General features: G+C 39.8%; 1 protein-coding gene across 2 annotated transcripts; it reads right to left on the bottom strand.

The window, feature by feature from the left end:
• Positions 1-54282: 54282 nt before the first annotated feature.
• On the bottom strand, positions 54283-133426 carry gramd4a (GRAM domain containing 4a). Of its 2 annotated transcripts, XM_079816587.1 has the most exons (20): positions 133151-133426; positions 128459-128666; positions 109972-110080; positions 84418-84538; positions 80978-81039; positions 79732-79867; positions 78636-78661; positions 78403-78494; positions 77495-77586; positions 77068-77116; positions 76895-76966; positions 76094-76137; positions 73690-73799; positions 72127-72281; positions 71912-71929; positions 60029-60173; positions 59755-59848; positions 59493-59583; positions 57798-57866; positions 54318-57333 (listed from the first exon to the last, which is right to left on the bottom strand). In XM_079816587.1, the coding sequence occupies exons 1-20, from the start codon at positions 133177-133179 to the stop codon at positions 57235-57237; spliced, it is 1821 nt and encodes a 606-aa protein (XP_079672713.1). In that variant the 5' UTR covers positions 133180-133426; the 3' UTR covers positions 54318-57234. The 2 variants fall into 2 exon arrangements, with proteins under 2 accessions (XP_079672714.1, XP_079672713.1); XM_079816588.1 differs by lacking the exon at positions 71912-71929 and having other exon boundaries at positions 54283-57333.
• Positions 133427-144179: the final 10753 nt, after the last annotated feature.

Raw genomic sequence — 144179 nt, 5'->3', positions numbered from 1 at the left:
GAGTTTGTGGAGCAGCGGGTTGCCAAGAGAAGATGAATACGAGACCCAACTGCAGGAGACAATCTGATTACACCACACGGCGGCCTTTCATCTTCATTTCACCGCACCAAGGCCCAGTACCACAGCAATGAGGGAAAGCCCCTGCAGTGGCCCCCCTCGCCAAAAAAACAAAAACAAAAAACAGCAAGGTTGAGGTTATGACGATATCTCATGAGAAAGGATAGAAATGTTCTAACCGACATTCCTAAGGTTGTGGGATGAATACAATTTAGAAATTGATTTGCAGGGCTTAGGTCGGGCCAGAATAAAACAGTTGTGGGTCTGACACACCAGAAATTGGATCAGGCAGCTATTTTAGAAGGATTTCCAATGCTTGGGGATTCTTGCTTGAAAAAATGTATCTGCTGGTCTTAGCGGGATTAGCTGGTACCCCAATGTAGCCAGGTCTGTGTAGATGTAAAAATGTAAAGTGTAATTATGTCAGGTTCTTCCTGTCCTTGTGGGACTGTTTTGTATGTGAACTTTTAGTTTGTAGATTTGCTTGGTTCTTGTTCTTGCTTCCCCTTATCATTGGTCTGCTTGTTCCTAGCTGTGTCTTGTTTGTTAACTCTTTCCCTACTAGCTTTTTTGAAAAAAGTTGCCAATCAGCGACAGCATTTTTGATCATTTTCACAAAAAGTTTCATGGTCCCCAGAATATTTAGTTGTATGAATAACTGGATATGCAATATATCAAAAGAAAGAACAGACCCTCTGCTTTTTGTGCATTTTATTCTAGCTTCATGCATTCTTTTTATCAACACTTGAATGTAGGTAAGTTTAAAAAAAAAAAAGCAAATTGGAGAAAATTGCGTTTTTGTCAAAGACTATGTCTGGATTGGATTCAGAATGATGATCAGAACACAGATGGAGTAGATCGAGTCCATCAACAACCCCAAAGCTTTCACAGTCCTATAGCTCGTCCTGGGTCAACATTTCATTCGGTAACATTAGGCAGTTTTGATTTATACGACGTTAAATGTTGATGATCGGGTTATTTTACATATTCTTCTGCTTACATGTGCTAGCACTTGTTTCTGCTTCTTCTTCACCTGTGTTTTGATCAGGCGATCCAGTACTCTTTCAGAAGATGTGTCATAGCGCCTACCTAATAACAACTAAAACATGAAAAGCCAGAAAATTCTGTCAATGGTGGGGAAAGAGTTAATTATCCTCTGTGTATATAAGCCCTTGTGTTTCCTGTGTTCATTGTCTGGTATGTTTTTTTTTTTTTTTTTTGGATGTTTCATTAATGTTCTCACTTCTGCTCCTTGGTTTTCTCATGTTATGTTAATTTTGTGTGTTATTGTATAAATAAAGTTCACCTGCACATGGATCCTGTCTTCACTTGTCTCTGAGAGCTTCACTTGTCTCTCTTTGCTGTAAAATGATAGATCTGGTAACACATTATTTTAATGTACAACTACATGTCAACTAAAGGCAAGCTCACACTACAGGACTGTAAGTATAGCCTACCTGAATTGACATGCACTACACAACAAAGTTTCTTGTCATCTGCCGTTGTCTTGTCATAGCAGTGCGCATCCTACACAACACAACACTGATGAGGTACACAAACTACAAGATATTCAAGAGGCAGTCCCATTCAACAACAAAAGTTGTCTCACATAAATTCACGTGATAAATTCATGCAAGTTATTACAAGATTTTTCTGTTTATACCATCTGCACTGTGATTGGCTGGATTAGTTCCACCTTACCGTTGCATTGCACACACTACAAGATCAAGTGGCAATATTATCAAACAGGTTTGAAAATATCGCAGCGTCTGTGACTGCTCGAGACAGGCTCAGATCACGTCACTGACCTGCTCATACTTAATGAGAATTGCCGACCACAACGAGCACAGATTTGGCTGCGATCCAGGGGTTTTGTCACAGACCTTGGAAATCTGTCTGCAATAGCAAAATCCAGCCAAAAGTAATGTAGTGTGAGCTTGCCTTAATTTCCATTAGAGTATTAGTAGACTCTCTGCTTAATATCTGCTAAGACTTTTTTTGATACTCCCCAACAGATGGTCACCATGATATTGCCAAAAATCAAATATGCTCCTGGGTCAACATATATTTTTTTACAACATTTCTGCCCAAAAATGTATTCCTAACGCTATATCCTGCCCCTAAACCTAACCCTACCTATAACTTATCCCTAAGCCAGAGGTAAATTATATGTTAATAACACTGATGTAGAGGCACTTAACCCTGGTTGTAAGCCTAAACTTGATATAAACTGTAAACTTGTCCTTCAAATCTGAAGCTTGTCCTTCAAATCTGGTTGAATGGAATGTTGTTCCAGGATCAACAAAGATGTTGATCCAGGAACATGTTGTACTTGGTGAATCATTCTATTAGCACTATGGTTATAAGTGTTAATTAAAATATATGAAAATATACACATATATATGAAATCAAACTAAGATATGAAAACTAATTCTATGAACTTTAAAAATTGGAAAACTGGATCTGACATTGGATTTTAGGGGAATCCCCACCAGCCCGATGTCATGAAAAACATAAGTATTTTATGGGGTGCCATTTTTGTTCATACAATGTGATTCGTATGATCTTTTTTGGGGGAAAAAGTAAGCATGAAGGTCTACCCCTAAACCTAACCATTAGTAGGGAATGAGCAGATTGTACAAAAATGTACAACTGTGATTGTACAATTCAATTAAATTAGCCGTCAGTTCAGCAAAACATGAAATAGTTATGAATTGCCTTGAGAATGTGTTGTTCCCCACCTCTTACACTTGGGAAAAAAAACACCTAAGGGGGATTGATGGTAGTGTTGTAGTACTCGAGACCAGTCTTTGTGTTTAGACCATTTTTTGAAGGTCTTGGTCTTGTCTCGGTCTCAGACTCAGACTCAGACTCAGACTCAGACTCAGAGGACTCTGGATTTAGTTTCAAGACTAATCAAGATCACAACTGCTGGGATATCCCTAAATTGCAGGTGCATTGTCTGATTTATTTATTTACATAATTAATGTGATTGGATGTAAAACTTACTGCTTCAGATGCAATCAATAATTTATTTCTACTCTGATTTATTTATTGTGCTGGTTCAGAAATTAATGAGGGACTGTGTCAAAAATGTCACCAAAATTAATACAAATTTATACAAAATTTAAGATATTGTTGCAAAAAAAGTACTTGTATGAGATCTGAATTTTTATATTATAACGTGATATAATTAAGCTAATTTTGTTGTTAATGATTTCATTTGATTAGTAACGGCTACTGTATACTATGTATTATAAATAAGTATTTTCTCAGGTGGTAATGTCGATCTTGATTTTGACTCGGTCTCGCCCTGCATTGGTCTTGTCTTTATCTCAATACACATTGGTCTTGACATTGGTCTTGGGCTCAGATTAGGTGGTCTTGACTACAACGCTATTTGCTGGTCTTAAGCTGGTTTAGCTGGTCTCCCAGCCTGGCCAAACTGGTGTTTAGCTGGTGTAGATGGTCTCTCTGCCTAACCAGTTGACAAGTGTTCAAGACCCCTCTAAAACCATCAAAACAGGCCAGACTAACAATTTTATTATTATTATTATAATGATGTTTTCTAGAACTTGCAATATCTCTGAAAACATGAAGAACCAATGGTGTTATGTATGCATATGTAATGTATAAAAAACTACTTTACTCTGCTTGCAGAGTAGATGGATCATAATGGGAGTGACGTAATGTCACATCACTTTCCACTGCACTGCTTTTTTGCAGTGTTATACAACTCAGCAGTCATAACCATCCCTAATCCTTGTTGCAAGACCTCATATTTACAAATGAACACTGCTGATCAATAAAGAAGACATATATAACCCGGCCGGGTAATGTCTTGGTTGTCCAGACCAATCTACAAATAATGTCATAGTGTCTATCACTTGGAGAACAATGGACCTCTCCTAGCGCCCCAAGTTGAATTTTATATGCCTCAACTTCTCGTGATGGACTTAGAGGACACAATTTTTCAAGGCATGCACATGGCCCTGCAGGTGCATTAACAGGTTATTGACTCAACCTTGAGAACAGCACTGAAAGATGTGATTGCCTTGACTCCCTTCCCACGGATCAAAGCACTACTGTTTGAAGCTGAGTAGACCACAGAGACCACGAGCTAGAAAGAAGACCTCCGTATTAAACATAAATCACTTAGGTGAATGGTCTTACCTGCAGTGACACAATCTTACAGGCTTGAGTTAAAAAGATTGTGAAAATGCTGATGGCTAATCTAGAAGATCCGTGAACAATCTTCTGCTTACTAACCTAATAGAAGACAAGGACCCCCACTGGTCAATGAGAAAATTACCCTTCCAATGTTGATACTGTCACCAGCTGACAGGGAAATTATTGAGGGGTTAAGAGGTGAATGCAGGGAGCAAAATTGAATTTTTACCTACCAATTGTGGGTAAAATACGGAAATTTACAGGCTATAAATATTTATTACCTGACATGAAACAGAATTTTGCATTTTTATTACAAAAATGAGGTGTCCCTATACAATTTATTTTTTTAACCATGCATATTTGTGACGTCTTTCTTATTTTATTTTGGTATATTAATGTAATCGAAAAATGTTTATTATGTTATTATATGTTTGTTAACATTTTTGATTGTATTACATATATATTTATGTGTTATTTAAGTGTAATTGTCATCTTCATTCTTCAAAAAAGGCCATCTGATAAAAAGCATACAAAAGTTAAAAATAGAAGTCTTTCCATCTACACTAACTACAGTGACGATAGTTTGAAGAAGATATACGTGCAAAGATATGTCTGAATTGGTCTTATATACTGTGCAATTAAAAAATAAAACCTTTGCAAAAATAACTTTTTCAGTTGGTTTTTCAGTTGCAGTTGGTTACTAGACCTGAGACCAATACACCGCATCTGATATGATGGGGATCATGTCCAGCATTGCAGTTGGATGCCAAGACACCTGCTCAGCAAGCAAGGACGTGAGAGATTGACTTACATACTGTACTGGACACTAGCCAGTGTGTCATGTCTTATTTCTGCTCAGCTGGAGGACCGTAATGCCAGTTGTGGCAGCTTCATAAGTGTGCCTTTGACACTTCATTGACTCCGACTGCAGTGTGATGCTGACTGCGAGATTGAACCTGTTTACAGTCAAAATCCCACATGACTACAACAAGGACAAGGTCAATAAGTTTGTCAAAGTTCCACAAGCTGTTTGCAGTGACATTTACAGTACAATTTTATTACTTCTACCTGTCCAAAATAAACATTGACTCTTTTTCTCAATGGTTTGTCAATCCCAGATAAAGGTTTTCTTAATGTTCCAAATCTCTCAAAGTTGTTTAATGCTACTCCAGCTACACATGAAGAGGAAATCTCTTAGATTTATTTAATATTGTTGTGCTGCATGTCTGTTAGATTCAAAATGGGTTGTTGAGCCTCCATTATGACTCCTTCACTGAAGGAGGATTTTCGTCTTTGCAGGCTGTAGTTTTTTCTGAGAAATGCAGTAAAGCTCTTGTCGTGTGTGTGTGTGTGTGTGTGTGTCAATGACGGGATGCTTCTTTGTGAAAAACCCTATTCATTTAAATACAAAAACAGTAGTGCATATCTCCTCTATGTTAAACAAGTTTTAATTAAAAAAAAAAAAAATTAATGAAATTTTGAGGGGTTTAAGGTCATAGCATCAGGGTGGTATAACCATCATGGAATCATAATGAAGAAAATTAAACATTAAATCTTAGTCAATTCTTGCATTATTATTGTTATGTAAGTCAATATGGCACAGGTTAGTTCAGATTGTTACAAAATGATAAACCCAAGAAAACTTCATTATATCCATGATTTAAAAGTTATAAAATCATGACTTGTAGAACTTAATACAACATAAAACAAAGTCAACTTCAGTGGAACTGTTACACAATATGTCTATTGAACTGTTTGAAGTCTCATGTGATATGCTTAAAGTAACTGTAAAGTTTCTCTTGACCAGTTTAAAGAGTTTTAAAAAAAGGAATATAAGGTCAAACTTGTCAAAACTGCCCTTATGCTGCTAAATGACTCAGCCAAGAACATTCTACTCCCTCCTGAATTATCATCTGGATGGCAAGATCTCTCCAACTGTGCCCAACATCATTAGGGATTATCTAGGTTTCTCTGCAGGCAGCATATCCATCATTAAGATTAATGTCTTACCACATTTCAAATTCTCACTTTCATGCCAAGCCTCTGTCCAGCTTCTGGTTATTTTGAAAGGAAACATCCAATAGCGTCTAAATTCAACTGAATGTCCTGGAATACACTTTAGAGAGACCAAACATGTATATGGCAATTCACAATATCAAACTGTATGTCTAAACTATTTCCAGTTGAATTTCCTGGATTTATTATCACCACAGCAAAAGGTGTTAGATTCTGTATGCTGCAACAGATGGTATATGAATATCTTATGATTCAATCGAACACTTCTGTTGTCTTTGGGTAATTTTTTACCTGTTTTAAATAAAGAACATGCCATAAATACCACATATTAGGGCTTTTGTCATTAACGTGTTAAACACATGTGATTAATTAAAAATCCTTAACACGTTAAAATAATTGAACACAAATGAATTACTGAAGCACATGAAATTGCGTCATTAACGTAATTTACGTCACACAGTTAGATGATCACAGGACTTGGGAGTCGGAGCATCTACAATGGCGCAAACATCTGCAAGCCTGGAGGACTGAGGTGGTTGTCCTAGAGGATGATGTCCGGGTAGCACGGTAGCTTAGGGAGCCTGGGCCTTGCCACAGGAGTATGGCCTGGCCACTATGGCAGTGGACATATAGCCCCAAAAAAATCTTGGGAGGAGCTATGGGGTTGTGAACCAGAGCGGACTCTGGAGCGGGCTCATGGGCTGGAGCAGATTCTGGAGTGTGCTCATGAGCTGGAGCGGATTCTGGAGTGTGCTCATGAGCTGGAGCAGACTCTGGAGCGGACTCAGGGACTGGAGCCGACACTCGAGGGCACTCAGGGGCTGGAGGCGATGTGTGTGTGGTCCAGACACACAATGCCAGAGTCATTAGGGAAAGTGCAATGCTCTCTGGGCTGAGCAACGGTAACGGACTCTGAAATGTATCTCACTGCAACGGACTCTGGAATTTATCTCACTGGAACAGACTCTGGAATGGACTCTGGATGTGGGGAAGAATTCTTTAGAGCCACCCGGGTCTGGGTGATCCGGGTGATCCGGGTGATCCGGGTGATCCGGGTGATCCGGGTTTGGCAACATGGTGAGTGGTGAACCGCTTATAGAGAGTACTCTATGCACTACATCAATAAACCTCCCACGAGGATTAAATTTAGAATGTGGAAGTTGTTTACATAGCTGTTCGTTAAGTCCTGCATGGTAAAAGGATATCAACTCAACCGAAAGCATAGGTTTGCAGGGCTAAGAGTTCCTGCTGAATCCATTATAAATCCTTTCCTTAGGTCTGGTGTTCTGTCACAATCTGGTCCACAAAGGATGGCGATGAGAAAGGTATCCATTCAAATAGTAGAGTAACTTTAATTAAACAACACAAAAGATTAGAAGCGAAGCAACAGTGTGTACTTCACACCAGACAAAGAACTGACAGAAACTGACGGCTTAAGTACAAGGACAAACAAAGAAGCTAACGAGCTAATTAACGAAACACACCTGAACTGAGGACTCAAATTGCAAACAGGCAGAGAATGCAGGAGAACTGAACCAATTAACAAACTAACAGCAAACACTAGAACAGAACAGGAAGGTTAAAACCATACAAAACGTGAAAAACAGACTCTGACAAAGAGATGGCAGAGAGACTAGAGACTCATGTTGTGATTTATTCATTCCAGTGTGTGTTTCACTTTAAAACACGAGCTTTGTCATATTCTGTGATTGTTTCTGAAGAGTGTGAAATACAGACTGAACAGAACGTCAAAACATCCCACCACTGTATGGCCAGACGATATGCAAATTAAGTTTCTCGGAACCAACGTCTCTCGAGTTTAATGGATGAGGATCATCAAGGTAAAGACAACTGAGGCGTCATTCATTAGTCATACAGTAACAAACGCAAGTCTGTTATATTGATGCGTAAACAAAACATGTGTGCAAACCATGTGCGCTCTCAACAAATTCAAATGTATACATATTGTAATATTTGGTCCAAACATAGTGCTCTCTAACATCACTGTGCTTATTATTTGGTAAACAGATGCATTAAACATGTAAAGTGTAAGTTAATAATTACTATCTAGCAAATTGATGAGTAACTGACAGTATTATTTTCAGGCAGAGCCTCAGAAGGATAGATTATTCATATGTGTGACATAACTAAAGCCTATTGGCTATTATAAAAAAGGGATGAGCTTTTCTTACTTCTTGAGTCAATAGGTAATACATGAACATCAACATGAAACAGAAAACTGCACTCATCAAACAATTCCCTTTGGGCCTGATCAAAAAGCTCAAGTTGCATATCTCCTGTCTACTAATTCACTGTTCCATTATAACACTCACTTACATTTCTAACACCTTCCTTTCTCTTCATGTGCCTCCTGTGGGCAGTGCTGTTTTATTGGGAACACCTGTACTGAAATAAATTAATTTCTAAAGGCCAGCGGTAAGGGAACACCGCCACCCACAATAAATTCAGCTTACAGGAAACTCCAACCAGGGGAATAAACTATGTTACAAGGATGGGAGATGTAGTTCCTCTGACACACTGCACTAGGAGTAAGTCTTAGCCTATGTGTTTGTTCCAGGGGGAAGAGGAAAAAAGGTTTCTGTAGAGATACGTCATAAGGGAGGGTAAAAAAAATATAAGTGAATTGAAGCCCTGTAATCATCTTAACGTATTGTCTATTCATAACCCAGCTAAACGAAAGAGCTTGGTCCTATAATTGAGGATAATATCTTATTATTTTAAAGCCATCATGTACATGGGATTAGCTCTGAGAGCTTTAGATATAGTCTTATGATCTGCTGCTCAAGGGCTTCTGGGTCGCCTATTTTAAGGATCATTTTGAGAGTGAATACAATGAAACCAGTGCTATAGAGTCTGCACAAAAAGCTTATTTTCATGATGAAATAACCATATTTACAAAATGAGAACACCATGGGTTGAGTTTCAAAATTCCGAGTTTGTTGCATGTGAATTCAATAAACATCGTTGCTTCAGTTTAAGTTTTGTGATTCAGAAATGTGACCAAGATTGCAAGAATTCTGCTCATAAAGCAGGATAATGAGTCTACAATTATAGTTAAAAAAACTATAATTTCTCATCATTCTATACACAACAATGATAATGATCTTGTCATGTCAGAATGATGTGATTACAAATTTGCAATAATTAACCCTTGAAACTCTGACTATTATGAAAGTTCAAACTTATCTTTAAAAGTGCAAAACCACATCAGCTTAGTTATGCATATGTACTTGTTTTATATGCCATTTATTACAATGTTATTACTATGTTTTCTTAGTTTTTTAATATATTGCAAAATAATTTAAAAGTGAATTAATGCAGTGCTGAAGTATTCAACTGTCATCATCAGCCTCTAAACCAGCTGCACATGGATCCAATTTAAATCCATGAATTTGTATGATTTTAATCATATGAAAACTTATGAAACAAAAAAGCATGAAGGTCCACCCCTAAAGCTAACCATCAGTGGGGCGAAAGCAGATCGTACAAAAAAGTATGAATAGTATGAATTCATTACCAATTCACAAAATGTAAAATAGTTCCTAATTGCCCTGAGAGTATGTTGTTCAAATCCATAATTCAGATCCAAAAGAATGTGAACAGCTCTGGAATTTCTCTAAAAACTTTGTTGGCCAACTATAATCGCAATTTTTGTCATTAACAACATAGTTCAATGATTTGGTGTTTTTCCAAAACCATAGTTCAACCGAGCATTCGCAAACAGCGAATACAATGAAACCAGCACTATAGAGTTCTCTGCATAAAATCACTCTGAGCTTTTTCATGATGTAATAATCATATTTACAAAATGAGTTTGTTGAGGTTGTAGCATGTGAATTAAACAAACAGGGCGGAAAGTAGTTGGTACAGTATTGCTTATAATTAAGTTTTCTGAATAGTAAATACAATAATAGACTGCAAGAATATACTGCTCATTAAGCAAAATAATGAGTACAATTGGTACAAAACTATAATTTTCCATCATTCTGTGGATTAGAAGGATAGCAGAGCTTTCGCAAATAGCATCGCAAAGTTGTATGGTTGCATTTACTACTTTAGGAAAAAACAGTTGTGACTAACTAGTTAATTTGAGCCTGTTCCTACCAGACTCTTGTACATTTAATTTGTGCAGAGAGTCTGGCCACTCTCCATTGACAAGCGTTAACTTCCTTGAAGGCGGGTACTCTGTTGCAGTTTAAAACTATTGGATCTGCCCAGAGCCACTCTGGATCTGCCATAACCAATCGCTAACGTTTGGTCGTGACGTATGTCATCTCAAATTAGCGCACGACATCAACGTCATCGTTCTCAGCCACTCCCTCTGAAAACCAGAGAATATACCGCAATCCCAGATGGAGTACTGAAGGAAAATGAAAATTGACCGGAAGAACATAGGAGGGCAGAGCCAGGCTAAGTTAATTTCGCCAACAATACATAATATGGTAGTTAAGCAGGGAATTGAGTTGTTGTATGGGAAATGCACCCCTGAATAGAATCTTACAGTTGTCATCTTGTATTTACAATGAGACTTGAGCATAACATAAAATACATAAATACGACATCAATTATGCACCTAATGTCTTCATATTGTTGTGGTAGCGTTAAAAAATAGGATGGCAATTAGAATAAAATTGCCCAACACAATCAGTTTTTTTTTTTAAAAGACTTTAAAATATAATTACTATTGTACCTTTCATACACAAACCACAACTTGAAGTGCTTCTGAGGTCAGCATACAAAGCCATTTCCAAGAAACATTTTAAATTGAAACATTTAGCAGGAATCAAACAAGATTGTTCCAGTTTTGATCATGTGCAGACCATCCATTTGGACTTGTAAAAAAATAAGCAATTAGCACAGCTTGTTCCCCAGAATTCAGAGTTTGCAGAGTTTTTTGTAGGACCTTTGATTCCCAAAGTGGAACAGCAGAGTAGTATGTAAATAATGCAGCTTAAAGTGCTCTTTCCAGCTTCCTGTCACCACAGGAAGCACATTTTCACCAGGTAGGGGGTCTCCAACATCATATAAAGAACAACTGCTGGTATAGTACAGGGCCCAACATATCCAAAGTGGTTCAAACCTCTGAGAAGCAGCTCTCATTCCAGCCAGAACTCCAATTTAAAGCTCTCACCACCATTACAAATGAGTCTCATGGAGTGCAAGAGAAACCACACAGCAGTTGGCCAAATCTCTCCTCTCTCTCTTCAAGACAAGAGTGGCACCCACTCTGTGAAATACAACAACCGTTAAGTAGCTGTAAAGACCCATAGTCTGTGGGAATCCCTCGCATGAAAATGAGGCCTTTTTGGGGGACCGCTCCCATGGTGCTTTGTATCTGTAGCCACGGTGGCTCGGAGCAGTCCAATGGGAGTTCTTATGGCCTGATTGTCTTGTAGAGCATACAGGGGAAAAAAGCCACAAAGACCCAGGCAGGAAGGTCGTAATGGGCCAAAGATGTGTCTGTGAACAATGGTGATCTCTTAGTATGGCAGAGGGGAGATAAGCAGCGTTTCCTTTGCTTGGCATGGCATTAAAAGCACCCTCGCTGTAGCGATCGTGGCTGTTGAAGGCAAGAAACAGTTGCCCTGCAGGTTCATGTTATTGCTGCATGAGTGTTTGATGCAGCAAGAGTGCCATATGCTGGTCGCTTGCTAAACTGCAGTGATGTACCACACTTCACTAGCCAGTCGATTACAATAGATGATCTACAAATGGATACATAGTTTTTCTACATGCATCTGCCTCAAAATGTTCAAAGATTAAACATATTATGGAAACTGGAAAAATGTAACACAAAGCAGGGATAATGTTCTTTTTTATATAGATATGTTTAACCCTTATTAAAAGTTAATTTTGTAGTCAAATTTTTGTCACTTGCACACAAATGACTTGCCTTAAAAGGATATTTTACCCAAAAAAAGAAAATTCTGTTATTTATTTACATGTCATTCCAAATCTATATGACTTCTATGGAAGATAAAATATGTTTTTGGGAAGTTTTTCAATGGAAGTCAGTAGTCACTAAAACCAGCATTCTTCAAAATATCTAAAAAGGATTGTGTTCCATAGAAGGCACACAGGTTTAGAATGATGTGAGGGTGAGTAAAAGAACTGAACTGAACTGACAGACCGTTCGTTGGGTTTTGTCGGATCATTGTCGGATCATTGTCTTGCCCTTTTTGGTGTTGGTCAGCGTTTGTTTTAGTTTTCTGGGTCGTGGAATATCTGAGAAGAGACATACTTTAATCTGGTGACTATTTGTGTTGGCCAGCGTCTGATGGTGCAGTGTGAATTGGTCTTAAATTATAACAGAATTTAAATTTTGAGTGAACTTGTCAACCACGTTTGCAAGCACAAGGAAAATAAAGAGCTGGGTCTATTCACAGGCAGTAGTAGATTTATTAAATATAAACTCAAAACTAAACACTCAGAAAAACATGAATAGAACAACTGGTATAATGTGAAGAAAACAGAACTCAACAAAACACAACGCTTAAATACACAAGCGGACTCAAACAAAATGAACATTAGGTGCAAAACAATAGATTAAAACCCATGCACTACGTCCGAAATCCCATACTTGTAGGAGTAGGTACTACATTTGAATTTGAATTTACTTTATGACCTTTAAAAAAGTACATTCTAGAGTTGTCAAAAGTACATTATATAGTATGAATGACATTTGGAAGTACTACATGACCAACCAGCGTCAGTTGCGTCACTTTACTCCCATTCATAAATCCTCTCTCGTGGCTTCATGGGATAGTGAAGTGTCAATTGAATGCACACTTTAGAATCTCAGTGGAAGTAGGTCATCCGGGGACTTTTCGCCTGTTGTTTTTCGAATACTATGTATCCGGACATACTACTTTTTAGCGTAGCCTACTTTGTTTTTTGCTTTATAGTAGGGAAGTATTTGATTTCGAATGCAGCAATGGTAACACTCTCAAACACAGGAAGCAGAACTAAAACGTGCAAAACCCACCCAAAACAGATACAGACAAAGATAACCCATTACAGAACTATCCCTTTAAAATTTGTTAAACAAAACAAACTAAAAAAGCCAGTTAGGTAATTAGTAAGAGTTTCAAACACTGTAAGATCCCAGTTTGAATGTTGAATAGGGTGCTTCTTTGACCTCTCTTTGGTAGGGTTCCAGATAACCAAACACAATCCCATGACAAACTATTTAACTTTTTGCCGAATTGGTGGCAATCTCATTTGCAAATTTTTGTACGACCTGCTTATGCCCCACTCACAGCTAAGCGCAAAGTGTACTTCGGGGCACAGCCGAAAGCATATTATACCACATTTTGTACCATGTGTGAACAACAGCCGGTTAAAACACATGCATGTTTCAAGTTTCATCCTTTTCCAGTATCTGTGCTATTTCTCCCCAAAAGTTATGAGCAATAAAAATACCTTTAAACCCATTGCGGGTATCTCTTATCCCCTTCAACAAGTGCACACCAACAAAGCCGTGTATTGTTGTTGTGTCTCTTTTGTTTCTTTTTCTACTGTGAAACAATGGGTTTCACTGGCCAGTTTTGCCAGTTTTGTGGACAAAAATAACGCTAAAAACATGTAAAAAAAAAAGTATACTGTGGGATTGAGTTTTTAGGGGTGGACCTTTATGCATACTACTCTTTTCCTAAAAAGTGTTTTTTTTATTAAATGTTTTCTAAATGTTATGTTTGGGTTGGATAACCTAATGGTTTGATAATATGTGGCAGGCTAGGTCTCAGATAATACCATGGGCGTCAGAAGCAAAAAAAAATGTGGGTGGGTCCTCTGCCAGAAAAAATTTACTGAAGTAGATGCCATTTACATTAAGTACAAATATATCGCCTTGTTCACTAAACGTCTGGCTGGGCCAGACAAAATTAGGGAAAACACAGGATTTTTTACAGTGGCATAGTGTAGTGGTAAGATGCATGGCATCAAGTTTTGACGCAAATCAACCCGAGGTTTGAATCCGCCTTTTGTCGAACTCGCTCTACTCCCTTTTCCCATCACATATCAGATCGGAAAGGTGTTTATTTTCAATAAAAATTTAGAAAATATTAGAAAAGTGAAAATAAAGCATCTAACATGTTTAATAATAAGTGTTTATCAATTAGGGGTAAACAGACATGCTGAATTAGAGACACTATAAGTGAGTGGGTCCAATATCATTGGTCTAAAAAGTACATACAATGGTTCCAACGCCCATGGATAATACTGTAGTATTTATCAAATTCCACTTTTATTTTAAATAAAAGACACAGAGGCACATGCTAACACTGTAAAAAAAAATTGGGGGGAAAAATTGTGCAAATTGATCATTACATATTGGCCCAATAAATGACTTCCAAATAATTATCGCCATGCAAAAAGATGCATTGTACTAATCATAGCTTAAGGTCTTCACTCAAAATTAAAATTGTATATTCACCGAACACACTCAAAAAAATATTTTGGTCTAAATATAAGTTTTATGTATTTGAATTACATTACAATTTTCCATTCATGTGGACTACATAGTTTTAACATAAACAAACAAATAAACTTAATGTGATTCATATTTGTCAGTCAAACGTAAATGAAATAGGTAAGTTTTATGTAATGGTACACAGAAAAATGCCCATGATAAATTAACACAGCCTAGTGCACACTACTGAGATAAAGTACCATTGAAGCAGTGTTCAAGTTAATGAGATAATTGAGTGATGATTGAGAATTAATGATGAACACCTGATAATAATGAGCAGAATCACTGACGGAAAGAGAAACACAAGAACTACAACTGACTTCAGCCACAGCCTTAGATGAAATCAACTGAAGATAAAAGAAGACATTAAATCTGAAGATCTTGGCAGAAGAGGATTAAACAACTCCACAAACAGCATTACCAGCTTCACGCATTATTAACCAGACTGACTTTATTTCTGTAATTTTCTGTTTATAGTTTTGTTTGAAGTCACCATGCTGGAGATCAGTGTCTGCTTTAGTTGGGCTCTTAACTCTTTAACTTTTTTCTCTAGCTCCTTTAACTGTGTGTTTATAAAGCACATTTGTTATGGCAAGGGAATCCAAGAGAATATCTGGTGATGTTGGCTATTTATATATTGTTAATGACATTGTGTGGCTAAATCACTGATCTCATTCGGAGTCTAATACTCTGGTTATTGTGGTACTGTGTTAATAGTTTTGTTTTATTCATAATAGTTGCCATGTGATTCTACAGCACGAGTTACAGCACCGTTGTGGTATTCGAATAATATGCAGGATTTAAATATATGGCAGTGCTTAGATATACACAGACATCAAGAATCAATGTATGAATCTCAACAATGGTGACAATCAATTAAAATCTTCAAGCTGCAGTGCATGTTGGGTACCACCAATCAACCCCCCCCCCCATGTGTCCCAGCATGCATTGCGGCATGAATAAATTATGCATCTGAATTGACAAATTTTCTTTGTTACTTACTAATTGCTTTTACTTTTGCTGTTTTTGTCGTTTCAAGATTCAAGAGTTTTATTTGTCACATACACAGTTATATACACAATATACAACTGGCAGTGAAATGTAAACAGGTCCGCTCCATGGACAGTGCAAATAACAGTTACAAGAAATTAAAATAGAAATAGAATAAAATTAGAATAAAAAGTATTAACATAAGTAGGATTATAAATAAATCAAGTAAAGATAAAAATGGAAATAAGATAAAATAAAAATATAAAAAATAAAAAAAATATAAAAAATATAAAAAATAAAAAATATGTGGATATGATAAGTGAGATAAACTGTAGACTTAAAAATAAGTGGTTAACATAAAATATATATATATGTATATATAAAGAAGTATAATGTGCAAGGTTTATTACAGGTTGTTACACAGTAACAATAGGAACGTAAAGTGCAGTGCAATGGCAGTATATGGATGTTAATGTTTAAACTGGATGTTTATGCGTGTGCGGGGTGAAGTGAAGTCACGTGACTGAGTTCAGGAGTCTGATGGCCTGGGGGAAGAAACTCCTCCTGAGTCTTTCAGTCTTTGCCATCAGGCTACGGAAGCGCTTACCAGATGGCAGCAGGGTGAAGTGAGAGTTTGCAGGGTGATTAATGTCTCTGATGATTTTAGTAGCTCTACCTCTGCAGCGTTTGGTGTAGATGTCCTGCAGAGACGGGAGAGCTGAGCCTGAGATGCGCTCGGATAAGCGCACCACTCTTTGCAGGGCTTTGGAATGACATTTTAGTTGCTTGTTTTATGTTCAAAGTTGATCTGTTTATCTAAATTTTTTTTGATTGTCACCATTGTAGAGATTCAAACGCTGATTCATGATGTCTCTGTGTGTCTAAGAAATGCCGTAGATTAAAACCTTTTGGGCACTTTTTTTTATTTTTTATCTGGATATTATTATTCAATTAACACAACCGTCCTGTATCTTGTGCTGCATAATCACATGGCTAATACTATGAATACAACACAATTAATAATACATTACCTCTATAACCAGCAAATTAGCCTCTAAATTAGAGCAGTGATTCAGGCCAAAACAAATAGCCAACATCACCTGATAATATTTTCTCTTGGATTCCCTTGAAATAACAAATGTGCTTTATAAACACAGCGTTAAAGGAGCCAGAGAAAAACTAAAGCTAAAAAAATTAAGGGTCAAGAGCCCAACTAAAGCAGACACTGATCTCCAGTATGGTGACTTCCATACTATGAAACTATTATTTTCATTAAAACAGAAATTACAGATATAAAGTCAGTCTGGTTAGTAATGCGTGAAGCTGATAATGCTGTTTGTGAAGTTGTTTAATCCTCATCTACTGATATCTTCAGAGATTTAATGTCTTCTTTTATCTTCAGTTGATTTCATCTAAGGCTATGGCTAAAGTCAGTTGTAGTTCTTGTGTTTCTCTTTCCGTCAGTGATTCTGCTCATTATCATCAGGTGTTCATCATTAATTCTCAATCATCACTCAATTATCTCATTAACTTGAACACTGCTTCAATGGTACTTTATCTCAGTAGTGTGCACTAGGCTGTGTTAATTTATCATGGGCATTTTTCTGTGTACCATTACATAAAACTTACCTATTTCATTTACGTTTGACTGACAAATATGAATCACATTAAGTTTATTTGTTTATTTATGTTAAAACTATGTAGTCCAAATGGATGGAAAATTGTACTGTAATTCAAATACATAAAACTTATATATAGACCAAAATATTTTTTTGAGTGCATATTTAATTGTGCTCAGTCAATCTATGAAGTCGAAGTGAAAAATCCATGTTGGCTGAACAAGTCCTACGTCCGAAAAACGGTATAGACATGCGCAAAATGCACTTGAAGAAAACCGTTTGTGGGGAGATTTAAAACGCGGAGCGTGCGAGCGGCAGCGCGAGCGGAGCCGAACCAGCAGGTGCTGAAGACCGAAACAGACATTCCTAAGAGAATAGAGATATTCATCACACAAAGACGTTGGTGAGTATTGAGCACTGAAATTATTCTCCAGAGTTTTGCTTTATGACCCGGTATGAAGTTTAAAAGACATTTTGTAGAATCACGAGTTCATGCATTCATTGGTTTCATAAGTGTGTTCTCGTTTACCACATAATTATCTAATGGTAGCCTGTAGCCAATAGTTTTATTTTCCTCATGTCTTATATGTCTAAAACAATAGGTAATAAGGAAATGAAGTCATTTGTGTGATATGTGCGGCATGCGACTGTTGAACACGGTGTGTTTGGCGTCGGCCTCTTTCAGGGCTTGAGTTATTGCCTTTTAATATCAAACACGTCAAGCTCGTGATTTTCTTATTCATCCATTCATTCGTCTCATCCTCATTATATAATGAAGAAACTTCTGTTCTGTCTCTTGCCAGATGTGATGCAGGGGAGCTTTGTCATTAATGTTAGTTTTTATTTTTATTTGCAGGTTTTTAGCCTATGCCGCGTTTTCTTCACCATATTAAAGCAGCACTAGGTAACTTTTCAACCTTTATAATATATTTTCAAACCTCTTGTGATGATACATCGACTTACAATAGGTTGAATGACACGTCTGCCATAGCCTGACGGGGTCTGTATCGTTTTTAATCGTACTTTTAAACTTCAGGTTTCGGGTAGTAACCCGAGAAAAAAAAGAACTACAAAATTCGACTGCTTTACGGCATATACGTCACTTCCACCACCACCCCCACTTCGGACGTGCGAGAAAAACTATCATTTGTTTGCCGAATGTTATAGTCATGGCCGAAGCAGTACAGAACAATAAGAAAGCAAAGGTTTTGTCGGAGGAAAGCAAAAAGAGGAAACGAGAAAGTGATCGGATTAAAGGCAGGATGAGGATCAACATTGGGCCAGCGTTTGCTCGTTGGCGTGAGCTGAAGGAGGAGGGGCTACATTCTTGCAAGTACAACAAGACGTACAAAATCATATTTTAGGATACCTAACATGTCTCTGATATAGGTTTATTTGTCTTTCCTCAAGCTATAATGCAAATCGATTTTTCAAATTTGCCGATTCATCTACGGTAGCTTGATATTATAATATTGACGATATATGGTTATTATCTACCACTCAAACATTGAATTGAAGTATCATATAGATTCTGTAAAACGGGAACCAATAGACTAGGCTACTATAATGGCCGCTGGCTTGTAAACGTGAGCATCGCGATCGCGAGCATGGCGTTTGAAAAAAATAAAACCCATGAAATTATATTCATATGACATGCTGAAACATATGCCACTGTACCTGGGATGAAGACATTTCACACGAGATGCAAGCAGAACACCTGCATGTGAACTCCTGCAGTGTTCAGGGCTATCATAGTTGTCATGTCAACAAATGCACGTGCAATGCATCCACTGATGTGGAATGACAGTTTACGACAGTAGTAGAGGACAATACTGTTTCTCAACTGTAGGGGGACCCCGAGAGCAAAAACTACCTAGTGCTGCTTTAAGACATCCTGTTATGCAGAAGACTTCTTGAATGCATTCAGAGTTTTTCCTTATTGAAAATAAGGTATTTTCACCCAAATATCCTGTGTTGGAATTTACTTTTTAATAAAGTAATGTGATAAAATGTCAACCCTGTTGTCTGTTTCTGTATTTTGCTTAATATATTTATGTTTTTAGTAATTTTTGTCTTTTGGGACAGTGAGAAATAAACAATTGTTACTACAATTTAAAATATTTAATTGGACCAACCACACAGTTTCACTGTAAAACATTTCTCCAATTCAAAATTTTCTAGTGACTGATCACATCTAAATTTTTTAGTTGGCCAAATTGAAAAATGTAGATGTGATCGGTCACTATTTTAAATTGGAGAGGCCTGACATTTTTTACAGTGTTGGTAAATTACATTTTTCCATTGGCTCAACATATTATTTCTAATTGAGCCCTTGTTAACAGACTGTTGCCACAATTGATAAAATTCAATTCACAGAAATTCAATTTGGCCAATTGAAAATTTTAGATGTGACCAGTCACTAGAAAATTTTGAGTTGGGAAGATTATACATTTTTTACAGTGAATAGATGTTAATGGCTGTCTTAAGGCAATTTGTTGTACCAGATTATCACCTGTTAAATGGAAAACTACAAATATCCATGGCTTCCTTTATTTACAATGAAGAACCTAAAAGATCGTTTCACACATCCTAATTCTCTCCGACTGCAAGGGTCAATGAATCCGTGAATGAATTTGTGGAGTTTGTTACCTGAGAGTTGATAAATAACCCTGACCTCTTTGATACACAGCAGAACTAATGTACCATCACAGTGTGCTAGTGTTAGAGGCTACATGCAGAGCATGCCCTCTTCATTAGTCAAAGGTAAAGAGACCCCCGGGCATCCAAGACAGTCAAGTGAGTCCACTGGCATGATGGGAAAGAGAAAGCAGGACTCATCTATTGGGAATGCTATGCTTGGTTCCAACTCGGAGAAGGAACTTAACCCATGCCTCCTCACCTCTCTGGTTCCTGACAGACAGTAGTTATTAAAATTTCATGACAGAAGGGACGAGTGTTTGCTCTGTTACACCCAGGCTTGAATCTAATCCATGTAGCATGCAGCATATTCTGACCTTATGGTGCCTCTGACTGGTTCACAATCTCATTCAACTATGGACAGCAGAAATCGGACAATATCGCCACCTAATACCCCAAATATGCTTCAGAGACAACTATATTATCCATAATGTACAGATTCACCCCCAAAGAGTGTAAACACTGTGTTCAAATCATAGCTGTGTTTGTTTGAGTGTTTTGAGTGAGTTTTGCGGTGCGATAACTTGTTTTTTGTCATTGCAAGAGGAGGTGAAGTTATTTTGATTAAGGAGTCACAAGAATAAAAAAACTAAAACAAATAATGCACACAGATAAATAATTTATAATAAATACTGCAATATTCCATAAAATATAAGAATTGTACACTTTGATTTTATGGTTAAGTCTTAATACCCTATACAATTTTGTGTATCAAATACACAATGCAAATACACATATGCACTTACGGTCTTGTGGACTTACAGCGGCTGCCGTGTGCGTGTGCCAATTAAGGCCATTAAGGCCACAAGACTATAGGGTGTCCCATTTGTCATGGATGCGGTTTTCCTACGAGTCTGCACTTTCATGACTTCACGCCGCTTTGACTGTTGGGAAGAAGTCTGCTGTGGAGCTCGCTTCAGTGCAGTCTCAGCAAAAGTGCGCATCGAGGGTGCACAAGCACCCTTCTGACCTCTAAAATGACAAATGGGACACCCTGCGGTTTCATGGACTTAACGGACATGCTCACATGGCAGCCATTGTAAGTCCACAAGTTCATAAGTGGCTATGAAGTGTGCCATTTGGGACAGGGCCTAAAGCGAGCTCTGCAGCAGACTTCTTCCCAACAGTCAAAGCGGCGTGAAGTCACGAAAGTGTGGTAAGACCGTGAGTGTTTAGGATGCCATGTGGGACAGGGCCATTTTACACAGGCCAGCTGATTTGCCCATTATAACCACCAGAGGGGTCTCCTTCTGTCTTCTTTACTGCTTCATGAACTACATTTCCCATAACCCATTGCCTGGACTCATCATGTGCTTATTACTTCCACCTGTTTGTCATTATCTCGTTTATGTTTGTTTATATTTAAACCCTGTGTGTTCATTCACTCGTTGCAAAGTCTTGTTTTGTGTTACAGTGCATTCCTGAGCGCTGGTTTCCATGTCATGGTCTTGATCTTCTGCCTGTCTCCCTGAATTTGCCTGTGCCTTGTTATTATATGGATGGTTTGCTCTGTGGTTTTGACCTCATGCCTGTTTTATGGATTACGATGATGGATTACACTCAATAAAGAAACATTTGGATCTCCTAACCGACACGACACGCAGCTTTCTTTGCCACTATTTATTTCCCCTCCCTTTTCTCACTTTAAAAGTCTATATGAGTGGAGTAATGAAGTTATGTTTTTTTATTATTATTATTATTCCATAATATGTTATGGGATAAGGCAGCTTCCAATCAGTTTTGACCAAAATGTGCCATCTAAATCAGCAATTTAATAAGTTGCCTAATTTTTAGGACAAACTTTGTACCAGTAATGAATTGTCTTAATAGTGCAGTAGGCAGCTCACTTAGTTTTTGAAAAGATCACATGTCTATACACAGTCAACCTGCATTCAACAAAAGGTCTAGAGGCCACTGGGTAGCATCTGGCAGAGACAAAAGCAATTCTAGCAGCCCTCTGACCCGTCACTGGAGTCTTCCATTCCGTCATGCTTTGACATAAGCCAGCCTCCAGAAAGATTTCATCTATAAACTCCCTCAGTTTGGTCTGACATGTCTCACCATCCCACAAACAAATAATAAAACCTTCTCTGTTTGGGTGACAGCAAGAATTAAAGACACTGACAGGCCCCAAAGAGCAGAGCAGGGTGTCCCGTTTCTGACAGCATGTGACAATGCGAGTCTCAACACTTCCACAACATCAGAGGCTTATGCTTATCACGACGGGTATACATCTGTACAGACATTTCCAGCAACTTGATCATTTCTCAACATCAGTTAGTTATGAATAAAGCAGGGAAATAACTATAATGGTGCTGTCAAAGATGTTGCAGCACTGCGTGGTCCCGACAGGATTTCCTGAGATAGAATATGCAGCAGCTTTCCTCCAAAATTCCTGCTTGCTGCTTTTTTGCATTGCTTTGCAGTGGATTTCACCAATAATAATGTATTATGTAATTAATGTCAGTAACAGTAGGAGTACAATTAACAGTAAAACATAGTAATGCATAAAACAACAGTTAGCTTTCACGTTCAACTCTGTCCACTGTCATTCCAACCAAATCTGATGAGTAAACATTGCTAATTATGAAGTGGTAAAGTTAGTTTCCTTACCATTGTTCTATAGTCTTACAAATATATAAACACTACAATCAGTTTTAAGTGTGCAATTGCATATCGACATGAAATAATCAATTCAAAATCACCTACGTGCATTATAGCTACATATTTATAGTCGAAAATGATTTGACATGCTACCACGGCGGATGACGCCTAAGGGAACGTCTGCAATCAGTAATGAACAACACAACATTGGAATTTGAACATAAAAAAAGTCATTTTAATTCATACAAATTATACGTTTCAATCACTTGGTGGAATTGGCAGACGTTCCCTTAGGCATCATGCGCAATTGTAGCGGGTCAAAGCGTTCTTGAGTATAAATATGCAGATATAATGCACGTAGGTGATTTTGAATTGATATTTCATGTCGATATACAATTGCACACTTAAAACTGATCGTAGTGTTTATATTATATTTGTAAGACTGGCGAATCTATAGAACTATGGCAAGGAAAACTAACTTTACCACACTTCGAGAGCCCCCTAGTGGTCGGGAGCATTTCTGTTGTGTTGTGGATTGATTCCGTTGTGTTGTGGATTTTTCGTTATGTTGTGGCTTTATTTCGTTGTGTTGTGAACTTATGTATGCTTTTTTAATTTCGTTGTGTTGTGCACTACTGGGCCACCATAGTAAGCAGATTGTACAAAAATTAACAAATGAGATTGTACGAATTAGCCACCAATTTGCCAAAATGTACAATATTTTGTTTTCACCCAACCCTACATTGTATGCCTTCTGAACAAAATAAAGAGCATTTGACATAATTAGAACAATCCCTTTAAAGGATGTTTTATTAACAAAGTTTAGGAGCTAATTAAAGATGACCAAAACGTTTTTTTTTTTTTTTGTAGGACGCATCTCTGTCAATAACATGCGCCACTTGTTGAATGTGACAGTTTTCTTAACAGCAGTCCATAGATGGTCTTGTGATCTCTTTAGATGCGGAGAAGGCATTTGATCACATTGAATGGCCCTACTTATTTCATACATTACATAAATTCGGTCTTAGTGAACAATTTATTAAGTGGGTCAAGCTATTGTATAATGAACCTCTTTCTGCCATGCTCACTAATGGTTGTCGTTCCTCTACATTCAGAGTTGGGAGAGGGACGAGGCAAGGCTGCCCCCTTTCACCTCTTTTATTCGCCCTTGGTGATTGAACCGTTGGCAGAAGCTATAAGAACAAATATTAATGTTTGTGGGTTAATGCTAGCAAATAACCAACATAAGATTGCCCTGTGTGCTGACGATATTTTGGTTTTTATGGTGAATCCTGATATCTCTACCCCAGCTCTTACAGATACATTTAACAAATTTGGTACCTTTTCAGGATATATAATTAATTATTATAAGTCGGTGGCAATGCCAATAGGTGGCTTAAAACAAATACCCCAAACACTACCCTCCTTTCCATTTAGATGGGATCCTGAGTGATATATTTGGGCATTAACGTGGAGAGTGGCGACTCCATCCCCAGGCGGTCCAGCTGATCTGGAGTCGTTTCGGGGCCGCACAGGTAGACCTGTTTGCCTCCCCAGAGACGACCCACTGTCAGTGGTTTTATTCCTTGACCAAGGGAACCCTCGGGTCGGATGCCCTGGCCCACCGCTGGTCCCGGGAAGAACGTAAGTATGCGTTTCCCCCAGTGAGCCTTCTTGCACAGACACTGTGCAAAGTCAGGGAGGCCGAGGAGCAAGTCCTGTTGGTCGCTCCGTATTGGCCCAACCGGACTTGGTTCCCGGAACTAGTGCTCCTCGCGACAGCACCTCCTTGGCCCATTACTCTGAGGAAGGACCTCCTGACTCAGAGACGGGGCACCCTATGGCACCCGTGTCCAGACCTCTGGAAACTCCATGTCTGATCCCTGGACGGGACGCGGAGGTTCTAGGTGACCTACCGCAAGCGGTAGTTGACACCATCACTTCCGCTAGAGCCCCCTCTACGAGGCGCCTCTATGCGCTGAAGTGGAACCTGTTCGTCGATTGGTGCTCTTCTCGCCGAGAAGACCCCCGGAGATGTTCGATCAGGTCTGTGCTTTCCTTTCTACAAGATGGGTTGGAGCGAAGGCTGTCTCCCTCCACCCTCAAAGTCTATGTTGCCACTATCGCCGCTAATCATGAGCTAGTAGATGGAAAATCACTAGGTAAGCACGATCTGATCGTCAGGTTCCTGAGGGGGGCGAGGAGACTAAATCGGCCTCGCCCTCCCTCCATACCCTCTTGGGACTTAACTCTGGTGCTAACTGCACTACAGAGAGCGCCCTTTGAGCCTTTGCAGTCAGCTGAGTTTAAAATCTTGTCGTTAAAGACAATACTCCTGACTGCGTTGGCCTCCATCAAGAGGGTAGGGGACCTGCAGGCATTTTCGGTCGACGAATCGTGCCTGGAATTCGGGCCCGGTAACTCTCATGTGATCATGAGACCCCGGCCTGGATACGTGCCCAAGGTTCCCACTACTCCCTTCCGGGACCAAGTGCTGAGCCTGCAAGCGCTGCCTTCGGAGGAGGCAGACCCAGCCCTAGCTTTTCTCTGTCCCGTCCGTGCTCTCCGGACTTACGTGGACAGAACGCAAAGCTTCAGGACCTCAGAGCAGCTATTCATCTGTTACGGAGGACAGCAGAAGGGAAAGGCTGTCTCCAAGCAGAGGATGGCCCACTGGATAGTGGATGCCATCGTTTTGGCTTATGAGTCCCAAGACGTGCCCTGCCCGCTCGGGTTAAGAGCCCACTCCACTAGGGGTGTTGCTTCTTCCTGGGCGTTGGCTCGTGGCGCCTCGCTGACAGATATTTGTAGAGCTGCGGGCTGGGCGACACCTAACACGTTCGCTAGATTCTATAGCATCCGTGTAGAGCCGGTATCTTCCTGTGTGCACTTCCCATAGTCAGTAACACCGAAGTGCATGTTACAGTGTCGGCTTGCTGCGCCATTCCCTCCCCTATGGTAGATGGATACGTGCGCTTATCTGCTCCAGTCGAGTTCCCCAGAACGGCGAACCCTGTTGAGTCCTCCGCAACCCACGGCAGTCGGACGTGAAGGAGCATTCGACGCCAGGTCTAACACTCGTATGCATTGGTGGAACTTGTGTTAGGCTGGGTTCCATATGTTGTGACCCCCACGGCGGTCCCATATGTGTATTCTTCCACGGTACGGCTCCCTACGGCGAGCCCGTGTCTTTCCCTCGGCAGAGTTTCCTCTGCCGTCTCAGGAAGGAGTTGTCCCCCTCCTCTAATTGGCCGGGGCCACCCCTGGGACTTCCGTATGTTGTGCTGCCCACGGCCAGCCCATACGTGTATTCTCCACATGGTAACTCCCTCTGGGCATGATGTGGCTTCCGCAGCTGCCTTCTCAGGCACGCTTTCCCAGCGTTATCCAATACAGTCAGCTGAGTGGGTCTTGCGGAACAGCAGCTTTGACTCTCCCTGCGTGAATTTCCCCGCCCGCATCAGATCGGGGTCTGAGGGGCTCATCGCTGGGCGCTGGAAGTGGTAGTAACTATGACGTTTTCCAAAGGGATCCCAATTCGTCGGTACGTCCGACGTACGTCGAACGTGACCGACTGAAAGGGAACGTCTCGGTTACGTATGGTAACCCTCGTTCCCTGAAGGAGGGAACGGAGACGTACGTCCCGTCGCCACAGTTGCGTTACCATCACTGCAGGTCGAGCCCCCTGGTTTGGCTCCTCAGTGAAAAACAGCGTGCATTCGCTCTCGCTTCCTGTTTATACCCGCAGTGCGGGGCGGAGTGCGAGATGCAAATCTCGCACGCCAATTGTTCATTGGCCAGTTCTATATAGCTTGAAGCTGATAGGGGCTCCCAGAAGTGATCCCAATTCGTCGGTACGTCCGACGTACGTCTCCGTTCCCTCCTTCAGGGAACGAGGGTTACCATACGTAACCGAGACGTTTTCTTAAGAGGTTTAAATCCTTGAAATTAGCTTGTAGTAACCTAATCACAATGTGTACTATCAAGGCATGGCAGTTTATTAGACGTTTGGAGGGTAGATCCCAACTCACCTCAACACTTATACTCCTATTTATGATAACTATGACTGTAGACCCACGTTTCCGAGACTGGGCACATAATGGTCTTACCACATTGCACGATTTATTTGATGGGCACATTTTAATGTCGTTTGACATTATTTGACAGGATTTCTTTTGTTATTTACAGTTAAGAGACTTTGTGAAAAAAGACACTACTTTGCTCACAAGTCAGGATATCTCAGCTGTGGAGAGACAATTTTTCTCACATATGAACAATGCTACAAGTTCTTTCTACAAGGTCCTTAAGGATTGTAGCTCTTCAAATACAAACCTCCTGAAAGAGACATGGGAAAGGATGCTTAATATACAAATCACAGACGATCAATGGGAGGAAGCATGGAAGAATGCAGGGACCTTAAGTATATGTAATAAAGTTAAAGCAATGCGATTGAAAATATTGTACAGAGCTCACATTTCTCCCGCACAGAGGCACAAGTTTAAAGATGACTGCTCCCCAATGTGCCCAAAAATGTAAAACAGAGGAAGGAGATCTTATCCATTACTTTTGGTTTTGTAGGGAGATTCAGAAGTTTTGGGTGATGGTAGAACAAGAACTTAATGTTATTCTATCTATTAATATATGATGACATTATTGCAGACAAACATAGGAAGACACTTTGCAAATTTTTAACATTCTGTGCAAGAAATGTTATTCTTCTGAACTGGTTATTGGATAAAGCCCCTTCGATGGCACTATGGCACAGGGTTATACTTGAATATGTATCTTTAGATTACTTAACCTGTGCTTCTCATAGCAAAGATGTCATTTTTCACAGAAGGTGCATGGGATCCAATCTTGATATTTATGGGTTTAAATATATCCTCAATTCTTAGTAGAGGGTTTGTTTGATGAGGTGTAAATATGTGAGGTATATCCAAGTATAAATATGGAAGGCATATTGTTTGCATAATCATTTCATGTATCTCATTTATCTCTGCCCCCTATAACAGGCAAACATTTTACAAAAAAGGAGGAGCAGGGGAGGAGGAGGGATGCTGCAAGAACTAACAACGGGAAGAGGTAAGCTTCTAGTTTTGGTATTAATTGGAAGATTAAATGTGAGATGGTGGTCCAGTGGGTTAAACCACTGAACATGGAGTAAAGTACCTTGCTCAAGGACACACTAGTGGTGACCGCTGGGATCAAACCAGCAACCTTCTGCGTATCAGTTCAGTGGTTTAACCCACTCACATCTCACATCTGATCTTTCAATTAATACCAAAAGTAGCAGCTTACCTCTTCCCGTTGTTAGTTCTTGCAGCATCCCTCCTCCTCCTCCTCCTCCTCCTCCTCCTTTTTTGTAAAATTTTTACCTGTTATAGGGGCAATCGGGGCTCGGGTATAATATCCTAGCCGAGCCCCACAGGAGACAGTAAGCCAAATCTGTTTACCACTTTCACAAAGATTATATGGGAAAACACTCTTGTGAAGTGAAGTTATTAAATGTAATTTCGGGAGGAGTACGCCCATCTAATCTTCCAATTAATACCAAGGTATAAAACAAGCAGCTTACCTCTTCCCATTGTTAGTTCTTGCAGCATCCCTCCTTCTCCCCTGCTATTCCTTTCTTGTACTTATATATATATATAGGCTGTTTATCAATTCCAAGAACGCAAAGAAGGGACTCGTGTTCACGTGGAGACTGGTATTGCCAGGCGACCTTGAAACAATGAATTCGGAATTCATTGTGAGATTTGAGATGTTGCAATCTTGTTGCTCAACTGACCGTCTCAGCATATTATAAGGCTATCAGGTTAATGCACAATAAATACAACATAACATCACAAACAAATGCCATAACCTATTAAAACATTTATTTCATATTATTATGTTTATTTCATATTATTATATGACAAATGTTTAATTTCACAAGCTGTCATGTATTTGTCAGCTTGTAGCAGGATATCTTAGGTGACAATGAGAGCTTTAAAGCTTACAGGCTCTGTACGTCGACCACCTGCAGCGTCTTCTGGGATTTGTAACGGTTCAATTCTCTCAAGGCTGCATGCATTCAATGCAGACTGTGTGTGCGCTAGGGCGGTGCGCTTGTAACTAACGTGAAACCAGACTTCATTCGCCTCAACTGAAAGCATATTCACACCTATCCCCTTTATAGTGTACCATGTGCCATTCACCATGTATAAAATAGTAAATGTGTGAACAAGTGACCGATTTCAGCCGCAGCTGAGAGCATTCTAGAGAGCATTTGATTGGACAGAAGATGTGATGAGAAGCTGAAGTCCGCAGTGATGTCTTAAAAATCTTTGATCCATTTTAGCAGAAGTGAGAGACTGTAAGTTTTGACTGTTCATATCTCCTAACTGCGAATTTTGTCATTGTTTTGGAACACACCAGCTTATTAATAACCTTAACATATTCATACTAAAAGCTATAAAACTTAAATTTTGATTTCAGGGGTCATTTAAACCCTGTGTGTTCATTCACTCATTGCAAAGTCTTGTTAGTGTTACACTGCATTCCTAAGTGCTACTTCTGGTTTCAGTGTCATGGGCTGTGTCTGAAATCGCCCCTATACCCTTAAATAGGGCACTATCAGCCATTTGTAGTGGTGTCCGAAACTATAGTGGATGTTATTGAGTGCTCTCATTTAATCCCACAATGCACTGCAATAATGAGTGTACAACTGATGATGATGATGATGATGATGATGATGATGATGATGATGATGATGATGATGATGATGATGATGATGATGATGAATACTTTATTCATCCCTTTAGGGAAATTCAAACATTCAGTAGCTCACACAACTACAGACAATGGAATCACACAAAACACCCAAATTCTAGTATATAAATAACACAGTCACAACAACCTATTAAAAGAGATGTACACTAAAGAACATAATAACTTGCATGTTTAAGAAAACCTTGTCCTAATAATAAATAATTAACTCAATAGTTCAAGAGAGAATTCAGGGAGATCAAGAACTGTTAAACAGCCAAATGGCCGTAGGAATAAAATATCTCCTCCTAAACCTCTCTGTTCTGCATCGCTTTGAAATGAGTCGGCCACTACACCTGCTCCTCTGATTATTCAGGATATTATAATGAGGATAAATGGCATTGATGTATGCACAAAAACATTCAATGCATCCTCGAAGAACACATCTGGGTACTTTCATGCATCCTCTGTACTTGCGTTCCTGAGTATTGGAATTGAACTTCGACAGTTGATGATGTTGTAGTACGAGAACACAAGGACGCTAGATCGCTTAAGAATGCCTATTGAAAAACAGCCATATAGTCCGACTTAACTCGGTTCCCTGACAGTTTTACAGCATTCCTCCTCCACCCAAATTCTTCACTCTTGATTATTCCTATTCTCAGCCAGGGATGGGGGGAGTACTGTGGGTTTGGGCCAAATTCCGAGCTCAGAGCCCTCCCCTCAAACAGCACATCAAAAATACATATTCCATACCCTATCTGATTATATGTAAGTGCAAACTAGTGAAATGGGTCATGACTTTTATGACTATTAATGTTCCTTGAGGTTCACTATATTATTAAAGTTTTTTTTGCGTTTTAGCCATTAGTTGGACACTTTGGCTTCCAACCAAGTGACGTTCATCTAAGTATCTCAAGGTATTTTATATAAAACTTTAATAATATTGTGAATCTCAAGGAACATTAAAAATGTATAGTTTGGTCTATTTCATGTTTAGCACTTTTCATTAATTTATACTCCGTTGTTTATCCACCTATTCTTGTGAACAAAGTCATATCTTTTAAATAACCATGTTTAAACAATGTGCAACCAACAGACATGACAACAAAATATGAAAAATGTATGTTTGAGAATATAAAAGTACAATCCATCTAGCAGACACTATAGGTATACACTTGAGGCCAGGAAAAGGTGTTCAGATGTCTGTTAGAAGGTTAGCAGCACTTTCTGCCCAACTCTTCTAACAGCTGTGCCTTGTATTTCTGTTTCGACTTAAACATCTGTCGATAAGAGCACAGTGGTCCCTTGCCTCTGATGCGTACGGCACATACGATCATTAAAAACAGGCATCCGTCACCCGATGTGCAGCAGTGCAGCATGCATGACGGGTAAACAGTATGCTAGCTCATTAGCAATTGACAATGCAGACAGTGTCGGCTTAAAGCCGCCATCAAGAACGTGAAAGCAATGGATTTATTCCCAGAGCGAAATCAACAGTGGAATTAATTCTGGAAATGGGGAGGATGAGCTAATGTCAGAATCTGATTAATTTATTCATAAGTAACCTTCAACACAAGGCGTGAGGTGACAGTGAGATGATAAACCAATCAGTAGAGAGATTTACTCAGTCTGTCTCAACATTCACCCTTCATGACTTGAGTGAGAGAAAGAAAAATAGAGAGTTAGAGAAATTATTATCATTCTAAAATTTTGTAAATATAAAGTGTGGTAAAATGAATGCATTTCCCAAACGCCAACTATAGCCAAGTTCTGTTGTTCCATCGTAAGGTTGTGTGGTTGGAACTACAGCTGTCAACCTGTGGTTAGTATGACTTAATAGACAAGGCTCTTAAGCAAAATAAGCACGGTATTGTGCAGTACAATATTGATCATATACAGGACTTGACATTAACTGTTTTGCTCACCAGCCACTGTGGCTAGTGGTTTTCCAAAGTTACTAGCCGCTCAGCATTTTCACTGGCCACAATTTGACATCGATACCATGGGGAAAAACAGCCATATAGATATATTTAATATTATCTCATAATTAGGCAGCATATTAGGCTACTAAAGACCTGATGCATGGATCCATTATACTGTTACACATGCATTTTCTTTCTCAACAGTTTACGTTCACTTAACTGACACATTTACGTGAATACTCGCCAAGACTGGCATTTTGACATTATTTTGTGTGTATTTGACTGTTTAAGCGCAATAAGCAGTGAAAAAGAACTACATTTAGTACTAAGAGGTGGCTTCATGTGCCCACATTTTGGCTGTGAGCACAAAATCTGTGGGAATAAGTAAAAGTATGCGCAATGTACGCGCAATCCGACGCTGAATTTCAAGGCCTGCAACACCAACAATATTCATCCGGAGCAAATGAAACAAGTCAGTGAGGGGAGGTGGGTTTGTGTGTAACTCACTGACGGAGAGATGTGAGAGAGAGAGAAAGCGTAGCTGGTATTGTGTATCTATTCTGCGTAAATTTAGCATTGGAAGAGTTTCAGATATTTCAGTGTCAATATGTCAAACACTTTTGTGTGTCAAAATGTGTCAAACACTTCATTGCACTTAGTTTATTATTTAAGATGGATTTGAAATAAAAGAATACAATTGGAAAATGTATATATTATAGCCAATATAAAATTTGTTATAGTAAAGTGTCCATCGTATGCGCACTTCAGAAACTTGCAGGAAGAAGTAGGTCATCTGGGTACTTTGCCTACACTTTTATGAGTACTGTGAATTCGGACATGCTTCTTTTGTCACATACTGTTTTTCGCCTACTATGGGATTTCGAATGGAGCCTATAGCCCTATTCACACGGGATTAGTATTATCTGGGGACCTCTGGTGATTTGTAATAATTGCAGAGAATGTCTGTGATCTTAATCCCGTGCGAATCGGCCATGTCTGTAATTTGTAAAGTAAATTTATTTCGCCAAAAACCGAGGTCGTGTGATAATATTAGTCCTGTGCGAATCGACATCTCTGTGATTTGCCAGGATTAGGCGGATCGTATATCATTTTTGCAAGGTTTTTGTTTCCTGTGTGCATTTCTATCTTTATCTTTCACGAAGAATGGAGCTAGGCTGCATATTATGCACCGTTATGAATTCCAGCGCGGATTATACTTTCACTTTAGAATGAGCTCCAAGTTGGGAGTAAATTGCTTGAATGGTGTGTTTAATATTATTCTTAATGAAAAACACAAAAACAGAACAGTACAATGACAAACTCGCTTAAATGGACGCTTTTACATTTAGCTTTGAAACTGAATCTTCCACCGTATATTATTATATTGCTCAGTTCAGTTTTTAATTGTAGCGTCTGTTCTCTAACTGACCTAAATTATTTTTATTACTATAAAACAATCAAAATGATATCGATACGACTGTTTATAATTTCATACAGCTATATCTATAACGAAAAAACATTTACAAGTCTTGACATCATATCTGGGCGATAAGACAGTAAATTCGAGTAAAATCATAGGCTTGCTTATCCCGTGCGAATGCGCCACGCAATATTCAGATGTGGGGGAGTAATTTCTAAATAACACGAGGTCCCCAGATAATACAAATCCCGTGCGAATAGGGCTTATGACTAGAAACTAAGCAAGACAATGAAACCAAACATGACCGTGATACAGCTCCACAGGCAGCTTTCTTTTCTCCACTGCTCTGTTCTTGTAAGAGTCTGTTAGACACCTTTTATCTTTCCCTCAATTCACACATTTTAAATGATCTAGAATTCATTGTAATTGTTAGGCCCCGTCCACACGGAGATGCTTTTAGCTGTAGGCCTATACGTAAGAATTTTGTACCGTATCAGCGTTTCGTCCACACAGATCCGCCGTTTTGGGAGTATGAAATTGATATTTTTTGAATCCGGGTCCCAGAGTGGATAAATCTGAAAACGACACCCTTGCGTTTTCATGTGTACAGTCAATCCACATATTTTGTGAAACGGTGATGTCATCACACCACGTCCCGTGCGATAAAGACTAGAAGGCGATACAACTACGGGCACTGGGCATGTGCACATAAATATTGTGTCATTTTATTACTGTATTTGCATTATTGTAAGGGTAGGTTTAGGGTTGGGGTACGTGTAGGCATTAATAAAACACAATCTGGTAAGTAGCACATTTATTTATTGAAATTTTATTGTGAGATTTTGCCTCACTTCCTACCATTGCTGAACCACTTCTAGCCACAACTTTTCTTCTCCGTTTATAGTGTATTTCTGTGGCAGAATTACAGCGCCACATCCTGGCCTGGCATGTATACTACATTGTTTTGAGTCGGTTTCAGTGGTCTCGTGTACACAGATATTTCTTGAAACGAGGGAAAAAAAGATTGGATATTGAAAGCTCTGGCTTCGTGTGGACGGGGCCTAAGTTGAGCTGAGCAACATGTGGGACACATCAATTTGACTGATCTCTGCAAGGTATTTTTTTTTGTCCTTTTTTTTCAATTATGTATTGTTTTAAAAATTATATTTCAAGTTAATTTATCAGTTCAAGTTTAATGATGTTATCCTAATTGTGATACTCATTGTTTTAGTTTTTGAAAATACTTTCACGAGTTCACACTTACAAATAATCAGATGCGTATTTGGCGTGCTGTCTGAGGGGAGGGCTCCGAGCTCAGAATGTGGCCCAAACCCAGAGTACTCTCCCTGTATCCCTGGCTGGGATAGGAACCAGTCGAGATTGAGTAGTCTGGGTGGCGGGGGAATGCCGAAAACTGTTGAGGAACATAGGTGATTCAGTATAGAAGTCGGCTATATATACTGTATGTTTTGTGGGGTCATGCAGAATGATTCTTATATTTCCAGCTACCACATCCTTTGCCTCTTATCAAATGTTATAAAGTTTTGTGCATCAGCTCAAATGGATATTCTGTCCAGCACAGGGACAGAAGTCAGTTTTGAGAGAGTGATTGCTTACGGTCATGTCCCTGTGCTGCTGTTGCCACTTTTAACATTTGCCCATAAAATATGGGTGACTCATAAGTTGTCAAATGACTATGGCATGGCCTCCTAATGCAATAGCAGGGTCACCTCTGCCACACAGATGATGATTGCCACATCATTCAACAGCCCTGCATCAATCTGTGCACCCGTTATTGGCCTCCAGAGACGACCCAAACTCTCTGTCACGTCCTTTTTTCTTCCCTTATATCGCTCGACCTCTGCTCTCCACTCTCTGATCATCTAGTCTACTCTCCGTTGGATCATGATGGATCTGGAGCATCACAGAATCACCATGTCCCTCACCGTTTACAAACTGCCCTGTCAAAAGTGACATAGAGGCTACGCTTGCCAAAAATACTCTGCCTCCATCATCAGCTTTCGAAAGTTTCAAGTCATTATAAACTGAAAATGTTGCCCGTCATTGACACCAAGGGCCAGATTTATTAACAGCTTGCGCCAGCGCAAACCCTCTTTTGGCTTTAAAAAAAACTACTGTCAGGATTTACTAAAGAAAAATTTGTGCTGAAAAATTCATTTCATTTCAGACCCAAAATGTATGGGAGGAGAGTATTTAAATTAAACATGTAAGGTGATTTACCAAGGTTTGTGCTAGTCATTTACTGGTATTTGCGCCATTATTTACCGAACAAAAAATAATGTCTTAAAGGATTAGTTCACTTCAAAATTAAAATATTCTGATAATTTACTCACCCTCATCTCATCCAAGATGTTCGTGTCTTTCTTTCTTTTTCTAGAAAAAGAAATTACGTTTTTGAGAAAAACATTCCAGGATTTTTTTTCACACAATGGACCTCAATGGCAACCAAAATGTTGAAGGTCCAAATCAATGCAGTTTCAAAGGGCTTCGAATGGCTTCAAAGGCTCTGCATGATCCCAGCTGATGAATAGGGTCTTATCTAGCAAAACCCTCAGCCATTTTCAAGAAAAAAATTAACATTTATATACGTTTTAACCTAAATTGCTTATCTTGCGCTGCTCTGCGGCGTGCCACGGATTGGGCAATAACGTCGGAAAGGTTATCCTAGACGTAGTATTAATATATTAATATATAATATTGTATATTATATAACTGTAACTAGATTTATCTGGATTGCAGACGCTTTTTCTCGGAAGAAATCTGTGGTTATACGCTTACTAATTCAATGCTTTTGGGAAACGCAGCCCAGGCCAGATACGATTATCTACCGACTGACTGGCATTATGACTGGATTATCTATTTGCGAACTGGTTTCACTGATTCAAAGGAACCGAATTGATTAAAAGATTCATGTGCACACTTTTCTGCAGTCGCAAATGTAACAAAAATGTCCTGAGGAAATGTACCGAAGAAAAAGTGTCTATTTTCTTTTTATAATATAGTGAAGTAAAAGTAAAAACTCATCAACAATATTTATACACGAGTAAAAAGAAAATGACTGGTTTATGCATTTTTCTTTCTACAAGTTTGAGGAGCATGGACCACATGATCATTTTATGGATTTATTAAAGACTTTTTTCATTTAATATTCGTGGTCATTTTACACTATCGTTCTCTAAAGATTCTCCAAAAGTTGATTTGTTTTTCATATTTTCAGTCACAGCTACTGACTCTTCAAGTAGAATTTAATCATCTTTTCCCCTCTGTCTGATATAAGCAATAAACTAGCACATCAACAATGTAGTTAAACATAATAATAAACAAAAACAATATAAGTTAGTGGCTTTTATACTTGGAATATGCAGCTTAAGATGTGAATGCCTGTTCCAGGGTCTTGTGAGGATTGAAGTAAATACAGACTGACAGCCAGAATATCTTGAATTGGATGGAAATTCCTCCATGAAGGCACAGCACAGACATTGAGAACCTTTTTACACATTAATAGGACTCTGCTGTAGGCACTTGCTTATAATAATAGGCACTTGAACCTCTGCTGGAAATAACGTTTGTGATTATGTGCATTACACGCTCCACGGAGCCTTTTAAAACCACCACAATAAAATCATTTATTGCTTCATACAGCTGTATTACGTGATTTACAGGTATGTCTCTACATGTCTATCTGGTGTCTTCAATCCCTTCACCTCAGCGCCATCTAGTGGCAGGCAGCAGGTAGTGCCAGTTGATCCAAGAGTGCCAAGAGATCTTGAATATTTACCTCAAAATTCACCTCAAAATGTAATTTAATCTCAATCTGCTCTGGATCACAGTTGTTTTTAGGAATGGAAACATCTCTCTCTCTCTCTCTCTCTCTCTCTCTCTCTCTCTCTCTCTCTCTCTCTCTCTCTCTCTCTCTCTCTCTCTCTCTCACTCTCACTCTCTCAATCATCAAAAATGATTATATTATAAAAAAATAAATAAAATAAGAATAAATAAGTAAATAAATGCATGAATATTTTTTTTATTTACAAGAAAACGATTGACAAAAAACTGTACATACATTTTGTCTGCTGGTTGACTCTTAGTTTACATATTTTGCTGCTGTGATTAAGCTGGAGTTTTCTCCCAAAATATTTCTATATTTGGTAATGCCGTAAAATGTGGTGCTATTGTGATAAAGTGATTTTTATGTATAAAGTGATTTTTATGTTTATTCATTTCTTCAAATGCATTATACAATTGTTCATAATATTTTCTTTATATTGCTAATATTGTTTGAATGGTTATTTGTGCTTTAGGTTAACGAAATTAGTAAGGACGTTATGTGCAGTAATTCATTTTATTATTTTCATTTGACATACCAGCGTGATGACGTCATCGCACACTTCGGTATGTGGCGCGTGCCCGTGATACGCTCCATTCAGTTTCAATACACTGTTAAAGAAGCAATCACTGCAGCGCTCTCTTTTATTTTATTCTTTATTCTTCTTTAACCTTTTTGTACTTCTTCTTCAGGTAATTTAAACACTTCGATCTTGAGGAGTAACTGTTTAATGCAATACTGATGAGTTGTACGGATTGAAAGTAGTTTATTGTTGTGTAGTGATAGTGTGCCAGGTGTTTGCATTTCTGAGCACATGGTTAGCATGGATGCCTCGCGATTAGCGCGTTAGCCCGCTATACACTAGAGAGAGAGAGTCATTTATGTCAACATTGTTTGGATATAAGAGTTTATTCAGTTGTTTCAGTTTTATGAGTTATCTGAAACTTGCACATTTGGGTAATTAACTCCTTCATGTCTGTGGATTGAGTTATGCATGTCAATAGTTTTCATCAATTTTGTAAGTGACTTTATTGTAGGAAATACATAAACATTGGTCAGATATGAGCATGTAATGTATCTCAGCTGCATTATTGTCATCAATTTCATACTGTCATTTCTGAAAATGTGTTTTCTCTTTATAACAAGTGTCACTGTGTCAGTTGTGTCTCTAGTGTGATGAGACATGCAGTTACTTATATTTACAGCTAGTCATTACTTTGTAAGAAAAGTATTAAAATGCACTGATAATGTAATGTACTGAGCATCTGTTATACATGTATGGTTTTATTATTTGCCATTCAGTTTCAATACACTGTTAAAGAAGCAATCACTGCAGCGCTCTCTTTTATTTTATTCTTTATTCTTCTTTAACCTTTTTGTACTTCTTCTTCAGAGGTACTACAAATTTTGGAGGCACCGCTGGGATAGATGTCAGACGGTTTATCCACCTTGATCGGCAGGGAACCGCCTCGCGACATTCATCCCTTAACTACCCAGACGTTTATCAGTGGAGTATAGTGACAAGGCAGAACAGATTGAACAGAGCGTGCACTTGAGGTACAAAGGCAGCTGAGTTAAATCAGATAAGTCAAAGTTCACATACAACACTGAAACACTGCGAAAAACTGCAGCAATGGATGACTTGCAAAGTATCCAGGAAGAAATCGGTGAGAGACTGTGTACATTGCCAAGAGGAAAATTAATTGAACTGAGTCAGTTCCTTGAGATTCATTTAGAAGCAAATGTCACACGCCTTTCTCTAGTTAGTCATCTCAGTAATCATCTGCTACGAAGTGAGTTGGAGGAACTTGAGGATGGAGGCATGGCTGAACTATTAAGCATAAATGATAAGTTGAGTGAAATAATGCTAACTGATGTAAACGTGAGTGAACCAAGCCCAGAGCTGGGACAGGTAGAGGAAAGAGAAAATGTAGTACAAAGACAACCAGGAGAAATTAAGTACACAACTGATCTGCTTCCTGCTGTGCAAACACTTCCAACCGTTTCACAGTGCACGAGGCTGAGGCCAGCATCAGCAGACAGTGTAGCAGTTAACTCTTCGCTGCCTCCACAGGGACAAATGATACCGACTGTATGGCACAGGGAGTTTAAAATCTCAGGTTTTATTGGAGAACCTGGCCAAAGAGATAGATTAACCTTTTCGAGTCTGGCACGCCAAATTGAAAGTGGACTGAAAAAAAGTTACCCAGAACAAGAGATAGTTGATTCAGTGATTCGAGCCATTACACCAGGCCTTCAATTACGTAGCTACTTAGAAGGGAAAACTGATTTGACCTTACCAATGTTGAGACGAATTCTTCGGTCCCATTACCAAGAGAAAAACGCCACTGAATTGTACAAGCAACTTACTGCAGAATCACAACGTGCAAAAGAAACACCCCAAAGTTTCCTCATACGTGTGCTTGACATGAGGCAGAAAATTCTCTTTGCGTCACAAGAAGACGAGTCGGGGTTGAAATATGACCCAGCACTCGTGCAGAATATGTTTCTCCACACTGTGTTAACAGGTCTACAAAACGACCGTATCCAGAGTGATCTCCAACCGTACCTGACAGACACCACAGTCACAGATGAGACACTGCTGGAAAAGTTGAATGTTGCATGCTCCCACGAGGCTGAGAAACAGAGTAAACGGAAAAGTGAACGAAGCGCCACTGTGAATGTTACTCAGTTAAGTGAACCAACTCTGCATTTAAAAAGCAAACAAAAACAGCCAAAATCTGATTTGATGTCACAGTTGAAAAGTTTAAGTGAAGAAGTCAAGCAGATCAAGGAATCGATGCAGCAACCCTCACCTCTGCCGCAACAGTGCTGCACTGTCAACAATGATGTCTCAACTTTAAGGACAGCCCATCAATCCATCTCAGAGGAGAATCAGGTGCCGCAGAGCCAGGCCTGGAGGCAGAGTCAAAATGGAGGTGAGCAACAACAACAGTACCCATTTCAAGTTTCTCATTTCACACCACAACCATATCAACGGCGGATGAGTCCGATGCCAGTGCAGTATTTCCAGCCAACTCATTCATCTCAGTATGCAGCTCAAGGGTTCAATCCGCAGCAGTTTCACGCAGAGTCACAGTCATATGTCGCAACGCCACAATCACAGTCACTCCAGCCATACCAACAGTCACGCCCTCCAAGGCCAAGGCAGTGTTTTCATTGTCAGCAAGCGAGATCGATGGAACTGTGCACCCATTGTTACCGCTGTGGCAGCAATGAACATTTCCTGGCGGGTTGCAAAGAGAGAGGTACACGAACACAGCGTAGGGTTCAGTTAAACGAGGACGGGTTACCACCGCGGGACAGGGAGTGACCCATCAAGTGAAATTGTCCCCTTTGTATCCAAGGCAGCAAGTGGAAAGAGTGGGATTGGAGCCAGACATCATCCCTTATGAGTGCAATCTAATTTCTGAGTGTCAAGTCAACAAACATTCGCCTGTGACTTCCCTGGTTGGTAAACAATGCTTAGTGACATGTTATCTGAATGGACACAAAACAGAGGCATTGTGGGACACAGGATCCCAAGTGTGCATTGTTGATCGACAGTGGAAGGATCAGTACCTACCTGGAGTAAAGATACGAGAAGTTTCCGAAGCGACAGAGGCCACAGACAACTTGCATCTTGTCGCAGCCAATGGTTCCATCATGCCCTATGAAGGATGGGTAGAAATTACGTTCAACTTGACTCCCCCTGCAAACAAAATGAAAGAATTAGTCATCCCTGTACTCGTCTTAAGAGGCCAGCAGTTGTCCAAGCCAATCATTGGTTACAATGTAATTGAGCAGGTCATGAAACAGAGTGAAGCGAGTGGACAGTGTGATGTGAGCAAAGGACTGTTGAATAAGACTGTTAGATGTGCTTTTCCAAGTTTGAGGAGAAGTAAAGTCCAAACATTCATTAACCTTGTGACAGCTGAAAGGTCAAGTGAGTATTTAGTTAAGACGACAAGAGACCATGTGACTGTGCCAAAAAATGCTATCATGCAGGTCAAGTGTCAAGTAAAAGCACCATGTATGAAGCAGGATAGTGTCATGTTGTTTGAACCATCTGTCAATCTACAGTACCCTGATGGACTGGAACCCATTGAAACACTCTTGACTCTGAAAAAGGGGAGCCGACCTGTGATCCAAATCTGTGTCCAGAATGTGACCGAACACGATATCCTTCTGGTAGGAAAGACTGAACTTGGGACGGTACAAACAATAAAGTCAGTGTTACCAGCGACAGCGTCATCTGGTGTAACAACAGCCAGTGGTAATGAAAGGGCGAAGCCAACAAGTGAGTGTGAGACTAATGGTGAAGGTGTGTGGGACCCACCTGTGGACGTCAGTTATTTGTCTCTGGAGCAGCAACAGAAAGTCAGGCAAATGCTGCGAGAAGAGTGTCATTCCTTCTCAAAATCAGATGAGGACATCGGGTGTGTCAAAGACCTGCAATTGAGCATCAGTGTAACAGATCAGACACCTGTTGTGCGAATGTATACATCTGTTCCAAAACCGCTGTACCAAGAAATGAAAGACTATCTTCATGATTTGATCGCCCAGGGGTGGATTGAAAAATCTCATTCGCCATATTCATCCCCAATTGTGTGTGTCAGGAAAAAAGATGGCAGCCTGAGGTTGTGCATTGATTACAGGGACCTCAACCGGAAAACAGTGCCTGACCGACAACCGATTCCCAGAGTACAGGACATACTGGATGGCTTGGGAGGAAATAGGTGTTTCTCTTTACTGGACCAAGGAAAGGCGTACCATCAAGGTTTTATGACACCAGCAAGTAGACCTTTGACGGCCTTTTGCACACCGTGGGGGTTATATGAATGGGTCCGTATTCCCTTCGGGCTCATGAATGCTCCTGCTGCATTCCAGCAGTTCATGGAAGGATGTCTGGAAGGGCTACGAGATGACATTTGTGTGCCTTACCTCGACGACATCTTAGTCTTCACGAAATCCTTTGACGAGCACGTGGAGGCAGTAAGAAAAGTCTTACAGCGGCTGCGGTCGCATGGGGTGAAATTGAAGCCAAAAAAATGTGAGTTGTTCAAAGATGAGGTCCGCTACTTGGGAAGGATAGTTTCAAAAGAAGGGAGCAGGATGGATCCAGCAGATACTGTAGCAGTGACAGCCCTGAAGGAAAAGAGACCCACCACAGTTGGAGAATTGAGGAAGGTTTTAGGCTTGTTAAGTTACTACCGGCCTTACATTAAAGACTTCTCAAGGATTGCTTGCCCCCTGTATGGCCTGCTGAAAAGTGATAATAACAAGGTACAAACAAAAGGTAAAGGGAAAAGAGGGACTTACCTCAAGAGTCATGTGGTTCCATCAAGTCAGTTGGTTGAATGGACGGAGAAACATCAGGAAACACTCGAAAAACTGATTGATTGTCTAGTTAAGCCGCCTGTGCTGGGGTTCCCAGACTTTACAAAGGCGTTTGTACTGCACACCGATGCGTCAAATCAGGGACTGGGAGCTGTCCTGTATCAACACCAGGAAGAGAAATTAAGAGTGATTGCTTATGGATCGAGGACATTAACGACAGCAGAACAGAATTACCATTTGCACAGTGGTAAATTGGAGTTCTTGGCTCTCAAATGGGCCATCACTGAAAAATTCAGAGATTATCTTTACTATGCGCCCACATTTACAGCGTACAGTGACAATAATCCCCTCACCTACGTTTTGACGTCCGCCAAGTTGAACGCAACGGGATGCCGATGGGTCGCAGAGCTTGCTGATTTCCACTTCACTATCCGGTATCGGCCTGGAAAGGAAAACATTGATGCTGACGCATTATCCAGGTTGACAACACTCTCAGAAAAAAATGTCCCAGAATACACAGAGGAGCTTTCATCTGATTCAATAGGAGCCATGATACAGGCGGTGGAAGTCCAGTCTGAATCAGGGATACCATGGTCCTTTGCTATAGCTTGCCAGAGTTCACCAACATCGGCAGAGACCAGTACAACATTAGCAGGACCCCTATCAAAAGAAGAGATCAGAAGAGCTCAGAGGGAAGACAACGACGTAGAGTTGGTAATTCGTCACTTACAGTCAGGAGTAAAGCCTTCTTCTAAGCAGTGGAGGTCTGCGGGTTCAGCAGCGAAAAGTTTGATGAGAGGGTGGGATAAGTTGATGCTGGATGAGGATGGCATTCTGCAAAGAAAAACAGCACAGAGAACTCAGCTTGTATTACCAACGGGATTCAGGAAAATTGCACTGGAGGAATTGCATGACAAAATGGGACACCAAGGCGTCGATCGGACCACAAGTTTAATGAGAGACCGCTTCTTTTGGCCCCACATGCAGCGTGACATTGAGCATTATGTGTTGAGGACCTGCTCCTGCATTAAGCAAAAGAAACCGTGCAGAGAAATAAGAGCACCCCTGAAATCCATCACAACGACTTGCCCATTCGAACTTGTGTCAGTGGACTTCCTTCACTTAGAAAAATGCAGAGGAGGATATGAATATATACTTGTCATCGTCGATCATTTCACACGATTCGCACAGGCATATGCGACAACGTCAAAATCTGGGAAGACTGTGGCAGACAGACTCTTTAACGATTTCGCCCTCAAGTTTGGATTTCCGTTGAGAATACACCATGATCAAGGGGGAGAATTTGAAAATCAGCTGTTTGGACAATTGCAAAAGTATAGTGGGATCACTGGTTCAAGAACTACTCCCTATCACCCCCAAGGAAACGGGCAAGTTGAGAGATTTAATCGGACGTTGTTGCAAATGTTGAAAACTCTCACTGAAAAACAGAAATCAAGTTGGAAAGACTCATTGAACAAGTTGATCTATGCCTACAATTGCACAAAAAGTGAAGTGACTGGTTTCTCCCCGTTTCACCTCTTGTTTGGTCGTTCCCCGAGACTGCCCATTGATGTTCTCTTCGGGCTTAATGCAGACAGCCTGCCCACAAACAGAAGTGAGTACCTGGAGACTTGGAAACAAGGGATGCAAGAAGCACAAGAGATCGCTAGAGAACATGCAAAAAAGGCAAGCGAGCGTAATAAAAGAAATTATGATCAAAAAGTGAGATACACAGACCTTGACTCAGGAAGTCGAGTCCTTGTAAGAAATTTGACTCCGAGGGGAGGACCAGGAAAACTTCGGAACTACTGGGAAGAGCAAGTTCATGTTGTTGTACGCCGAGTTGCTGAGGATGTGCCGATTTATGAGATAAAGCCTGAGCGAGGAAAGGGGAGGTCACGAGTATTACACCGAAACTTGTTGATGCCATGCGATTACTTACCTCTTGAAGTCGATCCAACGCCAAAATCCAAATCACAGCGGAGACAGCCACAGGGAAACTCCAGCATACCTGTAAACCGAATGGAAGAAAGTGAGTTGGAAAGTGAAAGTGACTCTGAGTATTACATACCAGTTGAGCCTCGCCAAGTGAGAAAGCAGCCTAGTGGTTATGATCAGAGACGAGAGGAAGCACTACAGTTTTTACCTTCTGAGTTACCTGCTCATCAGAGTGCATCAGATAGTTCTCCACAGATACAGCTTGAACTAGAACCGTTACCTACAGCTGAAGCGGAACAAGATGTTCCCACACCTGCTCATGTACCTGTGAAAGAGAACAGATTTGAACTGCTTGGAAGACAAATTGAAAATGAGCCAGCGAGTGCACATGAAAACTTACCTGCGAAAGAACCAGAGGAAATTGAGTCAAGTGACAGACCTGTCGAGGTGCAAAGAGAATACCAGTACTCAGGGAGGCAACGACGTCCACCAAAGAAGTTCACCTATGATAGTTTAGGGACTCCTACCTGTTACAAAGTGCAAGTAACTGGTTCTGGATATGATCCACCCTTTCCTAACATGTGGACACCTACATTTACGCCTTGGGTGCCAACAGTGTTTCCCTACCTGAGACCACCATCTGTGTATTAAACATGAACTGAAACTGAAACAGAAATTGAGAGCACACACGAATTGTGCTTATCAACTATTACACACACTAATTGTTCATATGGACTGTGAAAGAACTTTTGAAAAACAAAGAACTGTTGCACACATATGCACATACACATAAACAGGACTGTTTCTAGGCCAAAGGGACATGGACTGTTTTGCAAGGCCTATAAAAACATTGAGTGAACACTTTGAAAAAAGTTTTTGAAACACTTTTGCACAGACTTTGAATCATTATTTTTGCAATCCTCTACATGGCATTCGGTCTGGGACTTCAACGTATTTTTGTGCACTGAAATGGACTTTTGTGTTTTGTTTTCCTTTTGGACACTGGATGAAATCCCTGAACTTTAAATTATTTTGAGATGGGGTATGATCTATTACATTTGAGTACAAAAAGACTTAATCGGTTGACAAGGACTGTTGGCCAATGTAAAGTGTCATTATAGGGGAAACGTGATGTGTAAAAAAAAAAAAAAAAAGAGAGATGTTATATGTCACGGGTCTGAATAGAAATAGAAAGTGATAAGGGCATTGGTAGATGTCGGGACGACATCTTATCCTGTGGGGGAGTGTGTGATAAAGTGATTTTTATGTATAAAGTGATTTTTATGTTTATTCATTTCTTCAAATGCATTATACAATTGTTCATAATATTTTCTTTATATTGCTAATATTGTTTGAATGGTTATTTGTGCTTTAGGTTAACGAAATTAGTAAGGACGTTATGTGCAGTAATTCATTTTATTATTTTCATTTGACATACCAGCGTGATGACGTCATCGCACACTTCGGTATGTGGCGCGTGCCCGTGATACGCTCCATTCAGTTTCAATACACTGTTAAAGAAGCAATCACTGCAGCGCTCTCTTTTATTTTATTCTTTATTCTTCTTTAACCTTTTTGTACTTCTTCTTCAGGTAATTTAAACACTTCGATCTTGAGGAGTAACTGTTTAATGCAATACTGATGAGTTGTACGGATTGAAAGTAGTTTATTGTTGTGTAGTGATAGTGTGCCAGGTGTTTGCATTTCTGAGCACATGGTTAGCATGGATGCCTCGCGATTAGCGCGTTAGCCCGCTATACACTAGAGAGAGAGAGTCATTTATGTCAACATTGTTTGGATATAAGAGTTTATTCAGTTGTTTCAGTTTTATGAGTTATCTGAAACTTGCACATTTGGGTAATTAACTCCTTCATGTCTGTGGATTGAGTTATGCATGTCAATAGTTTTCATCAATTTTGTAAGTGACTTTATTGTAGGAAATACATAAACATTGGTCAGATATGAGCATGTAATGTATCTCAGCTGCATTATTGTCATCAATTTCATACTGTCATTTCTGAAAATGTGTTTTCTCTTTATAACAAGTGTCACTGTGTCAGTTGTGTCTCTAGTGTGATGAGACATGCAGTTACTTATATTTACAGCTAGTCATTACTTTGTAAGAAAAGTATTAAAATGCACTGATAATGTAATGTACTGAGCATCTGTTATACATGTATGGTTTTATTATTTGCCATTCAGTTTCAATACACTGTTAAAGAAGCAATCACTGCAGCGCTCTCTTTTATTTTATTCTTTATTCTTCTTTAACCTTTTTGTACTTCTTCTTCAGAGGTACTACACTATTTGTTGATATTTTGTGAAGTAGGCAGATCAAATGTTGTGATAGGCCGTGTTTACACCTGGTATTAAGATGCGTTTTGGTCGATCGGTTCACAGGTAGATGAAGGAAACACATGCCTGTCTCTTTTGTCCACTTTTGACCACTTCTGTCCTGAATTCTTTGAGTGGAGGTATGGGCTGGTAAATGTATGGGCTTTTTCATATCTTTCAGTCTAACGGACGAAATATGCTTGCACAATTTATGAATGCGCATGGAGAAGATGTAAAAACATACAGAGAGTAGCAGCTTTAGTTTCTTTTATTTATACCAGATGTAAACAGGGCCATAGTGATGACAGTGCAGCAGGAAGTGTTCTTCTGTTTCCATTTCTTTTTGAGAGTACAGTGAAAACAGTCTCTGCTCTCGTAGTTGCCATCTCTGTCTGTGCCGTCCTCTCTCACTCAGTCTGTATTTGGCCTGTATTTGGTTAGGGTCTTTCTCCCTTTATGCTCTTTCACACAGCTCCGGTATTCTGCTCATTTGTAATCTCTTTTCAGGTGTAAATAGAGTTCCATCTTCTTTTGTATAATTTGGTTGGGCCATATTGTTTGGGTGCTGTGCTGGTTTGGGTGTAGTTTCAGCACCAGCTGTGAGAGGGTGCTCCTGTGCCGGTTCTGCTCTTGACACCCTGTTATGAGCTTGCATCACTAATTTGGCTCTGCATGAGTTGTTTGTTTACTTTTAGGATGCTTTTACAAATTTGGGTATGCATAGTTTAAATGTCCTCTTTTTCCCATTTAGAAAAATCTTAGGATTTTATCTCGTACCTCATATCTCGCTGCCATACTGAGCAGTTGGTTCAATTATTGCTTTTGGGATTTTTAGCCAGGTTTGAGTTGGAATTTCATGTTGATTTGTATTTTTAATCATGAAGAAGACCCTCAAAACGTTGGCTTTCAGTTCATTCACAGCTAGATTGAAGTTTCCTGTTGAACTCAGTTTTAGTCCCAGGTAGGTGTATTCATGAGTGTGTTGGAGGACCTGGTTTCCTGCTCTGACTATGCACTAAAAAAAATATTTTGGTCTAAATATAAGTTTTATGTATTTGAATTACATTACAATTTTCCATCCATTTGGACTACATAGTTTTAACATAAACAAACAAATAAACTTAATGTGATTCATATTTGTCAGTCAAACGTAAATTAAATAGGTACGTTTTATGTAATGGTACAGAGAAAAATGCCCATGATAAATTAACACAGCCTAGTGTACACTACTGAGATAAAGTACCATTGAAGCAGTGTTCAAGTTAATGAGATAATTGAGTGATGATTGACAATTAATGATGAACACCTGATGATAATGAGGAGAATCACTGACGGAAAGAGAAACACAAGAACTGCAACTGACTTCAGCCACAGCCTTAGATGAAATCAACTGAAGATAAAAGAAGACATTAAATCTGAAGATCTTGGCAGAAGAGGATTAAACAACTCCACAAACAGCATTATCAGCTTCACGCATTATTAACCAGACTGACTTTATTTCTGTAATTTTCTGTTTATAGTTTTGTTTGAAGTCACCATGCTGGAGATCAGTGTCTGCTTTAGTTGGGCTCTTAACTCTTTAACTTTTTTCTCTAGCTCCTTTAACTGTGTGTTTATAAAGCACATTTGTTATGGCAAGGGAATCCAAGAGAATATCTGGTGATGTTGGCTATTTATATATTGTTAATGACATTGTGTGGCTAAATCACTGATCTCATTCGGAGTCTAATACTCTGGTTATTGTGGTACTGTGTTAATAGTTTTGTTTTATTCATAATAGTTGCCATGTGATTCTACAGCACGAGTTACAGCACCGTTGTGGTATTCGAATAATATGCAGGATTTAAATCTATGGCATTGCTTAGATATACACAGACATCAAGAATCAATGTATGAATCTCAACAATGGTGACAATCAATTAAAATCTTCAAGCTGCAGTGCATGTTGGGTACCACCAATCAAGCCCCCCCCCCCCCCCATGAGCACCAGCATGCATTGCGGCATGAATAAATTATGCATCTGAATTGACAAATTTTCTTTGATACTTACTAATTGCTTTTACTTTTGCTGTTTTTGTTGTGACATTTTAGTTGCTTGTTTTATGTTCAAAGTTGATCTGTTTATCTTAATTTTTTTTTATTGTCACCATTGTAGAGATTCAAACGCTGATTCATGATGTCTGTGTGTGTCTAAGTAATGCCGTAGATTAAAACCGTTTGTGCACTTTTTTTCATTTTTTATCTGGATATTATTCAATTAACACAACCGTCCTGTATCTTGTGCTGCATAATCACATGGCTAATTCTATGAATACAACACAATTAATAACACATTACCTCTATAACCAGCAAATTAGCCTCTAAATTAGAGCAGTGATTCAGGCCAAAACAAATAGCCAACATCACCTGATAATATTTTCTCTTGGATTCCCTTGAAATAACAAATGTGCTTTATAAACACAGCGTTAAAGGAGCCAGAGAAAAACTAAAGCTAAAAAAATTAAGGGTCAAGAGCCCAACTAAAGCAGACACTGATCTCCAGTATGGTGACTTCCATACTATGAAACTATTATTTTCATTAAAACAGAAATTACAGATATAAAGTCAGTCTGGTTAGTAATGCGTGAAGCTGATAATGCTGTTTGTGAAGTTGTTTAATCCTCATCTACTGATATCTTCAGAGATTTAATGTCTTCTTTTATCTTCAGTTGATTTCATCTAAGGCTGTGGCTGAAGTCAGTTGTAGTTCTTGTGTTTCTCTTTCCGTCAGAGATTCTGCTCATTATCATCAGGTGTTCATCATTAATTCTCAATCATCACTCAATTATCTCATTAACTTGAACACTGCTTCAATGGTACTTTATCTCAGTAGTGTGCACTAGGCTGTGTTAATTTATCATGGGCATTTTTCTGTGTACCATTACATAAAACGTACCTATTTCATTTACGTTTGACTGACAAATATGAATCACATTAAATTTATTTGTTTGTTTATGTTAAAACTATGTAGTCAAAATGGATGGAAAATTGTAATGTAATTCAAATACATAAAACTTATATTTAGACCAAAATATTTTTTTGAGTGTGTATTTATTTTTGGTTTGCTGGGTGTGCTCTTTGATACCAATCTTTCATTTGAAAGCCATGTTTCTAGCATCTGTAAAACTGCATTCTTTCATCTTAATAACATATCTAAATTACGGCACATGCTTTCAATGCAAAATGCAGTTATGTCATGCGTTCATGACCTCAAGGCTAGATTATTGTAATGCTCTACTGGGTGGTTGGTTGCCCTGATCGCTTAATAAATAAACTCCAGCTGGTCCAAAACACAGCAGCTATAGTTCTTACTAGAACCAGGAAGTGTGACCATATTAGCCCGGTTCTAAAAACACATCTCTATCTCATTTACGATGGCATACAGAACCTTGTCAATTTATATTATTCAAATCAGTTAAATGATTGTTTTAGGCTGCCGGGAACACTTCCCATTACACCTGATGTACTCGTTACATCATAAAAAGAATGGCATCTATGCTAATTTTAGTCTCTCTGTTTATCCCAAGGTTTACTGTAGTCAGCCGGATCCGGGCTGTATCCGGGCCATATCCAGATCAGATGGTGGACCTGCGCCTAGACATGACCAATGCATTTTTTAAGTGGATATGGTGGTCTAGTGGGTTAAACTACTGTATTAATACACAGAAGGTTGCTGGTTCGATCCCTGCAGTCACCACCTCCTTGAGCAAGGCACTTTACTCCATGTTGCTCCATGGGGATTGTCCCTGTAATCTGGATATGGCCCCGATACAGCCCGGATCCGCCTGACTACAGTAAACCTTGGGATAAACAGAGAGACTAAAATTAGCATAGATGCCATTCTTTTTATGATGTAACGAGTACATCAGGTGTAATGGGAAGTGTTCCCGCCAGCCTAAAACAATCATTTAACTGGCCAGAGGAGAACTGGCACCCCGACTGAGCCTGGTTTCTCCCAAGGTTTATTTTTCTCCATTAGGTCACCTGATGGGGTTTTGGTTTCCTTGCCACTGTTGCCTCTGGCTTGACGTGCTCAGTTGGGGACACTAAATTGTTCAACTAAACATCGAAATAAATCGAATTAATAAATTAAATTAACCATTTAAACTAAATTACTGATCTAATTATTTATCTAAAGTCCACACTGTCACTGTATGATAACTGAAATGAACTGATGACATCAGCGTTTTTTCCAGAATGGCTATACAGCTGATTAAAATTATGCTGCATTATTTTCCTGTTTAACACTGTAAAGCTGCTTTGAAACAATCTACATTGTTAAAAGCGCTATATAAATAAAGTTGACTTGACTTGACTTAATAAATGCATAGAGTCTGCATAAAGTATGTGACTGTGTCAACTAGACTCTCCCCTGTGAAGGCCTCATTTCGTGAATTTTTTTTTTTTGTCCACTTGTAGGATTGTTGCAGCCTTTGTAATTGAGAGGGCTGTCTGCATGTTTCATTGGTTTGAGTTCATTTTAGTGTGGTTGTGGTTTCTTACAGTGGTTTGAAAGAGGTGTTTGAGGACTGACTGTGAATGCTCTAAGATGCACTGGATCAATGTCTGTAATGAAATAATCTACAGTACTGTTACCCAGACAAGAATTAAAGGGTATAACAGCCAAAAGAGTCTTCCCGTATACGATCGTTCACTATATATACAGAGCTCTAGTAGGATTTTCCCACTTTTTTGTGAATTTGTTCTAATTATTTTTGAGGTGGTATGAGGGCAGAGGGTGGCTTGTGTTTGTAATATATTTGTCTCGCCCCTGTGTCTTGACAAAGTCAACATTTCCAGTTCTGGCATTTAAACCGGCACATATTAACACATTTCCTTTTATCTGAAAATGGCTGATCTCATCTTGCGGGATGGAAAAGGTTTCTTAAAGGGTTACTTCAGCGATTAGCATTAAGCTTTGTATCAGTAGAAACCCGGTAGTATATTTTAATTTTTGTACTTTCCCCCCTAATGTCCCCCTAAGACAAGAGAATTATGCATTTTATTTCTGGAAAAAATCCTCCAATGTTGCAAATATCGTAATTTTGCTTCATCTGAGGATTTTTTGTCCAGAGGCTAGAGACTACAGCCAGTAGAAGGAGCTAGTTCCGCATGTTATCAACCCGCCCATAGGGGTGGGATCTCGGCTTGGGCATTCATAACAGAGCAGTGCGGAGCAAAGTGAGTGTTTCAACTTTTCAATGAATTCCTATGAAAGTTAAGCTTCCATAGGCATGATATGAAAACATGCCAGACTGGACACGCGCCGTGAATGACTGCCGCGCTTACCTCAGCTCTTCGCTCTCGTGATGAATGAAATCTGACTCCTGCTGCATCTGTGCCGTGACTTTCGTTGGCTCACTCAGACTTTATTGAAAAGACACATTCAGTTTTTAATTGTCTATACTCTAACTGAACGAAATAATTGTATTACTATGAAAATCAAAACGACCGTGGGGGCAGTGTCATGGTGGGCAAGTGATAACCAGTAGCCGTGGCTTTAGGAGTGGCCTCGTTGGGCACTAAGCAAGTGCATTCTGGGAGTTGTTGTCTTTCATCCACATGAGACAGTTTTTCAGTCTAGAACGCACCAAATTCAAAAATATTTTCACATTTCTACTACATAAATGACCCAGTTTATATACACATTCATCTTCCCAGTGCTGAAGTACCCCTTCAATTGTAATAGGGGGATTCAGCCGGGGGTAAATATGTAGCACACAAGAATATGTGACGGTTTGTGGAGACCAAATGTAAAAGTTTCCGTAAATTTGTATTTTTTTTAGATTTGATTGATTCTATGAATTCTGTATATGAGTCTCTGCCCTGAGTCTTAGTTTGGTTGATGGTAGAACTATTTCTCTAAATCCAATTGGGCAGCCAGTGGAAAAATCTTTTACCCTCCATGTTTTTTGTTGTATTATAATGTCAGAATTCTGAATTTCTTTTTTGAAGTATGAATGCTGGCTCTTAAACCCCAAAATGGAGGACATCAGTCCTTGAATATTCCAACATGGGATTTTTATGGAATATGTAATAAATCACTTTTGTTATTTCAAAAAATCAAAACAAACATCCATGTTTTTTAATTGACCCAATAAAGAAGAATATATTAAATATTATGATGTATCTAAGACTACATCTTTAAATACATGTATAAATTAAGTAAAATAAAAATAATAATACATAGAAAATAAATATTCTAAATTATTATTATTATATTTCTCTCTCTCTATATATATATTATCTATTTATGTATTAAAGCTGCAGTCCGTAACTTTTTGCGCTTTAGCAGTTAATAAACAGAACTTCATGCGTCTTGCGGAAGAACATTGCAACCGGAGCTATGTCTATGGCGGTCTGAAATAGTCCCAATATAAACACTTATTATAAGTGTAGCATAATGATTCAGGGTAAGACAAAAACACGGTTTGGAAAATGGATTCATGTTGCACTCATTATATTCAGATTAGATTCATTATATAATTTTTGTAGATCTTGAACACAAAAAAAGTAACGGACAGCAGCTTTAAAAAATATATTTTCATGTAACTTGTTTTGAATAAAATAAAAAGTGTGTATATGTGTGTATATATATGTGTGGATTTTAGCTCATTTTAGCTCATTACATAAACAGATATATATTTTTTTAAATAAGACAGACATACACAAGTCTATACAATTCATTAATTTACTTAAATTAAAAAAGTGTACAACACATTATGATTTAACAATATACATTGTTCTATTCAAATCAGAACAGAACATTTCTTATATTACTCTATTTTTGTATATAAATTCATTTTTAGTCATTTGTCTTCAGACAGCCAGAAAAAAAACAACAAAAAAAACAGATAACAGTAACAACAATTCACATCTGTCAGATGAACTCTGTTATTTTGCGGTGAAATTATTATGAAAATAGCAAACATTTACACAGTTAACAAATACTTTATCAACTAGTGCCACATGAAAATTCCAACTTGAGCACCTCCAGATACACAATGACTTTTGGTGCTTAGTTAAACAGCCCAACACAGCGTTTTAATGTACATTGTGTTTCTTTTAGCATGATTGTGTGAAACTATGATTGTGTGTGTGTGTGTGTGAATCTCACAAACAAGTCCATGTATTTCACCACAAAATCAAAAGAAAAATGCAATTTTGTGAAATTAAGTAAAAAGAATGTGAAATTAAGTATCTCAAAATTCTTGTTACTGTAATGCAGAAAACTTTCCATCTTTTTTTATTTTTTTTTATTTTGCATTACAGTAATGAGAATTTGGATGGAAATGAGCATGTCACGAGGACACATGTTTTGAAAAATATAAATCAGCATGAATTTAAGGCAGTACAATAAATATAACCATAATAAATACATAAAAATATACTTTATTACATTATATTATTTAAATATATCATTGTTTTTTTGCATAACTACGAAGCACCGCACATTACATGTGGACATGGTGGCCAAAAATTATAAATTTGTTAACTTATTTTAGTTTAATCGTGGCCACGTTTAACTCATTCATTCCCTCGTTTTGATTTAAATAAAACAAGGGGACTAATTATTACAATGTGGCCACGATTTAGTTAAACAAGGGAATTTATTATTTTATTGTTCATACAATTTACGTAGAACAAGGAAACTAATTAGTAACACTACTTTTTGGCCACAACATACATATTTTTTCTCTCCGTAGGCCTACATAACGGCTGAAATTTTTTAAAAGAGAATTTGGGGAAATGCGTCTTTCAAAATTTGGAGCGAAATATAAACTGGGGCCGGATTCACAAAACATTCTTAAGATTCCTCTGAACTGCTATTTTCTTCTTATTTTCCAACTTAATAAAAAATATAAGAACATTTTCTATTCCCAAAATCTCTTCTTAAGAATGTTCTTATCTTTTTTTCTTAAGACAATCATTGACTTCCATAGTATGGTGTAAAGTCAGCTGGGCCCATTAACTGTTTGGTTATTGACATTCTTCAAAATATCAACAGTGTTCAACAGAAGCAAGAAACACGTACAGGTTTGGAACAACTTGAGGGTGAGTAAATGATGACAGAATTTTTATTTTTGGGTGAACTATCCATGAAAAAAATATGTTTCTTAAGAAAAAAATTAGAATTAAAGATTTTTTTTAAGAATTGCACTTAGGAACATTCTTATGAAATTCTTAGAATTTATCTTAAGAACTTTCTTAACTAAAGAATATTTTCGTGAATCCAGTCCCTGGGCATGTTCTTGAACGTTTTTGTGAAATTCACTCATGTGCTGTATTAATATACTCATAATTAGTTTCTTAGTGCTGATACATTTTCTACAAGCATTTGTGGCCAATACAATAAAAAAAGACCAGAAACGATATTATACCAGTTTTCACACCCCTGGGCTGGGCTGGTTAGCAGGGATCAGACTGGTCTGAACTGGATTTTGATCCAGCTTGTGTAAACATCAGTTTGAGACAGACAATGAGCAGTTAAAGGAACAACATTTGGCAAAACTATTAGTTACCCAATTCATTCTGTGCTTTAGAGCAATCCAACACAACAGCCAGTGTGCGGGAGACTTCCAAAAGCTCTAGGTAGGCAGGGGTAGCCAACCCTGTGCCTGGAGAGCTATACCTTCCTGTAGACTTCAGTTCCAACCCTCCTCCAACACACTTACCTGTTGTACCTTGATTGTCTGGTTCAGGCTTGTTTGATTCGGGTTGAAGCTAAACTCTGCAGGATGTTAGCTCTCGAGGTGCAGGGTTGGAGACCCTTTGGTAAAATACACTAATTCATCTTTGGGAGCTGAGCAACATTCAACAGTCCCTCAAAAATGTGAGTAAACTAACAGATATTTGGGAAGACAAAGTATGAACAGCAATTTCTCCTAAAATGATGATCTTTGGAATGTCTTAGATACAAATACAAATCCGCTACTTATTAAAATCAACTCTTTGTAGTATATCTGTGCAAACAACCTCTTCAGTTTAGGGTAGAGCAACAAAAAGTTTGGCCCACTATGAATATTGTACAGTAAAAATTTCTTCATTTCTGTTTATCTTATATTGTAGGATGGAACTTCTTATGGTAAATTGCAACATTACAGGCTATTCGCATCATATTGCATTTACCACTACAGCATTGAGCAGATGTGATGCTTTTCAAAAGTTTAAACCCCCCTTCTATGTTAATTAAACATTATAGTGGCTGTTCATGTTGAGTGTCAAGGGGTGAATCTCACAAAAACTGAAATTTGCAAGTCATATTTGACCTCTTAGCATTTTTTTTCAATGTGACATTTTCTTGATGCGAGAAAGACATCTCATTCATAATAAAAATAAACTTAATTCATGAAATTATAAAGTGAATTTGTAACACTTAATGTTAAGTATAATTTAATCTATGCAATTGTTTTAATTTAGGCATTAATGAGAATTTGTGGAAACTCAAGTTTTTATATACATAATTTTTTACATAAATTTCATTGATGTGCATTTTTTTTATTTTGAGGTGAAATATGATTTTAATATTTCTTTGTGAGATTCATCAAAAGACTTTATGAACAGGTCCTACGGTTTTGCTGTAAATCTGAATTTAACTTCATTTAGTAACAGTTTAAGTAACAGTTTAAAGTGACAAAACATTAACAAGTCACTGGTGTTCATCTGTAAGACATACATACATGAAATACTTGGTAAAAAAAAAAGATTGATAGCACTTTATTGTACAGTTCTGTTTTATGTACTATGTACTAAACCTAACCTTAATATTAAATCCAAGTAGTTACCTTATATTACTCCGTACGTTTTTGTATAAGTACACAATTAGTACACATACTGCAAAATAAAGTGCGACCAAATGTTCTTATCTGTGTTTGACACCTTTCATATCTAACTAATGTTTTCAAACGTAAGCAAACCAATCGATTAGCAATGATTCTGTAACGACATTACAACCATTTTAAAGAAAGGCCATTTGAAACCATTAGAAACTAGACCTCCCAAAGTTAAGTTTGGGAAGATGTTCTGCTAAAAAGACATGAAGCACACTTTGCTGAGAGGTGAGATTAAGTGAGTTTGTGTGTGTGTCTATGTTGTGCGCACACAGCAACAATGTAAACAAATGTAAAAATAGAAAGAAAAAAGGCGTTGTTTATCAGTCTTAAAGGTCATTTGCACTGACAACAATTTGCAGTGACAAAGCATCCAGAAGTCATTTTCAATGAAAGCTGCCGATTTCTAGCAACTCGAACAGCTACTGTTGCCAAAATGACAACATAACCGACCTCATAACTTTTCAAAATAAAAAGTCATCTTTTTCTAACTGAACACTATCACAAATTAGATAATGAAGTGAGAAAATGAGAAGAATGAGTATACATACTTCGTGAGAATACACAAGACATATAAACTACCTGTATGGCGACTTCAATTGCCAACTCTCATTAAAAATTAATGACTTCCTGTTGATTTGTTGCTGCAAAATGCCTAAAGTGTGAATACACTTTTTTCCCGCATTTATCAGTATTTTGTCTTGATTTCCAGTACAAAATATCTAAATTTAGTTAAAAGACAAATTTACTTGAGAAGCAAAAGTGTGTAAGAAAACAAGACATATCTTGAATTAAGTTTGTCTAACGTGTCTTGTTTTAAACAAAAATACTGATTAACAACCCCCCACCCCCGTAACATCTTAAGGGACAAAACCAGACATGAAATCTGAAACAGATGAGTACAAAACACGAAGTCAGATCTGTGTGCTCATCTTTGAAAGCCAAAAAGGTCACAGTCGCACGACGAGAAGCCGGTCGCATCCCTACGGTTGAAAAAGTCTCTTTCTTTGAGATGCAGAACTCTTGCTGGAATGTCAGCTCGCTAAATCTCCTGCTGGTCACACCACAAGCCGACAATCATCCAAATTACGGTCAATTAAAGTTAACCAGGCAGGAAATGCTGGTCCCATACTTTTCCAAACGAGATATCCTCCAGAAGGATAAAAGGTTGAGTTATGTCTCAGGGTTGGCTGTGGTCATGATCTTCATGTACTGGGTAAATATCGTCTCAAAGGCCTCGTCTCTGTGTATCATGGCACCAAAGACCAGTGGCTGCGAGAACAAGATAAAGCGATTCACTGTCAGACTTTACTCAATTATTAATCAAAGCAACAAGACACTTTAATTATTTCAATGAGGGTGATGTCACTGTAAAAAAGACATCAAATGGCTTTTAAGCAGGATGCAAGTATATCCAGCTTAAACCGTATACATGCATAAAGCAATATAAACAAACCAAGCAGTTGCAATTTGCTATATATTATATATATCATCAAAAATGTACCTATATTATCATCCAGCTCTTTATATAGAGTAGGATATATAGGTTTATACAGTATACTCTCGTAGGCTGATATATATACTATATAGCAAATCTCGCAAAATGTAAACTATTATCACCCATTTCTAATCTGCTAAATGCAGCTATAAGATATTATAAACATTAACATAATAATTTTCTGCTCTGAAACGATGTGTATTGTGAAGCGCTATACAAATAAATTTGACTTGACTACCTTCTGTGTTGATGGGGTGGCAATAGAGATGCCCATTCCAGACCCAGGCAGAACTGATAAAACTTTGTACTGTGGGAAAAAAAAAGAAAAGCAGCAATTGTAACAGTAAGCTTTTTGCAATAAATATTAAACATGATATAGTAACAGTTCCTCAAAATGTCCTACTATGGAGAAAAAAAGTAGATTATGAATAGAGTACAGCTTACTTTGGTCCACTTTGCAGCTTATTTTTTCCCACAGACTATGAAATTACTCAAGAAAACAATTGTCTGACTGACATTACAGTAGTGAACAACAAAAACCTTTTTTTTTTTACTCTGAGACAAAAATTCATATACCCTCGTAATATTTAATCAAAAACGTTAACCTCCCTTCCCCCTCGAAAAGACTCTTCAAAAAAATTCTCCACAACTGACTGCAAACTGCCATTTAGATTTAGTTAGCAACTTCCTACGATCCAATCAATTCCCGAAGGATGAAATCCAGTCCCACCCAAAAAAAAATTTGTTTTCTCATTCTCACCAGCTCAAAGATCCACTCAATTTTACTGCACAATGTTATCGTTCTTTACAATGTCAGACACATGTAATTAATATGATTAGCCTTTTGCTTTATGTTGTCAAACAGCTATTAATGTGTTGCTAAAGTTACACAAACCATGTTCCTGCTCGCCATTTCAGTCTGCCTTCTAAAAATCTGCATCCTTAGAAACGCTTTGAACAACTTAGAACGTCAGTGGAGAAAGGCATATAGTTCATCATAACATCATAATATACATATTTCACCCGCTATATTGCTAAATGTACCCAATGTTTCATATCAACAGAAAAAATATCGGAATAACCTGGCTTCTCTTGACACAGACTCCCTTGCTTCAGAGAATAGTTAATGATATGCTAAAACCCGCCTGCGCGTTGACACGATTGGCAACAAGGTAGTTTGTGACGTCAGAAACACCGTAGATTTCAAACCGCGTTTTTGAGATTGCCTCAGGTTCACTGCACTGCAAAATACTCCGCAATGGTGTTGACTTATGAATTTGCACATGGTTTGTCTTAAAGCATATTAAAAACACCACATAGACATAAAAAACAACATTAAAAACTTGATTTTCATCACAGGGGGTTTTTAAGTTATATCATGTATTACATTATCATGTAATATTTATATTTTACTTTATTTCAATTCATGGGCATCGGAAGCAAAAAAATGTGGGTGGGTACGTCCGCAGAGAAATATTACTGGGGTAGATGCCATTTACATTAAGTTCAAATAGCATACCTTGTTTACTAAATGTCTGGTTGGGCTAGACAAAATTACAGAAGACACCGAACTATAAATAGTGGGGATAGTGTAGGGGGTAAGGTGTGTGGCAGAAAGTTTCAAATCCGCCTTTTGCCAAACTCGCTCTACTCCCTTTTCCAATCACATATCAGATCGGAAAGGCATTTATTTTAAATAAAAATGAAGAAAATATATTTGAAAAGTGGAAATACATTGTCTATCGTGTGTTTATTAATAAAGTGTTTATCGGCTAGTGGTAAGTGAACAGACATGCGTTGAATTAGAGATGGTAAAAGGGAGTGGGTCCAATATCATTGGTCTCAAAGTGGGTGGGTCTTGTCCCACCCACATACAATGGTTCTGACGCCCATGATTCAATTACATTTCAGTTAAAAATAACACTGCACATACCTTTTGGATATCTGTGATGTCCACCAGTTTTATGACTTTGTTCTTCTTTGAAGACCCCGATCTTGAGCTGGAGCTCTCAAAACACAGGTAGCTGATGAATGGACAGCCAGTTGTAATTATAATGTTACTGCATTAATGTACATCAATGTACATGTTGATTCTATGGAGCCTCTCAATCTGTTATGATGTTAAATAATGGCATGAACTTATTCATAACGATATGAAAGAGATCTTCAGTGAGCTGTGAGCAAATGTTTCTTACTTCTCAGTGACGAAGAGCATCCCGTTGCGAATGTAGTCAGTGGGCATCTTCCTGTCTCTGTTTATCAAACAGCATCTCCATCCATTTTCACATACTGAAAAAAAAAGACACTACTAAATCTCTTGGTTGCACACAAGTGGAAAGAAAAGTGAGTATGACGTTTGATGTGTCCAACTCAAGCCTGTTTTGTTTTTTATTTTTAGGTTTCAAGTACTTTTTTTTTTCGGGATGCGAAGTCTCATAAGACAAGAACCAAGTCTACGAGAAGTCTCACCGGGCAGTGGTCTCTCAATCTCAGGCAGGTTGAATATCTCATGGAATGCGCCTTTCTTTGTGCTGTGTGAACGGCCAGTCTCTTCCTCTCGGGTCACTCCAGCCGGGATGGTGGCTAAACTGCTCCGTGAGACCACTGGAGGAATCTTAACATAAAAGAGAGGGATTTTATAACAAATCAAACAGTTTGCATTAACTGATACTTTCAGCCATTAAACAAATAAAACAACTATTTGGAAGAAGAAAAAAAAACATTTTCCTTGCATAACGTGACATTTCTGGGAGAGGATATTCATGATATTTATATTTATAAAGGATAGGTGTCTGAGGAGGTGATTTTTTTTTCTCTTCTGGAAAAACATGCACTAATAAATCACTCACAATAGCAATTATACCATGGTCTGTCTGAATACTCAATTCTGATTGGCTGGAAGGTGTGCAATAAATCTGTTTATTGCACAGGTATTGCCAAGTCAATATAATCACTATTCTATATAAATGCACTGCTTTTATTGAAACAGGCGCGCACACATGTACGTCACTGACTCACACACAGAAATGATAGATTGTGCTGCGCACACAGAAACAGGAACACATAAATTTGTTGTCAACGCTATCCCGCAACTTGTATTAATACATTTACTTTGCTACTGAATCGCTACATTATATTACTCAGTAAGTAGGTTGTAACATTGCTGTTTTTGAAGTAATTCAACTTACAGCTTCATTCAAATAAATATTATAATTCAATCAAATAAATGTTACCTTACCGCTCTACTATATCTCTGTGTCAGATTTAAAGCAGACAGAATTCTAGATCTAACAAGCCATAGCTGACGAAAAAAATGCCATTGTAACCCTTCCAGGCAAATTTAGCTCTGCAAAAATCAATAACAGCCTTTATCAATGCTGGAAAATGACCATGGTATAAGCATGATAATCCATGGCTAGCTGTGCATTAAACTATTTGAATGCTTCACTTCACATCGGATGGTTCTTTTCCTTCACGTCGAGTATTAAAATCGTTTAATACACCACTAGCCTTGGATTATGCTTTACTTTTAATATGTATTAGGGAAGCAAACAGGTTTCTTTTTGATTTTCTGTTGACTTTAAGCTCAAAACTTTTTTTTGCATCATCACTAATAAAAGTGCGTTTACGGCATGTCGTAATCACCGCAATTATGAAATTACGGCTTGTAAAAAGTGCTCATAATTGCAACTTGTAAACTGGGAATTTTCAGAGAGCTTCGACTTGTACCACCTGACCACTGCAGTATGGTAGTGTTGCCATAGAAACACATAATTCCGAGTCCGAGGCTGTGAACAGCTCCGAGTAGAAAGTCACGTGTTGTCATCTCGTAATTACGACATGGCGTGAACGCAGCGAAAGTCAACATGAAATGCGTTCCTGTGGGTAAGTCAGTGTAATGATGTTTTGAGAGAAGGTTAAAGGTTAGCAACTGCCATTGAGCTTATTCTCAACGGCATGTTGTATGTTCCCTGTACAGATTCCCATGACAACACAGTCAAAATACATAATTGAATTGTCCTTAAGGCAAACTATGGAGTGAATTTTGTGCCATAATTAAACAAACAAATCCAGCATTTTGCAAACAAACACGATCTGCTTTGCAAAGGAAAACTCGACTCGCAAACAAACAGAAAGCGATTTGCAAATACAAAGGTCAGTTTGAGCGAAAAAGTATAATCATATTTCACAAATAAGTACAAACGATCCAACAAATTGCATGTAACCTTTGAACAAATACCAAATCTATTCCATACAAATACCTGTCAATTACAATCTCTCAGCTTAATTTTCTCACAAATGCAGTTTGCACAGATTTTCTCACAAATGCAATTCGCACAGATTTTCTCACAAATGCAGTTTGCGCAGATTTTCTAGCAAATGCAGTTTGCGCAGATTTTCTAGCAAATGCAGTTTGCGCAGGTTTTCTCGCAAATGCAGTTGAGCAACGTCCTCTTCAAAAACAGCAGACTTCAGGCATGTAATAATTAATTCATCTCAAAATTGAGCTTGATACACAATAGGGATCTTGCAATACAGTACAATACACCCTCAATACTTTGAAAAAATCAAAAATAGTTCAAATGGTAGGCTATAGTTTTTAATTATTACTTTTAACAAAGTTCATGTTCAAAGTTAAATTTGATATTGCATCAGATGTGAACTTATAGGCTGGGCTTGGTCCTTCTCCCCCGGGAAATGGTGACAGCAGAAAATAAATATTCATAATTCTGCTTATAATATAGCCTACTCTGCTTAAAATATATTTTATTTTTAATTTATTAAAAATATTTAATACAAAATGAAAGCTCAAATGTGTGCCCTTCAGGATTTACCATATTTGATGTGACATTAAAATATCTCATACAAAACTAATCTGTCTAAACTTTAATCCACAATACATTGTTGCATTTTAGTATTGCAATATGTAAGGAATAATTGACGACGGGCCGTTCAATTATTAGAATGATAATGCACACCCGAGGTGGTGATGCGGTCACGACGCGAAGCGGAGTGGCCGTTACACCTCGGGTGTGCATTATCATTCTAATAATTGAACGGCCCGTCGTCAATTATTCCGCTTATACTACGGTTACCACACCTCAAGACATGGATCCGTTATTAGAAAGAGAATGAGAGAGAGAGAGAGAGAGAGAGAGAGAGAGAGAGAGAAAGAAAGAAAGAAAGAGCGCTTGTGTGAACTAGGCTACCTCTGTGCGTCTCTAAACAGCGCTGTTATTACCTCGCTAGTGAAAAAATGTCACGTGTAGCCTTTAAGTTGCTCCACTATATAGGCGAACTGATCAAATCGTCAGGGCAGCGCTGACAGCTTTTTGTGCAAACTGTAGTGCGTGTGCGAGCATGTGTGATTTCAGTAATGAGACAGAAAAGCTTGCCTTTGTTGTTTTTCATCTGGACTGTCTAATACTGCTGCTGCCCAGTTGTTGAACGTTTTATATTCACTGTAAATATTAAGATTTACTTTAGGAAAATCGTCTGTCATATTGTTGTTTTTTAGTCCTGTAATTTCCGTTATTACAGTTAACTATGCGCAGTGATATGGAACTGTAATGCGGTCAAGAGAGCTGCCTGGAACTACGTTCGCTGTGCGTCTCCCAGAAAATAACTGCACACCTCAGAACGTTCATCAGCCAATCAGATTCAAGCATTCAACGGCCCGTAGTATAAATTGTGATACGATACACCCTTACATTATTTTAAATGTTCTCTGAAACAAAAATGTTATCATCATATGTACAAATTACTTATATCCCGTTACACTACAGTGGATAAATGGTATGGAGGATGGATGCATTTTTAATGAGAAAAAAATAGCCCTAGCTAATCTACTATGTAACTAATTTTGCACTGATACCATATTACATATAAACAATATTATCTTTAAATTATTAAGAATTTTTTTTTTTATTGAAATAGGGTTGGCATAGTGAAAATCTCAAAAAGATTAATAATAGATATAGTAAGACAGAAACTCAGCTGTTCATCACTCATTTTCGTCAGCTGAAAACATGTTTCAGGGCTTCTTGGGCTAGCGTAAATTGACCCAAACCGCCATCTGCTGTTTTGCAAGAGAAAGTTACTCAACTGCATTTGTGAGAAAATCTGTGCGAACTGTATTTGTGAGAAAATCTGTGCGAACTGCATTTGTGAGAAAATCTGTGCAAACTGCATTTGTGAGAAAATCTGTGCAAACTGCATTTGTGAGAAAATCTGTGCAAACTGCATTTGTGAGAAAATCTGTGCGAACTGCATTTGTGAGAAAATCTGCGCAAACTGCATTTGTGAGAAAATCTGTGCAAACTGCATTTGTGAGAAAATTAAGCTGAAAGATTGTAATTAACAGGTATTTGTATGGACTAGATTTGGTATTTGTTCAAAGGTTACATGGAATTTGGATGGTTTGTATTTATTTGTGAAATATGATGTACGCTCACTCATTTATTATTTGCAAAACACAGTACATATATTTGTTACACCTTTGCATTTTCACTCAAACTGACCTTTGTATTTGGAAATCGCTTTCTGTTTGTTTGTGAGTCGAGTTTTCCTTTGCAAAGCAGATCGTGTTTGTTTGCAAAATGCTGGTTTTGTTTGTTTAATTATGGCACAAAATTCACTCCATAGCAAACATTTTACTATTTCTACCTCTAGTAGAATTTCTACCTCTAATGATCTACTTCAAAGAATCCAAACTACAGCTTCACTATTGTGGAAACCAGTGTTAGTATAGCTAACTAAAACTGTGAAAAAATGTATAAATGTTAACTGAAATAAATTATAAAATGAATAAAAGCTAGTTGCTAGTTATTCAGTTTAAATTGACGTACTAAAATAACTAAAACTGAAACCAAAAATATATAGACATATAAAAAATCCGAACAAAAATGACACAAGCACAAGATTATTAAAGATTACTTTAACTAAAATTATGAAACTGTAAATATAAAAATAAACTAATTCAAACTGTTAATAAAAACTAGTATCTCAAAGATACTAAAATAACACTGGTGGAAACTACTCAGATTTTGAGCAAAGCAATCCTTTTCTACCTACGCACACACAGAGCAAACCCATCACACAGTCTGTGAAAATGGATTCAAAATGGCACATTAGCTGTATACATTACATTAAATGGTAATAGCGACATTAGATTAGATTAGGCAAAATCATTAATATTAAATACTTTCAGTAGATTTCAGTCAATTAATTATATTTATATAAGATTCTTAAATAAAGAGCCAATACTGCAGAGAGCAAGAAATGTCCATCTGATATTACACCACATTATTATATTTTGGATGAAGAAAATAAAGACTATTTTTAAGCCCATGAAGAATTGCATTGTGACATAACTTTCATAACAATAAAGTACACCCCTAACACACATTCTCATTACCATAATGCAAAAACAACTCATTCTTATTACTGTAATGAAAAAGATTATGAATTTTTTTTTGCATAACACTAATGAGAATGCTTTTATTATAGTAATGAGAATAGGATTTTTTGCATTATAGTGATTAGAATGTGATTGAAAGTAATGAGAATTACTTTTTTATTATAGTTAGAGAATTCGTTTTTAAGCATTGGGGTAATGTACAGAGCCCCAAAACGGACATGGTGATGTGAAAAAAATTTGAGATGGGAGGAAAAATTATACGTCAATTATATGTCGTTCGCTCACAAAAACTTTTGAGTTTCATGAGGGAACGCAAATATTTTTGTGAGGGAACCCAAACTTTCTCAAAGGAATGCAAAACGTCTCGGTTACGTATGGTAACCCTCGTTCCCTGAAGGAGGGAACGGAGACGTACGTCGGTAATACCGACGAATTGGGATCACTTCAGAGAGCCCCTATCAGCTTCGAGAACTTAAGAACAGGCCAATGAACAATTGGCGTGCGAGATTTGCATCTCGCGCTCCGCCCCGCGGCGCGGGTATAAACAGGAAGCGAGAGCATCGCACTGACGTTTTTCACTGAGGAGCCGAACCAGTGACCCGGCCAACAGTGATGGAAGGAACTGTGGCGACGGGACGTACGTCTCCGTTCCCTCCTTCAGGGAACGAGGGTTACCATACGTAACCGAGACGTTCCCTTTCAGTCGGTCACTACGACGTACGTCGGTAATACCGACGAATTGGGATCCCTATGGAAAGCGCCACAGTTACTACCACTACCAGCGCCCAGCGAGAGCCCCTCAGACCCTGTTCTGAAGCGGGTGGGGAGATTCACGCCAGAAGAGTCATACTGCTGTTCCGCAAGACCCATTCAGCAGACTTGATTGGATAACGCTGGGAAAGCGTGCCCGAAGGACGCTGCGGGAGCCACATCATGCCCGGAGGGAGTTACCATGTGGAGAGAACACGTATGGGCTGGCCGTGGGCAGCACAACATACGGAAGTCCCAGGGGAGGCCCCGGCCTAATGCAGGCGGGGGACGACACCGTACTGAGACGGCAGAGAAACTCTGCCAAGGGAAAGACACAAGCTCGCCGTAGGGAGCTGTACCGTGGAAAATACACGTATGGGACCGCCGTAGGGGTCACGACATACGGAACCCAGCCTGACACAAGTTCCACCAATGCATACGAGTGCCAGACCTGGCGTCGGACGCTCCGCAACATCCGACTGCCGAGGGGTGCGGAGGACTCAACAGGGTTCGCCAATCCTGGGGAACTCGACTGGAGAAAATAAGCGCACATATCCGTTCCAGGGGAAGGGAATGGCGCAGCAAGCCGACACTAGAACGGGCACTTCAGTGAAGCTGACTATGGGAAGCGAGCACACGAGAAGCCACCGGCTCTACACGCAGGCTATAAAACCTAGCGAACGTGTTGGGTGTCGCCCAGCCCGCAGCTCTACAAATGTCTGTCAGCGAGGCGCCACGAGCCAGCGCCCAGGAAGAAGCTACACCCCTGGTGGAGTGAGCTCTAACCTCGAGCGGGCAGGGCACGTCTTGGGATTCATACGCCAAGACGATGGCATCCACTATCCAGTGGGCCATCCTCTGCTTGGAGACAGCCTTTCCCTTCTGCTGTCCTCCGTAACAGACGAAGAGCTGCTCTGAGGTCCTGAAGCTTTGCGTTCTGTCCACGTAAGTCCGGAGAGCACGGACGGGACAGAGAAAAGCTAGGGCTGGGTCTGCCTCCTCCGAAGGCAGCGCTTGCAGGCTCACCACTTGGTCTCGGAAGGGAGTAGCGGGAACCTTGGGCACATATCCAGGCCGGGGTCTCAGGGTCACCTGAGAATCACCCGGCCCGAATTCCAGGCACGATTCGTCGACCGAAAATGCCTGCAGGTCCCCTACCCTCTTAACTGAGGCCAATGCAATCAGGAGGATTGTCTTTAGAGACAAGATCTTAAGCTCTACTGACTTTAAAGGCTCGAAGGGCGCCCTCTGCAGTGCGGTCAGCACCAGAGTCAAGTCCCAAGAGGGTATAGAGGAAGGGCGAGGAGGATTTAGTCTCCTCGCTCCCCTCAGGAACCTGACGATCAGATCATGCTTGCCTAAGGACTCACCATTAATGAGGTCATGGCTTGCGGCGATAGCGGCAACATATACCTTGAGGGTGGAGGGAGACAGCCTTCGCTCCAACCCGTCTTGAAGAAAAGATAGCACAGATCCGATCGAACACTTCCGGGGGTCTTCTCAGCAAGAAGAGCACCAGTCGACGAAACAGGTTCCACTTCAACGCATATAGCCGTCTCGTAGAGGGGGCTCTGGCGGAAGCGATGGTGTCGACTACCGCTTGCGGTAGGTCACCTAGAACCTCCGCGTCCCGTCCAGGGACCAGACATGGAGTTTCCAGAGGTCTGGACGCGGGTGCCATAGGGTGCCCCGTCTCTGAGACAGAAGGTCCTGCCTCAGAGGAATGGGCCAAGGAGGTGCTGTCGCGAGGAGCACTAGTTCCGGGAACCACGTCCTGTTGGGCCAGTACGGAGCTACCAAGAGGAGATGCTCCTCGTCCTCCCTGACCTTGCACAGTGTCTGTGCTAGAAGGCTCACTGGGGGAAACGCATATTTGCGCAGAGCCCGGGGCCAGCTGTGTGCCAGTGCATCCGTGCCGAGGGTCCCCTCGGACAGGGAATAAAACAACTGGCAGTGGGTCGTGTCGTGGGCGGCAAACAGATCGATCTGTGCGGCCCCAAAGCGACTCCAAATCAGCTGGACCACCTGGGGGTGGAGTTGCCACTCTCCGGGAAGCACTGGCAACCGCGACAGCTCGTCGGCCGCACGGTTGAGCAGGCCCGGAATGTGAATAGCACGAAGGGACCTCAGATGCTTCTGACTCCACAGGAGGAGATGGCGGGCGAGTTGGGACAAACGGCGGGAGCGTAGACCACCTTGTTTGTTGATGTACGCAACGGCCGTCGTGCTGTCCGTCCGGACCAGAACGTGCTTGTCTTTGAGCGACCCTTTGAGGCGGCTGAGAGCAAGACGAACTGCCAGCAACTCTTGGCAATTGATATGCCATTGCAGTTGGGGCCCCGTCCACAGACCCGATACTGCAAGCCCGTTGTACGTGGCACCCCAACCCGTGGGTGAGGCATCCGTGGAGACAACATGATGCCTGGACACTTGTTCTAGAGGCACTCCTGCCCGTAGAAATGAAGGGTCCGACCACGGGGTGAGGGTTTGGCGGCATCTCGGCGTCACTTGGACACGGAGGGACCCGCTGTGCCACGCCCATCTCTGGACTCGGTCGTGTAGCCAGTGCTGAAGCGGTCTCATATGGAGCAGCCCTAGCGGCGTTACTGCGGCTGCTGCTGCCATATGCCCCAGGAGCCTCTGAAAATGTTTCAGTGGAACCGCTGTACTGCGTTTGAGTGTACTCAAGCAGCTCAGCACCGACTGGACGCGCTCCTCTGTGAGGCGCGCAGTCATGGCGACCGAGTCGATCTCCATCCCGAGAAAAGAGATCCTCTGTACGGGACAGAGTTTGCTCTTCTCCCAGTTGACCCGAAGACCCAACTGGCTGAGGTGCCGGAGCACCATGTCCCTGTGTTCGCACAACTGCTCCCGCGACTGGGCAAGAATCAGCCAGTCGTCGAGATAGTTGAGGATGCAAACACCACGCTCTCTCATGGGAGCAATGGCCGCCTCCGCGACTTTCGTGAAGACACGGGGCGACAGGGACAGCCCAAAGGGCAGGACTTTGTACTGGTATGCCCGTCCGTCGAAAGCAAAGCGTAGAAACGGTCTGTGTCGAGGGAGAATCGAGACATGAAAGTACGCGTCCTTCAGGTCGATCGCTGCAAACCAATCCTGGGGACGGATGCATCTGAAGATGCGTTTCTGGGTTAACATTCGGAACGGCATCCTGTGGAGGGAGCGGTTCAGGTAACACAGGTCCAGGATCGGTCGTAACCCACCACCTTTCTTGGGTACAATGAAGTACGGGCTGTAGAACCCGGACTTCATATCGGCTGGAGGGACCGGCTCTATCGCGTCCTTCGCCAATAGGACAGCGATCTCCGCCTGAAGCACCGGGGCGCCCTCCTTCGGTATAGATGTGAAGTGGACACCCCTGAACTTCGGGGGACGCCAGGCGAACTGAATCGCATAGCCGAGTCTGATGGTGCGGATGATCCAGCGAGACGGGCTGGGGAGCGCTAGCCAGGCCCCCAGAGACCGAGCAAGCGGGACCATCGGCACCACAGACGTACCCAGAGCAGGGCAGCGCAGCGGAACGCAGGGGCCCCAGGACGACATGGGAGTGGTCCGTGCAGGGGTCTGGGTCTGACACACGACCTGCATCCGCTGAGGGGACGGGCGAGCGTGGGGAGGAACATTGTGTGCGTCCGCACAACCGACGCCCCCTGTTGGCGAGGAGAGAGGTGTCTGAGGGGTACGAGGCATGGTAGCGTCGCATACCGCCAGACACGCTCTCTTGGCACCCAGAGATGTTGGAAACTGCTCTTTTATTGAAAATTTGGGTGCCACTGGCACTGGGGCCAGTGGCGGAACAGAAAAATAAATGGGGTTCCCCCGGCCCTCCACCGGGGGAAGGAGTGGTGCTGCAGCCATCTCCTGAAGAGCAGTTTCCTCCATCTCTGGGCGGCCCGTCTCAGGGTCTCTTCCGACGGCGCTTGCCACCTGGCTTGGCAGCGGCCTGAGCGGGCTGGACGTTCTTCCCGCGACCGGCTCCACGCCCACGGCCGGTGGAAGGCTGCTGCTGGGCTGGGGCGGGGGCGGCCGCAGGAGGACGTCCTCGGAGACGGGCAGGCGGAGGTGCTGCAGCCGGCGGCTGGGTGGAGGCAGCAGCGGGCCGCCGGTGCAGGATATGTTTGATGGCCTCCATCTGCTTCTGGGCGGCCGAGAATTGCTGGGCGAAATTCTTGACCGCGTCGCCGAACAACCCGGCCAACGATATGGGGGAGTCCAGGAACCGGTTCTTATCAGTCTCCCTCATGTCGGCCATGTTGAGCCAGAGATGCCGTTCCTGGACCACTAAGGTGGACATCGCCTGACCTACGGAACGGGCGGTAACTTTCGTCGCCCGGAGGGCGAGGTCCGTCGCCGCCCGGAGCTCCTGGAGGAGCTCTGGGTCAGACCTACCCTCGTGCATGTCCATGAGTGCCTGGGCCTGGTGCACCTGGAGCAACGCCATGGCATGCAAGGCAGACGCGGCCTGTCCGCAGGACCTGTAGGCCTTCGCAGTCAGACTGGACGAAAGCCTACAAGCTTTTGACGGGAGACCACGCCACTCGGAGGCGGTCGCCGGACGCAGCTGCATCGCGACGGCGCCTTCGACTGGCGGGATCCTCTCGTAACCCTTGGCCTGTCCACCGTCAAGGGTAGTGAGGAGGGAGGAGCCTCCAGGTCTGTTTCTGGCACTGAAGGGTGTCGTCCACGACCTGGAAAGCTCCTCATGCACCTCCGGGAAGAATGGCACTGGGGCAGGACGCTGAGAACCAGCGCGACCCCCCCCCCCAGGAACCAATCATCCAACCTAGAAGGTTCGGGACGTGGTGGAGGGTTCCACACAAGCCCGACCTTTTCGGCGGCCCGGGAAAGCATAGCCGTCAACTCGGGGTCCGACTCAACCGTTGCCACTCTCGCAGAGGGAGGCAGTACAGCTGAGTCCTCATCCTCCGAGGACTGGAACTCCCCCTCCGATGCTGCGATCGACATCTGCTCATCCGCGGGCGCTCCGAAAGAGATGACTGGGCGCCCGTGGGCGGGACCAGCGATCTCTTCCGGTGGCGCCACCGGCAGCGGTGGTTGTGAGGGTTCAGGGACCTGCGTAGGGACACTAGGCGGGTTTGTCCTGAACATTATCCTCAGATCACCCCAGTCATCCGTCGAAGTAGGTCTATCCTGGTTAGGGATAGCTCTAGATCGAGGTATGGGGAGGGGGACTCCGCCTTCCCGGAGGTAGGTGAGTCTCGATCTAAGCACCGCAATAGTCATGTTCCCGCAGTGAGAACACGAGCTATTCACAAACGCTGCCTCAGCGTGCTGTAAGCCCAGGCACGTGATGCAGTGAGTGTGGCCGTCAGCGGGCGAGAGGGAACGACCGCATCCAGAAACGCACGGGTGGAATGACATCTTGAAAAAGACGCAGTCACACCCGTGTTGCTCTTTTTGTGAGGAAACGCTCTTTTAGAGAGTGCTGAAGCACCCAGGGAAACCGCGGCAACACACAGGGGATAGTGCAGCCTGTGTTTGCACTCAAAAAATGGAACGCCCACCGATACCAACAGTTTTGCTTGCTGTGATAACAGCAGTTGTGCCTTGCAGCTGAGTTCGCGGTCCCGCTGGAAAGTGCCGTCACACCAACACACGATCCTCTTCTCTGTTCTCTGTAGTAGTCTCTCGCTGAATAATCAGGAAAGCAGTCCGTACTCTTCAAACGCCGGTTCGGCTTCGAAGTGAATGACGTCAGTGCGATGCTCTCGCTTCCTGTTTATACCCGCGGCGCGGGGCGGAGCGCGAGATGCAAATCTTGCACGCCAATTGTTCATTGGCCTGTTCTTAAGTTCTCGAAGCTGATAGGGGATCCCTGATCCCAATTCGTCGGTATTACCGACGTACGTCGTAGTGACCGACTGAAAGGGAACTGTTGTGAGAGAACGAAAAAGCATTGAAATAATTTATATATAATTTTTTATCGTTTGATTTTGTGGTGAAATATGACCCGGGCATTTCTCTGTGAGATTAAGTTAAGTGGGATGCTGATACTAAGTGGCCATTTTGATTCATTTGGGAACAGACTAAATTCATATCACAAGGTGCATCTAGATCCAAACACACACAGGTAAAGAAAATAAGGTCAGCTGGTTTGATCACACACACATGTGCTGGCAGAAGCACACCACAGTCCCTACCTTCTCACACCCAGACAGCTGAGAGAGAAAGACAACAGATTATATTTGATCGTCATGTCAGCGACCTAAAATGATGATTCCTTTACGAGGCAACACCCATCACTCTCATATGCACATATTTACAGTGCCTGACACTCTGAAAAAAAGGTTTCAAATAGGTATGACATTTTAAGTGTGAAAACATTAGAGTATGACATTGTCTCTTTCTTTCTCACCCGTCGAGACACAGTGGCATTGCTGCGTTCTTTCAGCTGAGGGTCGGTGGGAAGGTTGTTCCACATGATGTACGGCGTGTCGTATTTGTCTCGGAGTTTCGGGCAGCTCTTAAAAAGGAAGTCTATAATAAAGAACTTGATGCCTGCGTAAAGCCCTACCAGGGGAGACACACATACACACACACACACACACACACACACCATGAGAATGATTAAAAACAACTGCATTTCAGCAACACATTTTTTTTTTACATCACTTTAAAAACTTTTATTTTACAAGATTTGTTTAGTTATATTTAATAAAATTTACTTACATTTTATGGAACAAGGTGAAAGCACATTTTTTTGAAAGGTATTTCTTATGAGTTTATTATGAGGGTCCATTTATTTTGTCAAAAATACAGTAAAAACAGTAATATTGTGGAAAAAAGTATTACAATTTTAATATAACTTATAATTTAAAAGCTGCCTTTTCAGCAGCCATTATTTCAGTCTTCAGTGTCACATGATCCTTCAGAAATAATTGACCGTTCGCAAAGACCCTTTAGGCTTTAGTTGCTGTTGCTATGTCCGACAAGCCATTGCGCTCTCTCATCCAAACACACTGGTTCTCACGTAGAGAAAATACATCACAGAGCAAAGAGGACACTGACAACACGCCGACAGACCGGACAGAACAAGTTACTTTTGATATGAAACAAAGTCTCAACTTTGAAATGTTAATTTTGTAAAGAAATTTAAACAGTATATACCATTTTGTGGCTCTTTAATGTGTCGTGATCGCTGTAGCACCTCAGTTAAAGTTGCTCGTGAACCGATTATCTCTTCCTTGTAGTTCATTGTTAAGCACGAAATAAACATGAATGAACACAAAAAAAAAAATAAACCGTTTCAACGTTCAAAGTTCTTGTCCACCAACGTTAATCTACTAACTCTCCTGACTGCTTTGTCGGACAAAACGGCAGATTCGTCGATGTGATTGGTCAGATCGCCTGTCAATCAAACTTGCAGCGAAGGTTGAATTGTAATATGCTGATTTGTGGCTCAAAAAAATGTATCAATGTTGAAAAAAGTGTGCTAATTATTATAATTTTTTGTGTTGTTGTAACAAGGTAAAGTATTTATTTTCACTTTTGATAAAAAGGCATCCTGGCCGAATAAAAGTATTCACTTCTTTCAAAAACATACATTTTACTGATCCCAAATTCTTGAACGGTAGTTTACCTTGTCGCTAAATGTCTGTTGTTAATCACGATCAGATGCTAGCATGTTTTATCTGATCTGTATAATTCCTTTAGTGAATAGGGTGCTAAAATGACTACTCAAAAATAATCAACCCAATCTGTGGTCGCAATACATGCAGTTCCCAATTCAATGAACTCTCCAAGAAAGGATTTGTCTTAAATATGCCCATTTAGTGCTGTTACACAAGAGACATGTCTATGTTTCATATGAAAGCAACAATAAGCCATTTAGAATGGCAGTGTTTGTTTGTGTTGCAATGTTATTAGTGTGCATGGGGTGTTTATGTACATGTGTGGGATTATGAGTAATAATTCTCACCGATCATAAAGCCCATCAGTTTGTAGGGCAGGACGCAGGAGGAGATGAAGGCCACCCACAGAGCGACGTACAACTTCTGAGTGATCTCAGGCTGAACCCACATAAACAAACTGATGTACACATACGCACACAAACACATACAAACATGGAGAAACATTCATTAGAAGAAGTTTTATTTGTATAGCGCCTTTCCACAGGCCCAAGATCACTTAACAAAGGTAGTTCACAGTTTACAAACAACACAAAAATTTTGTTTCCTTAGTTTCAGTAGCTTCCTTCAGGTCACAAGCTCATTTTTACTTTCCCTGTACAGAGCCCCTATATTTCAGTGCTTTTGCATACACCCATAAAACCTTTGCACTCCCGAAACTTAGCAAAAACTGTTCAATTGCATAAGCATTGAACTATTAATTTCCATCAATAGTTTTGTTTGCTGGCAAAAGTGTGCTGGCCCAAATTATACTTAATTGTTTACGCATATGCTAGCGTATGCGAACAGTTGAGCGTATAAACGGGTTTCTCGTATACAAACAATACTGGATGTGCGAGTATTCAGGGCGCAAAACCGCAAACAGGTGTTATGGCGAGTAACATACTGTACAAGACATGAGACGTGAGACAGCTAGCTAGGTGTGTGACAGTGAGGAAATGGATAGCATCAATTACTTTGAAAGCCTAGGTAGCACGGACTCTGCCGATTATATTAAGAAATTAACTCTCAGTAATGGTGAGACATTACCAGATCCCGACGTTACTTCAGACCACGAATGGATCACATATACAGTATGTCCAAGTGGTCAGCAATCATATGCCCCGATATTTACACTTATCTCATAGAGTTGCCCTGATTCCATCACGCACAAAACCCCCAAAATATACAAGGTAGATACGAGCGAAACAATGGCTGCAGGCTGTTCAACCACAAGCGATGCGTAATTGTGTCCTTGATGTATCTCTGTGCAGACACTTCATTTTCAATGAGAAGCTCTGAAATATAATTTAAAGTCTCAATCATTTTAATAAGTTAAATAAAAGTGTTATTATGAAACTACTCCCTCTCATGTGATATTGTTACATATATTTGTCTATACATTTAATACATTATAGGACCACCGGGACCCCAATCCACCCTATTAATGGCCTGGATCCATAATCTCCTTCTGTTTTTAGCAAAGGCCTGTGATCCACTCAGAATATTGAACATTTTAAATCCAACTTTTTGGCGGTTAGTGCAGTTTACAGCACAACCGTGTCATCTGTTTCTGTTTCTAGTTGCACGCACATCTCTGTGATGACGTTGCACAGAAACCTGTCTATAGCCTTTCAAAGTATACTCCATTAGATAACGTGTGCGAATGTAGGTGGTTGACAAGTGCGCTCTAGAAAGTTTCATCTTCGTCCAGTGTCTGCGCTATTTTTCTCCAGAAGTTAGGACAGATAAAAATGTATTTTAAACTAAAGTTGCGGCTATCTCATAAACCCCTCATCACACAAGCGCCTGTCAATGCGGGAGTTTGTTGTTGTCGCAGTATCCAGTATTTTGTTGCTGTTCCATCTCTTTAGTTTTGTTTTCTACTGTGAAACAACTGCCTGTGCCAGTTTTGCCACCTCGTGAAACAACTGATTAGAGCAAAACAATTTCAATGCACATGTGCAACCTGCACACAAAGTATACGCAGTTACAAAAATGTGTGTACTATTCTGGTGACGAAATTTGCTTTTGCACCCTCGCATACACGTAAAAAACGGAATATACTTTGGGCTTTACATTTTTTAAGGCGTACGCAAAAGTTTCATAAGCAAATGAAAAAGCACTGATATATAATCTCAAATTTTTCCATCAGCAAGAAACTTATCTTTAGAAACTTTTGTGTTGTATTGTTTTCTCACAAAATCATTGAAATTTTTCTTCCCATCTCATATTATTTCCAACATCAAAATTTGGCCCAAGAAATGTCTCTCAAAACTTTTGCATTATCTTGTAAAATGTGTGTTGTCTCGTGAAATTATTGCATTTTCTCATATTTCCATCACCAGTTTTATGTTTCCTGGTAAAATTTTGCATTTGTTTATAAAGTTTTTAGGGAAAACGCAAAAGTTTTGCAAGTGAATGCAAAAGCATTTATGTATAATGTTTTCCCCCAAACATCCCTTTAAGGAGCACGTAGTCCAGGGGTGTCCAAAGTTGGTCCTGGATGGCCACTGTCCTGCAGAGTTTAGCTCCAACTTGCCTCAACACCTGTCTGGAAGTTTCTAATATACCTAATAAGACCTTGATTAGCTGGTACAGGTATGTTTAATTGGGGTTGGAGCTCAACTCTGCAGGACAGTGGCCCTCCAGGACACCCTCAGTGGCCCTATTGGCCACCCCTGCTACAATACTTAACGTTAAAGAGCTACTTACTTTTTGATTTTCTCCAAAACATCTGCCATCTTACCAAAAAGATTCTGCCGAAAAATACATTTGGGTCAAAAAGAACAATACAAAAAATTTAATTTGAGACATTCATACAATTTCAAATCAAAATTTCACATTATAAAATAAAAGTAAAGTCCCCCATAAAATAGCTATAAAATTTTACAATAAGGTTGTATTATTTAACATGAACTAACCATGAACAACACCTCTGTTCAGCTTTAGATAATCTTTGTTAACGTTAGTTAATAAAAATACAGCTGTTCATGGTTTGTTCATGTTAGTTCACAGTTCATTAACTAATGTTAACAATATTTTAATAATGCATTAGTAAATGTTGAAATTTACATTAACAAACATACATAAATGCTTTATAAGTGCAGTTAATTATTAGTTCATGTTAACTGATGTATTTATTAGTATGTTAACTAATGAACCTTATTGTAAAGTGTTACCAATAAACCATATTAAAGGAATTTCCATCTATACTTGAGAACTACTGACTGTTTTTCCTTAAAGGGTTAGTTCACCCAAAAATGAAATTTCTTCCATTAATTCCATTAGTGAGTCATTAATGGAAGAAATTTCATTTTTGGGTGAACTAACCCTTTAACTATCATTATCACAAACTCAGTCATAACAAAAATAAATTCAACTAACATTTTTGTTTTGTAACGAAATTCATACATAAAAGAAGCCGATCAAAAAGAATTCAAGATCAGGAGAAACCATAAAGTGTGTCCAAACTTTTGATCAATAATGTAAATGCTATTGACAGCTTGTTGATACCTGTGCTTTTTGTGCAACATCGAGAACTAACTGAAACTTTTCAGACACAGTCAGGTCTTCCTTTGGAGGTTCCTGGAAAGAAAGACCACAAGGAAGAAAATGTAAATATGCACAACATAAAAACAAAAGTTGCGGACATGCAAATATTACCCTGAAAAAAAAAAAAATCCTACCACAGGTTCAGAAACTTCAGGCACAATACTCCACTGAATTCTCCATCCTCTATAGAAAAAAAGAACAATATTAAATCTATTTGTTTGTGTTACATGTACACGTGTATACATACACGTGTGTTTATTTTGTGTTAATATATATATATATATATATATATATATATATATATATATATATATATATATATATATATATATATATATATATATATATATATATATATATATATATATATATATATATATATATACAGTCACTGCATGTGGAGTATGTTCAGTGAGTGGACAAATATGCTGACATGAGGCCCAAGTTGACTACTGATCTTTTGGTAGTATAGAGATTCTTAAAATTGGCAATTTCAGCCAATATACAACCCTCACATATCGAAATTTAATTAATTCATGAATTAATTCAACTTTGTCTTACCTGGCTATGAGGTAGTTCAACGACAACCTCAGAATGGCTAGGAATAGAAACAAAGGAATAGCCCAGCCATGCCATGCTGCATTCATATAAATCTGTGACAGAAGACAAAAACATAACACACATTAGATTGCTGTCCCACTGATGAGCAAATAAAAAATTTGTAAGTAAAAGATTTGGTCACAGTTTATTTTAGTGTCCATGTTATATGCACTTACTGTAGTAATAACAGTAAATTATGCATAATTACATGCAACTCACCCAAAAACAGTCCTGTTCCCCATGTACATACTATATACTTATTATAGTAATTACAATAACTGGGTAATAACTAGGTACTAACCCTGAACTTAACCCTAAATCTAACCTAAAACCCATGTAGTTACCTTATATTACCCAGTACTTTCTAAGGTAAGTACACTGTAAGTACACGTACTGTAAAATAAAGTCCAACCCTAAACACTAATCCTAACCCTATAGTAAGTACATGTTATTAATTAATATTACTCAATACTTAAATGTATAATTACACTCTAACAAGGACACCTTAAAAAGGGTTACACTTTATTTTGAGGTGTCATTGTTACAGAGTAATTATATATTTAAGAACTGAGTAATATTAATTAACACCATGAACTTATTATAGGGTTAGGGTAGGATTAAGGTTTGGTTGATGGTTAGTTGCATGTAATTATGCATCATTTACTGTTATTACTATGGTAAGTACATGTAACATATGTAATAATGACACTGTAAAATAAAGTGTAACCAAAGATTTTATTTAGCAAATTTTTGTGGTAAATAGTAAATTATACAAGTAACTTATTTGTGTCTTAAAGAAATGCAGGTTGTTTAATATGTACAGTATGTATGTATAACTGCAACATAGAAAACTGATGAAGGCCACTCACAATGAAGGCAATTGCTGACGTATATACTGAGTGCCAGTTGGATAAGGCGGAAAGATTCCGTAAGAAATTTGTTACCGGTCTGGCACCCCGTTCTAGAAAAAAAGTAAAAATCAAAAGATAAGCAAATAAAGCTGACAAAATCTAAGCAAAAGAGCTTTTTTGTGAAACCATGAAGTGTATATTAGTGCTTAAACACCAACAACAATTTAATACAACAGCAAAAATAGACTTACTAAGTCGTCGCATATTTTCTGTTAATCTAGGGGGAAAAAAGACCAAAAAAAATCAAGCAAAAGCAGTTTCATTTAGACACAGTTTGAGATATCATTCCTGCACATGGCAAAAACAACAGTGGGGACAAGTTACCTTGCCTTCAGCAAACATCACTAATTTCTTCCACCAACCACATCCTGTCTTGTATTTTTATAGCAAAGTGACACTTAAACCATTTAAATCAATGAAAGCAGACAGCTGTGGCCAGTACACACTCAATATCTCTCTTCAGAGACAGATAGATGTACTCCATTGATCCCTGAGGGGACATTTAAGAGACATGGACTCAATAGCCTCATGTATAATTGAGACAGTTACATGCATTGACTGGACATCAGATCCAGAACTCCTGCTCGACAAGTGTGAAATCTACCACAAACCACAAAACCTCAAAGATTCTCAATAGGTTTCGAAATAACTGTCTGTATGACATAAACCCAAGTGGATTAAAAATTGAAGCTTTTTTTGGAAGTTCTGAACATACTGGATTCTTTTTATTATTATTATTAATATTGTTGCTTGTCGAGTAAATTGTAAATTCCAGTAGACAAAAAGTAAAAACAAGGCTGTACACAACATGTTTGTAAGGGGTTTGAGAAAGGGTTTTTCTATATATTTGACTTTTATTTTGAACTCTTCATAAGTTTCTTGGTTCTTAAAACCAAAAAACAACCTACAACAGGTAAAACCTAACACTAACCATCTGAGAAGTCCATAATTTGATAGAACCAGAGGAGAACATATGTTAGAAAACTTTTATTTTGACATTTCTGCAGAAAGTAAAAGCTCCATGTTCCAGTTGATGCGCCTTTTGAAGATTTCCTCTTTGCCTATTGTGAATAAAAGCATCCTGACCACAGGGGGGCAGCTGTTTACAATACAACTTTACTGGACAGAGAAATAACTATGGGAAATTATATCTGAGCAGAGTATTTTAATCTCACAAGAATGACATGAAGAATGATTTAATTCTATTCCAAACCTGTACATAATTTAAAGAGACATGTGCAACAAAATCTCAGTGTAATGTTCCACAGGTGATCTTTCTTCACTGACCTTTTAGCACTTAGTGGCTCCTCAGCCTCAACTGTGTTCTCCTCAGGCTGGAAGCGAAAATCCTCAATGTAAACCCCGAACCGATCATACAGCCAACTCTGCAGCCGCGAACACACTGTCTCCTTCTGCTGTTTGTCTACAGTGAGAGTTTAGAGATATACTTCATTCAGAGGCCATAAAAACCAAAGCTCTATTAATCACAATCCTACAGTGGGCATATTGAGAGTCAGAGAGCTTGTGCTCTACATTCTCATTTCCTGCCTCAAACAAAAGGGGTCGGTCTGGCCTAGTTGGTCTACAAATTTAGACAAGTGCCTAAAATAACAGCCGAAAGCTTCCTGGAGCAGTTTACAGAATTACTAACCAAAATCAGGCGGAAAATCCAAAACCTTTATACAGGATTAGAGCCACAATTACCACTTTAACCCAAATGACAGCCAGACAAAAACACTAATCAAATAGAGATCTGATTTTGTGGCAATTTCCAATTTTCTATGAGGAAAATGTGTCTTTTTAATAATTAGGATACTGCATTGACCATATTATGTATGACTTGACAAAAAAACAAAAACAAAGCGTGTTTATTTTTTTCATATCAAATTCTGATACACAACTTATAAACAAGATTTATTAGTAGATGTAACAACTTTAATTGTTTCCTTTTATAATTAAAAATAAGAACAATGAAGCAAATTACAAAAAAAATTAAGATAAAAATTATAAATGTTCAATAAAACTGAATTCTTTTTATCACTACTTTTCAGCATTGAAAGATAAATATATTTAGCATTCAATTTTCTTGCCCGCCATGTAGGATGAATTCTTTTCACCAAGCTTTTTGCTGTGTATTCTAGGATTGCCTTATCTGCAAAGATACATATGTTGCCTTACAATTTGTTCTTTAGAGTTGACATAAATATAGACGCATTGAGACTTTTAGGGGCCATTTAAACGACACCATTTTCAATTAAAAACTAAAATATTTGTATGTGTTTTGGCCATTCATTTATATGACAACGTTTTGTGGGCCTGAAAAGAGAAAAAAAACACTTAAAAATGGTTTTCAAAGTGCAAGTTTTTGAAAATAATACTGTTATCGTCTCCGTGTAAACTACAAAAACGTGAATTTGTGAAAACACTGTTTCTTTACAGAGTAACATTGCCAACTACTGGCCTGGCATGAATAATATAGCATTTTTAATAGTTTTTGCAAATGCAGATTTTTTGCGATTATCGGTTGTGTTACCTGTGCCATTAGCTGCAGGTGGCTGCTGTTTTCGTGGAAGCTGAGGTGGAGAATCTTCACACCTGCAACAGGAAGCAAACATTAACTTTTAGTTCATACAAAATTTCCATACACATTTTTTTATACAAATATGTACTTCTATGAAACATATTTACAGCAGCCCCAAAAACACACCTGTAACATGGCAAAAAATGACATTGTCATAGCATTAGAAAGCAAAACATTAAAGCAAATGGCCTCTGCAAACAACTTGTTTTCACAGACCTAACCATACTTTTTTTTTTAGCAATTTTTGCAATGACTTTTAACTTGAGTCAAGGAGTCTGCAATAAGTGTTGTTATTGACAAAACTGAAACTCTTAAAAATAGTTTTTGATAATTGAAATAAAACTGAAATAAAATGTAATTAAAAATATTAGATTAAATACTTAAAAAATGTCTTGACAATTAACTGAAATACAGTAAAATAAGTGTAAGCTAAGCTACTAAAGATACTAAAACTGAAATAAAAACAAATCAAATGAAAATAAAAAGCTAAATAAAAAATGATAAAAACACTTAAAGGTAGGGTAGGTAAGAATGATCTAAAACACTTTTGTCCAAATTTGTTTAAACTTTCTTTATATGTCAATACATAATTAAAATGTAAGTACTCTGAAAAAGAGAGTATAAAAATTGAGTGACTCTATAGTTTTTAATCTGCAATAAACACCGCTCATTATTTTCGTCCGGGACGAAACAAGTGATTGGCTTGGGCGACTGTCACTCTCTCTCGCTACCATGGCTACCACCGCTTTTGCTACAGGATCTGCCCACATGCGCGCACACGTTTGATTTGAGGAGTTCAAGAGGCTGTATTTCTGCTGGACAGGTAATCTTTCATTTTGATTATACATTTTTTTGGTTTATGTTTTCATGAAGCATGTATCACTAGCACACGTAGCTGCCTAATATAGCTAACATAACATTACTTAGCATAAAGTTACGATGTTATACACTTAGCGAGCCATTAGTAGAGATGATAAATACTCAATATGCTAAGCTCAAGTTGATTGCTGTTGTGTTGAATTTCGCAAAATGTAACTTTAGATAACAAAATGCATGTGTAAAAGCTAGTACACCGCATCCAGGAACTTTTTTTAGAACTAAGTTAGCTTTAGCTACTACCCTCTGTCTAAACTCTTTTACCATGTTTGTGGAACTTTACCTGCATGTTTATTTCTGCCTTTGGTTTGTTTTTATATTCTCTACCTATGTTTACTGATGTTTTTATCTTGTATCTGTGAGTGTCGTAGACACTGTGTTGTGTGTGTATTTTAAACTTTACCAGTATCGGTATTCTAGCTTGATAGTGAGTACTAAAAGACATCTTATTTGTTTATATTCATAATGATAAAGTTAGATTTTTTATTACATGTGATTCTGACATGATGTCACTACATGCACTCTGCTCCTTCTTCTCCGCTCGTCTCAGGTAAATAATGCGTCTTCTCTTCCTCCAGCTGAGCGGTCGGCGTAGCGCGTTCATGTGTTTTGGGGGTGTGGCTTTAGAAAGAGCCCAGAAGGGAGAAGGTGGAGTGAATGGAAATTATGAGCTGTCTTTAAAACAGTCGTGAGAGGTCTACAGACACTCAATTTTTATACTTTCTTTTTCAGAGTACTTACATTTTAATTATGTATTGATATATAAAGAAAGTTTAAACTAATTTGGAAAAAAAGTTTTTTAACCAATTCTTTAACCTAAAATTCAAAATAAAATGAAAAAATTAAATTCAAAATAGGCTATTAATAAATACTATAATAGTATATAATTATACTTAAATTGCACTGTCAACGACAAGACAAAATTCACAACAACAGTGTATAAATAAAATTAAAATCAAATCAAATGATGTGAAATTGAAAGTAACAATCAGCAAATATAACAAAAATTAGATTAGAAATTAGAAACTCTCTTCAACATATAGTGGCACAGCACACTCCTGTGCAAGCCTAATGCATCGCCAATCAAATCTGAATCAATTAAATATTGAAATGACATCAGTGGAAAGAACACTCTGTACTGACATATTGCTGTGCATGACTCTCTACGTATAGACATTGACTTCCCACTTTAGGGTCATGGGGGGTGGGATGTAGTGGCTATTTTTATAACTCAGTGTGTGGCGTGGGCGGCCCACTGTGCTCAGTCCTGCTGTAAAAGCCAGACCGGGTCACCGAACCCTGTCAACACACATCAGTTTACGAAGGAAACTGAGGTGCCTATAGAATACAGCCTATAGAAGGAAACTATAAAACAACATAATGCTACAGTTTTCTTTAAAACAACTTATTAAAACTTTTAATGTTTACTCACTTGATTTTGTCTGTTTTACTGTGCATTTTTAATTTCATGTCATATGAACAACCAGTTTCTCAAATCTCTACAAATTAGAGATACACCAATATTATAATTCTGGCCAATACCAATGAGCCAATAATTATTTTCATATTGTTGCCGATAAAAACTAATAAATGGCCGATATGAACTCTTTCCCTGCTATTGATGGAATTTTCTGTCATTTATGACACAATGCTTCCCCACTATTGATGGAATTTTCCATCATTTATGATACGCTTCCCTGCCATTGAGGGAATTTTCCGTCATTTATGACACAACGCTTCGCTGCTATTAACGGAATTTTCCGGCAATGCATGTTTTCACTGTTATACGGTAGGGGACGCTATCACACATATTCTGAAAGAGTACAGAATCTCCATATCAAACATATAAATCAAAACTGCCTAACTTTAACTTTTTGTTGATGGACGCAATTTACTCCATCTATGTTTGGATTATCGCTCTGAATCCAATCCAGACGTAGTCCTTGACAAAAACGCAATTTTTGTTCAAAATGTTGCTTTTTTTATGAAACTTGCCCACATTCAAGTGTTGTTAAGTGTTGTTTAAAAGCAGAGGGTCTGTTCTTTATTTTGATATACTGCATGATCAGATATTCATACAACAAAATATACTGGGGCCTATGAAAAATTTGGTAGGGAAAGAGTTAAAATTCATATTTTCTAAATTAATTTATCGCGGCTGATAAATTACAAAAATCTTTAACATTGAACTATAACTAATATAGTACTAATATACTATGCTTCTCTAATACAAATAATCTGATCAGATCATTTGTTCATAAATCAGGTTACAATAAATGTGTGTACTGTACATTAAAATTTGAGTGTTTATGTGGAAAAATGTGGATGTTAAAGAACCATTAACCAATGGAATGGTTAACTAATTCCAAAAAAGAAGCAGTTTTCTATTCCCAATCTCTAGTATTTGCATAATGCATCTGTGGATCCTGTGCTCCTCATCCATTGTTTGAAACTTTGTCAACTCTCTAAAGCACATTTGTGTTGGTGTCTATATTTGAGTTGTTTTTTTTTCCCACCTGGTTTTCAGCACATCGCTCATCTTCTGTTCCAGGTCAAGTCTTCTGCTGCGTTCTTTCTCCAGCTCCTGCTTAAGGGTCTCCACATTGGTTTCTTCTCGTAGCTTCCGCAATTCCTCCTCTGAAATACAAAACAAAAACATAAAAATTACCACACACTTCAATTAACCTTCTGTATGAAGACAAATATGATCTAGTCCAGGATATGCATGTTTTATAAACATTTTGTCTTACAAAATGTTTTCTGACATACACCATAGTAATACTATGGTATTCTGGTAAGTACCTAGATGTACCATGTAGACAGTTGAGTGATTTGTATTTGTATTTTTATTTCATTTTTAGTGATTTTCATTTATTTGAGACATGAATATGTTAATAATTCAGTATCATGATATACACTGCCTGGCCAAAAAAAAAAAGGAAAAAAAAAAGTTTGCTGCTGTTTGGATTTAAACAACATCAAGCATCAAGTTTTGGTCAAGATTTGGTCAAGGACACAGTAGCTTTGTAATAAGCAGGTTCATTTGCACTCATCCAGTCATTATCACAAAATAAACCCCTTTTGGTTTCTACAAGATGTTTCAGCTTCACATAGGGGACAATTTGAAAGTGATTTCCTCAATAACTCTCTCTAGTCTTCTGTTAGTGAAATTTCAGTAGTCTAATGCACCGCTGTGAGCCTGCGGCTATGTACTCTCCATGGTCTTTGTTCCCAGCAAAGCATTATAAATATTTAAGTGTTAATATGAGCTTCCCTCATAGAAAGAGCCATGAAGGAGAGAATAAGATCTGAACGACCATCAGCGCTCTATAAAACTCTAGTACCTGAACCCTGAGTTCAGAGTGATGGCCATTAGTGGAAGAGCTTCTGTGTGACAGATGAGTTTCAGATGAGATGAATGCTGTCAACTGTACGGAGGTACATCACTAAGAAGGCAGTCAATTAATCAATAGAGATGTTTCTATTAACAGCATTTAGATTTTCACAAGCCTGAACTGCCTAAATATAGTTTCTAACTAAAATAAAAAGCCTGGGGGTCCTAATATAGGCCTAGCATCCAACCATTTTTAGTAGTGTTAGCAAAGGTAAGCATTAGTATTACTATTGCTCATGCTAAGAAATAGAAGTTTAAACAAACAGTAATAATATTGGCGCGTAATGTTTCTTCTGGTATTTCATTCATTTTCTAAGCAATTTGACAAACAGTTTTCGCTTTTGAAAATAAAATCATTAAAAATCCCTTAGACTCAGGGGATATTAACATGACACAGTTTCAACTAAAAACAGAACACTTTTTATGCGTTTTGACTCTTCATTTACACAACAACAGTGTTTTGGAGGCCTGAAAACACAAGTTTTTGAAAACGATACCAAACTTGTGAAAACGGTGACATCATGTGTATAGTTCAGTCTATAGACGTGTAGTGTTTTTTTACAAAGTGACATCGCCAACTACTGACCTGGCATGAATAATACAGGTTTTTTTTTTTTTTTTCGTTTTTCAAAGATCCATGTATAGATCCAAAGTATAGGTCAGTTTTGACGCGAATGATTAGCAAACACGTGCAGCAAAACTCCAATGTTGCATCTAAAATCCCATATTGTATAGTTAGAACAACATTTGATTTGAAACTTGCGTCGCAACGTTAAAAAAGTATGAATGTGTGTAGCATGACTGAAATGAACAGATGTTGACAGCTACACATATTGCCAAAAGTTTTACAACGTCTGCCTTTCCATGCACATGAACTATAATGACATCCCATTCTTAATCCATAGGGTTTAATATGGAGTTGACCCCCCCTTTGCAGCTATAACAGCTTCAACTCTTCTGGGAAGGATTTCCACAAGGTTTAGGAGTATGTTTATGGGAATTTTTCACCATTCTTCTAGAAGCGCATGTGAGGTCAGGCACTGATATTGGACGAGAAGGCCTGGCTCGCAGTCTCCGCTCTAATTCATCCCAAATGTGTTCTATCGGGTTGAGGTCAGGTCATTCAAGTTCCTCCACACTAAAATCGCTCATCCATGTCTTTATGGACCTTGTTTTGTGCACTGGTGCGCTGTCATGTTGGAACAGGAAGGGCCCATCGCCAAACTGTTCCCACAAAGTTGGGAGCATGAAAATGCAAGAAATGCGAACAGCTACTCTGAAAACCTTAGCATCTGCACAGCAAGAAATGCGAAGAGCTACTCTGAAAACCATTGCATCTGCACAGCAAGATGCTAACAACTGCTCGGAACACCTTAGCAACTGCATAGCAAGATGTTAGCAGCTACTCTGAAAACCTTAGCAAGTGCATTGCATCATGGTAAAACCCACTTTAAATATCTTAGCAATGACAATGCCCTGGCAACCACTCAGAACACCCTAATAATCACACAGCAGTGCGTCAACAACCATTCATAACATCTTAGCAACATTAGCATCGTAACACTCTGAAAACCTCACACAACACCCATAGCGAGAAAATCTAATTAATACAAATTAAATTGTTCATAGCAAAACGTTTTTAAAGTAAATAAAGGGTTTTTCAAAGTGTTTTTAATCTTGCTGATGGACAAAGAGCCATGGTGTGTCTCATCAACTGCAACGAGCATCTTTAGATCTGTCTCCATCATTACAGACAGGACACACTGAGAACAGACTGATTATGATACAGCAATCAGTACATCTGTAATTCTCATTGATCTTCATTAAAAACCAAAAAAAATCAGTCTCTTCATAGAGAAAATCATATATTTCTGCCTTTTTACTCGAAGGCTGACTGTGTTGTGTTCAATCTGTTAATATGAACTACAGAATATGTTGACTGAAGTTTTTGCTTGACGAAGACCCTTTGGGTCAAAACGTTGTCTTTTTAATAAACCTTTGGGAGCAGCAACAGCAGTGTGCAAATTCTTGTTCACCATGTTAAATGCTTCATCTAATCTAGCACCTGCTAAAAGTTTATTGAATGTGAGCACAAATCTTCTTTGAATTAATAAAATAATGTTGTCATTAATACGATTTTTACAGCCTTTAACTTTGACTATATAGAATATGGAACGCCCTCTAGTAACTTCTTGTTTAATTAATTATAGCACCAGGTATGAATTAGCTACAGATTCTTGTAATAGAAATGATAAGCAATATGAAGCCTGTCATAGTAATAATGCTAGGAAGGTCATGAAATATATATGCCACTCTGTCTCTGCCTCTCTTTCTTTGCTTCATCCTCTCCCATCATTCTCTTTCTCTCTTAGTAATAATATCCCTTCACAATGTGCTTCACAGCCTCTCTCTCTATGTCATTAGATTCACAGCACCCCCACAGTCAGACAGGAGTCGCCATCAGGCACCAATAACAAAGTGGAATGATCTATTGTAGTGCTGATAGTCCTCCATCATGCACAACAGAGCCAATTCAGAATGACCACACAAACACTAGACAGATAAGTAGAGATATGAGTCATGATGTCTGATGTATTTCATGAGTACGCGTTGCATTTTATTCAGATTCTGGAGACTGAACTTAAAGGGATAGTTCACTCAAAAATGAACATTCTGTCATCATTTACTCACCCTCATGTAGTTTCAAAACGGTATGAGTTTCTTTCTTCTGTTGAACACAAAAAGGATATCTTAAAGGTCCTGTTCTTCGTGATCCCATTTTTCAAACTTTAGTTAGTGTGTAATGTTGCTGTTAGAGCATAAATAATATCTGTAAAATTATAAAGCTCAAAGTTCAATGCCAAGCAAGATATTTTATTTAACAGAAGTTCCCTTTCAAAGCCTACAGTGAACGGCCGGTTTGGACTACATCCCTGTACTTCCTGCATTAATGACGTCAAATAAACAGTTTGTTGACTAACCTACACCCACAAGAATACGCAAAAAAGGGGGCGTGGTCTTGTTGCTCTCCCACGTGGAGAAGAGGAAGTGTTGCGTTTGTAGAGTGTGTTTGTCGCCATGTCGTCGAGACGCTGTTATTTTCATCCCGGGTCTGATTCCGGCTCAAATTGATACGGCGCGGACTGATATGGCAAATTGATATAATATAGACATGTTTACAATCTCCCCGTTATGGTAAGAAGCGTGACCTTTCTGGGCAACGTGCGCTAAGCTGCTGTCAAATCACAACACTGGAACCGCTGGCACAATCAGAACTCGTTACTCGTATTTCTGAAGGAGGGACTTCAGAGAACAAGGAAATCATCAGGCCGTTTTTAGGACAGTGAAAACAGCGGTATACAGTTAAGTAAATTGTGTGAAAAATACTGGGGTTTTTTTACACACGAAACATGAACACATGTTATATTGCACACTGTAAACACAATCAAAGCTTAAAAAACAAAGGAAAAACGGGACCTTTAAAGAATGATTTTTTCCCCCACTATGGATGTTAACTGTTTGGTCACCAACATTCTTTAAAATATATGTTTTGTTCAACAGAAGAAAGAAAGTCATACATTATGTATAGGTTGAAATTTGAAAGACTTTTCTTCTGTGCTTAATTCAGTCCTTACAACAAAAAGGGCTATGGCTGCACCATGGTAAAATAATATCATGGTAATACCTCAAAGGGTTAGTTAACACAAAAAAATATTTTACCAAATCCATAACTTTCATTCATCTTCAGAACATAAATGAAGATCTTTTTTTAAAAGCTTAGAGATTTTTGGTTTCAAGCTCCAAAATGTCAGCTTTAACGTGAACAGGCATGCATCAAGATGAGCTATGTGGAAGTGAAGATATTTTGTGAATAAAGACTTCATTTTTCTTCTGTTTTCACACACAAAGCAATCACATTGCTTCATAAAATTTGGATTAAACCACTGGAATCACATGGATTACTTTTATGATGCCTGTATGTCCTCCTTGGAGCTCAAGTGTTGACTACCTAGACTTCCATTGGATGGACATAAGTTCCTCAAGTTTCACTACAAATATATTCATAATTTTTCCAAAGAATAATGAAAGACTTATGGATCTGGAAATACATAAAAGGTTGAATAAATTATGAAAATTTTTGAGTAAATTAACCTGTAAATATTTATACGTTACTGAATGATTATCATATTCCTGTACCATTGTATTCATATGTTCCATGACAGGAATATATCTCTGTCAGTAGATTACCATGGAACGTGTTCAAAAACATTATATGATAATAGATTTTTCTAAGCAAGCATTCATGCTTTTTTTCATATCTTTGGATTTACTGTATTGTCTGTGCACTCTCATATTAAATCTGACATGACTTTATAAAACAAGGCCAAGGAAAACTGAACTTCACGATAACTGGCACATCTTTTAATTATTATTTAAATGAAAGTTAACATTAGTAATAAAGTATATTGCATTATTAAATGCAGACATCTTGTTTCAATATGAATGCTATTAAAGTAATCTAAACATCATAATACCGTGTCTTAACCAGACGCAAAAGGCACAACTCATGATAAAAAGAATCCGTCAGTGTTAATCAGAGTTTTTGTCCCGAGCAAGCTACATGACGTTACATGACAAGCATCATGAAAGTTTATTTTTCTGCAACATCATGGTTGGGAACAAGAACATAGAAACTGTGTCTAAAGATGATTATCTTTGTTGGTTCTTTGTATAGTGCCACTTGCCACTGTTGCCTTTGGCTTGGCTTGCTCAGTTGGGGAGACTACATTTTCAACTAAATATCCAAATAAATCTAATTAGTAAACTAAATTAACCATATAAACTAAATTACTAACCTGCCCACATTGTCACTGTATGATTGTTGAAATGAGCCAGATGACATCACTGTTTTCTCCGGAGCGGCTTTACAGCCGAATACAATTCTATTGCATTTTTTCCTGTGAAGCTGCTTTGAAACAATCTGCATTGTAAAAAGCGCTATATAAATAAAGTTGACTATAGTGGTAAAAGGTGTAATCTTAATTCATATTTCATTGGGCATGACTACAATTCATAATGAATGCAACAACAATCAGATCTTGAAAATAAGTGAATGGAAACAAGTGCATTCAAACTGTGAACACGTGTTTCCATGACAAAGATCTTGACTCCATGACTCAGCACCTGAGAATGTATTTTAATAATGTTAAAATGGTTTCATTTTTATTCATTTGATTGTGTACTTAATTTGATTGCATTCATCCGTTTTGTTGCGAGAGCCGTCCCACACACTTTTCTGATTGACTGTGATTTGAGATTGATTTTGTTGCATCTTGTAGTCATGTCATGACATGTCTGTTGTGGACAGACAAAATGCTTGTCTCTGGAATCACATTGCCTTAGTTATAGTTAAGACGTGGTGTCAGGAGGCGCATACATTAATGTGCATAGCCTCTCTATAATATCATAAAAAAGCACATGGATTCCAATAATCTCAGGCCTCATTGTGTGTGCACTAAATGCAGAGGACGACGAAGCTCTTACTGCATTCATGTCGATATTTCGTTTGCCGTTAGTTGTGGTGAAAGCATTTTGTGAGAGAAATAGTGTTGCAATGATGAGATCAAGTTAAGTCAAGTCAACTTTATTTATATAGCGCTTTTTACAATGCAGATTGTTTCAAAGCAGCTTCACAGTGTTAAACAGGAAAATAATGCAACAGAATTGTATTCGGCCATACAGAAAAACTGTGCCACCCTCAAATGGCTTACACAAAAACGGTGATGTCATCTAGCTCATTTCAATTATCATACAGTGACAATGTGGGCATTAGATCAGTAATTAGATCAGTAATTTATTTTATATGGTTAATTTAGTTTACTAATTAAGCCGCGTTTCCACCGCAGGAACTTTCCCCAGGAACTAGGAACTTTGGGGTGGTACTCTGTGTGTTTCGACCACAGGAACTAGGGTCTAAATGAAGTTCTGGGTAAAAATGTCCCCCTCCAAACGGCCCTGCTCCCGCGGTTGTACTTTTTCAAAGTTCGGGAACTTTCGGGGGTGGGACTTGGGCGCTGAACATGCTGATTGGTTGAACTCACGCCGCATTTTATTTCAACCGGCAGTTTTAAAAGTCTTTTGCGAGGTTTGTTCGTTCTGCGTTCAGTAAATATCAGTCTTGCTCTTTTCTGTCTGATGGCGCGCGTTCGTCTCAGCCATCTCACGGTCAATGTCCGTAATAGCTGATAATAACATACGTTGTCTTATTTTAAATCTAGCTTTACGAGCTTTTAGAATACGCTTTAGCATCAGCGCTCGTCTCTTTTCTGCCGTTTTGTTAATGACCTCTTTATTAAACCAATAACGTTACATAACTACCAAAAGCAGTGCTGCTTGCATCTCCTCGTTATTGTTGCAGACAGTATCGCGCAAAAATGATTACTGTCCGTCGTCATCAGGACTAATTTGCCTAATCTTCCCGGTACTTTAGACCGCAGTGGAAACACAGACAGTAGCAGATCTGGTGGGAAAAAAGTTCCTGTAAAAAAGTTCCTGGTACAAATTGTTCCGGGTAATTTCGGTGGAAACGTGGCTTTAGATTTATTTGGATATTTAGTTGAAAATTTTGTCCCCAACTGAGCAAGCCAAGCCAAAGGCGACGGTGGCAAGGAAACCAAAACTCCATCAGGTGGCCTAATGGAGAAAAATAAACCTTGGGAGAAACCAGGCTTAGTCGGGGTGCCAGTTCTCCTCTGGCCAATTAACAAACAGCGTATGATTATTATATTACAGATCACTGCATTCACGCGATAAACAGACTGTCTGTCTAACTTTACTCAATGCTCATCACTGCAGCCTTTCATGTGATGGGAAAAGATCGAAAAATAATGCTATAATCAACACTTTCACGATTTGTTAATCTTGACTGCTGTAATAGTAAAAAAAAAATAGTAAACGTATTCGAGAGGGGTTCCACATGTTACAAAGTAAGTTCGTAGAATAAGGAGGAAGAAGATAATTCCAATATCGTTTCTCTGTGCCGTTATCATTATATCTCTGGTGTGAACTTTGTTATCTTTATAGTTATCGTCCTTGGTGTGAACAGGCTTTAAAGGGATAGTTCACCCAAAAATGAAAATTAGCCCATGATTTACTCACCCTCAAGCCATCCTTGGTGTATATGACATTCTTCTTTCAGACAAATACAATCCCTAATACAATCAAGGCTAGTTTAGATCAACATATTCAGGAAAATGTCTCTCATCCACACCAACTAACCAGAATTCAAATATAAATTGCATATCATATATATACAAAACAAACAATATTACAATATACAATATAACAATACACAAACAATATTTACCCAAAATAAAGGAATATAATACATTGCTTACGCATACCTCAATTTCCAAGTCAGAACACAGTGATAAATTAGCACACATACACACAAGCTAATTTCATCTCCACTTCAGACCATATAAAAGATTCAGGAGCTCTCAGAGCTGTTGCACACACTCGCACCAGACTAGCCGTGTAAGGCTGTGAGGTCATGTATCCCTCCTCATCCATCAATCCGTAAATAAAACCTCATTGGTTTCCTCAGCTAATGGTTTCACACTGGAACATTATGAGTGTTGCAAAAACAGAACAGTCACACCACAAATTTCTCCACTTTGAGAGCACCAATAATACAAAGACTAGCAACAATCTCAGGCCCATTTATATCGCAGTGCCGGATCATGACATAGGTGATACAGGATTGTGCCCACTCTCAGTTATGCTCGCCACTTTAATTCAATTTCTTTTTTTTATGGATAACTTTTATGGAAACATAAGCTTTTCTTTCTTTTTTATTTATTTTTCAACCAAACCGCCACATCACACTTCTGCTGCTGTCTGTGCAAACCGAACAGAGTGGGCGATAGATGTTATATTAATAACACTGTACTGCAAAGTTTGAGTTAATAAAACCTGTAAAATGCCAAAACAAATGCAAATAAAGGGCCCCCAGTCATTTTGGTTTCTGGAGAACATGAGGCTCTTTGATTTCATGACCAACAAATCATTCTTTATAATGATTTAAGAAAGTAAAAATACAATGAAAACAATAAAAATAGATAATAAAACAAGGTTATGCACGTAATGGCTAATGTAACAGGGCATTTTCCACAGTTTCCGGACTTTTTTTTTATTTATTTTTTTTATTAGCTTAAAGTCGGATTTATTGCTTATTTTGGCCAAGAACCCCACCCACTTACAAGAGAAGTGACTGTTACACCAACATGTAAAGACAGCAACTACTCAAATGTTTTATTTCATAATAGTTAGGCAAGGAAAAAACAACTTAGGGCATGCCACCAGAGACTAACTTTGATAAAGTTTGCATCATTCATTGTTATTTTCCTGTTTATCACTGTAAAGCTGCTCTGAAACAATCTGTATTATATAAAGCGCTATATAAATAAAGATGACTTGACTAACCAGTTTGAGATTATTTGAAATTAGATTCATGATTTTATAGACAACATCAGTGGCCTAAAGAAGAAGAACTGTGTGTTGACCAACCTCACCAAACCAAACTAAAGCAAAGGTCACAAGCGGCCACTTGTGGGTTGCTAGTCTTAGGAAGCTTACATGTGCTCTTACTAAGCACGGCAACGATTCATGTAAACCTATTAAGAGCACAGCATAAATGAATGACCCTATAGCCTGGAGAAATACTAACAACACTGCTAACAAAGCTAACAGTTAACAAACAGCTCCCTGTTAGCTGAGAACAAACATTCTTGTCAGTTTCTCTCTCATTTTGTCTCTGCTTATGTAATTAGCATTGACCAGTGGCCTGGTTTGATGTTCTGGTAATACTGCCTATCTGCATTGCATCAAGGGACTATAGCTTTGGGCATGACCTGTTTTACTGTTGTCACAACGCACCATCAAACTCTCAGCCAGTGTGTTATGTGTGGATGCCACAAGACAAGTATATCAATTATCGTAAATACCACACCTTTAAAAAGTAACTGAAGAATGTAGAATTAGTAATGCAGATCTGAGACCCTAAAGAAATAGAACACCCAAAAATTAAAATTCGGTCATCACTTACTCACCATTCCAAACTTCTTTGACTTTATTTATTCTGTAGAGTATAAAGGGAACAAAGTATTTGCATTGCTCTCTTTATTCAATTACAATTGATTTTCAATGATTCAATCCAATGTACTATAAAGTAATCCTTGTGCTTGTGCACAAAATGTAGCCATTCAATATTTTTGTGTGAAAAACAGCTGGAAATTTAAGTCTAATTTTCAAGAGTCAAACTGGTCTAAATTATTTATTCACAAATCTGACAGATTCTGTACTTGAAATAAGCTCACTGACTGGAAGGAACATTATCAGTCAAAATCAAATTACATTTCAGTGTGTTTCTCATATATGGCTCCAGAAGAGTCCTTGTTGAAGCTTGAAAGCTTCTGTTACCATGCACTGTAATTGCACAGAAAAAAAAAACAGAATTTCCCCTGAGACATGAGGGTCAATTATGACAGAATTTTCATTTTTGTAAGGACTATTACCTTAAATCAACACTTTCAGCAAGAAGAAGGGAATCAATAGCTTGACTAAAATAGTGTTGACCACTTACTGAGACTAAGGTTGCCTTTGAGGTCATCTGTGACTCCATCGCAAAAAAAATCCATATCTGAGAGATAGGCCTCCATCTTGGCCCTGTAGCATCAAGACCTCGTGAACAATCGCAGTAACACGGCACCTCTAATGTTCAAGCATAGTTGCCTTCAGTCATCAAGGCCCCTGTGATTTTTTACGCCAAACAAAAAATGTCCTTAAAATTAGTCTTTGCTTCTTAGTGCACCAAATACTTGTGGCCAGTTGTGCCTGTCTAAATGGCAGGAAATGTAGAATCTAGAAGCTGGCATCCAATAGACTACATAGGTACATTCCTACAACCCTCAAAACAACAATCATAAAATGCAGCTTAGCGGACTGGATCTAAACCCTGCGAGTGAATTAAGCACCTAGAGGAAAACTACTGTTCCCTACTGATTGAGGTGAAACAATAGCTCTATTCATCAGAGAAAACCATTGACGCTTTCTGTTCACATTCTGTAAGGTCTTTTCCACAACACTGAGCAGTAAGTTGTTTGAAATAGAGCCATGTACTAATATGAAGACAATCCAGTGGTCCAGAAGCTTCCATGACTTCATGTGGTTCAGTGTTGTCAATGACCAAACTGTTGTTTAAAATGGATTCATTTGAATTTTTTCCATTCATAATTTGCATGCTCAAAGAGTTTGGTGTATCTTTATTAAAATCAGCCACTACTTGTGACACCTATTCATAAATCAAGCAGAGTTGCACCATTAGGAACCAGGGCTTAGGTTCCTTTAAACATTTTTGAAAATATATATATTCCTTGCATCGATAGTATCAGTTTAACTTTCATATCGTTAGCCTCATAGCATAACTGCCCAGATCATATTATGCCAAAAAATGACTTAATAGGCAATTATGCTATGAGGCTAACGATATTGTTTTTTATATAATGCCAAGGGGACCATTATCCTTTGTTTTGATTTCAAATGTCATATTTATTTGCAAGTGCAAGCAGATACAGTTTTTAAAGATAAATACAGAAGACAATGTTCCCAAATTTCTAAGAAATTTCCTGAGATGTTGCTCATCTGTCAGTGGGTACACAGGAAAAGATTACTTCCTGCACATCAAAGTCAAAAGATCATGTGTCACTTCTTTTAACTAAACAACATCAGTCATCATTTTCTACTTTGATATAATCAAAAGCGCTCAAATAGCATAGGATGACCATTGCTTTGTTTGTGCTCCATTAATTTATTAAGCTGAGCTCAAATCTTGTGGTTCTCATCTATTGAGACCTTTAAAGACCACATAAACAGCCTTGGTCTGTCACTTTTTACTGGTCTTGGTCTGGGTCTCATTTTGCAAGTTTTTTTGGTCCAGATCCGAGTCATGACTCATGACTCCACAGCCTATTTCCACTGTACAGAAGGTGATAATTACCTCAACCACAGGTCAGCAGGCATCTTCAGCCATTAAAAGAATTTGCAATCATTTCATAAAAGCTCAGAAAGGTAACTGAGCCACCTTACAAAATATTTCCGTTTGAAAAAAAAATCTGCATTTTCAGGTGATTGAAATGGTTTTGTATTAACCATTGGCTGTAATGGGGTCATGAATTGAGAAATCAAATTTACCTTGAGCTTTTGACATTTAAGAGGTCATCATACAATAGGAATATCCTGTAAGTTTCAGAACTGAGAACTTCCTTGTTAGTCCAAAAACAGCTTTTATTGAAACCAAGACCAGAGAACAACTCGTTTTGGAATGTGCCTATCTATGATGTCATAGATAGGTGAAAGACTGTGCCACTGCAGATAAAAATGAACACCTCCTTCTACATCGTTACCACTGAAGCCCCTCCCACTGATTCGCATATAACAAGTATTAGGTAAATAACAGTTGTGATGCTAACGCTGGATCGAGCAACTAAGTGATACACATGCCTTTGAAGAGTGCAAAATGTTTTGCAGTGCTAGGTTGTGGAAAAACACAGTCGCTGCCTTCCTTCCTTCTGACGCTGGATTTGCAGATGGACTGAAATTTTTAAAATAGGATCCGACAGGAACGGCGCAACACACTTATGTGAGTGAGTAAGTGAGTAAGATTAGTTAACCTTTAGAGCTGTAATAGTAAAAACAGTTTTAGAGAGAGTTCCACATGCAATACTTAGCTATTTCAAGTTAGCCAATCACAGCAGTGGGCGTTTACACTGACGTCTCACAGCAGACATGGCCCTTAAACCAGAGCGTTCAAATTAGAGGCTAAATTTTTTTTTTCTAAATTATGACTATTTTTGATGTAAAAATCATACCAACATTAAGGCACCCCAGGAAAACTGTCTTGCCTTGCCTTGCCTTGTCTTGTGGGGCGGCAGTGGCTCAGTGGTTCATGTAGGTTGTCTACAAACCGGAAGGTTGGTGGTTCAATCCCCAGTTCCACCTGACCAAGTGTTGAGATGTCCATGAGCAAGACACCTAACCCCAGCATCGATGAATCGATATTCATCGATTGCGAAATCATGGCAAATACAGAGAGGAAATCAAAAAAACGTAACTTCACTCAATGTGAAGTAGAAGTTATCGTTGGCGAGGTGGAAAAGAGGAGAAAAATATTTTTTGGAGGGCACAGTGTGGGCATTACTAATGCCAAAAAGGCACTTGAGTGGCAAAAGGTTGCAGACGCCGTAAATGCTGTAGCCTCACAACCTCGGACCGTGGCCGAAAAAAAATAAATGGTCGGACATCAAAGTCGAGGCAAAAAAGCGTCTAGCGCTCCATCGCCAGAGTGCCACGGGTGGGGGAAAGGACTGAGAGACTGGCGGCAATTATTGGGGAATCCCTATAAATCCTTATCCCTATTATCTACGTGGAAATGGGAAATAGTTCAGTGCAAATGTAATTTCTTGCAGCTTTCTGAATGGTTGAGACATACGTCATATGTTATTTTATCGAAAATAAAACAAACTAAAGGCATTTGCATGAATACCATGATTCCGTAGCTGATGAAGAAATTTTTACTATGAAAACAACTTTCCCCAGTGGACAATTAATACATCTATCTATTTATCTATACATCTCCCTAATTATCTATCTATCTGTCTATCTAATTGCATCTATATCTGCTCCGCCAGACGGACACATTGACGAGAATATCAGTTTTGTACATTATTTCGTTCTGTTTACCATATTATTTATGAGGATGAATTTTTTTTTTGCATTTCTGTTGTAATTTTCGTTTGATTTTGTTTGTTTTACACTGCAGATCGATCAAAGGGGTGTTCGTGTAGGCTGTTAATTGTAATACTTGCTTTGTGAAGTCTTCAAGTTATTTATGAGAGGCAATCTTGCCATTTCTTTTACACAACGGTCTACAGTTTCACACACTTTCATGTGTTTCTTCCATCTGCCGACGGTGTCGCCATTTCTCATTTCACCCGTTTTTGTGCGTACGCCTGGGTCAGAGCTTGCGTGAAGGACCGCACATTTTCCCGTCAAGTTTGCTTTTTATAAATACCAATTATTGCGTAGAGAGTGGCGTACGCCTTCTTTTGTGCGTACGCAAAGTTTATAAATGAGGCCCCAGGTCTTGGGATGTATTAGTCCGGATCTTACAACGTGTCTACAACAAACAGGACCGTTCATGCATCACATTGCTCAGCAATGGCTAAAAGCTGTCTACACTGGACGCAACAAATCAACCGTTGGAAATGCATTTGTCCTTCCAATGAGAAGTATCACTAGTGCTTGAAATACATCATAAATAGAATGAGGCATCAGTTTACTGTCGGGATTTGTCATGTCGCATCACGCTGCTCAGGTCCAGTGTAGACACAGTGTTAGGCGGTCTGTTATGTATTTGGATCTGGAGGGAGGGGCTGTTATTGTTGTGGGCTTTTATTGGTCTGAATCTTAGGGGTTCTGGTATTGATTTAGGTCTGGGTCTTAGAATGTGTGGTATACTGGTGTGGGTAAGGGCAAGTGGTGGTCTAGTATTGTTCTGGGGTTTGGGGGCCTGGTATTGATTTGAGTCTTTGGGAGTCTGTAACAGGTCTAAGTCTTAAGAGATCTAGTATTGGTTTGGGTCTAAGGGAATCTGGTATTAGTCTAGGTCTTTAGGAAGTTTGGTTTTGTTTTGAGTCTTTGGTTGTCTGGAATTGGCTTAGTGTTAGTCTTTGGTATTAGAGTGGCTCTGGGCCTTAGGGGGTCTGGTATTGTTTTGTGCCTTATGGTGTCTGGTATTAGACTTGGTACTGGAGATAGTTATAGTTGGTATTAGTTTGGTACTGGTCTAGGTCTCAGGGGGTCTGGCAATTGAAGACCTTGCTATTGAGACATTATCCATTATTATGTTTGAAGAGACCATTATTATAAAGTTACATTTCTAAGCTACAATATTCCAGCAAACAAATGCCTGAATGGCCTATTCTGCTGTCATCACCAATATTTAATTATTCATGGTGAGATCTCTGATACACTGTTCTTGGTTTTGAGAGCCCAGGGCTGAGACATGGTTGGCGTGTTGTTGTACTGTGATGTTAGCTGCCTTTCACAGCAGTGAACCTCTCGTTCCTCTGAGAGGAAACATAAGCTTTCTCTCTCTGCGTCAGTGGCAGCCTTTCAGTGCAACAATAAACCCCTAAGTGAATGCCGCTGTCGCATGGTAACCTGCCTGAAAGAAAGAAAGTAGAGGAGATCGTGTGGGTGTAGTAAATAAGAGACAGTCTCTCAGAGTTTGGGAGGAACAAAATTAGAGGAGTACTGAGGGAAATGACATTGGCATGTTGTTTCCATAAATAGCAGAAAACCCAGGCAGGTTGAAGCCATTTGAGCCACCAGGCTTCTGCTGGCATTTATCACTACAATGTATGGGGCACTTCTGCAGGGGGGGCAAACTATTGAGCTACCAAGACTATTGAGTTTTTAGAGGTATAATGAAATTCATTTTCATATCTTATTCTCTTTTAACATCCTTGTCTTCTCTTTCTGCTGTTTCATTCTTTTCTGTCTATCTATCGTCTGTGTAAAGAGCTCTGGATCAATGCTGGCCCACTCACTGGCCTAATTCTGTCCCGCTCTTCAGCTGATATTTTACAGGCTGTCACAATTCCTGCCAGTGGCCCCACTGTCATACTAATTATGAGTCAAGGCCACAGTGAGGGGACAAACCTGACAAGCAACCAATGATTCTTTATCACTTTGGAGTTTGTAAAAAGAAAATTACATTTTTAGATGTCTATAGAAATGTGAGAGGTGCTTGGCTAACTGCTTAAAAAAGTAATCGTACATCATACAACTTAACTGATATTTGGTTGATCTTAAACTATGTAAGTAAGTCCTTAAATACACATAAATAAGCAATGTTTATAGTCCGTTCAAATTTCTTTCAGGAAACCTTACAAACGTCTACTGTGTTTTCCTGTAGGGAGGAAAAGGAAATAGGAGACAGAAAACATGGGATATAAATAACAGTAAAAGAGAATAGCTAATTGCAGAGCAATCTGGTGTTAAGCTGGGCAATTGAGAGTAAATAATGAAGGAAAAGGAATCCTCAGCTAGGAACTGTTATGTAACACTCCTTCCCACACATATGTTATGAATATTGTAAGTGGTATTTTTTTTAACCCTCTGGAGTCTGAGCTGTTTTGGGGCCCTTTAGAAGTTCTGACATGCTCTGACATTTGTGCTTTTTGGCAAAAGTGTAATTACACTGTATTCGGCACAAACTGGGCTACCATAATATCTGAGCAACATGTATGTACATGCTTGTATTTTTGAAAGAATAATGTTTATGCGTGGTTTTTGAAAAAACTAAACATTTGTTTTAAAATTAAGTCCTCAAAACACACAATAGATATGTATCCACAAGACTTTTGACTAATGGGTGTTGTTGCCTAGAGTTTTTGCTTCAAACTGATGTGAGAATCATTGAGCCTACTTATTCACACACAATATACACCTACTTATAACACAATATATTGATTTACATTTTGTAAGACACTTTTTCTTTACAAAGGCCATATGCGAGGAGGTGTGAATGATCATGAATAATAAAGTATCACACCTGAAAGAACAAAGAACACATAATGAGCCGCATAATGAGCTGCATAATGAATGAGCTTCAGGTATGTGACTGAGAGAGCAACAGGACAAAGGAAATACATTTTGTTGTAGTTTATTTAGAATGTAGTCAACAAAGGCACATTACAAAGGCCTATTATATTTTAAATGATCAAAAGATTTGACTACACTGCAAAAAAAATGCTCTTCTTATTTAGAATTTTTTCTTGTTTCCTGTCCAAATATCTAAAAATTCTTAAATCAAGATTCATTTATTAGATAAGTAAAATTTTCTCGGGGACAAATATAAAAAAATCAAGAGTTTTTGCTTAAAACAAGTTAAATTATCTGCCAATGGGGTAAGAAAAATAATCTTATTTCTGTTTGGGACAGAAACAAGAAACAAGATTTCAATCAGAAACAAGATTATTTTTCTTACCCCATTGACATATAATTTTGCTTGTTTTAAGCAAAAACTTACTTCTTTTTTATTTTATTTTCAACAAAACAAGAAAAAATATCTTATGTTATTTTACTTATCTAGTAAATGCATCTTGATTTAAGAATTTTTAGATATTAAGACTAGAAACAAGACAAAAAATACTAAGAAGAGCATTTTTTGCAGTGTACTATTTGTAATGTTTTTTTAGAAAGAAGTCTCATGCTAAAAAAAACAAATTCAGTATTCAGTAAATACAAATAAATGAATAATTGGTAATGATGAATGTTATAAGTAAAATATTTGGAATTTAAAACATAATGCAATGCAATTATGATTTCAAAGAGTTTAGGGTGAATTCAGGTTGATTGGGACATTTTTTCCCAGTCATTGCAATGGCAAAAATTTTCTGAATCATTTGATTTTGTAAACGATCAGATACACAATACTCAAATATAATTTCGAGTTTCGGTTCATTTATGAGACATGCATGCAATGCATGATCGTGCCAGCACTAAGGCTATTGTCTGCTATATTTGATTCTTATTAAATAAGAAGCAAATAAACGTAATTATCCCACACAACCAAAGAGCACCGAGATTTTACATCCTGTGCAGCACTTCTTGCATTCCTTGCTTTGAAGAAGCAAATATATTAAAAACATTGATTAAAATTAAGATACTGTTTATACAAAACTAAATTAGTGGTCGCATTAGCGGATAATGAGATATTCGCAAACGACTGACATCTCTCTCTTTTCAAACAGATTACATAAAAACAGAATATTTGTTTTCGATTTGATTTACATTATTTAAAACCTGACATTTCAAAGTTTCTTTAGACATATGTCTCATGTTTGTGAGACAAGTATTCACTAAGCTAGAGTTCCTTTTCTGAAGAATATCTGAATGAACGTCTTTGAAAGAGAGGCTGCAGATCACACATCATGTTTTCTTTATTTTGCAAAAAGCACAACAATTTGTTTTTTTTTTGTGGCTGTACACAAAATTTTTTAAATTTAACAGATTATAATGATGTATAACACTTGCCTGAATGATAAAAACAACAGAGTTATAAGAAAAGAAAGAGAGATAAGAAAAAAAGGCCGGCGCGACAGCCGACTCGAGGGGGTTAAACCCAGGCCTCAGATAAATCATGATATGATTTTCTTTGTGTCCCAGAGAATGAGCTTTTTATGGATAGCTAAATGGAGTCAATTTTCATATAATATATCGTAAACTGAAAGCTGTCAGATTTAAATGGTTGAATCAGCATTTTCGTGAGTGGAATTTGTGTGTGCTGCCAGAGAGAAGGTGATGAACTTCTCATCTCTTAATCTCTTTACTTAACCCTAATAGACATATAACTGTGACACTGCAACAGACACACATATGCTGCCATGATTCAAGCATGCCTATAAATCATCATAAAAACATTCAATGTACAATGGGGTTTATAGGTCTAAGACCACATTGAATGTAGGAGTTAAATGTAATGTAAACCTATTTGTAGGTAACTAATCTAAATGGTAAGAGGTTTCTAGTAGGCTAGTGGTACTAATTTAGCTTCCACACTCCGCAAGAACACTTGGATGTACGCCTAATAATAGCGCACATTTATCTACTGAAGGTTAACGTTAGAGTTAGGCTAATGTCAGGCAACAATTTGTTTCATATTACAACTCATGTCTAAGGTCGATGAATGTCAGGTGGACGTTTGGATTTCCTGCCCGACATAATTACCACATGGACTAGCCATGTTAACCATGACTGTGTTTGAAATCGCCCCCTATACCCTCATTCGCTATTCCCTACATTATTCCACTAATATAGTCCACTTGAGTGAATGAAAACGAGTGAGTGAATTCTGACACAGTACTGCTGGAAGGGCTGCCACTTTTGCATAGTTTGTGCTTGCTTTTTAATAATTATTTGAAATGTAGCAAACTGGCAGCTCCAGTAGTAATGAAAAGATCTATCTTGAACTCTTGGAATGGAAACTAACCTTAATTAATCAATGTAAAAATCAATTAAAAAGGTATGATATTATGCTGTAGCCACATTGGACCAGCAGTTTGGAAAATGGATGGAATTCAGATTTGATTGTTATCATGTTTGAACGGCATGCATTGTGGAAGCAGCTACAATTACAATTGTCAGTATAATTTCAATTTACAACACAAAATAAATAGTGCAAAAAAAAAAAGAGTTAGCATGATTAACATTTTACGCAAATACAAATAATAAAATGCTACTAATCATTTAAAACAATTGCTAAATAAATATGCCTTTAAAGCAGCACTAGGTAACTTTTCAACCTTCATAATATATTTTCAAGACTCTTGTGATGATACATCGACTTACAATAGGTGGAATGACACGTCTGCCATAGCCTGACGGGGTCTGTATCGTTTTTAATCGTACTTTTAAACTTCGGGTGTCGGGTAGTAACCCGAGAACAAAAAGAACTACAAAATTCGACTGCTTTACGGCATATACGTCACTTCCACCACCACCCCCACTTCCTTAAATTCGGACGTGCGAGCCCAACTATCGTTTGTTTGCCAGATGTTATAGTCATGGCCGAAGCAGCACAGAAAAATAAGAAAGCAAAGGTTTTGTCGGAGGAAAGCAAAAAGAGGAAACGAGAAAGTGATCGGATTAAAGGCAGGACGAGGATCAACATTGGGCCAGCCTTTGCTCGTTGACGTGAGCTGAAGGAGGAGGGGCTACATTCTTGCAAGTAAATACATAAGACGTACAAAATCATATTTTAGGATACCTAACATGTCTGTGATATTTGTTTATTTGTCTTGCCTCAAGCTATAATACAAATCTCAAATTTGCAGATTCATCTATGGTAGCTTGATATTATAATATTGACGATATATGGTTATTACCTACCACTCAAACATTGAATTGAAGTATCATATAGATTTTGTAAAACGGTAACCAACAGACTAGGCTACTATAATGACGCTGGCTTGTAAACGTGAGCATCGCGATCATTTGGCGTTTGAAAAAAATAAAACCCTTGAAATTATATTCATATGACATGCTGAAACATAGCCACTGTACCTGGGATGAAGACATTTCACACGCGATGCAAGCAGAACACCTGCATGTGAACTCCTGCAGTGTTCAGGGCTATCATAGTTGTCATGTCAACAAATGCACGTGCGATGTATCCCCTGATGTAGGATGACAGAGTTTACGACAGTAGTAGAGGACAATACTGTTTCCCAACTGTAGGGGGACCCAGAGAGCAAAACCTACCTAGTGCTGATTTAAATATCTGGCATATTTACATAACTGAGGCTATACACCAATAAATCCTTGTAATGAGTTCTGACTCAATTACTGGGAAAGAATGGAATGAAATGAGCATGTTTGTGCATAGGTCCAATTTATAAAAAAAATTTTATGGATTGACTTTTTTTTTAATGATGCAACAAATGAAGCCATAATCTCCCTCAAAGAAAATAGTACAAATCAAAAAGAAATTCAATTTGAAAAAAACAACAACAACAAAAAAAACAATACTGAAGTCATGATTGTAACATGAAGTGCCCGTGATGTCAACACAACTGCTCTGTGATGACTGGTAACGCAGTGTTAAATGGGTCAGAGACGTAAGATGGAAACACATGGGATAAACACACACGCTTAAAATAGACTCTCAGTCATGTGTAGGAATTGATGTCAAGAGAGGGTAAACCCCAGCGTCTATTCCAAACACACTCCCATCAACAATATCTGTAGTTTAACTGGTAGATCACCAACAACAATATAATGGGTTCAACTCCTAGTGGTGTTGGCTAGTGCATCAATGTAAAATATGTCCTTAGTTGAATGAACAGAAGTACAAGATGAAAGGAAAGCCATGATTTTCTTGTTCATGAAACATAAAATATCATATACAGATTTTCCAAATAAAAAAAAAAAAGTAGATGGGTATTTACACAGTCAAGCTACAAAAATGAGAGATAAGCACAATACAAACATATGACTAGTCCATCTACAATATTTTAAGAAGCGATAGTTTTGTGTGAGGAACAGGTCAAAAAAGTTTTTATGCACAGAAAATATTGTTCTCTGCAGCATTATTCAGCTAGCAAATCTCATTCATGTTCAAATCAATTCAAACGTGTGTTCAATAACAAAAAATGGAAGCTTTAGACATGTCCCCAAAGTCTTATGCCAACTTCAGAAGAATTACAACCTTTGATTATATCATATAAATCTTTAGCTCAAATCCTACAAAAACACTAATCCGGTCCAGCTAATGTCATGCATGTTCAAGAGTAATCAAACAGGAAACTTGCTCTTTGAAATTTCCAACAGGACTCATAACACTGCCAATATCAAAACAGTGATTGGCTGTTTTAACTGAAAGGCAAGACTCACACATCAGAGCTCACAGACATAACTGTTTTCTGAGCAAAAAATCCTCAGTCTTGATGCTCTAGCAGCTTCACTCCGTAATCCCTTTCCTACTTCATATTTTATATCCCTCTCCCCATTCATTTTCCTCTAGCTTACTAATGTGTGCTGTATCACTCCCTCTCATGTGTGTGGGTGTGTGCAGACAGTGGCACGCTTAGGCTTACATAACAGTCGTTGTGACTGTGTCATTCACTAATGACCTTCAGTTGCCGTTTATATGTCATTCTCAAATGAGACACTGAGCCAATCCACTGTTGACTGTGATGGACATGATGATCACATCCACACACATAGACACACAGCGTGCATGTTTAATTGTTTTTTTCTTTCTTTCAGGGTTCGGGTTGTGACTGTCTATTGACTTCAATTGCTGTTATACTGAGCTAATTATATTGTCTATACCCCTAATCCTTAGAGAAACATTTGCATTTAAAGTGCCTCTATTATGCTATTTTTAACAGCTATTTTGTTAAGGTTCTTAATTTTGTCTTCTACAACAGGCTTACATGCATCGAAGGTCAAAAAACACTTTAATTTTCTCATAATATACATTGCACATCACCACATTTTTCAATGATTCTCAAATGTCTACCAAGATGAATGAGTCTCTCTTAACTTCTTAACCCGCACCGGTTCGTGGGCGGGGAGGTTGACGGAAGTGGGCGTGTCTTTAATTTTATTTACTTTTGTTTTATACAAAATATTCAATCAACTATCACAAACTATGCATCATTTGAAAGCTAAAACACTCAAGATTCATGATCTGAACTTGATTTTGCAATAAATACACCAGAGAAGAAAGGGTTAAATGAAATGCTAAAGGACCGGCCATGTAAACATTAGCATAATATTAGCGGTACTCATCTTTCATCTCCTGCCGTTCAGATCAGATCGGACGAATCCAATAAACACCCGCATACATCTCTGTGTAAGGGTCCACTCTTCAAAATGCATCCCACTTTTTAATCCAAAACAACGAAAAAATAGGGAAAAAACAAAAAATCCTCCGTTGTTTGCAAGGGAGTTTTGAGTTAGCGTAATCAATCATGTCCATTTTCAATGAAATATCGATTCTAATCCGTTTCTGGCAAACTCCCCCTGCTAGAATAGTCTCTTCTTCGTTTAATGAATCCTCCCTCGTCTCTCTCCTTCAATCAGAGACTCTCCTGGGATGCATCATATAGAGGAAGCGCCTTACAGGCTTGGTGAGCTGTCAATCATTGCGCCCATGGTTTTCGTTGGATAAAGGCACTCGATGCCTAGCCAATGCCTTTCCAACAAAGGTTTGATTGATGGACTTAGTAACCAATCAAAAGGCATTATCTTGCGCAGTTTACGTAAGTAGGCTTTTGTGAATACTACTAGTGTAAGTGCGTAAGCTTTCATAACACCGGCATGCGTTTCTCATGGCGCCTGCCAGTGTTTAGGCAGAAACTGCAGTGGAGCGCGCAGACTCTGACTGATACTTCTTATCAGCTAAATTACTTTTTTACACTTTGTAATCTCTGTAAATAGTTGCTTTAGTTTTTCAATAACTGTTTATCCATTATAATTAGCAGTTTATTGCAGTTTATTGCAGATTTATTTGAATGAAAAACTACTCTTTACAATTGCAAATGTTCTGAAATAAATGGCCTTTTTGAAAGGACGCCTAGACTTTACTTGACATAAAAGCTTACAGAAGCTACATTACTGAGAGAATCATCCTCATATTTGAATCATGACTTGATTACACATTCAGTTTTATATTTAAGCTATTTTCAGGCTCTTAACATTAAATTCTCATATTTTTTTCCCTAAGTGGAAAAAACTAAACGTGAGTCACTTACATGTATATTTACATGTATATTACTCTGTTCCCATATTACTTTGAGTTATTATGACTCTTTGGTAGCAATATTTCAAGTGTCTAGTTTAAAATAAGACCAGATTTATGAATATAGACCATAGGGTTTAAGAGCTGCAGACATTTTCATTTGGGTATATCGTTTTCAAAGAATTCTCAAAAATGGGGCGCAGGTTAAGGGGTTAATCCCTCCTTTCCACAAGCCTGCTCTGCTCTGATTGGCCAGACGGCCTAATCTGTTGTGATTGGTCTACCGCATACAGTACGCATCTGAAACAAAACACCCATTACCATAAACTTAAGCTCAGAAGGCTTCCTAAAGCTCAGCGATTGTACACTCTAGGGCTGGGTGACTTTTCAGATTTTTTTCGATTAATTCAAATTCAATGTTTTGCTGCAATTTTTAAATCGAGAAATCGTGGTTTTGAATGAAAATGTTAGCAAATGTTATGCATGTTGACAAATTACAAAAGAAAATGATCCGACCACATGATGGTGACGAACTGACGAACTGCTCTTGTGTGACGCACTCAGTCAAAGCAGAACATATCATGTCAAGTGGCTGTTCAGAATGCGATATTGCGTTGAAAAACAAGACGCGGGCAATGGAATGGAAAAAAAAGCAAATATATTAGATTCCAGCTGAACTTTCTTCTAGCTTTCTTTCTAACTTTGCTGTTAATAATAGTCTATTACTGCTGTTATTTATTGCTATTACTTTTTGGCTAAGAAATATTTAGCATTTTTCTTATCTACACAAAACAAACCGGCTACAGTGTTTGAGAGTGGGTCAAAGTAGACAGTTCATTGGCTGTTTGTCAGGCAGCCAATGAAGACCATAGGCGGGCATTATGTAAATGTGTTACCGTGTTATGTATGAATGTCACGGAAATGAGACTGGAATTCCTGATGATTTGTTAAGGCGGTTCAGAGTTGATTCTTTCTTTTCGGAGACAATAACGTTATTTGTTGTGAGCTTCTGACTTTGCAACTTTGCAGACCGTTTCACAGACGGCTATATTACACACAATATTAAAATATTCCAAAAAGCATAATATGGGCACTTTAACGTTTTATACATTTGGCTGAATATTTTTTCTTTTTTACCCAAAGCAAGTTATAGGATATTCAAGGTATACGTTTTGGTAAAGCTTCAAAAAGGACATAAAAGCACAATAAAAGTACCATGAAATAATCCATACAAGTTATGCACAATAGTCATTATTCACAGAAAATGTTAAGATCAGTCTAAGCTCTCTTTGGCCCTTCATGAAAGAAGCAATGTCCTGTTTGTGAAAGAATCAAGCAATATTTTCTGTGAATTGGTTGATCCAGTTCACAAAACTGTTCTGAATGATTTGTTCGCATCAAAAATAATCGGTTCTCAGAATCAACTTGTTTTGATTTTGTTTTAAACATCAGTTTGCAGCAGTTAGATGAGAGGATTATCAGTGAATAACAAGTAACATTTCAGTTTGTTTCTCACAAGTTTTATGGGTGATTTTATGATATTTTTATGCTGCTTTTACATCTTTTTTTGAAGGTTAAAAGCTGTAGTTCTTATTCACTGTCTTCAAATGTTCTCCTTTTGTGTTCAGCAGAAGTCAGTCAAACATGTTTAGAGCAACACGACAATTATCATTTTTGACTGAACTTTCCCTTTAATAAAGATATTATTTAGTCCCATTATGAAGCAGTTTTTCTCATGGGAACTGCAGCGAGAACATTTTGTCCACAAAATTACCAAAAAGCTTTCTCTAACACACACATCCACACACTCAGGGTGATCAATAGATCATCAGCCTACAATTAGATAACAATTGTACTTTGTTCACACCAATACATGTGGCACAACTTTTTAGTTTGGTGTGAACAAGACCTAAGCCATGTGGTAAAGTCCACATGAGTTTGTCCTTTTCATTAAAAAAAGCATCTTAAGTTTGCTTATGATCTATGATTTTCTCGCTCGTGCAATATTTTTTCTGATTCAATCATAAACTAGCGCATCGCGTACCATTCCACTAAGCTGGCGTACAATCTCAGCTTCAGTGTCATCACTACAACACTTTACGGCATTGGTCCTGCCTTTTGTTCACAAAAGGCACGTTCCGGGACTGATCCCAGCAATGCTACTAGGTCCCCATCCTGGGATCTATTCCGGGACAGGTTTGCGTTCACACAGAAGGCACTCTAGTAATTCCATGGCAACTTTTGTTTAGTTTTACTCCACATATCATATATAAAATACAAGGAAATCCTTCATCCAGTACTCACGTAGGAAGTGTTTCTCCAGTAAGGCAATTTCCAAATGACCCTTGACCTCATTGAGACGTTCTGATTCGCTCCTCAGGTCTTGCATGACAGACAAAGTCCCCAAACCAGCCTAAAAAGAAACACACAGGGTTATTAACAGACATGGATGTGATACACCCCATACAAAAAAAGCTTGTCTCACCAAGCGGTGACTTACAGAATACTAGTCCTCTGTAAGGTGTCTTCCTCCTGTTTTAGTTAGATAAGCTTCAAACTAGAGGCTGGTCTCAATGACAAATGTGGACTGAAAAATTCTGACTCACTGATAGCACAACATGAACCTGCTTCTGACTCCATTCCGCCCCACACACACACAAACACACACACACACAGGCCAAAAGAACGCAAGATCTGCAGAAAGGCGAACCGCAGTGAGAGAGAGAGACAGAGAAAGTAGGTGAGTGAGAGATTAGGAGAGAGGGCGGCACTGCAGAGACACAGCAGAAAAGCAGAGGTGTCTCTTTAAGAGGCCAATGCGACTGACAGTGCAGGCATGCTATCTTTACTGACACACATGCACACGCGTTTGGGAAGAGATAGGGAGAGAGAAATTAAGAGGATGAAAGAGACCCCGGGAAATCCTTTTCATTAGTTTGCACAAATAAACGTCTAAGCAAAAAGGTTGCTAAATTTTGTGATGGGCAGGGCACTAAGTTCTAGGCTACAGGTTTTTTGAGCCAAGCAAATGCTATTCGCTAGCGACTACAGTTAAAGGTAGGGTAGGCAATTTTGGAGTGCAATAGCAGGCTAGCTTTGAATATAAGATACTCATGAAACCGAATGCAATGATTGGACGACAATGTTTTGCTCCTGAGACCTCCACAGAACATTTTTTATTATTTTAGCCCACTTCTATTATTGATTGCTTTCAGGATATGAAGCGTGTCAACCAGTATAATAAAACGTGTTTATAGAAGAAATTAAAGTCAGCAGATAGAGAAAATGTTAGACTTTTAAATGGTTAGTTCTCCCAAAAATGAAAATTTTGTCATTAATTACTCACCCTCATGTCTTTCCAAACCCGTAAGACTTTCGTTCATCTTCGGAACACAAATTAAGATATTTTAATGAAATCCGAGAGCTTTCTAACCCCACACACACTGCAACGTTATTACCACTTTAATAAGGCCCAGAAAGGTAGTTAAAGGGTAACTTCAGTGATTTAGCATTAGGCTTTGTATCAGTAGAAACCCGGTAGTATATTCGAATTATGGTACGTTCCCCCCTCATATCCCCCTGAGGCGAGAGAATAATGCATTTTATTTCTGGAAAAATTCCTCCGATGATGCAAATATCGTCATTTTGCGTCATCAGAGGATTTTTTTGGCCAGAAGCTAAAACTACAGCCACTAGATGGAGCTGTTCCGCATGTTATCAACCCACCCATAAGGGAGAGATCTCACGCACAGAATGTAAGACGCAGACGGCCGCACGGACAATCATCATAACGCTGCGCGGTGCAGAGTAAAGTGAGTGTTTCAACTTTTCAATGAATTCCTGTGATAGTTTAGCTTCCATATGCGATCTGAAAACGTGCCAGACTGGCGCTTAACGTTACCTCAGCTCTGCTCAGCTCTTCGTGATGAAGGAAATCTGACACTGCTGAGGAAATCTGACACTGCTGCGTCTGTGACGTGACTTTCTTTCGGCTCACTCACACTTTCTTGAAAAGACACGTTCAGTTTTTAACTGTAGTGTAACTGAACGAAATGATTGTATTACTATGAAGATCAAAACAACGGTGTACGGAGTGGCCTCGTAGGGCAGCGAAGCAAGTGCATTCTGGGAGTTGTTGTCTTTCATCCACATGAGACAAAAAAACATTTTCTGTCTTTTCTCAGTCTAGAAGCACCAAATTCAAAAATAATTTCACATTTCTACAGCATAAATGACCCAGTTTAAATACAAAGCTTAATGCTAAATCACTGAAGTTCCCTTTAAGAGATTGTTAAAATAGTCCACGTGACTTCAGTGGTTCAACCTTGATGTTATGAAGCTGACAAGAATACTTTTTGTGCGCAATAAACTAAAATAACGACTTTATTCAACAATTTCTTCTTTTCTATATCCATGACGAATGCATGTGATGCTGACGCAGAATCCAACCAATTTTGAGCTGGCGTTCTGACCTGGAAGCCGGGCGTGTTTACAACGTGAAGCTGTTGAATAAAGCCATTATTTTTTTGGGGTTCTGCTCAAAAAACATATTCTCATCGCTTCATAACATTAAGGTTGAACCACAAGTAGTCACATGGACTATTTTCACAAAGTCTTTACTATCTTTCTGGGCTTTGAAAGTGGTAATAACGTTGCAGTCAATGGAAGGGTCAGAAAGCTCTCGGATTTCATAAAAAATATCTTCATTTGTGTTCCGAAGATGAACAAAGGTCTTATGAGTTATGAGTGACATGAGGGTGAGTAAATAATGACAGAAATTTCATTTTTGGGTGAACTAACCATTTAAAAGCCCTCCAAATAACTATTTTGTTATAAACTAAAAAATGTTTTTTTTTTTTACTTATAGGGATAAGAATCACAATGAATTTAAAAAACCACAATTTAGATTCCACTTAACAAATTCTGATGCTTTCTTTGGTTATACAGTACACTCAGTTTTTCATTTCATTACTACATTTCACAATAATTTAATAAGGACTTCAAAAATGCCCAAAAACATCACCACAAAATGGAAAGGGTTGGGAAATCAATTCTGAATCAAGTGTTTACATGCAACATTTTTTTATTTATTAAAACAAGCATATTCCAGGGATGGGAATCAGAATGTTGTCTGTTTAAATTACTCAATACTAATTGAAACATTGACAAATTCTGATTCATGTGAAAATAGTCAATGTGATGCATTATGTGACAACAATGTAGCATACTCTAATTTATCATCGGTTCCCTATTCCCATCCCTACTAGCTAACTTGAATCTTGCACCTCTTTGACACAAAACAAAGTGTCCTGAGACATAAAATGTTCGAAAGGTCATCAGCAGAGCATGAAAGATGCAGTTTCCAGTAGAGAAACCATATGAGACTGGCTCTCATAAACGGGGTATTCAAAGTCAATCAAACCCCTTCTTGTGTGGAAAAGTTATCTCATTACCCCCGGCGAGTCATTAGTGCATAAATCAAAAAGTAAAGTGCTGCAACGACACAGTCTAAACTACACGGATTACTACAGAGCACTACACTATCAAAGTTGTCTTGGCTCCATGTATGTCTGAGTTTGTAAGTGTGTGGCAGAGCTATTTCAATCAGCATGTGAGCGATGACTCACTCCTCACTGCTGTCTAAACTTCATGGCACCACTGGTCACAATCTCTGTTAGCAGGCTGTTGCATTCAACACTAAAGCTGCCCGTGATGCAGGAAATTACCAATGCAAACACATGCAAACAGAGTGGTAAGAGTGGTCAGCCTCTCAGTATGTGCAGGTTACATGCTTCCTGAAAGCCATAGCAGAGTTATATCGATTTGTAGCTCCTCAAAATGTTTTACTGCCAAAACACAATTATGTTGGAGGGAGCTCAAGGTCTGTGTAAACCATCACACTATCATTTTGAATTATACAGACCTTTTTAAAAGCTTAGCTTTGGACGAGCCAAAGTTGCTTTTATGTATCATAGAAGCATTCCCAACACAGCAGAAAAACTAGAGAACTAGATTACGAAGTGGGGGGAAAGAATATCTACAACCACATATTTTTATTCACAATTTAGAATATTCTATAAAAATATGGATGTATATATATCAAATACTTCCCATACTATATAGTATGCAAAAAACAGTACGCCAAAAGAGTAGTATGTTCGAATACATAGTATTCGAAAAACAGTAGGTGGAAATTTCTGAATAACCTTTTACTTTGAAGCTACACTGTGTAACTTTTTTTGTTTAATTTTAGCTAAAAACACTTAGTTCTTTCAAAAATATATGTGCTCATTAATGTATATTTACTTCTTTCAAGTAATAAAGTATTCTCGTAAGTTTATAATATGCCATTGAAAATACATACGGGTGAGGGGTTCAAATGCGGGTCGCCATGTTGCCCCTCCATCTTGAAAGTACATTAGCCAAAGAGGGACATACCCGTAAATTAAAGCTTCACCTTTCGCGTTTTAACACTCGATGGCACCGTGTCGAATGTGGACGAGGTCGAACTGGAAGCCATGTTAATCTTGGACTAAATCGGCCACCGTAGGAGTTCAAACGAAATCGGAATTGAGAGGAACAGAAAATAATATTCACTGGATGGTCATATACCTTTTCACCGCTAGATGGGAGAAAATATCACACAGTGTAGCTTTAATTCTGAAGATTCTGAAGTGTGCATTCGTTGGACACTTTACTCTCCTATGAAGCCATGGGAGAGGATTTATGAATGGCAGTGAAGTGACGCAACCAAAGTCCCTTAAGACCCTTAAGTCATTTCACTCTGCAGCCATCTTTAAAACGCCTCTCAAGTATGTGAGTGCAGCTCCTATCTCTTTGAATGGGGAAACAAAGTTCTCTAAAACTGTTCGCCAAGCTTAAATTAAATTTCATATGTTAAATCAACAATTAAATCTGCAAAAAACTGTCCCATAAATCTTGTTTCTAAACGCTCAAATCATGAAAAAAAAATTTTTAATTCAGGCTGGACCAAGCTAATGCTCATGCGCAGTTATAAGCATGCGTCTCAGAACACTGACAGTTTCTATGGGAACCGGAGCTTCTAACGGCAGCTACTTTACCAATCGGCAATTGGCTCTTTTCTTTCGAAGGCGGGACATTTTTCTCCCAAGTAATACGAGTGCACAATCTTTCTGTATATAAAGTCTTTGACGCTGACAATGACACTGGTAGGTCACGTGAACATACCATGGTAGAACGCCATATACACATAGAACATACTTTTTTAACGGTCACAAAGTAAATTCAAATTCAAATGTAGTGCCTACTCAGACAGTCTGTGATTTCGGACGCAGCGCAAGATGTAAGTAAAGTTCCCTTTCAGTCAGTACACTACGAGTTACATCAGTTACTGACGAAATGGGGGTTTCGCTTAGAAGCCAATCGCCTTTGAGATCTACAAAACGAGCCAATGGCATGAAAATGCCATGGGTCTGCGGAATTTGCATAATGCAACCCCGCCCCACTGCGTGGGTATAAAGGGCGTTGCATTGCAGTCTCGCATTATGTTTCTGCTTCAGAGCCGAGTGTCAAGATGAGCATCTCTCCAGAGTTTTGGTGTTATGGCGCGTTCCAGCGAGTTCTGCATTTTTGTCTGATCTGTGCAGTGATCCAGCACAGCGTGGACGTTCTCCATGGGCGCTTCGGCATTCTGCAGAGCAAAACTCCTCTCTAAAAGAGCTGCACGCGGCACGTCTTTTTCAAGACGTTTCGCCCGTGAATTGTTTCTGGGTGCAAAAAAAGAGCAGGCGAGAGAGTCCCCTCTATCACATCCCAATCTACTTCCTCCACAAGAGGCAGTACTTTGGTTGGTGATCAGGGTGATCTGGGGACGTTTGTGTGGGCCAAACTGACGAATATTCCTCGGGCCACACTTCCCTCTAGCACACTGCAACCCGTGGTGTTGCCAGATGAAGGCGCTGGTGTTTCCCGTCCTGGGCTCAGCGTCTCATTTGGGACGCCGGCGGATGATGTCACGTCGATCGCTGCATCACTAGGTGGGCCGGATTCCTCTGGAGATGAAGATTTGGCTGTGCTGCTTCCTCTGGGAGCTCCAGCGTTGTCTGAGTTTGATCCAGTGCTCACAGCCATGCTTTCCCAGGGACCTAGTGCTCCGGCACCTCACCCATTTGGGTCTTCGGGTCATTTGGGAAAAGAGCAAGCTCTCCCCTGGGAAGAGGAGCTCTTTTCTCAGCTCAGTCGCTATGTGCATGCAGTGAGAGTGTGCACAGTCAATGCTGACTTGCCCCCGTTGGGTAGGAATGCGGTTCATCTGAGGTTATCTCAGAGGCTCCTGGGACATGTGGCAGCCATGGCCGTGCTAATGCCGCCCGGACTGCTTCATATGAGACCACTTCAGCACAGACCCCAGTGCATATGGCTGTCAATGCCTTGAGTTGCTGGCCGTACGTCTCGTCTTGCACCGCTTTCGAGCCCTGCTCTAGGCCAGACACGTACTGGCCCATTCAGACAACACAACGACAGTAGCGTACGTCTACCGACAAGGTGACATACGCTCGCGCCGGAATGCCACAACTCGCCCGCCATCTCCTTTTTGGAGTCTGAAGCATCTGAGGTCGCTTCGTGATGTTCGTCCCGGGAGACCTGAGTCATGCAGCCAGCGAGCGCTCACGGTTTACCCACTTCCGGGGGAATGGAGACTCCATCCCCAGACGGCTAGCTGTTTGGGAACAGCTCAGCGATGCTCAGGTAATCCTGTTGTCTCCCTCTAGCTCTTCCCGTTGCCTACTAGGCTCAGCAGGCCGCAGGGTGGCGCAAGCATGCGTTTTCCCAGTGAGCCGTCTTGCACAGTTCTGTGCAGATCACGGAGGGCAAGGAGCAGCTCCTTTGGCCGCACCGCTTTGGCCCGGCCGGACCTGGTTCTTTGAACTCTTTACTCCTTGCGACAGCACCTCCCTGGTCAATCCCTCTGAGGAAGGTTCCTTACTCAGAGACGGGGCACCCGTGGCCCCCACGTCCCGGTCTGTGGTATCCTACTTATGTGGGCCCCAATGGGTGCCCTCCGTGTGCATGGTTCCCCCTTTGGATAACCCCCACATGTATATTTCCACGGTAAGTCTCCTTGAGCATGTGTCTTCCCTTGGCAAGACACCCTGCCACTCCTGGGGTTGAAATATTCTACCTGCGGCTGGATACCCCAGAGTGCTCCATATGCAATCCCTAAGGGGGTCATTTGTGTATTCTTAAGTCCTCCCTTCGGACAGGCATTGTGTTGCATTTCTCCACGTGGGATATGCTTCCCAGTGTACCTTGGTATTGGCATTGAGCCAAGCCCCTCGTTCGTGCTCAGACTCACGTCAGGGAGCCCTGGTCAGTGCAGGACGCTGGAAGACAGCCGTCGTGGCGAGATTGAATTGGGACCCCCATTTCGTCAGTAACTGATGTAACTTGTAGTGTACTGACTGAAAGGGAACATCTCGGTTACGTATGTAACCCTCGTTCCCTGAAGGAAGGGAACGGAGATGTAACGTCCCCATGCCACTACCGCTGTACCGCTGGAACGGCCGGGCGCTCATGCCTCGGCTCTTCAGCAGGTAACATAATGCGAGACTGCAATGTAACGCCCTTTATACCCACGCGGTGGGGCAGGGTTGCTTTATACAAATTCCGCAGAACCATGGCATATTCATGCCATTAGCTCGTTTTGTAGATCTCAAAGGCGATTGGCTTCTAAGCGAAACCCCCATTTCTTCAGTAACTGAAGTAATGTCTCCTTCAGGGAACGAGAGTTACATACGTAACCCAGACGTTTCCAAAAGGTGCATAACTACTTGAGGTTTATAATTTAATTTATTCAGTAGGAATACATGCACAATTACAACAATAGAAACTAGTAGAAAAACTAGAAATGGTGCCTTATTTGCAAGTAGTTTTTGTGATTTTCAAATTTTTTGTATCAATTAAATTAACTTAAAGTTGAAAGAAAACAGTTGGTGACAAGTGTTGTAATGGTTGCCTATAGGGTTGCTAAAGTGCTCTGGGTCATTGTTAGTGTTGCTATGCAGTTGCTCGGGTGTTCTGGGTGGTTACTAGGTGGTTTCTTACTGACCTGAGTCAAAAGAGCCCACCATCAAACCTATGATATTCTGGTGCTTATATATGGGTAAGAATCTCTCCTTCAGTGTCTATAGCATTTTTTTCACAAGAATATCAGACATAAACTGTCTAGTCTGATCAATTGGACAATAATAATAATTAATACAATAACACTAACATGCTAAACAAAAAACACCACTGTTGTTAAACTTGCATCATATATTGCCTTAGAAAAATGTCCTAATGCCAACAAATAGTTGAAATTAAGATGGATCAAGAACAGAATTCAGGCCGGCGGCAAAGTTGAAGTTTTCACACAGGGTTTTGAAAATCTCATGTGAATTTGCAGTTCACATCAAGCGGCTGGGTCACTCCCAGAATTTCATGCCACTCCCTTAACCCAGACCTTAAATCAGTGAGCGCACTCGGGATTTAAACTCGTGACCATATGTGCTGGTTTGATAGGATTTCAGCTTGAGAGGATAACAAGACGTGACTCTTGCCTCATAATTTCCATGGGCCACTTACGTCTGGTGTCCAAGCAGTTTCTCCACTGGCAACAGTAAATAAAGCTGGTACACTATTGTTGTTATTACCAGCACAGTTTTTTGTTGTGTTTAGTAGCTTGATGCAGTTGTTTCACTAAGTACATCAATAATCACTATTTGTAACAATAGTAGGATATAAAAGACTTGGAAATGCCACGTTGTTTTTGCTAACTATGTTGTTGTGTGACAGGTAGTGGTGGCTATAAATTTTAAGGAAAAACATGTAATTATAGTAAGGTTCTTTTAATGTTGTATGTATTTTTTCCCTCAAAAACTTTCTCATAGTTATTTTGATCAGTTTCCACCCAAGGTCTTACCCTTGTAATACTTATTTCATACTGCCCTGCTGAAAAATCCAACATAAACCATCATGAATTCCATGTTGGTCCAGGCAGTTTTTTGAGTATGAGCTGGTATAGTGCTGGACAAGCATAGTCATGCTGTTCTCAAGCAAAACTGAGCTGGTGTAGCTAATCCACCAGCACTCCCATTTCCCATGCTGGGGACCAGCAAACTGGTCCCAGCATGCAAAACATACCTGATGCTGGTTACCAGTAATACTGGATTTTACAGCAAAGTGCTCATGACCTAGATCCATGATGAGAGGGGGATGAGAAAAGAAAGTAATTATTTCATTCCACACCCTAGTGACATGTCTCAGTGTCTACTCTGTCTACTCAGTGTCTTGGCATTTTACGGCAATATTTTAACTGTTTTTTTGAACACTCTTGAAAATTACACTGAATCATCACAGAAGTGAACTCTTTTTGTTGGCCAACCCCGAAGTTTACATTATCCTGGTTTCTTCAACAAAAAGCCTATATGATTTATCAATTGGCTTTTGGATTATTGCAGAAAATGTACTCTGTAACCAACAAAAGTTTATGATTCTTACACATATCGTTTGTCAAGGTAATCTTCACAAATGAACACAACTTTTATGAAGCCTAAATACAATTGCCTGAGGTAAGCTATTGTTAGGCTATTAATAAATTGTACCACACTTGCATGACTTTAATGTCACCACCACTAAACTTCCGATAAACTTTAAGTCTTTACTTAAATTCTACAATTAGGAAAGTTTGCGTTGGAATATTTTGACTGTTTCATTAAAGACTGCTTATAAACACGGCATGGCTGTAAAAGCAGATTAGTAAGTAGATGAGTTTTAATGTTTGGTTCGATACATTTCAATGTTCCTGACAACCATTTAGCCACTTGAAAATGTAAAAAAAAATATCTTGAGCTGAGTTATTTCAGTCATTTAAGCAAAAACTCATTCAAAAAAATTTGCAAGAATACTATATTATTTCCAAGACACATTTGTGTGTCCACGTATAAATATAAACATCATAGTGAATAGAATATATGATAGTTGTAACATGTATGCTTAGTTTCTGTCGTCCTTCTCCTCGGTTCACCCTGCACCACTAACTCCATGCGGCCCATCAGATTCACCTCGGGCTTCCTGTTCATCAGCTCGGCACAAGGATGAGGATTCCCCCGGCTTCACCCTAAGCCTTCAGGTCCATGTCTCCACTTCGGCCTGTCAGCCCGTCGGCTCCGCCATGGCTCTGCGCTACCTCGACTCCATCATAGCCTCCTCTGGGGTCCCTCGTACTTCAGGTTCAGCCTCAGTCAGTCGTCGCTCTGCATCCGCTATGGACTTCCTGGTCTCCGGCTGCACCTCGGCCCTACACCCCTTCGGCTCCACCAGGTTTCTCCTTCCCTCCGGCATCCCCATCTTTCCCCATCATTCCCCCTCTTTCCGTCATTAATCCGGTTTGCCGAGCCAGCTGCACCTTGGGCTTCCAGGCTGTGGGTGTCACCCTGGTCCATCTGCCTCTGTGCTCCGCCGGATACTCCACGCACACTGGTTCCACCGCCATCAGTCAGTCTCCAGGTTCCGCCCAGTCCTGAAGTCAAAGCACCACCCTGGCTCCTCCAACCAATCGACTCCACCATCGACTCCTCCTTGTCCCTGTCCATCATCAGCTCCACTCCCACCTCCAGAGCCCCCTCCCTCCCTTCACAGATGGACTCTTTACAGCCTTCCGGGAGGGGGAGCTACTGTAACATACTGTAATGTATGCTCAGTTTATGTGATTCTGTTTGCCTTAGCTCACTAATTAGTCTCGTTGGTTGTTAATTAGTTCCCCACAACTGTTCGGTTTCTACTCTGATTACCTCATGTTTATAAGCCCTGAGTTCCCCTTCGAGGGAACTCGAACTGCGTCATCGTGACGACACTTTGGGGAACGGCCCTCGCGTTAAGCGTCTGAAGAAACTGTAAAATCAGCCCAATCCGATTGGTGTTGCGTGATGACGTCGTATGTGACGGCATACCCGGAAGATACAAAGAGACGTCTGAACGAAACAGAGATAGCTTTTTTTGCTCTTCAGCGTTAGCGCTCTGTGTTACCAGTCTGAGAGTATTTGGTGTTGTTATCTACCAACGTTGTTTCACAAGCATACAGGGCTCGCGAATTCCATGGCCGGTCCCGTGCTGTTGAGGCAGCACGGTTGATCTATCATGGACTCGCAGATGGGTCTGTCAGGGGAACTTGAGAAGTGCTTATGCATCTTCTCCTTCCCGGTGACAGCTCCATTGTTCTCCTTCCCCGCGTGGAAGCCCGCGCTGCGGCTTCTTCCCCCGGGGTGGAGGACCCGATGCGTGAGCTGTCTGATTCTGAGGAATTAGATGGGCTCCGTATCGAGGCTCGCCTTTCCTAATGCAGATTCAACCTCGAGTTTCCGAGGCGGCGCGCAGGTTTGGGTCTGTTATTAGAGTGATACAACGTGACACGGTGAGAAGGGATACTGTGGGTGCGAGGCATGCAGTCAGCTCCTGAGGGGGCGGGCTGTTTTCATTCAGAAATATCTCGACGCGTACTGCCGTGCGCCTTCGGGTGTTTCAGCCTCGCGCCCGTTTGGCTTTTTTCTCGAGGGATGAAAGCCAGTTGTATTATAACGGCTTGAACCGCGTTGCTGAGGCAACGTGTGGTTTACGAGCCGTATATAATACAATTAAGCAGTAGGTCTGATATTTGTGGCTGCGTTTTATTCTGAGGAATTAAATGAAATATGATCTGACTTTGAGGAGTTAGATATTCAGCCTATTATTCAGACCATGTTCACCGTAATTGTGAAATGTGATACTGTTTGGCTTTCTTCTCGAGGGAGGAAGGCCAATTGTATTATAACTGCTTGAGCCGCGTTGCTGAGGCAACGTGTGATTTTCGAGCCGTATATAATATAATCGAACAGTATTCGCTTTCACCTTACTATGGCTGCATTTAATTCCGAGGAATTAAATAAAAATATTATCTGACTATGAGGAGTTAGATGTATTTTTTACTCAGCCTATCATTCAGACCAGGTTGCACGGTTTGGGTGATTATGATGACATTTAATTCTGAGGAATTGAGTGTCATGTTATCTGACTTTGTTAAGTTTGATACTTAATCAGTCTGTCGCCCAAGCGTGTTTGACTTGTCTGGATATCCATCTAAGATTGGAGGTTGCGGCCCTGTCGAGCTGCTCCCTTAGATGAGGCCCCTGCTGGCCGGCCCCCTCTCCCGGGTAGGACCGATCGAGGTCGCCTCCCCTGTGGAGCTTTTGGGAATCGATATTGTGCTCCCGCCGTCTAGTACGTTTCGGGCCACATCGTTTCTCAGCGCACGCGCGCTGCACCAGCCGCCTCTAGCAAGACCTGCGGCGGTCCAGCAAACGTGTACGCACACCGAAAATCTTCCTCGATTTCGCCCTGCCGGTTAGCCGCTTCAGGGGGTCGGGGAGGAGGCTCGGTTAACACCCGAGGCCGGCCTCGAGAGGCTGGTTCCCTCAGCAGATTATCTCGGCGCATGGTTATGCCTCCGAATATATCTGCATGGGCCCTGCGTACTGTAGAACGGGGTTACAGGCCGCAGTTCAGTTCCCTCCCCCGAAGTCTAACGGGGTGGTCTGGATTGTGGTCGGCCCAGAGCAGGTGCGGGTAATGGAACAGGAAGTACACTCCCTGTCGGTTAAGGAGGCTTTGAACGTATTCCTCCGCCAGTCAGGGAGTCCGGGTCCTACAGCCGGTACTTCATAGTTCCTAAGAAGGATGGCCAGATGCGTCCAACTTTAGATCGGAGGTACTTGGATCGTTCTCCGAGGAGATTCAGATTCAAGATGCTTGAGTGTCATGGTTCAGATCCAGTCTGAGGACTGGTCTGTCACGGTGGATCTAAAGAGGACACATACTTCCATGTTCCATCCTTCTGCGTCACGGGGGATTCCTGAGGTTCGCTTTCGGGGGCGAAGCGTATCATTATCAGGTTCTTCCATTCGGGCATCACTGTACAGAGGTTTAGGACTGCTGGGACTTGCGGCAGCTGCGTCCAACAGAATTTCTCTTGGCCTGCTGCACGAGACCCCTACAGTGGTGGCTGGGAACCAGGGAGGTTTTCCTTGAGGGGAAGACCATTCTGTATGATCAGGGTAACGCGCAGATGCCTTCGTTCCCTCGTCATATGGAAGAGACCTTGGTTCCTGTCCCGGGGGCCAGTGCTGGGAGCATCATGTTGCCGGGAAACCGTTTCAACAGACGCATCCCTCACTGGTTGGGACACGGTCATGGAAGGCCGCTTTTTCAGAGGTCTGTGGGAGACCCGGCATTCTTCCTGGCACATCTACTGCCTGGAAATGCTGGCGGTCTACGAAGCTCTGAGGAGCTTCCTCCCGGACCTCCGCGGCCACCATGTCCTGATGCGGAAGTGAACCAGGGGGCTTTCCTTGAGGGGAAATTCATTTTGTATGATCAGGGTAACGCGCAGATGCCTTCGTTCCCTCGTCATATGGAAGAGACCTGGGTTCCTGTCCCGGGGGCCAGTGCTGGGAGCATCATGTTGCCGGGAAACCGTTTCAACAGACGCATCCCTCACTGGTTGGGACACGGTCATGGAAGGCCGTTTTTTCAGAGGTCTTTGGGAGACCCGGCATTCTTCCTGGCACATCAACTGCCTGGGAATGCTGGCGGTCTACTAAGCTCTGAGGAGCTTCCTCCCGGACCTCCGCGGCCACCATGTCCTGATGCGTAAGTGAACCAGGGGGCTTTCCTTGAGGGGAAATTCATTCTGTATGATCAGGGTAACGCGCAGATGCCTACGTTCCCTTGTCATATGGAAGAGACCTTGGTTCCTGTCCCGGGGGCCAGTGCTGGGAGCATCATGTTGTCGGGAAACCGTTTCAACAGACACATCCCTCACTGGTTGGGACACGGTCATGGAAGGCCGCTTTTTCAGAGGTCTGTGGGAGACCCGGCATTTTTCCTGGCACATCAACTGCCTGGAAATGCTGGTGGTCTACAAGGCTCTGAGGAGCTTTCTCCCGGACCTCCGCGGCCACCATGTCCTGATACGATCCGACAACATGTCGGCAGTATCGTATCTGAACCACCAGGGGGGCCTGAGGTCGCGCCCTCTTTGCAGACTGGCGCATCAGGTCCTTCTGTGGTCCCAGGGGAAGTTGTCATCCCTCAGGGCGATGTACATTCCCGGGGACCAAAATCAGGGAGCAGACATCCTGTCAAGGCAGGGGCTGAGGCCCGGGGAATGGCGGCTCCACCCCGAGGTGGTGGAGGCTATGTGCGAGCAGCTGGGCCCGGTGGAAGTGGATCTATTTGCGTCTCGAGAGATGTCCCACTGCCCGCTGTGGTTCTCCCTCACTCATCCGGCCCCTCTGGGGCTGGATGCCATGGCACAGACGTGGCCGAGGCTGCGTCTGTACGCTTTTCCCCCGATTGCTCTGCTCCCGGGAGTTCTGGAACGTGTCCGCCGGGAGGGCATCAGCCTTCTCTTAGTAGCACCCCGGTGGCCCACTCGGGTATGGTTCTCCGACATCATCGACCTGCTGGACGGTCCCCCATGGCAGGTCCCTCTGAGGAGGGATCTGCTGTCTCAGGCCGGGGGTACGATTTTCTACCCACGGCCAGAGGTATGGGATCTCTGGGTCTGGCCCCTGAGGGGGCTCAGTTCCTAGCAGAGGGCCTGTCGGCAGGTGTTGTGGAGACCCTACTCAGTTCCAGAGCTCCATCCACCAGGAGGTTGTACAGCCTAAAGTGGAATGTATTTTCCACTTGGTGTAGAGAGCGGGAGGTGAACCCAGTTAACTGCCCAGTGGCTTCAGTGCTGGAGTTCCTTCAAGACCGCTTCTCCGCCGGTCTTTCCCCGTCCACACTTAAGGTGTATGTGGCTGCCATTGGGGCTTTCCACGCACCTTTAGGTGATGCGACGTTGGGAAGGCACCATCTGGTTGTACGTTTCCTCCGTGGGGCTCGGAGGATGAGGCCTGCGGCTCATTCCAGGGTCCCAACCTGGGACCTGGCAGTGGTGCTCGAGGGGTTGGCTGAGGCCCCCTTTGAGCCGCTGGAGTCGGCTGAGGCGAGAATACTGACCTTCAAGGTGGCTTTTCTCCTTGCCATCACTTCTTTGAGGAGAGTGGGGGACCTCCAGGCCTTGGCGGTCACGCCGACTTGCCTGGAGTTTGCCCCTGGCATGGTTAAAGCCATCTTGCATCCCAGCCAGGGCTACGTGCCCAAGGTGCCATCTAACAGGGCAAGGTCAGTGGTTCTCCAGGCATTCCATCCTCCACCTCACGCGACGGCGGAAGAGAGCAGACTTCACCTCCTCTGCCCCGTGCGGGCATTGAGGATTTATCTGGAGAAGTCTGCTCAGTGGAGAAAGTCAGACCAGCTGTTGGTGTGTTTTGGTTCACCCAAGAAAGGGCTGCCTGCGTCAAAGCAGACGATTAGTAACTGGATTGTCCAGGCTATAGCCATGGCTTATCGGGTGCGCAACCTGCCTTCACCCTTAGCCGTGAGGGCCCATTCTACCAGGAGCATGGCCTCCTCGGTAGCCCTCCTTTCTGGGGCCTCTATGCTAGACATCTGCGAGGCAGCTGGGTGGGCCACTCCTCACACCTTCATTCGTTTTTATAGTCTGCATCTCCCTGAGACGCCTGGCGCGAGAGTGCTCGCCCCCTAGTTGTGCCTGGTTCCAGCTTCACACTGGGGTGGGTATGATTGGTGCGGGATAGTTGGTACTCGTTCCCCAAAGTGTCGTCACGATGACGCAGTTCGAGTTCCCTCGAAGGGGAACGTCTCGGGTTATGACTATAACCCTTGTTCCCCGAGAAGGGGAACGAGACACTGCGTCTCGTGTCCACCCAATCATCAGAGCGCTCGCTTCATCGCAAAGAACGCTATCTCTGTTTCGTTCAGGCGTCTCTTTGTATCTTCCGGGTATGCCGTCACATACGACGTCATCACGCAACACCAATCGGATTGGGCTGATTTTACAGTTTCTTCAGACGCTTAACGCGAGGGGCGTTCCCCAAAGTGTCGTCACGATGACGCAGTGTCTCGTTCCCCTTCTCGGGGAACAAGGGTTATAGTCATAACCCGAGACGTTATCCTTACATCCTTGTCATGTATCGTCTATGTTTGATGTGGTTGGGTTCTCCTGCGTTGCATTCATTATTAAAAGGCTATTATTTCCTTTATCTCCTTTGTCATGCGAGTTGTGACTACAGCCAACCATGAAAATAAAGAATTGGTTGAAGTCTTTTGACCAATTAGTAACCACCTTGCAACATGTTAAAAACTACTTTGAAAACCTTACCAAGTTACCAAACACATAGCAACAAATTTGTGACCACCCACAATACCCTTGCATCATAGCTACGAGTTTTGCATGGATAAGCACAGCTTTTCATTAAAATGTAGCATCTAGTTTTGCTGCTCTCGGTTGAGCCAGGTGGCTTTTCTATGTGTATGTTCTCCCCTTTTTGGTTTGGGTCTCTGCTGGGTGCTTCGGTTTCTCCCACAATCTAAAGACATGCAGGATAGGTGAGCTGAAGAAGCTAAATTGCTGTACGTGTGTAGCCCTGCGATGGACTGGCCATCTATCTAAGGTGTCCCAAGATGCTGGGATTAGCTCCAGGACCTGTGTGACCCTATTTAGGACAAGAGGTTGGGAGAATGGACAGATAGTTTTGCAATATACTAATTGGAACACTCAAAGATGCCTGAAACTACTGCCTGAGTGGGCAACTCACTAGGTTTTGGAACAGAGCCAAACTCCTTCCCATACAGCAAGATGCTCTACATACACTCCTAGAGAGAAAACCCACAGGACTGTCACTCAACAGCATCTCAGTTTACATTTAAAAACACACTCTAATGTTGCAGATGGAAGCAGAGGAGGGTGGCTTTTTTGTGAGACACTTATGCAACACTATGACTAATCTGAGGCTCCATCATTGAGGGGAAAGCCTCAAAATAAACAGAACACCAAATTACATGTGACTATAAACCTCTCAGAAAACATCTCTAACACGATTACGGCAAAGAATTCTTCCATAAACCATCTGTGAAATGAAAAGGTACCAGACAGAAGCTACAGAGTCTGGTTTTAACAGGATAGTGAAATACATTAAACGGTTACACTTTATTTTAAGGTGACATAGTTACATTGTACATAGTCAAATAAATACTGAGTAATATTAATTAACTACATGTACGCACTATAGAGTTAGGGTTAGGGTTTGGTTTAGGGTTAGTTACTTGTAATTATGCACAATTTACTGTTATTACTATAGTAAGTAAATGTAAAAACGTGTCACTCTCTCTTACAATAAAGTGTTATTAAAGCATAATTTGGCTGAAAGATGACAGTCCGTGGCCTTCCTGCATTTCTCGTTCCTGAATATCAAGGCGAATGAAATAACGGTGAAACAGAATATTTGCAACAGTATGGAAGATAAAGAGGAAGTTAATGTGAAAAGGTCAGACTCTAAAGGAGATTTATCACAAGCACAATTTGATTAGAGAAAACTGATTTAAAGGAACTGCATCTACCTTCTTAGGGCCCATTCACACAAATCTTGCATTCAAATGCACTATATTACCATTGTAAAAATGTGTTAAACAGACGTATTGTTGCGCTCACACCTTTTTTCTCGCAAATGACACCGCATTCTAAAAACTTTTCATCTCAAGACCTTTCATTTTTTCCCATATCACTGCTTGCATCCAGCTTTAGGGGCCAATCTTTTCATTATTGCTTCGAAAAACGTGGCCTGTAAGAATGGCCCCTGAAATCATTGGATAAGAAGTGTTAATCCTAGGACAACTCACGGGACGAGTCGCATTCAGTTCAAGGCGGCAGTCAAAATCTTGTCAACGCCATTTAGCTAATTCTTGAAGTTAACTTTTGCCTGTTTGGTGAGGAGATTCACAATTATGATAAAAAGGCAAGTTAACTTCAAGAATGAACAAAGTGACATAGACGAGTTTCAAGTTTGATATTTGAAAAAACAGCGCAAGAGAAAATGCTAAATTATTATAGCCCTCCATATGAAGCCTATAGACTTTATTCAAGCCACAGAAATGTAAACGTCTTGCCGAAAAATGCTACCTTCCAGCCTAGAGTAAACGATTCGGGACATATATAATGTAATTTCATTGAAAACTATGTTACTCTGTGGCACGGCAGGATTTTGAATAGCCTCTGGAGTCGTATCTGGGCACCGCGGGCAGTGTGCATACACTCATACAAAACAATGTGTTTGCAATTTTAAGACATGAGTGACACAACGCTGCACTTCTTGTCCGGTGTGCGACTCCTTTAACACAACATTCTAACAGCCATCAATCTTCAAATGATTAAAAATATGCTGACATGTTCAGAATTTTACCAATTTTGACACTTTTCAGTGCTGATTGAAATATATTCATAATCAACGCAATTCGTTCAAGGAAGGCATTGTCTCAAAAGCATACAATTGGCAACATGCCTTCACAGTTTTCCTCAAACATTTTGTGGTATAGAATATTTGGTAGAAGTGTACTGTGAGATTTGACCAGTTTTTGATCAGTAAAGAGCTACACTGAGGGCCCAAAATGAGTCAGTTGGCCAAACGTTACCTTAGAAGGCAGCATAATGTTGCTACCTACCTTTTGTATTGGAAGCAAACCTATGATGCCTGTATGGAGCTCACTAGGTTTTGTAACAGACTTTCCATAATACATGTATTATATAACTAACATACCTAAGTTCCTAAATTAGTACTTCATACTAACTTAAGACTTAAACAAGTAGAACATCTGTAATTACAGTACTTACAGGGTCTCTTTGCTCATCATTGTCTCGTATTGAAGGCCGAGGTCTCAGCAGAATGTCATCACTACATTCAGTGTCTGACCCCGTAGGGGACTCGGGTAGATCCAGGAAGTCATCTCGCTTTGGACCGCGGAATCTTATTTTGTCCAGCCTCTTTAGCATGTTCAACACAGCTGCTTTAGGCTTTACCTTAACATTGTTTATGGCAGCCCTGCAGAGTCAACAAAGAACAACAAAGTATTAAGGACAAAAAGTAAAACATTCACAAGGAATTTTAAGAGTAAGAACTCACACAGGAGGAAAAAAGTGTTAGCTACATTTTAAAGAGGACACAGGTATTACGCTGCCAACTCGCTGGGAAGCTCACTTCCACATAATGAAGATGCAAAGTGGCTTTATCACAGTAAGTCAATAGTACTGACAGAACGATATATATCATCCAATCCCATTAATTAGTCAATCTGTGGCTCATTTGAGATTACTGGCATTGGCTGATGCTCATGTCAATTTGGTCTAATGGCAAAAGTGTTAGTAAATACTAGGGATGCAACAATACAGTTAGTCCACGGTTCAATACATACCTCGGTTTTTACCCACGGTTTTCGGTTCGGTAACGGTTCGGTTCTGATGGCTTGTCACATACATTTTTTGTTATTCTATTCTTAGGCGACAGGAACCGCAAGAGGTTAAAGAGAAAAAAGACTGTTTTTTTATTGCAATACTCTTTCTTTATTTTACTTAAAAGAATTGAAAAACCTTACTTAAACTTAAAACTTTACTTAAACAAAACCCTTGTACACATTCCTAGTGTATGGGATAATATAAAATAAATATATATAAAGATTTACACTGGCAGCTCAGAGCTGTACAGCAGCATTTAAGTATGAAATCGAATGAATAAATGTAAAAATAAAACACTACATAGACTTCACTATAAAATATACATTGATTCTTATTAAAGCTACTGTATTAGTTTTTCAGTCAAGAGCAGTGAGTGATTTTCTCTGTCTTTTGTTGTTGTATTAACATTAAACGGATATTTTACTCAAAACTGAAAATTATGTCATCGAGAAATGAATACAGGTTTGAAACAATATTAGAGTGAGTAAATAATGACATAATTTTATAGGTGAACTGTCCCTTTAAGGACCGCGTGTTCACTGGCTGCGCTGCTGTCAGTTTGAGACCTCTACACATCTAATATACAGACACGATTGCGATTTTACTTTCACTTTAGACATAACCGACTGTGTTTATGTTAACCTTGTGTGTATTTGACAGTATTAACGCAGTAAGACTACTTAGTTCAGTATTCACGCGTTTGACAGGCTTTTAGTGCGCGCGCTCGGAAAAGCGCATGTTAAAACAGTGCACGCGAATGAAACCGGCAAGGCTTTAAAACGCATGCAAATAATGAACTTTGGTGATTGTGAATAACTATAGTGTTCCGTGAGTATAACTCTACCACTAAACTGTGATGTTAATGTGTGTCGCGTTGTTCAGTATTGGGATGGAGGCAAATTATAGAATTTGTAGAAAAATAGTTAATTAAATGCGAAACCGAAAAAACCGCAATTCACAAGCGCGTATTGAACCGTGAATGCCGTACCGAACGGTTCATATATTGAGAATTGTGGCATCCCTAGTAAATACTGTGTGAAGTGTTCATTTGAAAACAGCTACAACATTTTTAAGACAAATAAAAATCATATCATAACATAACCAACAGAAATGTTTTATTCACTTGGCATTAATGAACTGATTAAAATCATTAACAACCTGGAGCTTTTATAATGATCATTTACACATGGATGCTAGAAAGCCACTACATTTGTTTTGATTTCATAACATGACCCTGGTTTAAACGTGAATCTCCTCTCTGAAATATGTTATTACATCATAGTTTACCTAGAAGTCACCTCTCTGACACACGCTTATATCCTCAGGACTTTCACAGAAACACGTGAATGAAAATTCTCTGTAGTCTCTCGGGCTGACCTTTTAACACGAAAGGGAATTAATTTGCTCTTTTGATCTGAAGTCCAGCGGCAAGAAAAAAGCTCTAATGATCACAACAGGTTGCAAATGGATTGCAGGTGCTTTTCATGCCTTGAGCAAAAATCACTGACCAAAGTAGTTTTTTTAAATACAGTGGAGATCACTGTGGAAATAAAGTACCATGTGTGGATTTCCCACAAAATATATTTGGCCATGTCACTACCTTGTTTGAAACTGCTTCAAAAACCATCATAATGTAATCGTTTAAACCATTATAGAGAACAAATGGCTTCACTTCACAACCTTAAAAAAACAAGTAAAAATTGTTTCTCCATTTCACCTCTGCTCTAGCCTGATTCCTAATCTAGCTTTCTAATAAACATGGTAATGTGTACGAATATTGTATACTATGTGATGAATTGCTTATGTTCCACATTCCTCAAGTCGCTTTGAATAAAACCGTCAGCTAAAGTAAATGTAAATTAATAAAAAATATGTCCATGGAAGCAAGAAAGTCATAAAGGTGTAGAACATGAACATGAGGGCGAGTAAATTATAACAGCATTTTCAAACTTTTTTGCTCTACCACTTACAATTTAAGCAAATATTTACAAGTTAAAATGGCAAGGTAAGAATAAAAAAGGCATTATGTAGAGAAAATGATGACATAGATTATAGAGAGACGACAAAACAATGGGGACAGGAGATTCAATTGTAACCGTGCCTCTCTGAAACTACATTATAGAACAGGGATTGCCTTGAGAGCTCTCGGAGCTTATTATTATGAAATTATATTTGGCTGTTGTTGTGATTCTGCATGCTGTGAGAGCTGCAGAAGTCTCTAGTCAAGTAAACAAGGCGGAAGTAAACGTGTCCACCCACAGAGCTCCATACTGCCCACATCTCTACATGAATATCCACCACCAAGGTTCTCTGAATTACTTCTATCTGAACACCATTGAGAGCACTGGATGAACTCCATGACTTATATCAAACAATGACAAGGACATTCATATATATGCGAGACAGAGATTAAATTCAGTTCATTCAAGATCAAATATATGCTAGCCCACACACACACAATACTTCTTTATGTGTGCATTAGTCATCCTCAGAGTTCAAAACTACAGTTGCAACTCTCTCAGTGCAGGAATCCTGGGTTTACACTGATCATAGACATGGTTTGCTTGAGAAAACAGCTGAATCTGAAACCATTTGAATCTGAAAATTACTGAATCAATCTGTGCGTCAATGGATAAATGAGTCAGTGACTAATATTTAAATTAATTACCAAATCCATGGATCAATTAATCAAAAGATTAATTCATCAATGACTCAAAAGATCCGTGATTCAGCTGATTTTAAGGATTCGGTTGATCATTGATTGAATAGTTCAATGAATTAATGAATCCATGGATCAGTTCATTAAAATATGAATTAATCAATGACTTAATGAAATGCATATCAATGAAAAAAAAACAGATCAATGAATTGGTTTATTTGAATGATTCAGTTGATTTCACAATGGATAAATGAATCAGTAAATCGATGAATGGATCTACGGATCGATGAATCAACAGATCAACTCAACTTTTTTGGAAATTTCTCCATTTTAAATTTAAAATGGGCAATCGTGATTCATGTAATTCATAAATGAATGCGACGAGACAAGAAACGTTTGCGTTTTCGACATACGAATAAGTGTGAATGTGAGCACATTTTAAAATAAAATATTATTTTCAAATAGTTTTAAGGGATAGTTCACTCAAAAATGTACTCTCAAGTTGTTCCAAACCTGTATGAGTTTCTTTCTTTCTTTCATATTTTGTAGAATGTGGCTAAACGAACAGTTGATGGACCCCACTGACTTTTCCCCCCCAAATGGCTACAACTGTCTGGTAACCAACATTCTTCAAAATACCTTCTTTTGTGTTCAACAGAAGAAATCAATTCATAAAGGTTTGAAACAACTTGAGGGTGAGTAAATGATGACAACATTTGTGGGTCAACTATCCCTTTAAATTGATTACTTCATAACTAAAATTAGACCTAGAATTGATTTACCATTCTTACTTATTTATTCCCTTTAAATCCATTTTAATCATTTAATTATTCAATTCCTTTATTATTATTATTATTATTATTATTATTATTATTATTATTATTATTATTATTATTATTATTATTAATAATTAATTAAAATAATAACCCCCACCCATGTGATTGATCACGCCTGAACGGAACAATGAACCGTTTGATCAGTTAACCAATGTATACGTAAAGGAATCAGTGAATGACTAACACATGTAACTTTCACTCCATCATATTCATGTTCTCTAGGCCGTCTACATGTTGTGTGGATGCATTGTATCCAGTCCTGTGCTCCGCAGAATGATACATTTTGTCCCTAATGTTCAGCGTGTCTGAATGACAGATCAACGGACACATTTCTGGAACGCATTTACATGTCTCATCAAACAAAGCCATGACACATTCGATTATGCCGTCTACACGCTTATCTATTTAAATCAGCGAGCTCTTAGTGCGACACTGTCCGTGGTATGAACAGCTTCATTTTCAAGACCGTTCCTTAGAATATAAATGTTTTTGAATTATGACAGTGGTGGAGCCACATACACAATCGCCTGTTGCCGTCTTGAATCTATTTTAAAGGACGCATGTTAAAGATCCGCTTACCTAGCTCGCAAATCGTAGCAAAGTTTCATGAACCCTGCTGATAGTCTGTGATAGATCCTTCAGTAACACCTGCTGGAAAACTGCTGTAAATATATTCCAGCTCCCCGAACAGCTTCCCCTGTGCTGTCTAAAAAGAGCTGAGCGATGTCCCTGGAGCCTTGATTATGTGCGAGTTCATGTCAATCCCCCCCATAGAGAACACGGATCTGCGTGTCTTGTTGATGTCACTGAACTCACACATACAGCAGACGGGCAGATCTCCTGAACGCGTCCACTGATCTCTTAAAGGGGCCGCAACACTGTCTACTTGATATAATGCAATACAGTCACACTGACTGCAGTGTTGGGAAGGTTGTGGAAACGTAATAGGTTACAGATTACAAGTTACCCTATAAAATGTAATAAGTAGTAACAGTTTCAATTAATTTAATGATTACATTTGATTACTTTTTGATTACTTTTCTAAATTTCGAACGAATGTTTTCAACTGTTAATCATTTTCAAACATTTAATCTCTAAAAACAGAGATATATTTAGATATATTTAAAACAGCTATGTATTTTATATCTTATATTTAGTTATATTTAAGAGAAAACAATCATTATACAATCTTTTTTTCTTCTTCTTACTGATATAAAAAAAAATACACAGCCGCATACTATTTTTACCACTATGTGTGTGTGAAGGGAAAATATTATACCATATAATGTTATTATACCAATATATCATACCAATATAGTTGTATTCCACCTACAATATTGGTTAGACTCAAACTAAACTATTGTGTAGTTAAAGGCACAGTACGATATTTTGGGTTAAAATATCCAAAAACCACTAGAACAATGTTATATATTTTTTTGACTTGTGTACTTACATTATTTACATTATCCCAAATGTTTCCAAGAATGTTTAAATCCAGAGAAATAAGCAATTTTAACAAGGACACGGACCGTGTCAGTGCGTCACCTTGACATCATACCCGAGTTACCCTCGGTTTTATTTTGTAGTAACCATGGAAACCATAAAGACGCTTTAATATATCATGTGTTTTATGAGACAAGTGAGCAACTGTTTGGAGACATTTATATGATAATAAGACAGAAACTAATAATTGTTATATAGCTCAACACAGTTTGTCTTATTGTTTAAATCTGGTTCTCTTACGAGAGGTTCTCTCGTATTGCGTAAGTTTCCTTACGCATCCGGAAAGTATTCTTTCTTCGAGATTTCTGAAAAACCCAAAATTATCCTTAATTTTGTAACATTGTCAACGCAGTGCGGCAGCCTGGCAGACCATAGCAGGCTATTCCAGCGTGCTATTGGCTGCTCTGCTGGCAACTGCAGCAGCCTATCGGTGAGCCCGCGTGACGTGGCGACCTATGAGGGGCGTGGCCTCGTGTATATAAGCAGGGCTCACGGGCTGCATATTCGATTTTCTTTTCTTCAGCGAAGCCCTTCGCATCGCTGGATCTGGAACCCGCCGCCGTGATCGTGCAGACGAGCAAGCAGAGGACAGCGCCTGAAGAAGCCGGCAGCATCGCGCCACCTTCAGCCATCCGTGCCTGCTCTGCTATCCGGCAGCCCATATCCTTTTCACACTCAAGTGTTGTCGCCGCTGCGTCACACTTTCTCAAAAAGAGCCGAGCGTTTGTTCCAAAATGTCTCGTTCCACCTGCGGCTCGTGTCACGCGCAGCTCAGTTCCGGGGACCGCCATGTGATCTGCGCTCTCTGCCTGGGCCGTGATCACACCGCCACCGCACTTCTCGCCGGCGGATGCCCGGAGTGCGAGGAACTGACGATGTCGACCCTGCGGGCTCGACTCGCTCAGTTCGATGACGACATCCCTCCAGTCCCTGCTATGCCGCGCAGAAAGAAGCGCCGCTCGCAGCGGACTCCGGAGTTCGCTGAGAGAAGCTCGCCGGAACCCTTCCCGTCCGCTTCACTCTCGCCTTCCCCGCCCCCACCCCAGGCCGCCATTTCTGTTGCCGCCTCCGGGGATGAGGCGGATGCGGCCACGGAACGCGCCGACAGCTGCTCCATCATGGCTTCCGACAGCGAGGACTGGTCTTCTGCGACCTCTTCAGTCCGGGGCTTCGGACGCTCTCGAGCGGGTGAGGACGCCGAACTGTTGCGCCTTCTCACCCGGGCTGTCGAGCAGCTAGGCCTCGAATGGGCCCCGCCCAAGGTGGCAGCGCCGAACCGACTTGACGGATGCTTCCTAAACAGTCGCCGCCGTGCGCTCACCTCCAGGACTGCACCTTTTCTGGCAGAGCTTCACGAGGAGCTCGCGAAGTCCTGGAACGCGCCATTCTCCGCGAGGGTCTCGTCTCAGGCTTCTTCGACGCTCTCACAAGTTGACGGCGCGGCTGAGAAAGGCTACATTGCTATCCCTCCGGTGGAAGAGGCGGTCGCAGCGCACCTTTGCCCGCCTTCTGGTTGGCGCTCAAAGGCTGCCCTCCCGTCTAAGGCCTGCAGAGTGACGTCATCGCTGATCGGCCGCGCTTTCGCTGCCTCCGGTCAAGCTGCATCTGCTCTGCACTCTATGGCCGTGCTGCAAATCCTCCAAGCCAATCTCCTCCGCGACCTGGACGAGAAGAGCTGTGACGCTGAGTTGATCACGGATTTGCGAAGCGCGACGGATCTCTCCCTCCGCGCTACCAAGACCGCAGCACAGGCCCTCGGACGCTCTATGGCCTCCCTCACGGTAGCTGAGCGCCACCTCTGGCTCACGCTCGCGGACATGCGAGAAACAGAGCGCGCGGCCTTCCTAAACGCCCCGCTCTCCCCGTCTGGGCTCTTCGGACCAGCGGTCAAGGGGATCGTCGATCGTTTCTCTGAAGTGCAGAAAACGACGCAGGCCATGAACCTCTTCCTGCCTCGACGCCCCGGCGCCAGCAATAGCTCCGTTGCTCGCCGTCCTCGCAACCAGCCAGCACCGAGCTCCGCGCAGCGCCCAGCGCGGCCCCCTTCGTCTCAACGAAGACCGAGCGGCCGCCCCAGATCGCGCTCTTCCAGCCGTGGTAAGCCGCCTCCCCCTCGGGGCCCCCGGCCTAGGATCGCGCTGAAGTCCAAGCCTCCAAAGTCCTCCTAGCCAGAGGCAAGAAACGACGGTTAAGTCCCGCCGCGGCCGGACCACCGTCAAAACTCTCTTTCCTGTCAGCCCCCACCACTGTGGCTGCTGCAGATGGATTTCACGCAGCCAACGAGCCGGCAAAAATGCCCTCTCGCCTGTCAATAACCGCCGTTTTTACGGCGAACCAGAGAAATCACAAAAGTTGCATTATTTCTGGTTGCACGGCTCACGCCGTATGTGTTTCAAATGCAGTAAATGTGCCCACTTTTCTGTGTTCACCTCTGCACACAAGCACTATAAACCCTGTGTCCCCCACTCACATAAAGCGGCCACCGGCCGCTTGAGTGCTAGAGTTAGGTCACGTGTCCGCTTGTTTGCGTCCACGCCTAGCCACCACACGCGCTGTCACACAGCCACTCTTAACCGGTCATGTTCCACGCGTAAGAGTTGTGCCCGCTCAAACGCGCTCACACATTTTCGCGAACATTATGCCTCAGGCGCTACGCGCCGCGCCACACACCATTTGTTCTCCGCCCAGGGTGGCCGGAGCGCTGAGTGTAGGGCCACACACAAGCCATTCCCCGCGCAAAGCGGCAGAGATACAGTGTGTAAGGCGGCCAGCCATCGAGAGCGATCGGCTGGCCCACAGCACAGAGAGCGCGCGCACCGCGCCCGCCCCTCCTATACAGGCCGTCAAACCCGCGAAGCGCGGCGTTTCGAGCCCGGAGGCCGTTCTATCCCGTGTGGCACACGCGAAAGCGTGGGAAGCCATTCCAGGTGTATCAGAATGGGTGCTGTGAACAGTGAAGCACGGCTACACTCTGCAGTTCGCTCGCCGCCCTCCGCGCTTCTGTGCGCGTACAGAGACGAGAGTGAGCGAGGAAGTAGCACATCTACTTCGAGCGGAGATAGCCACGCTGCTGTGCAAAGGGGCTATAGAACCGGTTCCCCATTCTATGAGCGAGTCAGGCTTTTACAGCCGGTATTTTCTCGTGCCAAAAAGGGATGGGTCGCTCAGACCGATTCTGGATCTGAGGCGTCTGAACAAAGCTCTTATGAGGAGATCGTTCAAGATGCTCACGACCAAGCAGATCCTCGCGCATATTCGCCCGAGAGACTTTCACACTGCTGTAAGCTAGATCAATATTAGGCATGGTACCATGCCTAATATCGATCTAGCTTACAGCAGTGTGAAACAAGTGTCTCATTGTAGCGCACAGAGTAGCATTATAACATAACTTTCAACACACTCAAATAATGTATTTAATATATTATAAAACAGTGCTGTGTTACCGCACATACCCATGAGCGGAAGAAGTGGAGGTGGCTGTCATAATAAAAGCTCCACGGAATCAAGGCGTCATTAAGCTTTGCCTTTGTTTTGAATAAGTGACCTAGTGGCGAAAAATTACATATCTCCTCAGACTCAACTCTCACACAGGTTGCCAGTTTGAGGACGCGCAACAGGAGCGAGTGCAATTGACAATGGAAGGCAATGAGACTTACACACTGTAAGTTGATGAGTTGATTTATTCGCGCTTTAACGTGCTTCCGTTCATAGAGATTTTTAGATGGGTGTCGAGGCTTTTTAGGTTGGGTAGAATCTGCAATCTCTGACCCAGTTTGTTAGCTGGTTTCCATGGCAGTAATACGCTGTGTTTTCCGCCAACTGGCAACCTGTGCTGTTGAAATACTATTGGGTAAAGTGGCAATGTGTGTTATCACACAGAACAAAACAAAACTAGACATTCCGACACGGAATGCACATTTCAAAGTAAAATTACTGGATTTAGCATTGTTTCTCAGCTTGTTTCGTAAATATCTGCAAACATATTATGGTATTTTTATACTTTAGTACAGTCAAAAATTACATACAGCACCTTTAAAAGTCAGGGGACATCATGCACATCAAAAACAAATTATCTTATACCTATCTTTTTTACAGAAAATATTCAGATGCAATTTTCATAAGTAACTGTTATTAAAACATTTTTTTTTTAAATCTCAGTTACTGTAATGGATTACAGTTACATTTATTTGTAATTTAATTACGTAATTACATGTAATCTCATCATCAAAAGGAAAAGACAATATAAGAAAAGGTTATATGCTAAACTAAAGGTGGATTTATTATGTACCTAAAAAATAACCAGATTTTAGGCCAGAACACCATTGTTACTATTGTAAAATCACAATAAATTAAATAGGTAACACTTTTTTTCTTTATTTGTCTTTGTTACACGTTATGTAGGCTACTTACCACAGTAGCCTACTATAACAATACAATGCAACAATAGCTGTAGAAACTATTTCCTAAATTTAAAAAATAATAATACATTGGCTAAGTATGAACAATACATAATGTATAAGTATATAAAAAAATTTATAGGCTAGCTATGCCACAAGTTTTACTTACATTTTCCAAGCATTACTCTGTATTCAGTGACGAAGAGCAGAACTCTCAAACTCTTTTCCTGGATCAGACTCATGACCTTTGACTGCTACACTTAATCAATAATCTCCTTTTAAACAAGAATCGCTTATTATTTACTGATAAGATTGCAGTACACAGTACACTTTGCAAATCAAAGGTAAATCGCTCATTTTGGTTAGTCGCAGGGGCGCCCTGTAAAGTAAATAGTGGGCGCAAACGGACGGCGAAGTGCGGTGGTTGGTTTCTCTGGTTTAAAGCTGATGCAAAAAAAATAAACTAAACGCGAATGAGAAGTTGCGCGCGCTGTGAGAAGAAAGAGTTTGTGTGTGTGTGTGTGCGCGCGCTCATCCGAGGCGCGCAAACCCGCGTCAAATATTGAGTTCTCTTTAAAGTCTTGCGCTTAAACGGACAAATTCACACAGAAATTTTCCACATGAGCGTCTTGAGTATTCTAGCAAAATAGGCCTAATATTCCTGCTGTCTGTGCTTTTAATATTAATCAAACAACAAAAGACAAGGAAATCACTCACTACTTTAGCTTTTGTAACTTTAATAACAATCTTTAATTTATACAGTCAAATATGCAATGCCATTTTACATTTGATTACTGATATTCAATTTCTGTACCTGAGAAAAAGCATTTTTATTTTATAAGTATCTTTGCTCTGATTGTATGTATTTGTGCTTTAGCATAGTTAGATTATTTGTTTTTATTTTCTTTATTCTTATTTGACAGTAGTTCTTTTTCCCCTGAATATAGCACATACAGACTGAAGCATGAGTAATTTGAACAGTTACACCCTTTAGCCTAAATATTCACATATTAAATATGTATTACAGGCCCCCACTAATTATTCTAGAAATAAGTTAATTCAACAAAGGTAACCTCTTTTGCTGTATATTTTTGATGGTTTGAATGCATCCTACATGTTTTACCATTTATGAACTATCATTATGTGCCCTATACCATCACCATTCATATCTATGCAACCAATAAATAAATTACAAAATTGTTTACAAAAAACAAATTTCTTCATGGATCTAGTCACTAAATTTTTTGCTCAAAATGCACCAGATTTATGCATTTAAATTTAAAATGAACAAAATTTTCTTTTGGGGAGCACCCCAGCCTAGAGGGACCAATGTCTATACAGCACAGTCTCAAAAAATCCTGTGGGAAACAAAAATAATATATTTATATGAATAAACACTTCTACAGCTTCTTGTTGAGCTCAAAAGCCTTTCTACTGTTGTCAATTATGTTGGTCCATCTTGTTAAAACTATATACAACTATGATGGAAAAATCTTGCTTGCATTGCATTTACCACAACCCATGTTCTTCTACTACTGTTGATTTATTTGTTATTTCATATCACATTTGAAGTTCCTCATTTTTATTTCCTTTTCACTCATTATAATACGTTTTGTTATCAATAATATACAGTGTAGGGCTATTTATAGCCTACTGCTTCACTGTTTACATGTATTTAAATGTGCCACCCCTCTCTAAGTCTGTGCCCCAGCCTGGCCCCCCCACGAAAAATGATCTAGACCCGCCCCTGGTTAGTCGGTATATAAAGGAATGTCAGTCCTTTATACAAATTATTATACGAATTACGAACCTAACATCAAGAAAACGGCTGTACCGCTAGAGGGCGCCAGATAGCACCGGAAACGTTTACTGCTGAACGTTTGTCCTTTTAATCATATTTGTTTGATGCTTTGCCTCATGACCGTCTTTAAATTTTAATCACATAGTTCATTGTTCAAAGATGAAGCTCTTTAATTTAGCCAAATCCGATAAAATATTGCCATTTAAATTTCTTATCATCACACTTGACCAAACCTACCTTTAACCCTTTAAACTGAGTCTTTCATCAATGGATATGACTGGATTTAGAAACTATATAATAAAATCATATGGTGCAGTCAGTGCAATTGACATTTTCCTTTCATTTGTTTAACTCCTGTGATGGCTACTTTCTCTTGTGCAGAGTGAAAACCTGACCAATGACAAGAAATGAGTCATCAGAGACTAAAAGATACCGGATAAAAATAAAGAAAAATAACGATAAATGATCATGCTTAAATCTTTTAGTTTGACCCTGAGAGGTAACAAATGAGCCAATAGATGGCGCTAAAAGTTATGGAAACGGCCTCACAAAATACAAACAATCATACAGCATGTGCTATCAACAAGTTTAATCATACATGATTGTTATTTCAGTATAAATCATACCTTTATTTTACTTTCTCTCAACTATGGGGGAGACCGGGAATGGTTGTAATATTTTTTGCTTCAGCATCTGTAACTCACAGTGCTAGCTCCAACTTTAATACAAAGTACCCACATTTGTTTACTAAAAAAGACACTCATTCACCTCTGTAAGAATATCACAGCCATTATGAGTTGATGTCAAATACATGGTGTGCCTTTGTTACAATCTACCACACTACCTGGGTGGGTTTTAAGTTGTAACACATGCTGGGGTAAGTTGTAACAATAACACAAAAGAAGCCAAAACAGTAGCAACTCCATGCAAAATACTTCAAAAACAGGTTTATTGAAACAATCCAAAAGAACAATTTACAAATCAATGCCTCTCTTTCTAGGATTGACCATAACTTAAAGTGTCTCATTATGGTTTTTCGAATATTCTCTTTTATGCAGTGTGTAATATAGCTGTCTGAAGTTCTGAAAAGTTGCAAAGCCGAGTGCACGATTAATTAAGTTGTCTCCCAATTGAAGAATCAACTCTGAGCTGCCTAAACGAGTCTGTATTTCAAATCCCATGACGGTTCTACGTTAGTCTACGTCACTATAAATACATTTGCATAATGCCCGTCTACGTTGTACGTTGTCCGTTCACGAACAACTTGACCCGCCTTTCAAAGCAGGATTTACAAAATGCTTGCTCTTGAAAGATGGGTATAGTACCCAGTTTATTTGGACCTCAGAATCACAACCTGTAAGTATGGTTAATTATTATATATTTTCTAACGGGTGTTCAAAATACATGGTTTTGTATTTTATATTGTGTACGTTTCCGGCTAACTCCCGTTATTACTGTCTAACTGAAATAGTTCTGCTAAGCAGCTGTGGGCCACTGTTACCCAAAAATGTATCTATTAATGCAGATTGTCTGTCATTCTTACTACGATAATGAAAAAGGATTGAGCAAGATTTGTTTTGCAAACCTTAATGTTACATCAGTCATTCACATTAGTGCTGAGCTAACATATGCACAGTTATTGATGTTCCCGCATCTACATCGCAATATATTAGAAATATACACATTTGTTGATGGACATAATGCTGATGGTGAGGTATTACAGTTGCAACATCTCATAATGTACCTCAAAATGAGTACTATATCACTGAGAAACATCCTGTTCAAGTCGTCCTTGCGATGTAGGTTTGGTTGAATGACTAGTTCTTCCAATGTTTCATCATCGGACTCGCGCTCGGATTGATATGGTAAAATTGACACCATCGTTACTGTCTTTATAGTGTGTACAATCGCTGAGCTTTAGGAAGGCCCTGGAGCTGAAATTCAGTTATGGTAATGAACGTTTTGTTTCTGACACGCGCTTTAGGCGGTAGACCAATAACAACAGACTGGGCCGTCTGGCCAATCAGAGCAGAGCAGGTTTGTGGAAAGGAGGGATTTAGAAAGATTGAATCTTCGGACGAATCGCTTGAGAATCATTGAAAAATGTGGTTATGTGCAATTATGAGAAAATGAAAGTGTTTTTTGATCTTTGATGCATGTTAACCTATTGTAGGAGACCTCCAAAACTAAATTAGGAACCTCTAAAACATGACACTTTAATGAACACTCGACTGCAGTGTACCTGTCTAAAGAACAAAAAAAGAGTAAATTTATGTGGGTCTATGTGAATATTCTCAAACAGATTTACAATGGTGAAAAAGTGTTGTTAACCCTGGAGTGCAGGCTTAGTGGGCCTAGAGACTGCATAGGGCACATTTTACCCACACTTCCTTTGGCTTTGGTTTGCCAAATGGCTCCATACAGACAACATAGACATTTTCAAGGTCTCAGAATCCTCACCACTGGCTTTCAGCATTGTCTTCGCAGCTGATCTGAGTGACCTGCACTTCTTTGAAACCTTTTTTTTAAACACTGGCTGGCACACATCTATCTATCTTTCTCTCCCACTGTTTAAGCATTCTGTAAGATTATTAAATAGAAACTGTTCTTAGTTGTATGTAAGGACACAAAGATGTGTTACAACCCATCCCACCCCTGTCATCCAACGTTTAGCTAGTTGTATTAGCATAATGGTTTGAAATTATCAGGTTAAAATGCTTCACATTTTGCCTAAGAAACTACAATTCAACCTAAAAAAATTACATACTTGCCATTTTTTTATATTTTGTTTATAAAATCATATAACTCCTATTCAATTGGTGGTGTTACAACTTTCCCCATATTACAACCCGGTCTCCCTCTACAGCTGTTTAGTCTGACTCTGTCTTTAAAACTATTGAATCAAGGACTCCTTAGGAATCGACGACGGTGAGAACACACATCACTTTGAGTATTCCATTTGTAAGTGTTAAATTACATTTAAATCAGGGCAAAAATAAAATACATATATTTCAATGTCTGCTATCATCTGAATGAAAGCTATTGTAATACTAATAGTTAAGGCCAGTGTTGTGGGTAACACATTACAACTAACTCGAGTAATGTAATCAGATTACTAGTTTTAAGTAACTAGTAAAGTAAAGTATTACTTTTAAATGTACAACATAATATCTGAGTTACGCAAATAAGTAACGCAAGTTACTTTGTTTTCCATTTATAGACTGACACTCCTCTCCCCATGTTGAGAGAAACCATGAGTAAGTGTAGAGTTGTTGTGTGTTAAAATGATGGTTGTTATATTTCTTAAATGTGAGCAAGCATTTACTCATCTCATTTGCACAAAAAAGATTCAGTATTCCTCAAAATGAATACAATCAGTGAAATGCAAAATCAGAATACTATGCAAACGTCCAATAATTAAATGTAAAATAAAACAAACATTTTAATGCAATTAATCTCCTTAATTGACCAATGTTCTTGCTGCCAACCTTCAATAATTCAGTTAAACCATAGGCAAAAATGACTTTAGATTTTTTGTTTTCATTGGTTAAACTTTCTTCTACTTCATCCTATTCTCATTCAATCCAGAATGGCAGCACAGCTGAACGGTTTGTTAGAGCTTCGCCCTCTACTGTACAGGTGTGAATTTGCGTTTCCTTCAGCCTTATTATTTCAATTTTGGTGTGAAAGTGCCTTTACATTTGACCAACAATATAACTTTTTTGTTACAAAAAACAAAACAAAAACAAGCCCAGCCCAGGTGAGAAAAAATAATGCAAAAGTAACGGAACGTTCTTTTCTTAAAAAGTAATGGAATTAGTTACTTTTAAAGGAATTAGTTACTTTTAAAGAGAGTAACGCATTTGAAAAGTGACTTTCCCCAACACTGGTTAAGGCAAATGGCACA

The sequence above is a fragment of the Gobio gobio genome (assembly GCF_949357685.1).
Source record: "Gobio gobio genome assembly, chromosome: 5".
NCBI classification, from domain to species: domain Eukaryota; kingdom Metazoa; phylum Chordata; class Actinopteri; order Cypriniformes; family Gobionidae; genus Gobio; species Gobio gobio.
The sequence above is the reverse complement of the archived record's forward strand: the minus strand, read 5'-3'. Positions and strand labels throughout refer to the sequence as shown.

Bases quoted from the DNA above. Each gene is read 5' to 3' on its own strand.
- gramd4a (XM_079816587.1), bottom strand. From the start codon at position 133,179: ATGAAACTTTGCTACGATTTGCGAGCTAG. The intron at 59,584-59,754 runs GTAAGAAACATT...TCCATTCATCAG, and splicing joins ATGCTCTTCGTCACTGAGAA to CTACCTGTGTTTTGAGAGCT. The intron at 57,867-59,492 runs GTATGTGCAGTG...TTTTTCCCACAG, and splicing joins ACATCACAGATATCCAAAAG to TACAAAGTTTTATCAGTTCT.